The sequence below is a fragment of the Myodes glareolus genome, chromosome 8 (assembly GCF_982192425.1).
Source record: "Myodes glareolus chromosome 8, mMyoGla1.1, whole genome shotgun sequence".
NCBI lineage: Eukaryota > Metazoa > Chordata > Mammalia > Rodentia > Cricetidae > Myodes > Myodes glareolus.
In genome coordinates this window covers 77,512,190-77,630,778 of record NC_142033.1, presented here as the reverse complement: position 1 = coordinate 77,630,778, position 118,589 = coordinate 77,512,190, and the positions used below count along the sequence as shown (strand labels likewise).

The 118,589-nt window shown below is 49.0% G+C and overlaps 1 protein-coding gene and 1 long non-coding RNA gene across 2 annotated transcripts; one reads left to right on the top strand and one right to left on the bottom strand.

The window, feature by feature from the left end:
* Nucleotides 1–2,606: 2,606 nt before the first annotated feature.
* On the bottom strand, nt 2,607–118,156 carry Adcy1 (adenylate cyclase 1). Its single transcript, XM_087909178.1, has 20 exons — nt 117,521–118,156; nt 103,572–103,721; nt 88,589–88,707; nt 79,457–79,568; nt 59,938–60,065; nt 52,493–52,651; nt 51,546–51,687; nt 50,239–50,394; nt 43,592–43,786; nt 43,364–43,461; nt 41,764–41,848; nt 34,976–35,065; nt 34,382–34,635; nt 33,801–33,927; nt 24,319–24,435; nt 23,683–23,829; nt 23,150–23,248; nt 19,190–19,304; nt 16,349–16,473; nt 2,607–11,479 (listed from the first exon to the last, which is right to left on the bottom strand). Exons 1-20 carry the CDS (start codon nt 118,154–118,156, stop codon nt 11,177–11,179), a joined length of 3,357 nt encoding a protein of 1,118 aa, XP_087765304.1. The 3' UTR covers nt 2,607–11,176.
* Nucleotides 28,881–30,293, top strand: LOC146893914 (uncharacterized). Its single transcript, XR_015002786.1, has 2 exons — nt 28,881–29,057; nt 29,743–30,293. It is a non-coding gene; the product is annotated as an uncharacterized LOC146893914 (long non-coding RNA).
* Nucleotides 118,157–118,589: the final 433 nt, after the last annotated feature.

Sequence of the window (118,589 nt, the reverse complement as noted above, 5' to 3'; positions counted from 1 at the left end):
TCTGGGATCCCAGAGTGAGACTGAGGTCACTTCTTACCTGCAATGACCGGACAGAAATCTACCCCCAAGTTTGTTCAAATTGGCTGATTCCATTCCTTTGGGTTACCAATAACTGGCTGGGGTCTTTCTGTTGTACGCAGAATTGTGGGTAGACAAAGTGCCTTTGTTATGGGCAGGCAACCAGCCAGCTCCAAAACAAGGACGATTGCTCCAGGTTCTAGAAGTCAGAGACCATTTTTCATGCCCTGGGGTTACAGGTTTATTGCTATGGCTGTTGTCATTAGCACTGGCTGGCAGTGACAGCCACAGGAGTGCCCAGTGGTATGACAGCTCTCAAGCAGGACTTGGAGGCTGGGACCCTCAGGCAGACAGGAACAAGCACTGTAACTTTCTGAGCTCTGTGGGTGTGGAGTGAAGACCATCTTGCTCTCTGGGGCTGATAATCTCGTTTTTCAAGCAGCTGGGACATCAGGGCAGAGTCTAACAACTTAGAATTAGGTCCTCAAAGTCTATCCAAGAGAATCTAAAATTTAAAAGATGTCCTATTTTCAAAACCATCTACATGAACATTGAGAGTGATGTAACCTTTCTGCAGTACTGAAGGCCAGCTGAGCCCCTGCTCCACTGCCCCAGGGAGAGCAAGGCCTTCTAATCTGCTCCCCTGTAGTCGCAGGTGTGCAGGTCTGAGTTTTGTTCTCTTGCTGGATGTCAGAAGAGAGACGCTCTGCTCCAAGATGCTGACCGTCTTGCTCTCCCTAGTCATGCATCTAGCTAACCTTCTGAGTCAGTGGTTCTCAACCTTCCTAACGCTGAAACTCCTTCATGCAGTTCCTCATGTTGTGGTGACCCGCCCCCCAACAATGAAATGATTTCCGTTGCTGTTTCATAACTGTAATTCTGCTGTTATGACTTGTAATGTAAATATTTTTGGAGTTAGGGCCTTGTCAACGTGGTCACGGCCCTCAGGTTGAGAACCGCTGCTTGAAGCCATTAATGACTGTCATCCTGCAGATCTCTTCAGCTTTTGCTTCTGCTGCCAACCGGACAGTTTTCTGCTCTCAGGAAACATGGAAGGCCTGTGTATCAGATCATAAAACCTCTGGCACAATTAGGAGTGATACATCATACCATTACAAGTGACGACAATGGGATCTTGGTGGAGGGACATCTTAGAATTTTGTCTTCCACAATGTATTCCCAGTTATGTACCATCATCAACAGCACAGTGAAAAGCTGGAAGGGGTTGGGGGAACCGCTAGGATTGGTAGGATAGCTCGTCGTTGCTAAAATCCTAGAGTGATTTTACCATCCAAAGAGAATCAACACTCTGTGATCCCTGTGACATTTTACGGAGTGAAGACTAACTCTCTGGGCAGAATGTAGAAGTGTGATCTCATTGCATATTTAATATGATGCATGGGTTATCTTTCTAAAAACATCCCGGTAAAGGTGGATATGGCATGATATTGCTTTCAATTTGTATTCCTTTAGTTAGTAATTCAACCGATGACCATGTTTCTGCTAGGGTGTATTTCTTAATTTCAGACTTTCCACAATTCCATATATGCCTTTTTAAAATCTATTGGAATAGTCATTCCATAACTTAAAAAAATCCTTTTACTAAAACATGATTTTATTTGACCTTAAAGAGGCAGTCTTTAGCAGAGAAAAACTGTACATCATATATGCTGATAGTTAATTCTGGGTCACTTGGATTAAGCCACCCTCCTGCTGTCTGTCCAGACTCCATGGAGTTGTTGATATGAAGGTACTTTAACATGGGACTGCCATTTGTAAAAGACTTAGAGTAAAGCAGGTGACCTGCCACAGGGAGGGTGGCCTCTTGCCTTCAGATGCACTCTGCAAACTGAGCTCCTCCTCAGTCTCCTGACAGGCTTCAGACATGCCAGCCCCCAGCCCCCAGCCCCCAGCCCCCCAGTCATGTGAGCCAGTCCCTTAAGCTGTTGTTTTTGCACTCCTCCTTGACACCAGAGTACACACCCACACCCTCTTGCCCTCCCTCTTGCTCCTTGACCACTCCAGAGAACTTGAACACAGCATACAAAGGAAACACAACTCGAAAGGAATGCCTCCGTGGCAGACAGCGAGACTGTAGACATGATATCACCAGTTTAGTGCTGTGCTCAGGTTACTGGTTTTTGTTTGCTTGGTTGGTTTTATTTTATTTTTTATCTTTTAAGAAGGGGCAATGAAAGCAGCAGATATATAATAATAGTCTAGGGGCAGAATGCTTGCCTAGCATGTACAGAGGTGATGGAGATGTCACAGAGAGTAAAATGAACAAATAAAATAAAATACTGAGTCCTTCGCTAGAGGAAGTGCTGAAAAATTCAAGATGTAATGTTACCGACAGACTAAGCCTGGAGAATCCATATGAACATTTAAATGTTATCAGAGAAATATCTGAGGTTCACAGAACTCTATGACCAACATCCAGGCAAGAAAAGTGAAGGAGGTGGTGCTGTAAAAACAAACATGATTTTATGTGACATTTTGAATAATGATGTCCCCGTGCCCCATGAATGAGCATGAAAGGAGTCAAGAAGGGCTCCACAACACTTGTCCTTCAGTGAGACGGGCCAGAGTTTAGTCAAGCAATTTTTCTCTTTTATTTTTGTTAAATAAGACTCCATAGAGTATAGTGCAAACACTCAGTAGAAAAGTTGCGATTAAGAAATGTACATTCACATTAACATTTCAGTTCATTCACGGTTTAAATAAAAATAGGACAAATTATTCAATTACTTGTCTCCGTTTAACAATCTTGAAAAAGACTGGAAGGTGCTCTACAGAGTTGACATAAAAATAGACCCGTATTGATTATACAAATCTATTGTGAGAGGTTACCCAGTGATATTGAGTTATTGTGACTATAATCATCGCGTTCTCTCAGCTACGGACGCATCTGGTGAGTTTGTGTGGGAGAAAATGCCCCCTTTGTCCATGCACCCTCCATCCCACTAGGACTTGAAGCTTTCTTGATAAACACAGGACACAGGTGCTTACATGCCTTTTTTTTTTTTTTTCAAAGTAAGGACATACAGAAGTGGGTTTTGGGGCTTATACTTGAAATCAGGATGTAATTACTGCTAAGATATGATCATAATGACATTCCCATTTGTGCAAACCGGTGAGCAATCAGCTTAAGTGAGGATGGTGGGAATGGGAGCACGGGCTGATGGGATGGGGTGGACAGGAAATGCTGGAGTCACATGGGTTCCACAAAACCTGGAATTGACTGGCAGAGGGGAACACTGAGTGCTCCCAACAAGCAGTAGAGGTGACCTGAAGACAAGCCCAAGCCATCCATTCTTTCGGGCATGCGACATAATGTCAAATTGAAACTAAGGTGCATACAATTAGGAATCTCATGGCATGCAATTCCAAAGTGCAAATGGCTTGCATATACTCAGTTTTAACAGGGGTGAAGGCAACAGAACAAGCCCCTCCTCCCCAGGCATGTGTGCTCATGGTGACCAGTTGTGCCCACACTGCCAGTGATGTATGCAAGAGATGCCAGGGGCTTCTTTGGGGTCCCCACAGGATGGGAACAGTCTCCTGAGACTTGTGCTTCATGGGCCTGGGGCCTGGGGCTGAGTGGAGGCTGCTGGTGGGAGGTAAGAGACAAGTTCTGGCTGCTGTCAGGCCCACTTCCCACTGCAGTGCCACAGGCGATGGTGGCATCACCCACAGGCAGATGGAGTGGCCTGCAACTGTCCTTGCCTAAGAGATTTCTGGAGCCAGTCTCAGAAAGCATCTCCACGGAAACGCTAACTCTCAGAAAGCGGCTCTATGTGTTTGGAAACTGATGTACCTCAAGTGGACGTCACCTGGCATCGGCAGGTCACACTTAGAAGGCATGTGGGGCTCTTATACTTGACAGGCTAGGCTGACGTACTTCTTGCCATCCATCATAGTCCCTTCACTGCTTGCTTTACAAGCCTGGGGAACCTTCTCGAAACGTCCCTTTAATCCCTGGGCAGGCATCCTCAGGGCCAGTGCCGTGCCTGCCGGAAGCATGTGAGAGAAATGGCTGTAGAGCGCTGAAGGTCAGAGCTGTAACTGGAACCGGGCTGGCTGTGTGGAGGAGGAATACAAGAGTGGGGCCTGGGCTCTGCAGGAAAGAGTGTTTCTAGAAGATTCCCACTGAACAACATGACAGTTTGTGTTTCAGAAAGTTTTAGAATTTCAAGGGCTACAAAATAGGGCTCGTTCAAGCTGGGCATCTAGTTTCTTACTGGATGTCTGTAACCTTGGAGGAATGCAACCGGTGTGAAAGGAACCAGACAGCTCTAATTTAGCAACAAGAAGCCAAGGACTACAGAACCAAACAGCACTCGGCCACATGCCCCAAATATGGGGTGTAAGCAAGCCTTGCCCACAAGGGACCAGCCTCCACGAGGTGCCCTGCACCACGCACGGTAAGCATTGTTGTACAGCCAGTCACATTGACAGCAACCCAGTTCTTACAGGTTTCAGTTTGCTTAGCAGAGACCCTAACTGTAGGAGAAAACACACAGGTTGGCCAGAACAGATGAGGAACTGAGGTACAGCCCCTCCCTCTCTGCAGGCGGCCTCTGAACAACACGCATTGGGGATCATCCTACCACTTCCTCCACAGGAGGTGTCCAGGGATTGCCAAACTAGATGGGAATACTAGTAATGCGTGTTCGATCAATTTACAGTCGTATGAAAGGACCCCAAAGATGGTAACTAACGGGACGATGATGCAAGGATGATCGCCCTCCCTGTGGTTGGCCGTGGACTTAGCAGGCCTAGCAACACGCTGAAGAAAGCACAGTACATTCGCTAGATTTTAAACGACCGAACACTTGTCAGGACGGGACGTGGCGCAACTCGGGTCAATTTTCTGAGTTTTAAGACACTTTTTTCCCCAGCCACTTCTGAACCACAACCCAAGACAGCCTTCTGAGTCTTGCTCTTCCCACTGCATAAGCCAGACAGGCAGCAGCTGGCACAACAGGTGGAGGACGTGGCCCCCTACATCAGCTCCTATAACTTGGAGGGAAGGGTTCATGGACCACTTTGCTTCTCCCTCAGAATTGTGATGGACACTCACCCTGGCATCTCTCTGCACAGTATCCGCATGGGCCCTAACCCTCAAGCCAACAAGACAAAAGAAATGGGAGCAACAGATTGCCTCAAGGCACGGGGGCCTGAAGTTCTATTACAGCAATCCCTTTGCAGAAGAGAGTTAGCGGTCCTCACTGCACTAGTCAGGGACATGTGCCCATCCTACACCCCCCAAAGGAGGGGGGTTGGCAGGTGCTGCCGTGGTCTGTGGGATGCTAACTGTCAGAAAGGATGGTCAGCTGACTGTATTCAAATTTAGTTTTGGTCCTTCTGTTAATCACTTGATCCTAGGAGAAGTAATTCTATGCTGTCTGTATAAGACATGTACACATATGTTTACACATGCGCACAGGAGCACACATTGATTTGAACTAAGTGTGTCCCCAAGTGTTTTTGTTGTTGTTGTTTTGTTTTGTTTTTGTTTTTCAAGCTACTGGACAGATCTAGTATATGTGGAACAGAATGGCTTAAAACAGTTAAGAAAACTTAAAAAAAAACACACATCTGAGTTATTACATAAAGACCTGTTGATTAGATAATTGGTTTAGTGATAGAATGTAGCGCTTGAAGTTGGATCTGAAGTGTTTATGAAATGGACCACAGGGTGACAAACCTCATGCCCTATTGCTGGACCTGCCTTTACGAGGAGTGAACACACAGGGCAAGGCCGGAGACCCCAGATATATCCCAAAGTGCCCTCTGAATTCTTGGAGGTGAGGCAGAACCTGGAGAATGCGGACACCTGCCTTGCCTGACCCAGTGTGTCTGTGAGGATGTGTTCACTGTGTGCTTGACTGCAGGAGGAAACAGCTGCTAGAGCCTCTGACATCCTCCTACCTCAGTCCATAGAGCATCCCAGATGGGCTCCAGGCAGGAGGAGAACCCTGTGCAGCTGATGTCAGCCAGCAGTAGGACTAGGCCACCACAGATCATCCAGATGTGGAAATCAAACTCTCCAGAATCCTCCTTCCAGTGAGCTGCAGAAGCCTTCCTGAGCATGCCCTTCAGTTCTGTCCTCGCCCTACCCTCCAGGCAGAGATCCTCTGACCAGGCCTCACACCGTCTGCCTTCCCAGGAACCTAAGAAGGTTCCTGGATTCTAGGCCTTGTGCCTCTGGATCCACACTGGTGTCTTGTGGTACCAGCTGACCAAATAGGCACCAGGAGTTGCTTAGTGCCAAAGTGCATCCATTTCTACCATATCCATCCTGCCAGCTGTGAACATCCCAAAGCAAGCACACACACTGACACCCACACATTTTTAATCGTCAACCTATGCCCAAGCCTGCAGTTGTAAATGAAAATGAGGAACTACTGGTTCAAATCCAAAATGGAAACATTCAAAGCCGATGGCAGTTGGAGAAGCAAGATGCTTTGGGGCCCACATAACATTCAAGATGCCAGATTTGTTCCTTATTAGTTTTACCAAGCCAAACACCTTGGAGGAGGGGGGTTTTGTTTTTTGCTTTGTTTATGTGTGTGTGTGTGTGCGCACATACATATGTGCATGGGAGAGCACACTAAAAGTGGAGCCACTGAAAAGCATGAGCAAGTCCGTTTCTGGGGGTCACGTATGTATAGCCATTTAAGAAAGTAATACACCAGCATCGCTTCTGCAGCCTCTCGTGGTGTTGGTGCGAGAGCAGGACACGTAGGAACGTTCTTTCCCTGCCACTGCTTGCTTGCTGTGAAAGGTACACACTTGCTCTGTAACCCCCACTCCCAACGCCCACTGACTGAAGCTCTGTACGGGCTGTGAACGAGATGCCTGGGACGCGGAGAGCCCTAGAACTTACCTTGATGAGAATGGTGACGGTTGGGAGACTCAACTGAAACCTTCCCTACTTCCACAATCCAAACTGCTCGCCTCGCACCCAGTGCATGGAAGCAAGCCATTCACACAGCCTCTGCAGGCTGCTGCCAGTGCTTGTTATGGCACAAGTGTCCTTAGGGTTGCACATAAATAAAATGTGAGGTCTCTGGAGGCTAATCACATCTGCCAGCTGAGCCCACAGCCTGAATCCTCGATGCTAGTCAGGGCTCCCTTCCTAGCCCTTTCCTCTTATACCCTCAGGGATGGCCCGCTCCAACACAGAGCCCTTCTCCCACCAGGATGGCACTGATCAGGATGAGAAGTGCAACCTTGAATATGGCACCGTTTTCTTTAGATGGCATTCCACAAGTGCCTGGAAATGTCACCTTTTGATGCTCACACCGCTGAAACAAACCATTTCGATTTGATGCTCACACAGCTGAAAGAAACCATTACGGTCAGTCACATGGAGCATCATGATTCGAGGGTAGGTACAGATCCAGGATAATGTGGCTGCCCTAAGTTTTATCCCTTAGTAATAGTATGGGGCCCAGGACTGGTGGTTGGCTCAATCTGCTTAGCTATCTGGGGTACCAATCCTGGCTCTAGGAACCAAGAAGCTAGAGCCGGGCCTTCTGGGAGGGGTGGGGACCTGGAATGTCAGTCCTTTATAGCAAACTCACATGCACGGGTAGATTCCGAAGTATCAATCCGCTTGGGCCAAACTTGTCTCTGCAGTATAGAGTTATGGTTATTGCTTCTATGACAGAAGGGGTCCGGAAGCCCTGGTGGCTTTGGAGTCTGAGAAACAACTGGGTTGCTGGATGTGTGGGGACACACACCTGAAGGTATAGACGCTCCAGGAGTAGACCGTCCCAGGTTGGCACAGCCCGTGGAAGCATTTGGAAGCATTCTGGGGGCTGTGTTCTATTCTACGATGTCAGGCACGGGAGGCATGCTGGGGTTGAGAAGGGAACACAAACGGGGTCATTTCCCAAGGGCCAAAGCATCACAAGCAGGGGCTGACACGGGTGCCAGGCGTTTCCTCATTTTTGGTACAAGTGAACAGGAAGCACCTGTAACTGGTGCACTATTTACAGAGCATCTTAAAATAAATAATTTGGAGAGAATCCTACCCAGGTGGCTCTAACATTTGTACATGAATACTGTACAAGATTAAAAATAAATAAGGCAATATAATACATTTTTATCACAAATAAAAAGAAAATCGTTTATCACCAAACCCCGAGGAACATTATGGCTGCAGGTGTGGATCCTGACCTCATAAGAAGTAGGCGGGGTTGGAACTGCTGATGATGGAGATGTCGCCCCTGAAGAAGAGACCCAGCCAAGGCTCCTGTGTGGTCTGCTTCAGAACGGTTCTGTGCCCAGAGAAGGCAATGTCACCCTCTACGGTTGCTTTCTCTTGCTCTGATCACGCCGTGAGTAGCTCTGCCCAAGCACCCGTGTTACCTCCACTTTGCACACTCCGTGTGAGTGTTGCACACTCCGTGTGAGTGCAGTGCTACCGGTCTCGGCTGGCTCTGCTCAGAGTCTTAGAGGTCAGATCTGGGTGTCGCCGGGTTCCTCCCTGATGGCTCTGATGCTCTGCCTGCTTACTCAGGGCCAATTTCAGTCCCCCCTGTGGTTGTGGGAGTGACATCCTGGCTTCTTGCTTGGCTGGAGCTGTGTTCTCCTCATGGGTCTCCTCAGTGTGTGCTCCATGCCTCTCTCAGCCTATCCATCCTTCTGTTGACTTCTGAGAGTCCATGTGTCTGCACCAATCCCACCGGTGCAGTCTAGAATCCTTGCTTACCCTTCAGCGGCTACCCTAAGACCCCTTGTGAAGCTCCTTGGCTGACAGAAAGGACAAACACACAGGTCCTGGGACTATCACGTGGGCAGCTTTGAGAACCACTCCTCTGTCCATTTCCTGGACAGCCCAGAACAACAGCAGTTCTGGAGGCCCAGAAGCCACTCTGAGGAAACCCAGGCCATGCTTGAGGTTTTCTGCCATCCTTAATGACCTAGAAGATCAGGGATGGCACCACAGCCCGCAGAACCGCGGCCACAATGTACTCACTTGCTCTGGGTGCTCCTGTCTAAGCTGACTGCTTCAAATCCGGTTAAGACAGACAGACAGGTAAGAAAGTCCTAGTGAAAACGAAGCCCATGAGGAAAAACCATTTGTACCAAGGTCAGGCAAACAAGAGAGCAGACAGGAGACGGGCGCTACAGAGAGTTGCCTGCCCTAGCCAGGATCTGGCTCAGATGAAATCTGTCCTCAGAGCCCCACCTCCCCAACAGTCTGAAACTTTCCTATAAATGCAATCTCTGATGGAATTCTGGACCACAGGAGAAACGCAAAGACTCTCCCCTGCCCTCTCCTCTACTGGAGTCAGCACCCCCAGCAATGCTATCCCAAAACCCCAAGCCCCAAGAACCAGACATGACCACCGGAAGAGGGTGAAGCGAGCCACTCTCCAGCCCTGAAGGCTGCACTGGAGTGCTGAGGTGGGTCTGGCCCCCACTCTGGGGTCTAGCCAGAGTAGGGTGCCAGAAAGGCAGCAAACGATGGCCACACTGCCTGGTATCATCAGAAGGGCAGCAAAGGAGGGTGGGCACAGGTCAGAGCTCCTCTGCAGACAGTGTTAGAGGCTCCCTTTAGCATCAACCACAAGCTCCAGCGTGAAGAGAATGTTCAGTCTCCACAGCTGCCCCACGCCCACCTGAGGGTGCCTATAGTGCAGTCTACAGTCTCAGATGCTTGGAAACTTTGCAGCCAGCCTCCAGCTCTCCCTTGCTTGACACTTTCTTCCTACCCACATGCCACCTGAGTCTCCCATGGATAGCTGACTGACCTACCCAGGCCCCGGCAGGGCCACACACTTGAGCCAGCACGGAGTTGAGGACCAGGGACCCCACATATGCGCCCTGCTGCTGAAGGCTGGGTTTTGCTCTGCCTCAGTCTAAGAAGACAGGACCCTCGGAAGGGGGAAAGCCCTTGGGGAGCATGAGAAGATGGGCCTCCACAGCCATGGGCTGTGCCCACCTGCTCTGCTTGCAGGCTGCCTCCCTTCCTGTGAGTGAGGCTGCGTATTTCCAGATTTCATCCAGCTATTTCTGGCCCACGGCTTCTTAGCAGCTCTTCCAGGCTCCTGTCTCCCACACTTGTGGTTTTCATCTCAGCTGCAGACATAGGGAAGCGTAGACGGGAGACCCCCACCCCACGCCCTGTCAACAGGGACACTCTTTCCCTTCACTCTGGAGCAGGGACACCACACCTAAGGCTCAGGAACACACACTCTGCCAACTCTGAAGCCCCCAAGAGGAGGAATGGTTATACCAGAGAAACGATGTCTTCCAGCAAGGAAAGTGCTTGTGGGTAGCATGGTCGACCACTCTTAGCATAAACGAAGGCTTGATTCTTGTTACACTCACAGTGTCCAAGACACCACAGAGAAGGCAAGTCAGCATACACCCCTCTTCTCTGAATGCGTAGCGATGGCACCGGAAGAGGAGGGCCCACTGTCACGGGAGTCAGAATCCAGCAGGCAGGTGGGGTTGGAAGAGAATGCACAGGCCAGGAGGCTAGGAGTGGGGCTGGAGGGACCCCGAGGATTCCAGAAGACCTGCCTCTGGCTGTTGGCAAAAGCCTACTCTTGAGGAAAGCCAGCAACGTTACTCTTCATGCAGTAAGAGGTGGCTTTTCAATGCTTCCTGTTCTGTCCTGTCCAAGACCTGACCAGCTCTAAGCTGTGCCCATGGTATGAATAGCTCAACTGTCGTGGCCCTGCCCAGCGGGGCCCACTTCCCAGTCTGGCACTCAAAACTGCTACCCAGGGTTGGAACTACCCATAAACCACGGCCTACGAGGGCTGGAGCCACCCATAAGCCAGGGCCTACGAGGGCTGAAGTTACCCATAAGCCAGGTTGACTTGAGGCTCAGTCATGGTGGGCTCCTCTGCCAGCTGGACCTTCATAGTTTTTGCTATGACCGTGGAAGATTATTCCCAAGGTCCCAACATGCCAACACTAGCCGGGCATCACCAGGTCACTAGGAAGAGACAGGGCTCCGTATGCCCAAGTGGGTGTCTTGGGCACATCTCCCATTGGCCCCAGGCCAATGCTTCTTCTCCAGCCAAGTCGCGTGGCAACTGCTCCTCTGGCTGGTCTTGGAGCCATGGTGGCTGGTGTCACCCTGGAGCACTCTTGTTTTGCATGCATCTCCAGTGACCCGTGAGCTCCACTAGGCTTCCTTCCCTGCTGCTGTGGATGGCAGGTGCTGGCTAGTGGGGGCTGGGGGAAGCCCCGGTCTGATCGGGGGTCCGGCTGCAGGACACAGTGGGGGCCGTCTGGGCTGACCTCCACCTCTTCCATAAGGACACAATCTCCGCTCCAAGCGAAAGGTCCTGCCATGGGAACTGTTTCCTTCAGTCCTGCCTTCTAGAAAGTACGTTAGCATCTCTCCCTTGCCCTTGACGCTGACTTTGCCTCTGCACACAAACTGGTACGCGCACCTCTTCAGCAACCGGTGGACCTCCTCAGTCACCTGCCAATGGAAAGAAGCCAACAATATTCTTGATCATGCACTATGAGGGGGTCCTCTGGAGGCCAGGAGCTCTCCAGGGTGACATCTACCCTGCATCTCACTCTCCATCCTGGCTGCCCAACTCTGGCAGTACTTGGACAAAGCGACTCTGTATCTAGGCAGGTGCAGGCAATGGGGCTAGGGATCCAGCAGGGCTTGGGTGAGCCATTGCGGTCACTTTGTGCAGACGTCAGGGCTATGTGGGACTAGCCTCAAAGTTATGGATAGAGGGGCTGAGGAAGGTTCTCTGGCGGGGGCAGGTTCTCTGGCTGGGGCCTCCAGATTCCTCGGCAAAGTAATCTGGTGCTTTTACCCCACTACTTAGTTGTTAGGGTTGGGGTGCAGCTACTAAACAGTACACAGAGAGCAAAGAAAGCTAGGAGAAAATGGCTGTCCCTTAACTCCTCTTTTCTCAGGCTTCAGACCAGTGTCCTGGCTCCAAGAATTCCTGCCTCCCAAAACAAGCAAAAAAAGATAAAGGATGAGATCGACCTGATCCTTGGCATCATGCTAAGCCAGCGGAGGAGGCCTCTCCACCTCCTTGTCACCTGGCTTCACATCTCCTCCTATTTTATGTCCGAACAATGAAATTGTCTCAGCCTGCCTTCCACACTCTGGCAGAGCTGGGGAGGGTGGCTCCCACATCAACCTGAGCACTGGTGTCAGAGAAATCAAACAGGAGCCTTTTCTGTCAGATATTAGAAACTGTGGGTTCAGGGCAAAGAATTCAAATCTTTTTGTCTCTCTTCCACCCCATCAGAGTTTCACGCAAATGCTTCAGTCCTCAAACCCTGCAAACCGTCTGTCTACACAAACACTGCTGTCTCCAAGAATTTGACGGCCCAGAGTAGTAAACCCTTTCCCTTCCTCCTTTATTTTCACTTTCTTTTTTTCTTTTCAGATTAACTGATCAAATCAAATGGTGAGGTTAGACCCTAGCCAAAGACACCATCACGACCCGAGTTAGAACAAAATCTAAAGGTGCTTCCTGTGTCTGTGCCTTTGCCCTTCTGATCAAGAGTTAAGTTTACCTTGCCCAAACACTTCAGATGGAGTGGTGCTCTCTCTCTTTGCAACCCTGACCTTACTTCTGACGCTAGGATGCCTACAAAAGGGAAGGAAGGCAGAGGCGTTGGATGGAGCAGGGAGACCTATAGGGAAGGCCATTTGAGAAGCCATGCCCGGGGCAGAGGAGCCGAGTCACAGTCAAGCTCAGAGCACATTCTAGAAACAAATGCAACGTTGGCTTCAAGCGACAACAGCCCAGCTGCATAGGAGACGGTCTCTGTGATGGCGGATATTGGCTGTCAACTGTGAAGTTGTCAACCAGAATCAACTAAGAGGCAAGTTAGTGGGAACCCCTCTACGGGATTTTGTTTCCTTGACCAGGTTACGCGAAGGGGGAAGACCCGCCCTCAATGTGGGTGACATCATCCAGTGGCAGACACATAAAAGGTGGCCTGAGGGGGCGTGCTCTGCTTTTGCTGCTGGCTTTGGTGTTGCTCTCCACGTCACCCAAAGGGTCATCTACCCTAACTGCATCTTGCTGTGAGACCATCTGCCCTCTCGCTGCTGCCGCCATTTGCTGGCATTAGAACGCTGCTTCTTTGACCTTAGAACACTGTTTCTTTGACCTTCCAATGTGGAAGCTCTCCAGGAACCTTCCAGTAGCAGACTGGGGCGACTGAGAAATCCAGCATCACAGACTGAGCAGCTACCAGGCTCTCAGCTTCTCCAATGTGAAGGCAGACATTATTAGACTCCCTAGATCCATACAGTACACACACAAAAAAATCTAATGAAATCCCCTATAGTATATATTCATCCTATCAGTTCTGTTCCTCCGGAGAACCCTGACTAGCAAGTTGCCTTTATCCGGATATTTTAGCCCAGCAACAGAAAGAAGCTAAGACGGAAGTGCATATTAAGAAGTGGGGCTGTGACTGCGATACACCTGACCGTGTGGGTCTTAAGATGTCGGGATGTTACCCACGGCGGGAATGTGGAAGAGTCTGAAACTCTGGGCTAGGAAAAGCCACTGAATGCTGGCAGCGGAGCTTAAGGGGCCATTTCGTTGGAACCTGGAAAACAGGAATGCTGAGAGAAATATGGACCATGGAGGCCCAGCTCATGACATTTCAGGGGGTATCAGGCGCTGGGCTAACAACCATCTGTGTAGTATTTCTGCCAACAATCTGCCTTCATTCTGCTGTGCCCTGAGAACTTGAGCGGAGCAGAATTTAAAGCTAATGGCCCGCTTTGATGGGCAGGGGAAATGTAAGGAGATAAAGGCAATCAGCCTGGGGTTGAGAAGGCAGCTGTTACTATTAAAGGGCTCAGCAGGACTGAAGAGAACCCTCTGCAACACACTACAGTGGGAGGGATGGCCTGAGGGTAACACCACACCGCTATCTTGGAAAAAAATCCCAATTTATTTAAAGGGAAAGAAAGCCCGAGCTAATGGCTTTCTCTGTTCTTTGAACACAACTGCCAAAAAGAGTGCTTCTCTAGGGCCAGGAGAAAACAGGTATAGCTATGGTCTAAGGATCTGGTCTCCATCCTCAGAGAGTGACAGAGTGCATGTAGTGGCATGTATGGTGCTGGTTTTGGAGGCATAGAGCATGCAAGACTGAGGGGGTCAGAAGTACAGCCAAAACCAGGCAATATGAGGCAGGGTCAAAGTCCCAGAACAGAGGTCTCAAGAGGCTACTGTGTGCTTTGGGAGGCTGTTAAGGTGAGACCTCAATTGCAATGGAGACCCAGGAGATCAGAGAAGCCAGGCTGGGACATTCAAGCAAGGAGGGCTGTGGGCAAGGAGGGCTGTGGGCAAGGAGGATTGGGACCCAGATGATTACATTATGAGTCAAAAATAAAATACTCAATACAAGATTTAGCATTCGTCCTGCTGGATTTTGATTCTGCTTTGGTACAACTGTTTCTAGCTATGCCCTGGCTCCTCCATTTTAGAAGAGGCATGTTTAGAAGTGCCAGTATATATGCTGGAAGAATGTAACTTCTTAAATTTGATATTTGGACTTTGACAGTGTTGTGGTTGTTGTTACTAACAACTATGGAGGATCTTTATTTTGGCTGTAATAGACTTTAAGATCGTCTTGAGCCTAGGGGACCAAGGTGTGGAAGTTTATGGCTTAAAAGGGGTTTGTGTGTGAGCCTCGAGTTGACAAGGGATACTAGTAGTGTGTGTTTGTGTGTGTGTGGGGGGGTTAGTTAGTATTGTCAACTGGACAGAGTCTAGAACCCCTTGGGAGAAGGGTCTCTGGGAATTGCCCGGAAGGGGGCTGTTTTGATATGGGAAGACCCGTCTCACTTGTGGGTGGAGCCTGGGCTAAGCTATCAGAGTACTAGCATGCATGTATCATCGCTCTTTTGTCTGCAGCACAAAATGCCATCAAGTTCCCTCTGGCCTGACTTCTGTCATGACAGACTGCACTTGAACGACTCTGAGCTAACATAAACCCTTTCTCCACTGAGTTGTACAGTAACAAAAGGTGGAAAGCCTCCCTTGGGAATGGCTGGTCCGGGGAAGTCGATGCAGAGTGTAAGCACACGCTCCCCATTGACAACAGACTACATGTCCTAGACAGGACAGCAGGGGTAGCTGCACCACTATAAGGATGCTTGGTGCACAAAGTTATGCATGTCAATGGTGATGACAGTGCATTTTGTGTGTATTTTACCACAATAAAAGAAATCTGAAAAAAAAAATTAAAGAAATGTCATCAAGACAAAAATGCCGAGCCACTAAGGGGCACTGAAACTTGGTGCTGGAACTAGAAACTGGGGCACATGCTTGTACCCCACAGTGAAATGATGTAGACTTTCTGGCAAGTTGAAGGATCAACGCCTAGTAGGGCACTGCGCCATAATAACCACGGAGTCAGAAAACCCTGGCTGTGACAGCGGCCGAGCCACAGCAGGGGACCTGCACTATCTCTCAGCTGGCCTGTGTTCACGACCTGTTCCTACAGGTCCTGAAACCAGGGGGAATGCACCAGAAAAATAACCCCAGAAGGTTGCAGTTCTCTGGTGGATGGCAGGAGGCCAGGGCACCCTTTATAGGTCCCATGCAACCCACAGGACTACATCTAAATGACAGCTCTCATGTTATTCTAGGGGCAAACACCAAAAGCTGGACCGTCCTCCACACCGATGAGGACCAGATGCCGCCTTTCAGTGGTTCCTAGAAGACAGAGCCGCGGAGTCTTGTCCTGTCAGGATGAAGCTCCTCAGCAGCAGTGGGCATGTTCACCATCCTGCACTTCACACACAAGAGACATCTCTGCCCCACCATGCTCCTACAACAGTTCAATAGTGACCCTGGTTCTTTGCTTATTTCTTTTTTTGCTTTTGAGACAGAATCTCACTATAAAGCGCTGGCAGTCCAGGAACTCACTGTGTAGACCAGGCTGGCCTCAAACTCACAGAGATCTGCCTCTCTTTGCCTCCCGAGTGCTGGGATTAAAGGCGTGTGCCACCAAGTCCAGGTGTGACCACGGTTTTGAAACAAGGAAGAGCAATGAGAAGCCAGGCTGTCAGGTCACTTGGTGACCCCTGATTCACTGTGATCCTCAAGTTTGCATTTGCTCACTCAGGAGTGGCCCAAAGGAGGCGTGGGAAAAATCAAACAGTAAAAGCAATCTGCCAACCTCAACAGTGTTGTCCAGGCTCCCAGAAGACACCAGGACACTCAGCTCCATCTGCCCTGCCACTTACAGCTCACAGACCCAAGCTCACCTTGGATCCCTAATGCCTCAGTTTCCTCACTTGCTGAACGGATCCCTGTGTCTTTGGGGTTGCTGGGTCATTTACCTGGATTCTGCCCTGGACCCCAGTGCTGTCCATCCGACTGGCCACATTGACTGTGTTTCCCCAGATGTCGTACTGGGGCCTGCGAGCGCCGATCACTCCCGCCACCACAGGGCCAACGTTGATGCCTGGAAGACAGTCACAGAGTGGCCTGTGGGCAGCTGGAAAAGTGTGGCGGGGCAGCCTGTGTGCTGATGCTGTTCCTGGTGAGAAGGCACGCACCCTTCAGTCTCAGGGTGAGGGGTCACATAGAGTCAGGTCCCTTTCTAAAGGCGCCTCCAGCCTAACACAGGTGGCAGCAATCCAAATCAACCAATCCAAACCAGCCCAGGTCTCCCCAGGTGGGCCAGCGGGCAGCCCACTCAGCATTAGCGACCATACCCGCAGCAGCACTGGCCTGGATGCAGGAGAAACCCGAAGAGGTAAGATCAATGCTAAAAAGGCTTTACTAATAAACTTACTTAAAAGGTGAGTACTGTGTGAACTGGCTCCTTAGAAAGGAAGTGTTGGTTGCTGAGAAAGTTTCTGTTCACCTTTGTTCACCAAGGTTGACCTCTAATTAGGCTCCATCCCCGTAACAAAAGGGGACAAGCCCAACCTACAACCATCCCACATCAAACAGCATTTAGGGCAGCTCAAAGGTGCAGAGTCACAACCCTGGTTAAGACCTGGTCTGCCTTTAAATCCCCTGTGCTCTCATCCGGAAAAGCCTAGTTCTGCCCCAAGTGGGCCAGAAGAGCCAGGGTAATTATTTGAAAAGAACAAAGAAAGAATTCCGGCAGGATCTTTGCTGCGTAAATCTCCCATCTCCCAGTGGCCAGACTTACAATCTCCTGTCTCATGTGACTGGGGGCAGGGCTCTGGAAGAGATGGAGGGATGGCAGCACCCACACAATGCACGAGCCTAAGGTCTCTATAGCTTAGGGAAAAGTCTTCGGTTCATCACCGGCTGCTCTTTGGGCATTAGCCAGAGCTGGACTCATGTTATCAGTAAATATCTTATTTTTACTGAGTGTGTGGAGTGGATTCTCGCTAGGACATATTTCTGCGTCACTGTCACTTTGTCCCTTGTGCAAAGTCCTGCTCTGGAGCTACCAGGAACTCTGGCTCAATAGCCTTGATGATCACCGTGTTCCTTGCCTCTAGGCACATCTCCTCTGCCCCCCAAAGTAGCCGTAGCTTCCTAGGATATTGCTCAGAATGGGGGGTCTTAGCACCAAGAACAAATTCAGATGTCCAGGGAGGAGGGCATGAACCCCGTTTCACCCCGTTTCCTTCCACAGGTCAGGGTCCAGCTGGCCTCAAGGACTTGGACAGCTCTGCAGCACCCCCTCTGGTCCAGGTACACTCAAGTCTGGGTTACCATTTGTGAGAACTTTGACTAAGTGTTCACCTTCTCTGTGTGGGTTTCCTTCCCTGTAAATGCCCTGTGCCATCCTGTCCTGGTCCGCCCTTAGTCGGACATCTGGCACACTCTCATGTCAGCCTACAGGTTGCTGACCCTGCAAATAGGGTCTGCGTAGATGCCACTTCCTGCCTGTCTATCTGGGCATGTGAAGCAATGTTCCTGAACTTCTTCTCAAGTCACAGACATGAGTGACTCAGGGAGGACACCTGATAGGATTCTAGGAGCTACCTTTGTGAATCTCAGCCACCTATAGCCAGGTAGGGGAACCTGGGCAGGGACTGGCCGGCTGGAAAGTAGAGCCATAAGGGACTAGCATCCAATCCCGTTGCGGAAACAACACAGGGACCAGGGCAGGGGCAGAGGGATCTCCAACAGATCCGGTCTGTGCCTTGTTACATTGGCACTCGCATTGATCAGAGCCTGGGGCCCGGGGAGACTGGCCACTAGGAAAGAGGCCAGGACCGCTCTGCCCCTGTCCTCAGGGGACACCATGTTGAAACAGCTTGCTTCTAAGGACACCGACACAACACCTGCTGTGAAACCATTCACCTCCCATCACCCTTGCACCCAAGCACAAACCAGAGCCATGTTTAAGGCTAGTGGACATTTGCACAGTGGAGTGGCCATAAACCTCCAGTTAACTGTATCCTGAACAAGACAGGAAGAAGGGGGGTATGGGATATGAAGAGATAGAAAGAGAAGACCAGAAATTATCTACCTCTAACTCACTGGACTCTAGATGAGTAAGAATTGGTCTGACAGTCTATATTTAGGTGAAAACTGAATTTTGTTCTATTTTCTTTTTCTTTTTTTTTAATCCATTTTAAGATTTTTGCATTTTATGTATATGAGTGTTCTGTCTGTATGTATGACTTTTTTCCAGAGGAGGGCATCAGATCCCAGTATAGAGGGGCTGTGAGCTACCATGTGGTTGCTGGGAATTGAACCCAGGACCTCTGGAAAAGCAGTCAGTGCTCTTAACTGCTGAGTCATCTCTCCAGCCCCCAAAGCAGAATTTCTAATAGGGTTTTGTAAACATAAGGTCCTGGGTATCAAACAGTTTGCCCTCTCAAGTCACACACAAGGAGCAGCTGCCTGGGCCCTGCTGCTGGCCTTCCTCCAAAACCTCTTAGGCAGCCTTGCCAGTCACCAGGGCGGGTGATAGCCTGTCCCCAGGTGACCAAGGATACAGAGGTGCCTCTGAATGGCTGCAGCAGTGAGTGAAGGGGCTTACTGTGTCCCCTGGGCTGCATAATGAATCCTTACTCCCAAACTCTTTTCTGCAGCACTGCATTGCCCCAAGTCACCTTCAGAGACGACGCTGTCCCCATGCGCTCCTGACCAGCAAGACCCATCTCTTGGGATCCCACAGGCCTACACTGACTCTGCCCCCAGCATCTCCCCTCAGTGACAGGGATGAGTCCAGAGTCACCTACCGACTCGGAGAACAAAGTCGTTGTAGGACTGGTAGTTGATTTCATCCAGGACATCAAACATATCGATGGCAAAGTCTGCCAGTGTGCTCAGGTGGGAAGAGATTGACTTCTTAGCCTAGGGGTGAAAAGAGAACAGTAGTGTGTGGAGGACCAAGAGAGGAGGTGTCAGGGACCGCCTGGACAGGTCCTGCGACTGGGATTTAATTCCTACAAAACATAGCACTCCTGGAAATAGCAGGCGCTCTTGTTATCTGGCTGGGGACACATTGATCCTCTTATCCTATGGGTAGAAAACTCAGGATATTGCTCAAACTATGGCTTCTGATGGACACAGGCAGAAACCACCCAAAGCCATACTAGTCCTAACCATGCTCCTCTGGAGGTATGGGAAACAGCTCCTGGGACCAGGACATCAGGGGCCCAGATGCCTACTTGGGCAGTGCTATCAACAGGCACTACAGATAAACCAAACAAAGACCAGAGGCATACGTCGGTCAGGGAGGGGCCCGGTTCCCTTCCTAGAGACCGAAGCTGCATCTGTCATCTGTGTGGATGTGACTGGTGAACAAAGTCCCTTCATTTGTAAGACAGTGATGGCCAGGAAGGTTTTTAATTTGTATTTCTCCAGGAGACGTATTGTCCCCAACATCAGGGAACTAACGTTCTTTTTTTTTGTTTTGTTTTTTGATTTTTGTTTTGTTTTTCTAATACAGGGTTTCTCTGTAGCTTTGGTGCCTGTCGTCTTGGAACTAGCTCTTGTAGACCAGGCTGGCTTCAGACTCACAGAGATCCACCTGCCCCTGCCTCCTGAGTGCTGGGATTAAAGGCAAGCGCCACCACCGCCCGGCGGAACTAACGTTCTTAAAACAACATTGAACATGCTTTGTTTTTCAAAGAACTTTAGTTTAGATGCAACTGAGCAGATGACGGAGTCTCCCTGTAGTAATTGCCTCTGCACACAGCTGGCTGTTGCTAAATTCTTACACGCCAGCAGCGTATCTGTTACAGTCAGCGAGCCACTACAGGCATATTACCACCATCTTACAGCTACAGTTAATGTTAGAGCCCACCCTTGATACTGTATGTTCTGCAGGTTTGAGGAAAGTACAATGTCCTGCAGCCACCAGGATCACGCAATAGCTGCCCTAAACATCCCCTGTGCTCTGCTGAGCCAGTCCTCCTTCCACCCCACACCCAGCAGCCATTAATTCTGTCTCTGTAGTTCTGTCTCTTCCGGGCAGGACCACAAGTACCGTAAGGTCACGCTGTGTCTCTTTGCCACCTGCACACTTCTATTTTATGACAGTAGTATTTAATTTTATGGACATGTCAGAAATTCTTTATCTATTCGCCTAATGAAGGGAATTTTGTTTGCTTCCGGTTTTTTAGTGGTTATGGGTAGATCTTCTATGACTAATTATGTATCGGTGTCATGTGGATGTAGGTTTGCATCTCATTTTGGTAGGTACCAAGGACTGCAATTGTCGGGGTGTATGGGCAGTGGCGACGGTCTAATTGGCTTTGGAAGAAGCTGCCAAACTGTCTCCACAGTGGCTAGAACATTATGCATTCCCACCAGTAAGGAGCAAGCGTTCCTTCCCATCTCTTGGTGGTATCAGTGTTCTGGATTTAGGCTGTTCCAATAGTCAGTGCAGTTCTAGGCCAATGCTTTAATCTCCTCCCTAAGAACTCAGGCTATGGGCATCTTCTCACGTGCTTCCTGTCTCTAACTCAGGCTATGGGCACCTTCTCACGTGCTTCCTGTCTCTAACTCAGGCTATGGGCATCTTTCTCACATGCTTCCTGCCTCTGTGGGGCTTCACTGATGAGGCACCTATCCAGACTGCCCACTTTTTAACTAGGTTGCCATTTTTCTTATTTCTTAATCTTAGGATATTATTTTAAAATTTTAAATATAAGTCCTTTATCAGATAGGTGGTTTGCAAATCTTCTCCCAGCCTGCAGAGTGACTGTTCATTCCTGCTTACAGATGAGGGGCTTTTCTAATCTTTTCTTTCAGGGGTCATGCTGCGGGAGCTAATCTAAACTCAAACTCAAAATAGTCTAGATTTTCTCCCATGCTACTGTCCAGAAATTTTATAATTTTTTAAAGAAAATCTTTACATTTGGGTTAATCACTTGACTCAAGTTAGTCTTATGAAAAGTAGAACATCTTTATCTTAGTTGTATTTTTGAATGTGGATAGGCAATTATTATAGTAAAATAGAGATCAACTGAGTGCAGCTACAGGAGTCTCTTTCTGGGCACTCTGCCCTGTTCCACTGACCAATCTGAAATATCCCCAGGACACTACATTGCCATGGTTGCTGTAGCTTTCTAGTTCCTTCTCCAGCGCTGTTTTGGCTCTTCTGGATCCTCTGCTTGTCACTATATATTTAAATTTAGTTTGTCACGTTATGAGCTATCCTGCTACAATTTTGATTGAGACCGGATTAATTTCATTAACCAAATTTATAAGCACGGATATCTTGACAGTCATCATCCTTCCCGTGCAGGGACACAGAATAGTTTTCCTTATAAAGATCTTGTATATGCCACGTTATATTTATACCCAGCATTATATTTTAGCACTGATATTAACAGTGTCATGTTTGGAATTTCAAATACCAAGTATCATTTGCTACCACACAGGACTGACTCTTACATATAAACCCTGTAGCCTGCAGCCTTCCCAGGCTCATTTATTAGTTCATTAGTGACAAGAGTGTAAAGAGTGTACTGTCCATTCCCCAACCCACCCATCATTGGTTCTTTCATTTGGGGTGTGTGTGTGTGTGTGTGTGTGTGTGTGTGTGTGTGTGTGTGTAATAATGTGATCTGCACACAAAGACAGTGTTCTTTCTTCCTTCAAAGTCCATATGTGCTTTATCTTCTTTTCTTATCTTACGGCCTTAGCTAGATTTTCCAGAACACTGCTAACAATTAATGGTGGGAGAGTGGAATATGGTGATGTACACAATCCCAGAAGTCAGGAGCTGGAGGAAAGAGGATTGGGATTCTTTGCCAACTCGGGCTACACAGAGGTTCAAGTTCCAACCAGAATAGTTAGCAAAATCTTTACTTTAATAATTAATGATAATACTAACATCGGTGCTGGTGAGAAGGGACGTCCTTGCAATGCTCCTGAGCTTGGGTTGGGGAGTTTTTCTAAACTGGATATAATATTAAACGGCAGGGATTTTATGTATGGTCTTTGTCCAGTTAGAAATTTCCTTTTTTTCTGAGTTTAACAATTTTTATTCAGAAACAGGTGTTGAAGCAAACAGACTTTGTTGCATCAATTTTTTAGGCTCCTATGTTGATAGGGCAAATTTCAGAAATTCACTTTGGCATGTTAAACCAGTTTTATATACCTGGAATAAATCCACAGCCCTCGTGTAGAATTCGTTTCACTTATTATTTGATTCCATTTGCTAATGTTTGATGAGGAATTTATGCATTTACATTTGTGAGAAATAAACACTGATCTGTGGGGTCTTCCTTTCTTGTGGTGTCGTTGTCTAGCTTTGGTATGAGGGGGTCGGGTCACCTGGGGGGGGGTGTCAGGAAGCCTTCCCTAAGAGGCTACAGGTGACTAGCTTCCTTCATGCCTTAACTGAGGGGTGAAATGGCCCGCTAACTCCTGCTCCAGGGGACTGTTAATTATGAATCAGTCTCCTCGGTAGCTGAAGAACCATTTCATTTTCACAATGGGGGTTACAGTTTTCAGCCTTCCACGGGTGGGAACAAAGGGAGGTAGTGAGGAGGAGGGCTCAAGGCTGAAGGCTTTCCTAAGGTTGGGTATCTAGAGGGAACCAGGCAATGGCAAGATAGCCTAGGATCTTCTCCCCTAACCTAGCACAGAGAAACCAAGCCCAGTATGGGGACCTGTCCAGGGTGTCAGAAACATCGACAGCGAACTAGGCCCAGGCCCGAGCAAGTGGCAAGGGAATTACTTACTCTGGTTCCTGCTGTGGGCGCCAGCCCCACGGCGGCCATATAGGTGCTCCCAATGGTCTTGATCTTCTCCAGGTCCTTGTAAAAGTCCTTGTCCATGAGCTTTGTTTAAAACAGAAAACAGTTAAACATTGCAGAACACTGGAGAGGTGACATACAGCCATCATCCACTAGGGGGCAACAGAGGAGGTGGCCTTCAGATAGGGCACAGCAGCTCCTCTGGTGTATGAAAGGGACAGCATAGGATACATACATCCATGTCCCTGCCTCCAAACTCACAGTCACTGGGGAGAAAAGGATCTCCAGTGGAGCAAGCACAGTGTCCAGTTGGGGAAGGGACTAGAGGTTCCCACCTGCACACCCGGAGTGGAAGCTGCCCTGCCCTGGGTCCCTATCTTAGAGTCAACCGGCTCTGTCTTAACCGTCACAGCTACCCTGGACTCTAACGGATTCACAGCGGACACAAGAAGGATCTGTGTCCACGAAAAATCATCCTTGAGACCCTGCAAGGAGATGACGTTGTTGCAAGGTCTCACCTCATCAAAGTCGGCAATGATCTCGTTGAGGAGCCGCAGGCACTCGACCCCCATATTGTTGCCGTCCAGCTCGATGTAGAAGTCATTGAAGTTGGGGATGGAGGCGAACATGACGCCCACCTGGGAGTAGGACTGGTAATAGAGGTCCTGCAGAGACAGAAGGGGGTCAGCCCTGCAATGCTATGCCACGTGTGGTCAGCCAGCGGGAATAGCACTTGAAAGGGGGACAAGCCAGGCCATGAGGAGAAACACTGGAGGCTCCAGGTCGTGCACTGTGCCGCACGGGCAAATCTCGAGTGGCCGGCTTTGGACTTGAGCCTAGTGAGGCGAGAGCAGAGCAGGTAAGGGGGACCATGGCTCGAAAGCTCGGCTGACTGCACAGAAACACCGACTGCTGCCTCAGGCAGGGCAGATTCAGGCTGAACCTCCAGGCTGCTCCTATCCTTAGAACCTTTTAAAAGCCAGCCCAGATTTCTTTCCTTTTGAACTTGGCTTTAGTCAGCGTCTCCTTTGTGCTGTGCCGGTGGCTGCGGTCACTACAGCCGGCAAGGCTGTGAAGAGCTCTGACCAAACGGTCCACGCAGAGGAGGGTAAGAAACCCTCCCCCAGCAGGCCCCGCGAGGCCCTCCCACTTACCATGTTCCGGGGATTGGACATGAGGAAGTGCTGCGCCACGTGGGCCGGCAGGAGGTTGAAGAGGATCCTCTTGTTGTCCAGCTTCACCCTCTCCATGTCATCACGCTCCTCCTCGGCCTGGAGGTCACGGGTCATGAATGCCAGCCACGCAGGCTGCCCTCACCCTCCCACCATGACACCTCGACACCGGAAAGACTGGGGAGGATAAGACGATGCGATGAAGGATTTACTAATAAGCTTGCGTGGGGAATAGTAAGTTACACAGAGTGGACTTCAGCTGAAGGAGCGTTGCCGCTGGTTTCCCGGAAGATAAACAGCACACTGAACAGGCTTGTTGGGGGCTGGAGGAGACACGTGTGCGTCTAATGTAACTGAACATCACGCTTGCTGGGAGTATGTGCCTGCTAAGATCTGTTCACCAGGATGGCCGCCAATTAGACCCTATGTCCATACCAGAGAACCAAGTATGCTCACCAAGAAGAGCATAATTCTGCTAGACAGGATGACCCAGGTAACAACTACTGGGAAAGAAGAATGTTGATCTACATTAGAAGTAACCGTGACAACATCATTGTGTACAATGTCCAACGTGTCCCAACTGTCCAGACTTGAAGCTTTCTCTCTGTTTAGTTGATCAAAGTGCATACGAGGAGTGTTGAACCCTACAGTCTACATAAACTTTATGGTAAAAGTTTCTGTTCGTGGCTGGTTTCTCTTTGTGCATTAGCCAGAACAGGATGCACGCTATTAAAGGGCTTTTCCCTTGTTCCGAGTGGCTAGAAGGGTAGATTGGTGCTCCAACCTCACTAAGGACCCATGCAGGGATCTAGATGCACAGGTGCTCCACATGACTGCTCTTCCTCTTTCATACCAGACACAGGACCAGAGACTTACTACAGGGGTGAAGGATTCTGCACCTCACACATTGCCAGCTTTCAGAGGTGAATAATGACGCTCCCATTTTCAGGGTCTGTTCCCCAGATCCCATTGTCCCATTGTCTCTTGAGCAACTCTTGGGAGCCTATGTGCCCACTCTAGACCGCACTAGCCCCAGGCAGGTCTCTCTAGTCTGCCTTGACCAGAAAACTCAGCACCAAGTGGCTGGCACCTCTCCAGGACACCGTATTACCCTCGCCCAGAACTTCTGTTGCCTCCACGAGAGCTCACATCCTGCTAGCACTATGACAAAAACGCTATGAGATCTGGTCTGCCGAGGATCCAGCTCATCCCAGTGAGTGCACAGTCTCTGAACCAGAAGCAGGGGGTTAGGCACTAAGGACTGCCAGCCAGTCGTAGCCTGCTTACCATGAGCTATGGCTCCATCGTGCTAAGAAACAATATCAGGGATGGTTCCATGCACGGGTCACCATGAGGCTCAAGGAATACTACCAGTGGGGGCCAATCTATGGTATGCCACAGTTCTCAGAGAAAGAAATTGTATATCTCTGCTATAAAACTTGACCCTCTTCAGGATTTAGCTTGAGAAACAGTCTAAATATGTGTGTTACGCCATTCATGAACATCGAACTCCTGGTACAGAAGAAATGCCACCACAGTGCCTTTGACACTCGGGGCCTGCCATGGAAGCCATCCATGGGCCAATCCCATGTGGTAGTCAGTGACAAACAGGGCAGGACAGGCACATCTCCATGCAACAGCACCTTTTCACTTACCTTTAGAAACACGGTTCCCAGAGCCACATTTGCCAAAGGCATTGGGGAGGGCTACTCTACTCTTCCTAGGGATGATTTTACAAGCTACATGCTGCTAGGTCTCCTGTTGAGATCTAGATTACCAGTCAAGCCAAGAAGTAATGATTTCAAGGAGTAAGGAGAGGAAGGTTTGAGTCAAGGAGTTGCGATGGGGACACAGGGTGAAAGTCCAAGCCTAGTGCAGGGGGGCCTAAGTCATATGTATTGGTTTTGTGTTTTGTTTTTAAACAAGATCAATGAGTTAGCATAACCCAATAGAAAGGGGCAGACTGCAGTGCATGGAAACACAAGAAAGACAGCCCTGGGCCCCAGACTCCAGGTCAAACCAGAGGTGACACTGGCCACCGCCACCCAGACAGGCTGGAGCCCACTCTGCAAACAGAGGGACATAGTAACTGGCGATTCCGAAGGGGGCTCAGAGTCCATGACCTCTGCTGGAAAGAAAAACAACCTGAGGGGATTGGGCATGCTTTTGTCCTGACCCACTGTTGGGGAGGCTCTATGGCGGCGAGTGTCCCATGAGTGACTCTGACTTATTCTGGGTCTCTCTCAAAGGTCAGTGGCCTCTGACTTCCAGCCTCCGTCTTTTCATCCCCCGTTCCTGTCAACAGAACATTGCAAACACCCTCTTCTCCATAGGAAATATATTACTAATTATATTTAACTTGCTGCATACGAGTGGACCCCAAACAAAAGCCTTTAAAGGGTAGAATGAAGATGGAAAAATATATTTTAAAAATAATAGCTTGGTTGTATTAATGGCACAATATTTATCTCCTCTAAAATAGTTACTGTTACTACCAGTAATATTTTCATTTAAAAAACAACATAATTGAACATTCTTTGCTGAACAATAATGTGCTGTCATAATCCCTGACTTCTGGAGCGTATGTCTTAAGGGAGAGGGGACAGTAAAAGACAGATAAAAACAAAACAGAGAGGAGTTGGAAAGAGTCAAGCATGCAGGTGGGTTAAGAGACGGGGAAATGAAATGTTGACAGAGGTGTAGCCAAAAGACATGGTGAGTGGAAGAGCCACACAGAAACCTACAATCCTGCAACCCAAGGGCAAAGTTCAATTAGACGTGACAGCAGAGGATGACAGGAGATGGGGAAACAGTAAAGAGTGAAAGGTAAGTGTGGGTAGGAAATGGGAAAGAAGACATGTATTAACTGTCTTGTTTGTGAGACGGAGCTCTCTATATGATCCTGACTGACCTGGAGCTCACAATGGAGACCAGGATGGCCTTGAACTCAGAGAGATCCTCCTGCCACTGCCTCCCAAGTGCTGGAATTAAAGGTGTGCGCCTCTACACCCAGCCCCACACAAAAGTGCTATATATGTTCTTAAAAAGGAAGTCTAAATTTCCTTTTATGGTTACGATTAATATACTTTATGCATGTATATGAAACTTCCAAAGACTAAAAACAGGATAAAAAAAACCACTAAAATGAAAGCTATCCCTGGCTCAGCACACTGGATCGAAAGGTTTTATTCTGGGTTCTGCTTATAGCAGCATTTGGGTTTAGGGACCGCGAGGGTCTTCGTTCTTCCTATGTACGTAGGTGTCTCACTCCGTGCACAGGTCAAAAGGTCCCTGTTGTTGAAATCTGACTGACAAATGTCCATCCTACCCGGAGCAGTTATTTTTAGAAATCAAGCCGAATTGTTATATTTTTTAACGAGATGAAAATCCACTAAAATTTTCTTAAGATTTTCTAAACAGTCAGAAGGCTCGGATTTTTTTAAGGAACAGCTTACTGGATGACACACATTATTCGTGTCAGCAAGGTCGCATGAGAAACACGCTGAACTGTTTCCAAAATGTGCCCTCAGCACTTCTTCAAAGGCGGTCCCTTTCTCATGGGTGCCACATTTTAGAACTGATTGGCCTGGCACATCTACCAACCATGATGAAGCACTTTCAAGGTCAGAGCTGGTGTGCTTGTAATTTTAGATAAAGTACAAAGCGAAACAACTAACGTCCTGACCTGGCAGCTCCCTGGGATGCTGACGTGTGTACGGGTGACTCTCACCCATGGCCCTGACAGAACATTCTCAGCCAGAGAACACCAGCAACCCCCAGTGTAGTGCCAGAAATAAACAGTGTGTACCTTACAACCAAGAGCCTGCACGACTGCCCCACCCTCCACTGTGATTCCTGCCAGGGTCACGGACACCCATCCGGAGCATGGCCACCACTTCATTCTTTTTTGTTTGTTTATTTGTTTGTTTGGAGACAGGGTTTCTCTGTAGCTTTGGAGCCTGTCCTGGAAACTAGCTCTTATAGACCAGGTTGGCCTCGAACTCACAGAGATCTGCCTGCCTCTGTCCTCCGAGTGCTGGATCAAAGGCGTGCACCACCACCACCCAGCTCACCACTTCATTCTTTCATATCAGGACAGCACATTGCTTGATTTTCATATCGTCACTGCAAAGGCGCTTCCGGGTGTCCTCTTCCTAGTGTGTTTCTCTGGAGACACCCCTAGCTCTAGGAGCCACCTCTTCTGGAGCAAGCCCAGAGAGGGATATGAACTATCCATGTACAGGGTGCAGGCTAGTTTTATATAAACCTGATACAAAATAGAGGCATCCGAAAGGAGGGAACCTCAATTAGAAAACGCCTCCATAAGATTCAACTATAGGGCATTTTCTTAATTGGTGATTGCTGGGGAGGGCCCAGCCTTTGGTGGGTGGTACCACCCCTGGACATCATATAAAAAAAATCATAAGAACAACCATAACCTTCCTTTGTTTGCTAACTGCCACATAAACTAGGGCACACTGTAAAACACACACCTTCTGTACACATAAAGACCATGGTATAATGATGATAAGACAGGGCCCCCAACACTCCATCGTGTCACTACCTCTTAGATCAGGGTGGCTAGGGCCAAGCAGACTGGGCTGGAATAGCTGATCCTATAAATCTGCCTTGTATGTAATAGTAGGGGTGCCTGGGAACAATGTGAGCCCTCCTGCCCACAACAGACTCCAAGATTCTCCATCCTCTCTGAATGTTCTGAGGTAGGTGTTCTTATTATTCTCCACCGACTTCCAGTCGCCAGTGGCAGATGGACGGGCCTCCCTTAAAGACAAGGGAGATCATGGTGCACTCTCGGCTGGTGCATCCAGTCTGTTGTCTAGAGGACTGTGATGGTGTGACCCATGGCTAACCTGCATAAACATGTATGTAGCAGGAAGAAGAATGAAGCTCGGCTGGTCAATGCTACTGACATGCTGGGCATGGTAGCTACTGCAGTACAATCTGTCCTGGCTAGCCAAATACTGGGTTCAAAGAACTTGACCAGTGATGACCATGATCACATCCTTTCTAGCTATTCTATATAAACTGGTGGGTTTCTGTTTTGTTTTACTTTTTTCTGAGAATAGGGTTCTGAAATGTAGAATCAGATCGCTTTCGGGTGTAAACTGGTGGATTCCTGTTTCCTTTTTTTCCTTCTGAGAACAGGGTTCTGAAATGTGGGATCAGATCATGTTCTGGTGAACTCTCATTTCTGTTCTGAAGCTGTTTCCATGAAAAGTCTTACAAAACATCATTGAGCAGCCACAGGAAATACGTGCTATTTAGAAACACACAGAACATGGGCAGTGTAGCAAACCTCAAGGAAGTTAACAGGCTTCAAGTCATGAAAGCCCTCTGACTACAGAAAAAATAATTTTGAAGTTATTAACTACAACACCTTTGCAGAATCTTCCAGATCAAAGTACACACTCCTCCTCTTTGGGTGGAGAAATGAAGAGGAAAATCCGAGAATACTCTGGAGCAAACAAAGATGAAGTCACCCCACACGCCAGCGCTCCCAGAACCATTATAACCATGCTCGGGGTCTACAACACCGAGCAAGCAGAGCGCTTACTTCAGAAAGACCAAGCCCCTCTCAAGTCACCGCTAAATGGCGCTAAAGACAACAATAAATTCAGTTGTGACCAATCACAAGAAATTAAATAATACAATCAGGCTCCACAAATATGAAAGGAACAGCAAGGGCTGCTGTGGCCAATTTTAAGTCAACAAACTGCAGATGTCAGGGAAGGACTGAATTCCCAAAGCCACTGCAGCAAGCAATGGGAATGGGAGACCTAAAAAGCCTCGTGGTTTGGGGGAACTTGAATTTTACTTTAACATCTCCTCATTTGCCAGCAGATAAACCATCCAGTTCAGAGGCTTCATTTCATTCCACCTAACATTTATGGAAGAAACCAAAATCTCCCAGTAAACTAAGACAAATGGAAGACTTCCCCACTCATGTGGTTTGTTCCCAGGGTTTGTGTGTTTATGTGTGTATTATGGGGGCACACAACTCAGTCCTCAGTGTGGTGGTGTTGAGAGGTGGTAGGACTGAGGGATGGGCCTGGTGGGATGGTTCAGCAGGAAGGTGCTTGCTGTAGATGGCTGGCAGAAGAGCCAGCAAAAAGATGGAAGGAGAGAATCAACTCCCTGAAGCTGTGCCCTGGCCTCCATATATGTGCTGTGGCACGCTCACTGTCCCCAAACACACACATCATTTACAGCTTAGTAATACGAGTGAGAAAGTTTGGAGAGGTGGAGCCTAGTGTGAGATAACTGGAAATTGTCTGGCTCCATGTGCCCACTCACAGCCCTGAAGAAAGTGTGTGCCAATCAGAGGAAAAGGAAGATACATTCTACAGCATTTCAGAATCCCAGGAAAAGAACCCTACGTTTTATACATGTAAAGTCCCTGCTACTGCCATATATGTGCAGAAAAGAAAGCACGGTCAAGAACCTGTGGGGTGAAAGAAGAAAGGCAACAGGGTCTGATCTAGTTCTACTGATGGGAATGCAGTCCACAGGCAACTGTCCTAAGAGTTGGTGATAGCTTCAACAGGATGGGGATTCTCCCAGGATTAACGATTTACTGGTAAGGAAGCTAAAAGCATCCATACAAATGAACATAAACATTAGAATTATGTTTGCCATAAGGATTATGTCTACTAATTCAACAAAAATAATATTGGTTGCTGGGCATGATGAAGCACAACTTTAATCCCACCACTCAGGAGGCAGAGGCAGGCGGGTCTCTGAGTTCGAGACCAGTCTGGTCTACAGAGCGAGTTTCAGGATAGTCAGGACTACACAGAGAAACCCTGTCTCAAAAAACCAAAGAAGAAAATAATGTTGAAATGGAATTACGCCAATAGTTAAAGATAAAGAGCCAAAATATTTCCCCAAGGGCAAAGAGAAGCCTGTTTATTTATGTAGGGTTGTATGGCCAACGTGGTATCCAAAAATAATTAACCCAGCTAGTGTTTGTCCGGACAATGAGGCAAGAGTTTGAGGTCCTACAACCTGACTAAATATCCAGAGGGCAAACAGACAAAGTCCCGAAAGTTCCATGTTTTGCTGGGGTTACGGGAAAGCAAAGGGATGTTTCTTGTTACCTGTCTATGGAAAAAAAATGTGTTGGTATGTTCCATTTAGCAACCCTGCCATCATGACACGCATGCATGAGGAACACATTCAAGGAAATGCATCTGTGCCCCCACACTTCCTGAAAACCTATATATATTGGGTGGGGGTAGAAGGTGCGGCTAGATGGAGAACCACATGATTTAATAACATTTAAATACTACATTTAATAACAAATACGGTGATTTAATAATAAAAGCCAAGGAAAGGCCATGTCAATCCACACAAGAAACAAAAATGTCTACCTAAGGGGTGATGTGATCACCCTCTGAGAAGGAATTCACAGCCAGGCCCATTTCCACTTGCTTAGACTGCAGAACAACCGGATGCCCTCCCTAGTAAACAGCCTTAAAGACCCCCCACCTCGTGGTGCCAAGTATACTGGCCTTCCAGTCTCATTCTGCGTGCATTTTTCTCTAGTAAATATTCACTATGCGATCTGAAGCCCAGGCTGATGGCAGGCAGGGTCAGTGGACCAGAGCAGGCCAGAGCGGGCAGCCAGCTGGGTTACCCCGGACAGACAGTTGGGTTCAGCAGAGACCACGATCGATGCCACAGCTGCCATAGAGGCTCTTCCCATTACCTGGCGTGACTCGGGCAAAATGCAACTGGCCAGGGTTCCTTGCCAAGAGCTTGCGAATGCCATCATCAGGGGCACCCCCCGCCTGGTCGCTATGAACCAATAGGATCCTTAGTTCCTGCTTCCGCATGAGGCGAGTCACTGGTAAGTGCTGCAAGTACTGGCCACCCAACAGGATTCATGACCCGCAGCCCAGGGACAGAGCCATCTGCACAACCAAGGTGGGAGAACACGGCAGGCTTCATCATGCCAGACCTGGGGACAGGGTGCCAAGAAGGGGAATGGCACTCCATTTTATGGGCATTCACCCCGCTTTACTGCTGGTAGGAGGAGAATCTGGCCAGTACTGGCACTACAAGAAGCTGTTGGAATCTGCAACCGGGACCTCTTGATGCCACGCCCAGCCCTTGCCATTCTTGCTGCTACTGCCCCTTCTCCGCCCTTCCACCGCACAGGCTGCTGCTCAACGCAGCCCCAGGAAAAGGCTCAAATCAACAGGATTTCCCATTCCACCAAGTGTGTCAGAGCTGATCTCACAACCTGTCTTTCCTCAAGACTCCTGTGTCCACAGGGGCCCTCCGTACCATCGTCACTGGCTCCTCCCAGCTGTCCTCGACTACCTTTCATCTGAGCCCCAGTTCCGAGCTGGGACCCTACAGTCCCGGCTGCACAGTCGAGGCCCTGGGCTGAAGACAGTCCTGCTTGGCCTCACGCACTGCCCACAAGGGCTCGGAGCCTGACCAAGATTATCATACAGACCACAACATGTATGATAGCCTGGCTCCGCTGCTTACTCCAGCCTGCTCACTGTCTGACACCCGCAGGTCCCTCTGTGGACCCTGTTTGCTCACGTGAGATTTTATTGCCTGGGCAGAGCTGCTCTTATACCTAAGGAAACTCAACCACTCTAACGGCAAGGGCTGTCCCGTGTGCATCTGAATCAGAAGAGTAGCTGTTGCCGAGGCTCAGGTTCACTAGCCTTCACCCCTCCTTTCCAGGTAAGGAAGGCTCAGAAGGCAGTTTGCTGCTGGGGAGACCACTGTAAGTTCTGCAGATGGGAGCCAAGCCTGGGCAAGCTGCTCAACTACCCAATTCTCGAATGCCTGGGGAATGCACAGCCAGTGGGGAGGGGGAGATGTGCACGCACCCCAGCACCAGGGAGCCCCACTCTGCCCTGCCGTGGACACTGGTAAACCTCACCATGCCGCAGAGTGGTTTTGTGAACACGGGTTCTAATAAGCACCCTCAGCTAACACATTTCTCACACTTGGACGGAAAGCACAGAACAGGCAATGTTGCAGGCTGCCTGGTGCCCAGATAGTCAGGGCCCTGGACCAGCTCACATGGCTACTCGCTGATGCCTCCCCAAAAGAGGCCCTCCCGCCTCTCCCATCAGAAACACCCTGAGAATTACTAAGTCCAGGGTGAGCAGAACAAGGTTTGGCATGTTTAGTTTTCAAAGGGACCCTGATGGGGTCCTGGCCATATCTAGGCCCTAAGACGACAGAGTCACTCTAACTGCTGCCCCCAGCCCGTGCACCCTGCAGCCACCTCTACAGTCATCCCAAAGGTGCCAATCCTAGAACTCAAGCCTCGAGGACAGACCTTCCGAGTAAGTCCCTGAATAGCTCGCCTGCGCTACCGAGCGAGATCTCTGGCGGGCCACATGGCCAGCGGTTGTCTCTTCTACTTTCCGCATGGCCATCTCATGCCCCAGGAGACAGAGGGTTCAACTTACCTGTGCTGCCCAGAGGTAGTCCAGCCGCAGCCTGACATCCACTTGCCTGGCATGCAGGGCCAGTGTGCACGAGAATAGCAAGATAGCCATGATTGGCTCATAGCTACGCCCGGAGAGAGCACCACCCCTGGGAAGGTGGAGAAGAAACCCCATTAGTGTCAGTTTCCAGGCAATATACGGCCATCAAAGCCTAGGTCTGGGCAGAGAACCATCTATGGAGAGCAAGGCTTAAGGCTCGTGGGCCTGACCCCAGGCCTGATTCTCACCTCAGCCAAAAGTTAGAGGCTTTGCTAGAGTCTAGACTAAAGAAGAGAAATAGAAAAGCCACTAACCTAAAAAAAAAAAAAGTGCATATATTTGGTTCACATTGGTTTGCTAATTGGTGCACATGCACAAGCCTGTGTGTGTGTGTGTGTGTGTGTGTGTGTGTGTGTAATAGAGAGGGAGAGAGTACTATGACTACAGAGTTAGTAATTGAGGCGATGATTAAGAATAATAGTGATTCATGCAAATTATGATCCGAGTAGAATGATAACTAATATCACCCTGTCTAGAACGTTCCCTCGGGGCGCCACACTCACCCAACCTTGGTGTATCCACTGAGCTCCAGGACAAGGATGTAGGATGTTGTCAGCCCGGACAACAGGATCATCTTTGGCAAGGAGGACACCCGCAGGAATATGGCTAGTGGGAGGGTGCCCACCAGGCAGCAGAGCAGGGCATGGTGCGCAGACTCACAGGGCAGGGCAGGCAGCACAGTGCGCCGGCCGCCAGCTGCAAGGACCACTAGGGAGCTGTTGGACTGGGAGCTCCAGGCCCAGGGCAGGCAGCTCACCTGGGGAGCAAGGGTGCGAAGGCTTAGGAAGGCCCAGAGTCTGGCCTCACCGATCCCCCACCCAGCCTTCTGCGGTAGCCTCTCCCCCACCTCTGATACCACCAGCCAGGCCTCAAACTGCCTCCGCTGCTGCAGCCTCCCAGTATCTATAGAAAAGGCTGGGGGCGAGCAAGGTGGACCAGGTAGTACCAGCCCCTGCCGGGTCTCCAAGCCAAACAACTCTACCCTGTGCTGCAGCTCCCTCTACTCCTACCGCCCCCGGTATGACTCCTAGGTCCCGGCTCAGCTTCTCCAACCTGTTGCTCCTGCCCCTGAGCACGCCAAAGTTAGTGATACTCACCACGCATCCTAGGGCTACTGAGTAGATTAAGACCACTATGAATACACACAAAACAGTGCGAATCTGGATCGTCAGGCACCCTGGAAAACACTGAAGAAGAAAACCTCGTTTCAGGGTTAGGGATGCGGCAGCTCAGCGGTAGAGTGTTGCCTCCCATGTGCAAGGCTCTGGGGGGTAACCCCAGTGATGCACAGGGGTGGGGGGAGAAGGAAAGGGGGGAGAGCTTTAGAAGCATGCTGAGAGTGTGAAAGTACTTGGTGTTCACAGTGAGTCCTCCGAAGGAGGCCGGGTGTGGAGCCCTTTGCCTGCTCCAGGGGCTTACTAGACCTCCATCTGCTAGGCAACAGTCTTGATTACTTTTATCTATTTATTATTCCCCATGTGAAGAACTTGCCAAAAAAATTTAAAAACAAAGACACACACAGACACATATACCCAAAGCACCTAAAGGAGAAACAGCCGTCTCCTTCTCCCAGGCACTCTGACTGGCACCAAAATTAACTGAGCAGAAGCACTGGGTATTTTTATTATAATGCATTCTCCTACCTCAGGAGTTCCATACACCCCTCCCTCCCTCCCTCCCTCTTCTCTCTCTCTCTCTCTCTCTCTCTCTCTCTGTCTCTCTCTGTCTCTCTCTCTCTCTCTCTCTCATGTTCTCGAAGTTGATCATCACAGACAGGTTAAATATAACTTTTCAGCTACTAGAATTTTTATTTTTAGCCTATTTATTTACTTTGAACACGGTGTGAAATAATTAACAGATGCTTTCAAAGATGAAGCAGGAGGTTCGTTATTCTCATGGTCCTAAAAACAAGAGTATAGATTACAATGGACACCCACTGCCCCTTATGGAAAGTCACATATGCAGACAGAGCCTGGGTCTGCGGGACTCCACGGCAACACACACAGCTGCTTCTGTCCTCCTTCCCACGAGGCTCGCAGTGTGACTTTTCTTGTTTAAAAACTGGGAGGCAACGACCACCAATAAAACAAGCCCAGGACCATAGATTCTGGGTTGGTGTGGGAGCATATGTAGCTGGCAGATCTTTGGTTTGGGTTTCCAAGTCCAGACCCTACAGTGCTTCCTAAGAACCCTGGTCGGTCTAGCTGACCTCAGACAGAAGAGGCACCGTTTGGTATGAAGCCTAAGGGCTCTTCTGATCATGCCTCTCTCTCCATTTCCCTTCTGATCTGATCTCTGCCACTGGGGAAGGCACAGCTGCAAGTCCCTAATCATCAGAGAATGTCCCCCAGCTCCTGTCACAGCTTAGCTTGGTATGGTTGGGAATCCATGCAGAGGGACGGACAGATCCCAGTCTGCAGTCCACACAGGCCCAGGAACAGAAACTTGGAACCAGGTCCTGCCATGCCCTCCAGGTAATGACTCCTAAGAAGAGCTCTTTGCCTGCTGCTATGAAGGCAGGCCAGCAGAGGAGAAATTTTAGTATCCCGCATGTATACGCAAACTGTGTCCCCCAGTACGCTTCCCGGGAAAATCGTCTATTTACCATTGTACGCCTATGCATAACTGGGCATGCATATGATTAAGATCAGATGTATTGTGGGAAGGGATATTCTCAGCAGAAAAAGTCGATACATGAGCTAATCTATCAATCAAAACAGAGAACTGCCCACTTTCCATCCTTAGTAACCAAATCCCTCCTTCTCTCGAACCCCATGTAAGGAAGCATTGAGAACTCATCATGTGGCCCACCGGAGAGTGTATCCCTTTTTAATCTAAACTATGGACTTGCTCCAATAAAATTATCTTGCTTCCTTTGCAAACCTGTGCAAATCCTTACTTTCAATTCTTTGGGTAAGCCTAGAACCTGGAAACATCTGTCCCAGCCCCTGGCAATGGTAACACTGGGACTTGGTAGAAATGGAATGTCTGATTACCACAAGCCCTGAGCTGCCTATCATGAACTGGGTGTTTTCTGGCAGAAGTGGCTGCACACACACGACAGCACCTCGTCATCAAATGGACATGGTGTACTCAACAACACTGAACTCAAGACTCAGTAACACAGACTTCCATTCACCAAAGTCAGCCTGGCTCCAGCCTCTGCACAGCCTAGGCGTAACAATGGGCCCCATTCATGAGTCTTACAGGCGCTTCAGAATGCAGTAGGCTCCACAGAACAGTTTAACGACCTTCTGGAAACTTGTTCATAGTGCCAGGGAGGTGACATTATCTTGCAAGCAGGGGTCCAGGTGTTCCAGAACTCTCTAAATACTCAAAACTAGCAACTCATACAAGTAGTGTATCTAATGTTAGTCCAGAGCCAGAAGGAAGACCACACAAGCAGAAATCATACAGAGTAACTTCAGTAATTAATAGGCAAGACTAGGATTCTCCCATAACCCTTAGAAATGCTTGCTAGACTGTCAAAACTTCTATTCAGGTTATGAACTACAGAAAAATAAAAATCTAACTAAATGGGCATTTATTTCGCATACTTGGTATAGACAATGGTTCTTAACAGCCCCTGAGGTTTCTCACCCCAGTTCTTGTACCAAAGACTATGAGTGCCTATGGCTGGAATCACGTGACATTACACCCCTGCAGAAGGGATTCTAGGTTTGTAAGAAGTCATTCAGACGAGAGTAACTCATGCATCTAATCTGATCACATGACATTTTTTGCCGCTCCAAAGCTCTTTAGCTGGCGGCAACCCCATTGCCCATTTCTCCCCAGCCCCATGCTTCTGGAGCTACAGCCAAAGAAACAAGCTGGGCCAATGCCACAGAGCTTTGGCATCTATGATAATTAATAAATAACTCACAGATTGGGAAACATTATTTGTAAAACACACAGGTGATGAGGGGATAAATATTCAAAATATATATGGAAGACAGGCAATTCAATAGCAAGCAAATGAAAAATCCATTTTTTAAGCAGCTAAAGGATTTAATATATACTTCGCAAGTCAATATAGAAAAGTCCGATACTGATCCATGGGCAATATTCGTCACAGACCATTGGAGACATACAAACTAAAACCAAAACGAGATGCCCACGGCCCAGCTGAAGTGACCTATCACACCACTGATAATTGTAGGGGACGGATGTACATTAGCACAACCATTATGAAAAATAGATTGGAGGTCTGTCATCAAACTAAGAACAGAATTTCCATGGGATCCAGTAATCCTCCACCAGCTATACATCCAAAAGAAAGAAATCAATATGAAGAAGAGAAGACAGGCCATGTAGCTAGGAGGGTGTTTGCCTAGGGGACACAAACTCCTGAGCTCCACCTTGGGAACTGCGTACGACAAGGTGCGGGGCATGCCCCTGTAATCCCAGCACTCAGGAGGGTAGAAGGGAGAGGTTCAGAATTTCCCTGACTACATAGCGAGTCTGAGATCTCTTTGGAATACGGAAGATCATCTCTCAGAAAACAAGTGAAGAGGTAGCTGTGCTCCCCTGTCCCATGGTCACTTCAGCACTGCTCACAGCAGACAAGATGGAGCCAGCCTAGCCAAAGGTACCCTGCTGACCAACAAACACACAAAGAGCGGAGTATTACTCAACCCCAGAAAAGAAGTAAACCCTTTAGTCTGTACCAAACCTTGATAAACCTGGAAGGAGTTATGTTAAATAAAGTAAATCCGGTGCAGAAATACACCGTATGGGCTCAGGCATGGAATCTAAGACTCAAATTCACAGATGGGGAGTGAAGAACAGTAGATGCCAGGAGATCCGGTAAGGAGCTCATGGGAAAATGCTGCAAAATTTCAGTGAGCTGGGGAGAGCGAGGTTGTGAGACGGACTGCACAATGTGGGGCTACAGTGAATGGCATCAGCGCATGCTTCAAAACTGCTAGGGGTTGACTTTAAATGATCTTACTACAAAAACAAACAAACAAGCCATTATGCGTGATGCGACAAGTATGTTCACTTGCTTGACTTAATCAGTTTGCAACATAATGTATACCATCATATTGCAACTAATATATACATTTGATAACCATTTTTAATTAAAAATAAAAAATGTAATGGGAAAAAGAAAAGCAGAGCTTTTTTTTTTTTTTTCTGGACGGTGGAAAGAGGGAAAATGGAGGGGAATGATAGTGAGGTTCCCTGTGCCACTAAGAGTCTGGAGGAGGATGGTGCAGCAGCAACCTGTAAGGAAACGGTGAGTCTCACAATTTCCCAGAACTGAATTCTACAAACCAAAGTGGACCACAGCCTTTTGAGAAGCCACACCTTGATATCTTAGATATCAATAGACATGTATGGACTATACTCTCTAGAGCTGGGAGCTCACAAACATGAGATTTTGTGTCTCTGTTGGCTGCGGTTTTGTCAGGAAGCAACAGGAAACTCGGATGGTTTTGACCTGCTGTTCAACAATCAGGGACTCTTGGCTATTGTCAATGGTGTGTCTGCAAGCACCGGAGTCTGGCTGCCTCTTCACGCTGATTCCCTTTCTTTGGAAAGGACTTCAGCAGGAGGAAGAAACAGGAAATTCTTCAAGGAACAGGCCAGAAGAGATGTCCTTGCTTTCTCTCTCTCCTGGGTCTGCAAGCCTTAAACTCCAGAGGCTGACAGCAGCCCTATCACAGTCCGGTTCCTACAAAGAAACTCCCTGCGCTGACGGACATGCATGCCTCCCACGTTCCACCCCTCCGAGTGCACCCAGTTGAGGCTGATACCCCGAGCAGGAGGCGAATGGATCTTTTCAATGATGTGGAGGGCAGAGTCCCCTGTTCTAAATGCATGCTCCTGTCGGGTAGACATAAAGATGGAACAGCTGTCATATTTTGGCCACCTCAAGGAGGCCAGCATTGGACCAATACTAGCACTAAGCGGCAGAGAGACCACGCAAAATGAAATAGTCACCTGGCTTGAAGCAACCCTGAGTTCTCCCTCCAGTCCTTTCTGGCTCATGCTCAGTATTAATTCTCTGAATGTTCTCGATGAAGTAAGTAGGAAGGCAGTCGTCTTTAGGAACGGGGACCAGTGCAACTTTCCCCATGGACCGCGGAGGAAGCATAGCTACACTATCAACGCCATAGTCTCCTTGGAGATACAGCCTGGCAGCTGTCCCTAGTCCCACCTGTGTGGCTGGCCATGCTGGATTCTCTCCTGCTTGGCTTGACTTCCCACCTGCTGCCCTGCCCACTGTTCCACCCCCAAGTCCTTACCCCACCATCTATTCCCACAGCCTCCACCATAGGCTGATAGACCCAAACTGAAGCACAGAGTTCAACACAACCTGGTGGATACCAGTCACCTTGTGCCACCTTAGTTCATCCACCCTGACCTGGGGCACCCTCCTGGGAGCTGAGTCCCACCTGCCTCTGTTCCAGCCGAGTGCAGGTTCCTCTCTGCTTCCCAGGTGTTGGCCAGCATGAATCCAGACACCAGAGAAGGCCAGCCCCAGAAGCTGTGGGTGCTGCAGCTTCAAAAACACCCGTTTAGGAAATCCTCCATGCTGCTCTTTAGTGAGGCTGGGGGTGAGCAGCGGGGGCTGGCTGACCTGGCTGTTAACATCCAGGAGTTATTCTGGCCTGAGTCCCCGCCCAGGAGGGCAGCTGTGTTTGCACAGGGGGTAGTTTTGGGGAGGCCATCACAATCTGATCTCCCAGAACATGCGTTCTACAGAGCCAGGTGGTGTTTGGACTTGAATATTAGTTTTATGGGCAAGATGCTAGGTCAGGAAGAGGAGTGGTGTGACTCTGCCCAGGGGATCTGGGGTCCCCTGATGAGATGCTAGGTCATGAAGAATAGAGAGACTCTGCCCAGAGAAACTGGGGTCCCCCGAAGATATGCTAGGTCATGAAGAAAGGTGTGGCTCTTCCCCGGGGAACTGGAGCTGGGTGGGGCTCCAGGGCCTCTGTGTTCCTCAGCTACGCTGTGAGTGACTATGTCCAACCCCTAACACACATACACACACACACACACACACACACACACACACATACACACACACACACCTTTACACTTTTTGCATGTATTGTGCTGTTTGCACACTGCCAGGCAGACACACCAGCTCCTATCAATGCAGACAAAATGACAGCTTTAAACATTACCACCCCAAGGTCCTGCTTTCGTGCTGAAGCCAGAAATTCCAAACTAAACATCACTCAATCTATGGAAGCCAACACGCTGTAAATGTGGTCTTAATATAGAGTATCTTTTAAATTAGAAACAAAAAGCCTGGGAATAATGATGGAGTTAAGGGAATGAAATGAGACTAAATCCTATCAAGGTGTTGCAATTTTCTACAATTATACAAAAGTAAGCCTTGGTCTACCATCCCCAGTGTGCTGGGATGGGGCACTGGGAAATAAGCTGAGCCTATGAGAAAAGAGCAGAGGGCCAAGAGAAACAGACCTCTAAAGGGAAGTGAGGAGGCAAGAGTATGATGCTCAACCTTTGCTCCGAAAGTCCAGATTGCACTTGAGCATCAGAGTCGTGACAGCACAGATAGCCCACCTGGACCACACCCACCTTAGACCAGTTGCATGGATATATAAGAAACAAACTACCCTGGGCACTCCAACCAAGTCGCAAAGGGAATAAACACTTCGAGGTCCTTTTTCATCAGTATTTACCACCCACTGATTGTGCCAAGAAGGCAGCCCCCAAAACGTGACACAAGGCACAGTACACTGGACTCAACCAGTGCCTGCCACGTGGACAGATGTCTTCTACTTGCCACTGAGAATGAAGGAGAGAACCGCTTTGCCACAAGACTACACACAGAATACTCAGGTACATGGTCTTAGACATAGGCTCACATACCTGGACACCTGTAGAAGACACACAAACATACCTGGACCCGCGTGATGTGCAGGTACAGGATACAGGCCACCAAGAAGCAGATAGAAAACACCAGCAGCAGCAGGACAGCCACACTCCTGGAGACAGAGGACACAGGTCAGGTAGGTGGGAGCTAGGTACAATGTATATCAGATAGATACCTCAGAACTGGGCCAGGTACAATGTATCAGACAGATACCTCAGAACTGGGCCAGGTACAATGTATCAGACAGATACCTCAGAACTGGGCCAGGTACAATGTATAAGATAGATACCTCAGAACTGGTCCTCTTCCTGGCCCCTGTGCCCAGAATCTCAGGAGGAAGCATTGCCATTTCCATTTGACAGATGTCCCTGAGGACTGACTTTGCCTGGTTCGCTCCTAGAGAAGACACTTGGGACTTCTGGATGAGGTTCCCAAGACCATCACTATCCTTACTACCTCACCCCAAAGCTAATGCTTGGCTCCAGGTCACATGACTTTCTGGAAGACCTTTCCTCCTACTGGAGGAAGGTACTTGACTTCGCGGAGCTGTACTATTGATACTTGTCTGGGAAAGATGTTTCTAGAAAAAAACATAACCCCTAGCAAAACCATCCGGAAAACTGCCAAGTTCACAGTTGTCTGTGCAGCCCACAGCTGAAGCTTCCTGTCCTTCACATGTATGGAGAACTTCTATGTGCTTTCTGGAAACTCTTAGGAGACATTACACCCTCAAGGTAGGTCCTCCTGGTAAACAAGTGCCCAGAGAAACGGACAACCGGAAACTTCCTGGTGTCTTCCTCAAAACAAAAGCCCCAAGCTTACACTGACTCATAGGACGGTTCAATGCCATTTATATCACTCCATTTTCTTCCCTTTAACATTCTACTTCTTATTTTTAATGTCTTTTAAAGTGATGTGGGCCCAGGAGGCAGAAAGGCCATGTGTTCTCCTCAGAAGGCCCTCTGAGGACAATGGTGCATGCCATTTCAATGAGGAAGAAACACACACACACACACACACACACACACACACACACACACACACAAGTCTTTGCGTTCAGCAATTTCGAAACTAAAAATGGTGAGGATGTTGTATGCCAACAGGCTTATCAAAGTACCAACCTGAGCACATGAAGAAGAAAGGCAGGTGGCCAATGCCCTCCTCAAATGCCAGGCACAACAGAAGAGTAACCAGGAAGTGGATCTGGATCACATAAAGACAGCCAGGTCCAACCCCAGTGTTTGGTTTCAGAGTGAAATGGGTTTGAACACTCGGTCCCTGGACAGTGGCACTATTTGGGTAGGTTGTCAATCCTTTAGGATGTGGTACATGATGGGAGGAAGGGAGTCACAGCGCATGAGCCCCAGGTCACACACACTCCACTTCGAGATCCATTCTCACGTGAGCAAACAGCCTCATGCCCCTATCACCAAAGCTGAAGGTCTCCCCTGATGTCACCTTTTCCCTGCCATGATAGACCGTACCTCCCAACTGTGAGCCCAAATCAGCCCTTCTTTCCTTCAATTGCTTCTCCTCAGTTATTCAGTCGCAAAAAACAAGAAACATAACCAGTACCCGCAGAGACCCGGAGCTCTCGGTCACTGATCAGCACGGGAGCAACACTCACTGTGGAATTATCAGAAGGTAGACAAGCCCAAATAAGGCGGCCAGGATGAGGGCGAGGACAACAGCGCTGGTGAAGTACTCATCCTGAAGCTGGTGGTACTGTGGGGGAGAGGGGAGGGGAGCGAAGGAGCATGGGTCAAGGAGGGAGGGAGGGAGAGCAAGAGAGTGATCAACCCAGCTGGAAGACACAAACTCCTCAGGGACACGGGCGAAGCGCCGAGTCACTTACTTTTTGCTCTCGTTCAGCGTGTTTATACTTCAGGGTGAAGAAGTTCAGATCTGCCATCTCCAGTTCTGTCTGGCGGGCTTCAAGAAGACGGCTAATGTACCTGTTGACACGTGTGCCCGGAGTGGTGTAGACCACATTGGTAGAGAAAGATGAACGGTTTCTGAGCTTCTCCGAGGCTGTCCTCAACGCCCTCCGCTGCAGTCGCCACGGAAATAGAGAAAACAGCATCAAATGTTCCACCCGTTGAACAAAAGCACCCATGAGCACTTGGCTGTCAGTCATCCTTATGGGCTAGGTTCAGAACTGTGAGACACTGTCGGAGTGCTGCCCCCTGCTGGCTAGAGTTGGAAAATGCGGTGCCCTAACACCCAAGTCTGTATCGCACATCACAGAATGTCTGTTTGGAATGAGTGGATTCAATGACAAACATGCCCAGGACAAGCAGGCACCTGCACCCACTCTCCCATAGACACAGGAAGGAGACTTGGATGGGGTAACCACCTTCACTTACAGGTCCACATGCGTAGAAAGGGGTGCCTAGAAGTTTACTACAAAGGCAGCTTCTGTAAATTCATGAAAGGACCAGGGCGTGAGTCTTCTTCCATACGTCACATGACAGGTGCAGGAAGGGCCCCGGTTGTGGAAAGGAAAACAGTGTCATCTGAAGGCACCTGCTGTGGTCTCTCAGCCAAGGACTCATAGCAGGGACTCTGATGCTTCCCATGCCCCAGCAGAGGACGGACTATTAGGATACACTATAGCGTAATCGCAGAAAGGACGGAATAAAGAGACCCCTCCATGTTCCAGCAAAACACAGACAATAAACACAAGGCTCTATGGGAGGTGGAAAAAAAGAGCAGCAGGCTTTCAGAACTCTGGGACTCAAAGAGGAACAGTATGTGACAAGGGTCCCGGGGGGCATCCACTGCCACATCTATCCCAGGCCAGGAGCTAGAGGAGCCCACAATCGGAAATGTCAACAGGTGCAGGTAAAACTGGCAGGGGCCAGGAGAAAAGTTATTGTCTCTTAGCATAATGATCAAGAACAGGAAACCAGAAAAGCAAAAAATAACCACACAACGGCAGCTAAAGACCACTATGAGAAAGTCTATTTGCCAAGAATCCCCAACTTCCCAGTTACACCAAACTTATCCTACAATCTCAACCTACATAACAAAACGGCACCCCACGGCACTGTAAGGACAGAGACCCTGATATCCCAAGGACAGCAGAGGCAAAAGTCCCTTGGCAGATCGTCTTGATCCACACTTGAAAGTATTTCCTAAAATACAACATCCAGTTATCACTCAAAAAAAAAAAATGTAAACACTAACTTACAGAGTCCACCCTGAGGTTAGCATTCCTAGCTCAAAGCACCACAATGATTGGTAAAATCCTGTGCATCTTCATTAAGAGTCAGAATGAGAAAGAATGCCCACCCTTATTACTATTATCTAGTTTAATTATTACATGGGAAAGAAGAACAATGGCCCTGTTTAAAGTAGATATTATTACTGACCAAGAAAACTCAAGATGATTTTGAAAAGTCACTGCAATTGGTTTCAATTAGCGTGGGCCAAACGAGCTGCGCGCTCTCTTCAGTAAATTCATGTGATGATAATCATCCCTCATCGCTTTTAAACAAAAGGCTCAGGAGATGTGGACAGACTGGAAACAGGGAAGGAAACACAGTGTCCAGCACACTGGCAATGCTCCAAGCCTTGCTAAGTTGCCACGCTGGAGCAGCTGGAGAAGCCAGGGTTTGCCCATATCATGGACAGAATAAGATGCTAGAGGGAGTCCAGGTTGGCAGCAGCAGTCCAGGATAGTCCAAGAGAGCACTCCAGTAGCCCAGGAGTCCCCCCAAGACCAGGCTATCCGGCACTGCTCACTAAGATGCTCGTGGAATCAGATGCACCCAGCACCCAGGAACGCGATACAGAGAAATGAAGTCCCTGTTGACCAGTGAGCCCCTAGGGGAGTCAGGCCTGTGCCTAGACCTGGAGGCCATTCAGCCACAAAGAAAAGGCTGGGATCTGTGTGGGCCTCCAAGTGCCCGAGGCGTTTCTGGGGCGGAAAAGGCTCAGTTCGCCCGGTTACCACCCACGTCACACACAAGCTGATTTTCAGAAGGGAACAGAGAAACAGGAGCAACCCAGAGCACTTGACTTCGGTGTCGCCCACACAAGTGGCTTTCGTTTTGCTTTAAATTGATAAGCTTAGATTTAAAGCTGTACACATGAGAGGGGGTGGAAGGGAGGGAGGGAAGGAGAGAGAAAGAATGAATAAACGAATATGGGGAGGTTTCTGAGTGGAGAACAGAGGAACAAATACGTTTTAAAAAATCAGAAAACAAGAATAAAGAAGGCCCTTACCCTATGCTGGCTGTGGCCCTCAGTGCCACTGATGGTGGCTCCATGCTGTCTGTGGCCCTCAGTGCCACTGATGGTGGCTCCAAGCTGGCTGTGGCCCTCAACAGTCACTGCTGGTGACTCCACACTGGCTGCGCCCCTCAGGGTCACGGCTGGTGATGGCGCCCTAAATCTCTGATCAGTGCCATGCACAGAGCCCATACTTGCCAGGCACAGCTTACAGAATGCCCAGGGGTGAAACTGTACTTCCACGAACAAAAGTACCATGACCTGCCTTCGTTAGTAACAACAGAGAAGTCCCAAATATCAATGCCACATAAACCATCTCTCCTTGGGTTTAAAACCTAAGCCAAAGACTGAAAACTCAGACTGAGGGGCAGCTAATGATGTAAAGACAACTCTATGATACATCGAGACAAGAGAAGGAGAAACAAGCAGCCAAACTGCCTCTACGATATAACGAAGATCCTTAAAGGAACTCCGGGTCCCACAGTTAGGACACTGAAGGAGCCAGAGCGCCAGTTATTTGGGGGGTGAGGGGGTGGATGACAAACGTTTTTCATTTGCCTTTCTTGTGCATTTTTATATTTGGAGATATCGTTCATAATAGATACCTTCATGGGCAACAAAGTATCCGAAGGACAAATGGAACGGGAGCAAATGTGTTTGGGGGCTGGGGTACGCTATCAGGATCCGTCTCTGGTGTGCTAACAACAACAGCAGCAAGGGCTAGAAACCACAAGCACGGTGGAAGAGACACCGCACCGGGGCTCGGTGTTATTAAAAGGAAACCATTTCAATGACACTTGCTAGAACACAGTGGAGCAGGCTCTCCACAAGACCTTGCAGAAGGTACAGAGGCCATGGTGGCAGGATCCTGGATTCAACTATGAATGCAACACAGCAACTGGGGGTGTACGGTCAAGGAGAAAAGAGGCTCTGTGGACAGAAAACTACTCAGTAGACATCAGAGGTCAGAGCATGCTGGCTAAAGTGACCAGGATCCCTGCTGAAGATGGCTCTGGCTGATCGTGCGTCTCCAGGACAGGGGATGGATGGGATGAGGAACCTACCAGACGTGTGTGTGTGTGTGTGTGTGTGTGTGTGTGTCTGTCTGTCTGTCTGTCTGTCTGTCTGCTGTCTGTGTCATTGGAGCTAAAATTCCTACTATCTGTGACAGAAGCCCACCATCTAGTATAATGCAAGCCTCCAGTTGCCTGGGTGCACATAAAAGCTAATCATCCTCTCTGACGCGCTCCACCATGAATGAAGTTCTTAGAACATTCTCAGAAAAAGTTCCAGCACAGAGGAACTCACATACACAAATCCTTGTGGCAAGGAACCACTACAAGCAAGAGGCAACAGAACCTTGCTTTGTCCCGAAAAGCCTCTAACTGCACCAGGAAGTCTCTTTCTTTAAAAGGCGTAAAACCAGTAACAGCAGAGAAAACAACGGTGGGAAAGGCAGCAACAGGGTGGAGCAAACAGATGCAAGGTAAAGTCAGTGTAATCTCAGAGGGCTGGACAGGGCAGGCAACGCGGGGCCAGGCACCTTCAGGCTCAAGCACTCGTGGATACAGTGGCTCTCTGGTCAAGAGCCATCCACAAGGGGGCATTAGAGCCCTAAAGTGCACCCCATTCTCTTTGGTGAAACAATGTGCGGTCTTCCCCAGAAGGGGAATCAGGGTCTCTGGCTCTGTGTGGTTGAAGTGAAGCCTGAGACACCATCATAACCACCAGCACATGCTCAGAAGATCTGAAGACTCACAAGTGACGGCCTGATCAGCTGAGACAGAGAACCCTGGCGTCCACAGAAGGCACTGGAGCGCCGTCCCTAGCTCGGCACTTGTAGCCAGCTTTACTGTCCTCTCCCTCAAGAACAAAGCGGAAAAGGCTCCCGTGTCTGTGGGATTACAGATGGCCACAGACATGCTAAAGGGGACATAAAAACAGCTGCTCGGAGAAAACAGATGTTTCCAGGACCAGCAATTCTTTCTTAAAAACCTCCATGAGGGAGCTGAGGAGAAGGGCCAGTGGCTAAAGTGCCTGCCATGCAAGCACAAGAGTAAGGACTGGAAAGCAGCTCAGAGCCAGGTGGGCGTGGCAGCCCACCTGTCATTCCAGAGCTAGGCGTGCAGGGCCAGGGCACTCCTTGAGTCAGCTGACTTAGTTAGAGTAGCAGTCTGGGTGAGCACTGGATTCCAGAGGGAGACCCTGCCTCAAAGAATAAGGCGGAGGTCAATTGAGGAAGGTGCCCAACATTAACCTTCGTTCTCAAAAGCAATGTTCACAGGTGCATCCCCATCAATACACATACATGCACCCACAACAGGCATGCATACCACACACACACACACACACACACACACACACACACACACACACATTTTTAAAAAATAGAATAAAAATCCTGAGAGAGTGAGATGGCTCAGCAGGGAAGAGTATCTGTCACCAGGTCTGATGGCCGAGTACGGAAGTAGAAAGCCAGCTGCTATAGGCGTCCACATGTATCCCATAGTACACAGGCATGTGAATCCACCCACAAATATTATAAAAACTAAAAATAATCTCAGTGAGTGATGGAAGCTGGGGTTGCAGGGCTTGCCTGGCATACCTGTGAAGCCCTGGGATCGATCCCCTGCATGACATAAAACCAGATGTGATGGCACACATCTGTAATTCCAGTATTGGGAGGTAGAGGCAGGAGAGGCAGAAGTTCAAGGGTATCCTGAGCTACATAGCAAGTTTCCAGGCCAGCCTGGGGTCTCTGACATGGAATACAATTTTATTACGGAATTACTCCTAAAATAAAGAGTACCCGGAATTTTTAAGAATTGAAAAAGCTCAATATAAGCATTGGATGATGTCCTAGCCGGTTTTGTGTGCCAACTTGACACAAGCTGGAGTCATCAGAGAGGAGCCTCAGCTGAGGAAATGCCACCATCAGATCCAGCTGTAAGGCATTTTCTCAATTAGTGATTGAAGGGGGAGGGACCAGCCCCTGTGGGTGGTGCCATCCCTGGGCTGGTGGTCCTGGCTTCTATAAGAAAGCAGGCTAAGCAAACCAGAGGAAACAAGCCAGTAAGCAGCTCCCCTCCATGGCCTCTGCATCAGCTCCTGTCTCCAGGATTCTGCCCTGTTTGAGTTCCTTCAGTGATGAACACCAATGCTGAAGTGTAAGACAAATAAACCCTCTCCTCCCCAACTTGCCTTTTGGTCAGGGTGTTTCGTCGCAGCAATAGAAATCGTAACGAAGACAGATTATAAAGCTGAAAAAAAAAAACTTTCCAGAAAATAGAAGGAAAGAGCTCAGGGGAGGGGGGAGTTCAGTCAGTTTAAGAGCTCCAACATCCAAATCATAGGCCTTCCAGGAAAAATAACACAAGAAAGTGGAGGGAAAGAAATGGCAACATAATTCACTTCCAGACAGGTCCTCTGGGGACATTGGGTACCAGTTACAAAGCGACCGAAGTGAACATGTGCTGTGTGGCCAGAACACAAGATGGGGCACCAAGGATGGACAAGGGCACATGGGTACTTTATCATGGGGAATTGGAATGGCTCTGAATTAACAGCAGCCCTGGAAGGCAGGACCCAGTGAAGCATGCTGGGAGAGAAAGAAAGTACTGCCAACCATGATGGCTGAACTCTTACTTCACACACACACACACACACACACACACACACACACACACACACACACACACACCTACTACCATAAGAACACAGCAAGAAGACAGTTCCTGCAAACCAAGGAGAGCCTAGGCATGCAGGTACCCTGACCTGGGACATTTAGCTGCCAGTGAGTGAGTGCTTGCGGTTTACACTTCTCAGACTGGGCGCTTTCGTGGCAGCAGCCTGCACTGGCTAACATACTGAGCTAGAAATCAAGGCTACATTCTGCAGCTGAACATTTTACACATGCGAGTCCCCCCCCCCCATCACTTCCTGTACCCTTTTTACATTCCACAGGTAATGTGAGAGTAAGGCGCATGGGACCACAGAAGCCCATGGCGACAGGAAGAGAAAAGCCCGGGAAGAGCAAGCTGAAGATGAGAAGGCTAAGAGAGCAGACCTGAAGGGCTAACCAGAGCTCCTTGGACAGCACGTGGGGAATGTGAGCTTAGGCTTGGCTACATACAAAATACAAATTAACATATAGACTTGTGCTGTGTCACATGGTCAGACAAGTATCACCGGTGAGGAGTGTCCTAGCCAAGCTGCACCAGGCGGGAGGAGAGAGAGAAGAGCCCCAGGACCCTCCGCCACTCCTACCTTGTCATCATCCTCGCAGGTCATTACGTTGGAGAAGGGGATCTCCGCTTTGAACATTTTCCGGCAATGCATGAGCTGCACCAGCAGGTAGCAGACAGTCTTGAACTTCATCCTCTTGGCTGGTTTTATATCGGAGAGAATCAAGCCTGGAAATATCTATCCAAACACAAGGGGAGGGGAAAATACTGTCAATGAAGCAGATCTCGACTCTCAGGCTGGAAACATGACCTTAACAGTGATAGGAACTAGTGGGCCCTGAAATTAGGTTGTTTGGTACCCCCTGCATGCCAGGTATCCAGGAAACTACACACTCGCTGTCACACGAGCCTGCACCCTCAACTAAACCCATAGCTTCATGGGAACAGGCACATTTGCCTAACCCATCACCTAAACCGGAACCTTCATCTTCAAGAGAATCATCGTCCACTTAAATCATCATGTGAGGACTTACCTACACCTGGACCCATACCTTCACCTGAATCCACACCCTCACCTCAGCCCACACCCTCACCTCAGCCCACACCCTCAACTCAGCCTACACTCTCCCCTGAGCCCACACTCTCTCACCTTAGCTCATAACCTCATCTGAACACACACCCTCACCTGAGTTGACACCTTCACCTGAGCACACACCTTCCTGAGCCCACACCCTCATCTGAGCCCACACCCTCATCTGAGCCCACACCCTCATCTGAGCCCACACCCTCACCTCAGCCCGTACCCTCAGCAACACACCATCCTCACTGAACCAGCACCCCTGCCTCAACAAGCATGGTTACCTAAACCACTTCTCTCATCTGAGTTCACACCTCCTCTGAGCACACCCCTCATCTGAGTCAGCACCATAATCTCAGTCCATGCCATCCAATCAACTTGAACGGTGACCTCAGCCCTGGAAGCATCTCTACCATCCTCAATCCTAACCACATCATCTTTCTCCTGGCAGTGTGACCTGAAGCATCCAACACAGGATGGCCAGGATTCCCTACAGCACAGCATCTGTAAGTTCACAAAGATTTGTACCCCAGCCTCTTGCAGGAAGTTCAAGGTCTGAAGGGCCAAAGACAGGAAAAAGAACCCGAAGTGGCACAGTCAGGCATCCCCAGATTTCTGACTCCAGACTCCTACCAACTACTGTCTGTTCTCCCCTCCTATATACATGAAGCAAAGCCCTGCACCCAAAATCTCTGGGCCCACATCCGGAGGAGCGGTCAGGAGAGCAGGAGGTGAGAACAAGCGTTTCTTTACATCTCTGCTCTGTAAAGCCAGGCTGTTTAATGGCTGGATGAGGGGGACTGGCTGCCCACCTTTCTCCGATGGGACGGCACAATAAAGAAGGTCTCGATGTTGTGGGTTCTCAGGAAGGTGTTCCTCTCGTGGCCGTGACCTGGCTCTACTTCGTAGTCCCCATTCAGGCATGCGAGGGTCGTCTTTGTGATGTGAACCTTCCTGTGGGAGAAGAAAACACAGCTGAGTGTGAACTCACACGTGTGGCTGTGCAGGGACCTGGGTGAGGCACGCTGGGGTCACAGCAGAGGTGGTTCTGCTCGGGGCAAGACTTCCAAGGTATACACACTCACGTTCCGATGCATGGGTAACCTGGAAAGCAAGGACAGGGAGGCCCAGGCAAGCCAAGCGATGGGGCGCACACCCAGGAAGGCAGAATAGTCAGAAGATTCTAAGACAGAAGATGAGAACCAAACAGGTAGAGTAACAAAAGAAAGGGGAGCCCTCCACAGTCAGCCCAGTGAGGAGCTGCAGGTCCCGGATGCTGGTAGCCAGGACAGAGGGCAGTGGGAAATGATATGGGAGCCCTCACCTGCCTTGCTTCTCTGCCTCACAGTATTCCAAGCCACTTTTCCAGGCCTGCTGTTTCTAGACTTTCTGAATCCCCTGTAGGAGAAAGCCTTGAGTTCATGGTCGAACTCTGCAGCTGACTGAAAGACGGGCAAGCAGGCAGGGCATGACTGACAGCCACGAGGGAGCCTTTAAAGTCACGGCGTTGCCCATGCACAGGTGTGAGAAAATAAAACACAGAAGCAATAATAAGACACGAGAATGCCCCACGTACCAGGATAAAGGTCCCATGCACATCTGGTCTGATCCACATTGGTTTTCTGCAGATGTGTACTGGATCTCAGCTAGGTCCCCGGAGGGTCAAAGCAGAACTTACCCAAGTCCCCTCAGGATCAAAGCCCGAAATGAGGACTCTAGCAAAGGTACTCAGCCACCTCCCACCCCAACTACAACTTACCCAGGTAAGCCAGCAGCCTCCATGACATTGGCCAGGGTCACGTCGTTGGACCATACATCATACTGCCACTTGCGTAGGCCCAGGACACCACAGAGCACCCTGCCGGTGTGTAGCCCCACACGCATGTTCAGGTCTACTTCAGTAGCCTCAGCCACAGATCTGTAACACAGGGACAGAGGGCACAGGGCTGAAGGCTGCCGGGCAGCTACCCCGATGGGCTGTCACGGCTGCACTTCGAGGCCATGAGCACGGAGAACATGCTGCGTGCGTCTGGAGTGTGGCAGGTGTGTGGAGGTCCGATCGGAGGACAGCAGCACATCTCTGCCTGCTTGTGAGGTAAAGGCCAGCCACATCTATGCACAACGAGTTCTGTGAGCTCCCAACATAGCATCCTCTTGCCCCTCCCCACCCAGGGAAGTCCCCAAAAGAAAACGGGCCAAGAACTTCGATGGATCCTCTCTCCAAGGAAACAGCTCTGGGGAGGTGGACGAAGGCAGATCATGTGCCAAGGGAATTAAGGACCAGCGAACCAGTTGATGTGACCAACTGAGGACACACTACTCTTGGTCACGGAGACTCAAGTGTCCTGGCGTGTGAGTGTGGCTCTGCCAGCATTCGCTCTGCCAATCTCTGGACTTTTGCTTCAGAGCTGTCCTGGTGGACCTCACTGCGGGAGACGTAAGCCACCCCTTGCCAGCTTTTTCTATTCCACTAACAGAGAACACCATGGCCTGCACCATGAAGGAGTCTGGGAAGAACACCGTCCCCTCATCACTGCAGGCGTGTGATCACGTGGCAAACACTGCAGCCTTCGGTGAGCCTCTGCCTGCTCCACCCTCAGCTCTGCAGGGTCACCTAGGACAACGCTGCAGGTCACATTTTCAGTAATAATATAGCGTGCGTGCATTGACCCCACCCTGCGTCTGGCCGGCCTTCAACCTGACTTCTGTTCCACCTGGAACACCCGCACAGCACATCCCCACACCCTCTGGCCTCCCCTCGGGCCCCACAGGTGCTCCTGAGCAGTCTTCTTGGGTTGGCAAGATGCCAGAGCCAGCTGCAGCCCATGGGCCTGGCCCTGAATTCCTAGTACACAATCCCAATCCATTTCAGCGACCCTAAAAGTGCATGTGGAAGTCAGAATAACACTAAGTCTTTAAGACCCATTTTGTTTTTTACATTTTGAATGAAACTTTTAAAATTTTAACTTCATCCCCAGTGGTCTGCCAATCTTCGATAAAAAGACACTGAGACAAAACCCTAAAGAGAAAGTTGGCATTTCCAAACCCACATAAGTGACATTCCTTCGGAGAGACACCTGCCCTTCCTGCTGCAGCACATTCAGCATTTTCATTTCTGCAGCCACAGAAGGTAAGACAGCCTAGGAACTGCTGGGCCAGGCAATTGCCCATGTCCACAAATGTCCACAATTCCCTTAAGCCTTCCAAGCCAGCCGTTCTGGATCCCTGTGAGCTGAGATCCGCCGAAGCCCCAAGGCCCCACATGTCTGGCACTCAACACCTGCCAACACTCAGTCGGTCTTTCCTGGCATCTGGCACATCAAAGCTGGCGGCACCGAATCCATAGCACCCAGGAGAGCGTTTTCTAAGGAAACCACAGGCAGCTGTTCCGCTGGGGCTCCTCTTGGCGCCCTTCTACCCAGGCACGTTTTTGCTTAGATCCCAAAGCTTTTACTTCATTTCCAGGACATGAGAATTTCTAGACCTCGTCTGCTTTCTTCATCCTCTATTTCTTATTTATGGTCTCAGAGTGACTTATTTATCACAAGTATTTTCTATGAAGGAAGAATGTGGTCCTGACCCTGTCTGGTGCTGGATCCCAATAGGAAGAAGTCCACCCTGAGGCGCAGGCCTCCTCCTCCCTTTCGGGGTACACTGATCATGGCCGACATAAAACCTGGAGCAAAGAGCAAAGGACGAATGTGTGTTCTGTTCAAGGAGAACTTACTGAGTTCACTGCTCTTGGCCCTTCTTCCAGGCACTACGGATACAGCTGTGCACACAACAGAAAGAATAAAAGGCTCTCTGAAAGGTGTTTTGCTGTCCTCTAGGCGGAATTTCCCAGACGCAGTGATAACACAATTGCTGGAGGCAGCCCCCAGCCTCCATCCTAGCATGATAGAAGAATACAGCAACCCCTTCCACCCAATGGGATCAAACTTGTGCCATTAACACATGGGCTCCTAAGTTCCCCTCTGGGGCCTCGGCTTTACCATCAATAGAAATGCAACCATTGGCTATAACATACAGACTCAGAATCCCCAGGTCCCCAAAACAATACAACAGAATTTTTGTCATGAGTGGAAATTTGGAAGCATATACAGCATCCTCCACCCCAGAGAAAACTCCTTCTTAAACACACCCACAGGCCTGACTCTAAAACTCAGAACCCAATAATTAGACAAAGCAATTCTCAAGGTCAGTCTGCACTGAGAAACCGTATCACGTGCTGTGGCTCCCAAACAGCCCAAGAAAGAAAGGCCTGGGTATAAGAACTTTAGCCTAGAGACCAATGACTTATTTATGCCACAAGCTGTCTCTTCACCAGGTCACTGGCACATGGGGGCAGGGGAGGGGGCATGAATTTCCCAATTCAGCCAAGCAGATGAAAGACACCCAGCTCAAGAACAAGGCCAAGGGTAGATAAGATCTATTTAGAAAAAAGGAACATTGTGCTCTTGAAAGGCGCGGGGAAGAATAATTAGGTCACTGCTCCCATCTCACATGTGCCAGCAGGGGCTTCCCTGTGACGCGGACAGACTAGTACAGGACCACGGGCAGCACGGGAGAGGGAATCCCGGGGAAACCCTGCCGTAGAGGGCCTCCCTCTTCTTGGGATGGCTCCTTCTGTCTGGGTAGTGGTGAGTCATCCCCTGCAGAGGCTCCTGAAATCCTCCCACTCAGCTACTGCGCCTAAGAGGCGCTCACTCCTCACGGGCACCATTTCTCCATTCACCACCAAAGGAAGAAGCGTTCGAGGAAAACGAAGCATCACCCAGGCTGGGAACCAGGAGTTCACAGGCTCCTCCACATCCTCAACAACCAGAGGTCCTGGGGTCACTCAAGAAAAGTGGAGGTTGGGTCCACTGTGGGAGGGAAGGGGTATAATCAGAACGGGGAGGAGGCACAGACCACACTGGGTGGGGGGAGGAGGAATGCTCAGCTACATCACCAGGAGAAGAGTTCCAGTGACCTCTGTCCCAAAAGCCTGTTCTCAGGGGCATCTGGGAAGAGAGCTTTGGAGGGGGCTATTCTGAGACCAGAGCAGCACAGAAATCCTTGAGCCGCCCAGCGTGGTGGGATGGGGTGTGGGGGTGGATTCACTCATTGGATCCAGTAGGAGCTGGCTCTTCCAGCCCAGGTACAGCAGCTGAGGAGAGGACCCTAAAGCCCTTTCTTCTTGGGTAGCGCATTGCAGAGCCGGAAAGATAAGGAGAGCAAATGCTCTCTCTACATTTTAGGCGGCCTCACTGTGTCCCATTCTGGGATCACTTCAGAGCTGTCTGCGATGGCAGGCCGTGACAAACAACACCCTTGACCACTGAACCAACCAGTGGCAAGAACACAGGCACGGGTAGCCTGAGTTTAAAGGTTACAAAGGAAAAATAAAGTGAATGCCTGTGTCTCTTCTCCCCATAGGAATGAAGAGTCTAGGAAGCAAACTAGCCGGACTGTTACACAGTCGTGGACAAGGAAAGGGCCTCAACTCCTCTAGCCTGGGGAGAAATCAGGACCAGTCTAGCAAGAGTCTATCTGCATTTGCTCAGGAGCAGGGCCTGCCATGACTGTGGGCCTTCCTCCTCTAGTCCATGCTCCTTCCCTGCGTAAGCACACCCTACACGCATAAGTGTCGAAATGGATTGCCATGCTTTCGCCGGCCAGCAGTCCCGGTGCAAGTGCTGCCGGCAAAGCCTCCTTTGTACTTAACAGCTGATCACGGAGCCCCAACCCAGCTGGGTCAGGGGGTAGTGGCCTCCCTACCCCCTCTTCATCATTACACCATGCATCTAAGAGATGTGCATAATCTTCCAATAACCATGCTGGCCTTTGTTGTTGTTGTTGTTGTTGTTTTGGGGGGGTTCCAAGACAGGGTTTCTCTGTGGCTTTGGAGCCTGTCCTAGAACTAGCTCTTGTAGACCAGGCTGGCCTCGAACTCACAGAGATCTACCTGCTTCTGCCTCCCGAGTGCTGGGATTAAAGGCGTGCGCCACTACTGCCCAGCGCTGGTCTTTGAGTCACAGAAAGCTCTGCCCAGTCAGAATTCTCAAACCCACAGAAGACCTGTGGCCCCTGAAAATGGGCACTTCTGGCCCACAGGCTCAGCTATTTACTGGTCACTGGGAGACACTGTCCATCACTCAGGGATCTTTTGAAAAAGAGGTCATTTCAGAATCAAAGAATCCACACCGCTGAAGCCTGATAGCTTCCTCTACTGGGAGTTATTCCTGGTTCAGATGGCTCCTGACAGAAAGAAGATGCAGCTAAGGGCACAGGCACTGCCCCCACATTGGGGCATGTGGTGCAAGGCCAGCATGGCACTCTGCACATGCAGGAGATCCAGAGCTTCCCTGGTCCTCCCAAGTTAACCTGCACGAGTGCCCGCGCTTCCCTGGTTCTCCCAAGTTCTTCTCCAAGAACCACGGTGTTCCCCAAAAGCTCCCGGATGCTCCACTTCAAACTCAAGGAATAAAACCACATGAATACCCTGCTTTGCCTAGGCTTTCTGGTCCTCTTGATAAACATGTTATGTCTTGTGTGTTTCACCCCTCTGAAATGGGCACATGCAGGCTGGTATGGTCAGCAGGGCTGGTGCCAGTTGCCATATGGAATCTTCCTGGGAGATCCAGAGGCCAGCCAACGCCGAGTGCACATGGGCCATCTCTGGCTCTGCAATTCCCACAGGAAGAAGGGCTGTTAGGAGTCTCTTGGATGAACTCAGATGCTTGTTCCTTCCAGTCCAGAGACAGAAATTCAGGTCACAGAAAGACTCTAGGCTCAGGGGATCTCGAGGCTGTAGAATTTTCAGATGGAGTGGAAAGCAGTCCAGGAGGGCTAGGACAAGACTACCCAGTCTCGGGCTGTCCAGTCTCTCATGACAGAGCCAGAGAGTCCCAGCTGAAATACTGGAGGAATAGTGAGACCACAAAACAAAGAACATTGGGCAGGGTGGCTCAACAAGCAGACGTGGCACTCCACAGAAAGGGCTTAGAATCGAAGCACATGCCCACCTCACAAAAGAGACTAGAAAGAAGGGAAGGCCTGAGCCCCATGTGAGAAACCAGGCTCCTGACCACAGAGAGACCAGGTGGGAATTAAAGCTGCCAGAGAGCATGGGCAGGAAGGGCACCCAGCTTACTGGGCACAAAGTCACTGTGAGTCGTCCGGTACCCCAGTCAGCTGGAGCACACTCCTAACTTTACCTGGATCTGCGCAGTACACCCTCTGTCTCAGAGCTTCCTCCTACAAAGCCTCATTATATCCGAATCAGGTCACACATCAGACCTGGTAAAATATGCACTCTGTCTGTAAATGATATATAATGTGAAGGGCGGAGCAGAGTGGTGGACCGCAGTCAGGCTGGGCTTCGGAAGGTAGCACAGGCCCCCTGCTATGCTCTGTCTCCTACAGTTACAGGGACACCCCCTCTGAGGACACAGCTCATCAATCACGAGGCCCTAACTAATGGCATGAGATGGAGCCACTCATGTCAAATCCACAGCTCCCCAAACCACCAGGTTTCGCCAGTCACTCCTCCTTTTCCCCTTTTGTCATTAGTGGATATGAACGTAGAATCAACGGTTCCACTATGACAATTTCACACATGGGTAGATAGAATATTTTAATTCATCAATTGTTTCCTAATTTAAACACTAAAGAGAAAAGAAGACGAGATGACACTACCTCACCTTGGTTTTTGCTGATTTTAAGAATACATATTGTTCTTTTCTTGACAATCTGTCCTGGACTCACTGGGCTCGTGGTGAACACCAAACTACCATCCTTGGAGTCAGTAAGAGTATGGTGTCATTGGATATATGGCATACGTGATACCAGATATAATACATGGCACAACACACTGATGCACACATGATAAAATATGATACATGGTATTATGTAAAATATAGTTAGATGGTAGAGGATGTAATAAAAATGAGGGGTGGTGACAATGTGACAGGATAGGGAATGGTGTAGAAGATATGTTGTGTGTTGCCACATATGATATATGATAACAATAGTGATTTTTAATTTTATTTTTATTATATGTGGACGGGTGTTTTGCCTGCATGTATGTGTGCGGGCCGCATGCATGCAGTGCCCATGGAGGCCAGAAGGGAGCAGGTGTCAGAGCCCTTGGAATTGGAGTTTCTGAGCAATGTAAGCCACCATGTGGGTGCTGGGAATCAACTCAGGTCCTCTGGAAAAGCAACCAGTCCTCCTAACCCACTGAGCCATTTCTCCAAACCTTATTAGTGATCTGATGATGTGACCTGTGACACATGACACAACATCCTTCCAGGAACAAAAGACAGCCATCACCAGGCATCTGTCCCTTATCCCCTTTCAGCAGGAGGCTTCTTCCAGCTGCCTCTTCCCAGAGCAGAGGCTCAGCATCTGGGTGTGCACGGTAGACATCAGGGCCCTTTTCCACTCACGCTCATAGAGAGAAGCTCAGATCAGCTCCCAAGACCTGTGGCAGGAGCAGTCCTGGAGAGCTAGTCCCCGCAGAGCCAACTTCGGTGCTCAGGGCAACCACAGCGCTGGCTCCTTCCTTACATCTGCTCCAAAGCCCCAACTGTGCGGACGCTCTGTGTGCATTCTTGCATGTGACAGTCACTTGACATCTTCCTTGAATAATGTTTATGCCGGTCTTTCCACTCTAAGCATGGCCTTCACACCAGTCCTGAAAACATCTCATGGAGAGGACCTGCCACTCCGGCTGGGCTGTCTGGATTTGGATCTACCTCCATCCATCGGTCCCACACCTGGGACCCATCTCCATCTCTGACAAGGGCAGCCGAGGCAGACCAAGAAAAGGTCGGCTGGGTCTCACAGGAGAACCCACTCCACAGAACTCACACACCCAGACTCACACTCAGCCCCTCTCCCCACAGAGCACCAGAAGCAATTGACTGCCCAGAAGAACGCTGACTGGCTTTAATGGGCTTCTGCCCTCAGCCTTCCTCGGTGTCTCACCAAGCTCAGTTATAAAGGTCCCTTTGGGCACACTAGACACACAAAGGGTTTCTGTGGACAGAGAAATGCATCATAAACTGAAAGGATGGCTCACCAATTAATTGCCCCCCAATGCATCACTCCCCAGTGCATCATCCCCCAATGCAGGTGGGGCACTCTGACCCAGCCCCCTCCTACTGCTGCCTCAGCCCCTGCAGCCTGAGACAGACACACTAACAGTGCAACACTTACGTGATGGTATCGATCATGTCAAGTCCCATCTCCACACAGCAATGGGCGTGATCCGTCTTGGGCTGGGTGAGGCCCGACACGCAGTAGTAGCAGTCCCCTAGGATCTTGATGCGGCGACAGTGGTTTTCCTTGGGGCAAAGCACAGCATAAGATCATTGACAGAGTTGCTGCCGGTGAGCATGCGTGTGTGTGGCCTTCAGTGGCCAGGGTCAGGTCCACAGGGGTGCTCCCCTCACGACCCCCAACATCCCCCACCTCTTTCTACTGAGATCATTTATCTCTCCCACCTTCTCCATTCAGCCGCTTGTCAGATACATACCCCCATTCACTTAACTTACACAGCAAGCCCCACCCCAATCATGGTGCAGCCCTCCTGGAAGCCACGCAATCCAGAAGGAAGTCCAAGCTATATTCATAGAGACGTCCCTGCAGCTCTGAACCTCCCACCCTGGAGCACATTCTCTCATTTATATTAAGACGTGAAGAAGGCATGCTGAGTCTCCCGTATCTGAAGTGCTAAAAGCCAGAGGCACAGAAGCACTTCAGATCTTTTTCCCTATTGTCGGCTTTAGAAAGACTGGCATAGCCTTTGCCGGCCGAGCACACCCCGTCTAAAAGCATCACATTCCTAGTTTTTGAGTGTCGCATGATGCTCAAAGTCTTAGCTTTGAAAGCATTTCACAGTTTGGATATTCAGGTTAAGACTGCTCACACTGCAATGGCCCCTCTGAGGGAAATCATTCATAGCATCCCTTGAACATCCATGCATGTGGAACGGACAGCCCCTTAGGAAGATTTGAGACATTGCCACCCAGGTGGATTTCAGTAAGGATCAAGAGAGTCAATCACACACTATATTCTGAAACCTGACACATGCTGACAGATCCATGTATCATTGTGACTGTCTTTTTTTATTTCAAGGAAATCATTAGACTCTGCAATTTGAGAGCCAGGGAAGGAAATGACTCAATGGGTAAAGTCACTTGCCACCAAACCTGACCACTTGAGTTTGAACACTGGGACTCAGGGTGTAAGGAGAAAATCGAATCCTGCAAGTGGCCTCGAACCACACACACACACACACACACACTCACACACACACACTCACACACACACCATGGCACCCTTCCCATACACATGCAAAACAAAAGTTTAAAAAGTAATTCAATTAAGCCAGGTGGTGGTGGCGCACACCTTTAATCCTAGCGGTTGGGAGGCAGAGGCAGGTGGATCTCTGTGAGTTTGAGGCCAGCCTGGTCTACAAGAGCTAGTTCCAGGACAGGCTCCAAAGCTACAAAGAAACCCTGTCTCAAAAAAAAAGTAATTCAATTAGAAGGGGTAGTAGAACACAGGTGGTATGAGGGGAGAAATATTTGGAATAAATGGCTTGAGTAGGGATATGGAAATTCAGGAAAGGATATGGTAGTGGGTGGGTTAGCAAAACTAAGGCTATGTGAGCAAACCATATGAAATCAAATCGTTTCTAAATTTACTTTTAAATATACTATATATTTGAAAGAATTTGAACAGAAGCCCACTGCATAGGGGGACAACATGCTTCCAGAAGATATGAGTAATTAAATGGAAATCTCAGTGCCAAGGACTGGATATTCTCTATGAGTTGCTGGTCATAGGAGCCCCGAAAGCACCACAGTAACACATGCTATGAGAACTGCTCTTGGTTGCCCACAATAACTATACGGTAACTCTGTAGCTGAAGACACCACTCACTTTGGAAGCAGGACACAGAAGTCAACTTCACCCAGGAAGCGTTCCCTGCTGGCCAGCTGCCACAGTGCCAGAAGGAGCTATACAGACTGCCGGGGGAGAAAACCATCAATGCTCTCACTCAGTGCCAGATGTGCATGCTACAATACTGACCTGCTGGCAAAATGTGCCCACTGGCGCAACAGTGGCACAATGGTTATGCATGACACCAACTGCTTTCTGGCTGAATATGAGCCCCCCCCATTCCCCGGAAGGGAATTCATGCCTGGTACTCTAGACATGGTCAAAAGTTCATGACTGGAGAGACCACAGACCCCTAGCGGGGGACTTACTGTTGCTGTTTTCTTAAGTGGTCATACTATCAAACCGCACTATAGCCTAAAAATTTCTGTTGTATATCATAGATGTGGACTTCTCTCAACTTTAGTCAAAGATGCTTCCTTCTACAGTGGGTCGTATTCAGCTAATTACTGGCGAATGCATAAACTCATAACTGGTCATTAGCTGAGGACAAAGAGCACTCAGTGTTCGGCTGTGGATAGGCCATCTATCAGCCGCCACCATCCAAGGCTCAGGACCTTCACAGAAGAGGAGACAGAAAGAATGTAAGAGTCGCAGGATGGGGAGGAAATCTGTGAAATGCTAACTTGTATACAAGAGTCATGCCCCATTCAGATCAACTAACAGCAGCTACGGTTATCTGTCAAGATCAAACAGGTCGAAATTCCAGAGTGATGGGCCAGGACCCCAGAAGATGAGCGCCTAGTGGAAGAGATAGAGGCAGTTAACGGGTGTTGAGGGAGACTCCCTCTCCTTTGGGACATGGCTGCTGATAGGCTGGCCATACTGCTGTTGATGGCCTCACACTCAGGCACATACGGATGGCACTAATTACATTCGGAGATATTAATAGCAATGAGAAAGAGGACATGAAATTGGGATGGAAATGGATTGAGGATCTAGGGGGAGATGGAGGGAGGTAGTGGCAGGTGGATATGATCAATATCCATGGTATAAATAAAATTTTCAAAAAATAAAAACTATTTTAAAAACTTTCGAAGACACTTCAGTTCTCAAACAGCTCCACTTCAGATCCCCTTAACATCTGGAAATAATCAAAGCCATCTCAAAAAAACCTTTGCACAGGTCAGTTACAGCTGTTGACATTTGCCTAAAAGCACTCACACTGAGAAATTCTGAACAAATGTCTTTTAAGGTAATAGTTGCGAAATAAACCATCTGCAATGCAAACTAAACTCAAGTGAGAATCTTGCCTCTGGTGACCACTCCTGGGGGGTCTCTGATACCAATTTTCAGAGCAGACAGTCAGAAGATTTGGTCCACATCCACATCATAGGATATCCAGGAAGATGTTCTTGCCTCCTGCAGGTCACTCAAATGAAGACAGACTTCACAGGCCATAAGACACTTTCACTGTGTCCCACAGGTCCATGGTGTCCACTTTGAAAACACTCCACCATTTAGACCCAATTTTATGCTTGAATTTACCAACCATTTCCTGCAACTTTCTCAAATACTGTAAATCAACAAACGTTAACCTAAGCAGGCAATCAGCATTGCACCTGGATAGTGAGGGGTCCCGAGGCCTCTCCATGGAAAGATGGTACCAGAGCTGAAGAGACAGCTAACTCCCACTGCTGCTCAAAGCTGCCCAGGCCCTGAGCTGCAAAGACTTCAAGAGATCTCTCTTCTCTAGCCACCAACGACAATCTGAGAAGAGAGTGCCATCCGTCGTGCAAATGACTCCACACCTGCTCCTTCCGTCTCTAGGTCTCCCTCCACACGTGATGCTTCAAAAGAAATGGAACATCTCCAAGAGGACTGGCTAGTACAGAATCTGCTCCCAGCCAATGCAAGTGTTATATGGAGAAGACAAAACACACCACACTGTGCAGAACAAAGGGACATCACAGGGATGCTGAATGTGACCGTCACCTCGTGGTGCCACCAAGATACATATGGTGAGACTGCCTCAGGGACTAAGTCCTCGAGTACTGAGCACCACAGTCATGCATGCATCAGCATCATGTGAGCACCACAGACATGCACGCATCCACATCATGTGAGCACCACAGACATGTACGCATCCACATCATGTGAGCACCACAGACATGCATGCATCAGCATCATGTGAGCACCACAGACATGCACGCATCAGCATCATGTGAGCACCAGAGACATGCATGCATCCACATCATGTGAGCACCACAGACATGCATGCATCCACATCATGTGAGCACCACAGACATGCACGCATCCACATCATGTGAGCACCACAGACATGCACGCATCCACATCATGTGAGCACCACAGACATGCACGCATCAGCATCATGTGAGCACCACGGACATGCACGCATCCACATCATGTGAGCACCACGGACATGCACGCATCCACATCATGTGAGCACCACAGACATGCACGCATCCACATCATGTGAGCACCACAGACATACACGCATCCACATCATGTGAGTACCACAGACATGCATGCATCCACATCATGTGAGTACCACAGACATGCATGCATCCACATCATATGAGCACCACAGACATACACGCATCCACACGTTGTGCATGAGAGCCTTGTGTTCTCTGGGGAAACTGGCAGAATATTCATTTTAGAACAGCTGGTGCCACCTGGAACCTGATGAACATGCTCACAGGTCGGTGTATGATCCCAGTTCATCCAGTATCACTCTGGAGCATTTCTCCCTCCCGCCTCCCCTGCTCTTCCCTGTCCGTTCCCACCTGGCTCCGACCATGCTGGCAGACACAGCCTATAGCAGATACCCACTTGCTGGGTACAGTGCTTTATTTTTAATATCAAAGGTCCTAGACCTTGTCAGCCATCTTAAGGGCTCAAAAAGATGTTTTAGTTGTTATTGATGATTTAGATCTCTAGAAGCTTCTCTATAAATATGGAAAGTCTCTGTATGAAATCATTGCAAGAAACTCCAAGTGGGAAGCATCTATAAAACCTCTCAGGCTCTGCAATATGACTGGGAAAAAAGGAGGAGCAAAGCAAGGTAGTAGAAGGAGAATGGGAGGGACTTGAAGACACATTCAGTTTTTGGAACCAAGAACCAAGGACATGTGATATCGCCTCCTTTCCAAACTGGGAAGGCACAAGCCTGCCAGAAGGAGTAAGAAGCCTCAAGTATGATTTTTCAAGACCTGAAGGGCTCCAGACAGTCTTAACCAACTATAGCCTTGCCTGGGTGGGTGACATATTACAGAATCTAGGACGTCAGTCCCCTCCGCCACCACACCCCTGACAGTGGCTCTGATCCCACAAGGTCCCATCAAAGCATGGGGGAAGTCTTGATGTCACAGCAAAGCTCTGGCTCCATGCAGAAACTGCCAAATTAAGACCTATCGATTTGCAGGTCTAGGAAGAAACCAGGAGATGGGAAGCAGATGCTGCTGCTGAGTTCAGAGTCCTAAGGGGCCCAGCCTCTGCTAGAGCCGATCTTAAAAACAACCTACCAAAATGGTCCAACTCTGAGATACAGGTAAGCCCAGTGCCACCAACTCCCTAGTGTGGGGAAGGCAAGACAGGATTAATCTAATTTTTTCCTCCAAACTGTTGCATTTAAAGTCCAAAATGGGGGCCGGAAAGATGACTCAGCAGCTAAGAGTCCTGGGTTGTGGGGGACAAGTGCACGTGCCTGCTCAGGAGGAGCAAGAGCAAACCGTGATCAGACACCTAACCACTTCTGGAGGAGGAGGGGGCAGTAGCCTCTTGCAACGCATCTGAAGGGTTTTCACTGTGGAACTGGACTTCGCAAGTATTTTGTATATATACAAAAAAAAAAAATGGAACAATGAATGAGTGATGTCTAAAAATCCAAACCACAATGAAATAACCTAACTGTTACTACATGAGAAGGATAGTCACCCAGGGACAATCACTTCAAAGCACGTGAAAACACTGCTTCACTATCTAGCTGGTAGCCTTGGCCAAAAACAAGACTAAGCACTAGGAAGTGATAAGGGGAACTCAGTGATCTTGTTCTCGACAATTGACAATCATGTTCTGAACCTACTACCTAGAGAAGAAAGAAACAAATAGAATTACTGCCTCTCTTCATTCAATTTCTGCTGCTACAATAGAATACTAAAGACTGAGTAGTTTATAAAGAACTGAAATCTATTTCTTACAGGTCTTCAACCAGCTGAGAGACCCATGCTCCACAAGGGTCTTCATGCTCCCGGGGTGGAAAGCATGTTTCTAATAACCTGTTCCTGTGAGAACGAGCACAAGACAGCACTAAGTCCCTGTGGTCTAACCACTTAAAGGCCCAAGCTTCCTCTTTTGATGAATAAGACATTGAGTTCCCAACATATGAACCTTGGGGATATGTTCAAATCAAGGCACTTCATTAGAATCTGCACAAATATATAAATGAAGAGAGGAGGATGAAATGAATTAGAAATATCAATATAGCTCCCCCTTTTCCCCCCAAAGACAAAAACATGGCGCTGCAGAGAATGGCACACTGTCTCTTTATCTTGGGGGTTGTGACTCACCCTTCAATGGCACTAGCTTCTACGTGTTTGCACTCAGTCACTCTTAAGTTAAAATCCAGGGGGATAATCAAGACCTGTGTCCGCCTCACTGACATGCTGAGATCTGAACAAACCAGACGCCAAAATAGCCCAACCCAGACGCGGTGCTGGGAACAACGTGGCCGTCACCAGTTTGGTTGGGTTAGATAATGGAATGATGTTGGCACTGGTTGAACAGGCTCAAACGACTGTCTGTGCATTTGACTATGCACTGTCTGTGAAGCTGGGTAACGTCTAGAGAGCAAACAAGATGGCCACTGTTGGCCCTACACTATGGGTACACGGGACTCATTATACTGTTCCCTCTAGTCTGAAGCACATGTCAATGTTTCCACAAGGTTTCAAACATTAGGATGCTGAGGTATGATGCCATGTCCATTCATACAGCATCCTGTAATATAGAAAAAAAAGTGTGCAGTCCACAGTTGGGATTCAGCAGCCATTTTCTGAAGAACACATTGTTAGAAACCTTGGCCTTCCCACGTCCCCCTAAAGGACTGAGGGGTGAAAACCTCTCCACCTGGCATGGCAGCCATGCCTTCCCCATTGATTCCTCCACTTCTCGCTCTGTCCTTGGCGCCCAGTTCCCAGTCAGCTCCCGATCTCAAATCACAGCTCAGCGATCTCCCCATGATGTCCAGTCTCCTATCTAATCCCACACTCTCCTTCCAGGTGACACTTGGAGGCTTCATCTACACACCAACCATACCCTGCAGCCACCTTATTCCGCAAATGCCAGCCTCTCACAATTACTCACAGAAGACTCAGAGTTTCTTCCCTGAGCTATTAGGACCAGCCCTTGCTCCTCTTCACTTTGTCTCTCTACTGCAGCTCTGTCTGTACTCGACAATACATGGACCGTGCCAGTTTGCTCTAAGAACACAACCGGAGTGATACCTCTGGCCATCTCTTTCAGTTTGGCCCTCCGTGGTATACTCAGGCTTTAAATGGCTCACAGAACCAGTGTGTAGGAGCAGGAAGGAATGTGAAACTCCTTCTTCTGTCCCCTTCACATTTTATGGGAAGGAATACTCATTTTGACTCACAGACTCGAAGGTCCAGTGACTACCAGCTCTGCTGTTTGTGGACCAGTGAAGCAGAGTATCATGGTAGAGAGGGCAGGGGGGTGCCATGTTGGCCACCAGGAAGCAAGAAAAGAGCCAGAAAGGGACCCAAGACATGATCAAGTCTTTAAGGGCAGGTTCACAGTGACCTAATTCTCCCACCAGCAAACTGCCAAAGCAGCACTTTCAGTTGGGGGTCAAGTCTTTCATGCATGAGTCTTTAGAACAGTAGTTCTCAACCTGTGGGTCAAGAACCCTTTGGGGGTCAAACCTTTCACAGGGTCACCTAAAGCCACTAGAAAACATGGATATTTACATTACGATTCATAACAGTAGCAAAGTTACAGTTATGAGGTAGCAACGGAAATAAGTGTATAACTGGGGGTCACCACAAGATGAGGAACTGTATTAAAAGATCTCAGCATTAGGAAGGGTGAGAACCACGTCTTTTTTTTAATGTTTTCTTTATTATTTATTATATGTACAGTGTTCTGCCTGTAAGTACACCTGCAGGCCAGAAGAGGGCATCAGATCTTATTACAGATGGTTGTGAACCACCATGGTTGCTGGGAATTGAACTCAGGACCTTTGGAAGAGCAGTCAGTGCTCCTAACCTATGAGCCATCTGTTCAGCCCAAGAACCACTTCTTTAGAAGAACAGTTCATATTGGATTTGTAAGAGCATTTATTATAGTGCTGTCTAAATATTTCTTTGGAATCCCTGTGGAGTAGAAAGTTTCAAGCACATCTGTGTTTGGGGACAACTCTGACTACAGCAAGCTGTCAGCAGACCCAGCAGCCCCCAAGCACTGCTCAGACCTGGGAGGTGGGGTCCTGGGAGGTGTATAACCTCGCCATGCTGTGCAGCTAACTACAGCATAAGTCAGTCGGTGTCTATCAATGCAGCCACTACCTTAACTCTGAATCCATCTCCTAGCCAGTGTCAGAAGCTGGCAACCTAGCACACCGTGATAGTCTCCTCTGGGGGGCAAAGGGCTCCAGGAAGGGGTCAGACTGAACTGTACCAATGGCTCAAAATGAGCAGCAGGCGGCCCAGGTGATAAGAGGCCATGCTTAGATTGGTTCTCTCTTACAGAGGGTATACTGTGATCTCACCGTGCCACAACCTAACCTACAGGTTTCAGTCAAAGGCATGGTGTGCACATTCAACCAGCTCTTGTTCCCATTAGGAAAATTAACACCCAGAGAAGAGTCCTAGCCTGTCTGCGGTGGGTATAGAGGAACAGTGGGCAGCAGGACACATGTTTTTCCACCATGTCAAAGAGATGTGGCCAGGGCCAGTGCACATGCAGCAGTATTCAGTAACTGGGGGAAAGGTAAAAAACCATTGCTCTCTTCTGGGAGCATCAACTGTGACTAAGAAGGCAAATAAACCATCAGCTAGCATGGAGATGAAGGCAAACATGCCCCGTGTTTGCGTAACTTCCAGCAGAGACCTTCAGAAAGAGAAGGAAGGTGTTGGGGCTACAGGAGTGGGCAACTTTCCAAGCCTGCACCTCACAGAGGCCACCCTGCCTCACAGTGTCAGGGACCCAGAGTCAAGGCAAGCGCCTGTGAGGAAGCCCACAGGCTTCTCCAAAAGGGCTCGCACAGATCAGAGCAACCATCGTCTTAAGATCACAGGGTGCTCACAGGGAGGAACAATTTGTACAGCAGGGGGGCCATTTCAACTTGAGCTTTCTAGCAGCTACTTCAATGGGGGAAAAGATCAAAATCGAACTTGTTAGCTAAAACCTACAACATAAGAGAGAAGCCACATTGAGTGAGAAAAATATGTCAGACACTTCAGAAAAAAGCAAACACCAGTCAAATGAAGTAGCAACAGAAAAAGCATCCCGATTGTTTTAGAAACACCATCGTTGACTGCAGGATCACCTTCCGAGAACCTCATCAGGTAGAACTGAAGCCACAGAGGAAGAGTATTTGAAATCAGTGACCTGACTACTTCATTGTTTCTAAATTCGGTGTAGCTGTTAAAGCCAAAGATTCTACACCGAGGAGAAATACATCACCCAGAAAAAGAGCTCTTCGGAAACCCAGGGAACACAGCCCAGCAGCCCACTGACATGCTAAAGGAGAGCCCACTGGCAGGAAAATACAACACACAGAAATCTTGACCACAGAAATGATAACTATGTGAGTATACAGCAAGACTCGGTGGTATTTATAACTCGTTAAAAGAGAATTCTGTGCACGGACAAAATATTAACAACATAATTTGAAGCTGACTCTATACAAGATAAAGTATGTATGTATATATGTATGTATGTATGGATGGATGGATGGATGTACATACATGCAATTGTTGCCATGAATTTTACTTTTCATGCCATATTCACGGCAACAATTTCATGAGGACTGTAAGGGCACCCCACAACTGTGTCATCCTCAATCCGACAGCCTGTAAATCAGGAGTCACGTGATGGGGAACTGTTAACCAAGTAAATATTCTAATTAAGCCCTAAAGTAATGATGAAAAAAGTGGCTAAAACAAACACAGTAAAATGGAGCCATCAAACATATTCAATAAACTTGTAATAAGGTCGGGAAAGGGGGAACAAAGTACAAACAAGGGAAACGGAAGCAGCAAGGGCCGACCTTTGGCCCAAACCCAGTGAGAACGCAGCCTGTACATCCAGTTCAAGTAGGGTTACAACCCAGACAAAAAAAAAAAAAAAAGTAAAACCAAATTTAAAAAATAGTCTAAAAAGAGTCAAAAGGTGTAGGTGAAAGTTTCTTTCCCACCAGCAGCTTCCAAATAAGAACACTGAGGCTTATATAAATGACAAATGCTTGGCCAACAGTTCAAGCCTGTTATTAGCTAACTCTTACTCTTAAATTAACTCATATTTCTTATCTACCCTCTGCCACGTAGCTCTGGCTTGTTGCCTCAGTTTTTACACATCCTGCTTCCTCTGTGTCTGCTGAAATCTCCCTCAGACTCCGCCCTTCTTCCTCCGAGCATTCTCAGCTTGGCTCTCCTGCCTATGTTTATCCTGTTCTGCTATTGGCCAGTCAACTTCTTTATTAAATCTATCACAGCAACATATATTCACACAGGGTAAAGGAATAGTTCACTCACACACACAAAAAAATGGAAATTTAAAAGTATTTTGAACTGAATAAAAATAAATACACAGCAGGCCAGGCAGGGTGGCATATGCTTTTAATCCCAATACTCAGGAGGTGGGATGTGGAGGATCTCTGTGAGTCTGAGCTCTAGGACAGCTAGGACTACATAGAGAGACCCTGTCCCAACAAACAAACAAACAAACAAAATACCAGAATATTCGGGATGATGCTAAAATAGCCTTTCAGGGGCAATTTACAGCATGAAAAGGTGATATTAAAGCCCCCAAAGTTAACAAATAATGGTCTCAATTGCACCTTAAAATGTTACAAGAAGTAAATTCTACCCAAAATAAGAAACACAATAGTTAAGTCTAGAAGAAAATTAATGAAACTAAGAGATCAATAAAATTGAAAGTACATCCTTTAAGAAAAATCAACAAAATTGTTCAACCAGAATGATTAGGAAGGAAGGGGGTTGGGGGAAGGTGGGAAGGGGACAGGAGAGTGAAAGGAAGGGATGAGGGAGGGAGAGAGAGAGAGAGAGAGAGAGAGAGAGAGAGAGAGAGAGAATAAACAAATTACCAAAATCAGGAATAAACGTGCAAAGGCAGCCACTGGGGAAGGATGTGGAAGTGTGACAAAAACCTTACTCAGCAACTATTAACACCTGGAATAGGTTAACACCTGGAATAATGCCTTAAAATAAATACAAATCATTAAAGTCATTGGAGAAACATAACCTAATCGACCCTTCTGAATTTGCAAATTTCCCATTCTACTACATATATTCAGAAAGAAAGGCACCAACTTTACACAGTCATCTCGAGAGCTGAACAGTAGGAAGCATTAACAAACTCAGCCTTGAGATCACACTTGATAGCATGGAGAGATGGAAAAAGAAACGCCACAGATGAAGATCTTAACACAGATGGGGAAAGTTCTAGAGAGATGTCGGTAAATCAAAGCCAAAACCACACAAGGAAGAGAATATCACAAGTGTACGGAGGCCCCAGAAACACACAGGTGTTTTTACAGGCTAACATCGAGCATGCATTCCTCATGCAGTGATGGACACAGGAAACCAGGACCATTCCTACTGATGCATAAGGGGAAAAACCCAGCAAAACACAACTGGCATTTCAGATTCTAAAAAATAAATCAGAAAAAAACTCAGAATAAAGGGAAACTGTTCAGTCCAACAAAAATCCCCACAGAAACCCCACTGCTAATATGATTCTTAATGACCGAAGAATGCAGAGCGCCTCCCCGGAAATCAAAAAGAAGATAAGAATGCTGCTCTTGCACTTTTGACTGACATTACACCAGAGGTTCTAGCCAGTCAAATGAGGCAGGAAAATAAAAAATCAAACGCCTCCTGATGGTAAACAAACTAAGCTAAGATGCATTCATGTATAAATGTGATCACTGATTTGGGTAAGTCCAGTGGAAACTCCACTTTCAGAACAATAAACCAATATAAAAACTTAATTTATATTCTGCTGCTCGTAAAAAACAACTGTAAGCTAATATTTAAAAATCAATATGAATGATGCTATCAAAAGTAGGATCTACTTAGAGGCATATCTGAAGAAATAAATGAAACACATGAAAAGGAAAAAGATATAGAACATTTGTATGCTGTGAAAAAAATCACACATTTCTAAAGGAAAATTAAACACGTCGATCAATGCAGAGATAAACTATGTTCACGAATCAGAAGTTTCTACATCTGTAGGTGCTGTTTCTCACCAGATTCAAAGTATATATGTGTGTGTGTGTGTGTGTGTGTGTGTGTGTGTGTGTGTGTGTGTGTATACATTGTAACAAGCAGCCTTTGTGGTAAACCCAGAGAAATGATTCTCAGTGTATATTAGAAAGGACAGTGCCTACAGTCACCAGCGTCACGTGAGAAAGAACTTTCCAGTTTGTTGGACCACAACACCTGAGCACAATCTGCCATGAAGCCATAGGACCGACGGGCAGTCTGGGTGTCAGGGCAGACACGTGGAGCAGTGGAACAGAACAGAATGTCCAGAAAGACCCCTGCCCAGCTCTATATGGGAAGCGCAGTCCCTAAAAATCTGATACGGTAAATTAGCGGAGAAAGGTTACTACTCTCTTCTCAGCGAATGTTGAGGGCCTGCAGGCAAAAATAAAAGGCTTTGATCTGTACCTCACCTCATATACAAAAAATAACTCAAAATGCATTGTAAACACTATCTCGGGGAATCTGTAGGCCCTCACTGAGGCAAACAGTTTTATTAGGTTGGCTTCCCTACTGGACAGTGCAGGCTCCGCTTAGGCAGCTGGCAAGCAAAGCAAGGGATAAGATTAGTTGCCCTTCTCCGTCACATGTGTTTCTCCGAGAACAACGTCTTCGTAAAGTTACTAAAAATGTACGCGCACGAAGAATGTATGAGAGCACATCGGACTTGAGGGTGAATTTGCCTGGGCTCCTGAGGGTGGTTGTTTCTGAGTGTGGACACAGGCCTCAGAAAATAAAGAATATATACGTTGCTCTCTGTGCCGCAGTCCAAGCCTTAGGAAGCAAGTGTTAGGAACACGTGCTCACCTCGGGGGAGGGGAGCAGGGGAGCAATCCCAGCTGGTGAGGAGCACACTGGGTGAGCCTCTGCAGAGCGCAGCCTGATTTAATCATGGGGCCGTGAGATAGCAGCTAATTGACAGTTCTCTAAAACAGACCCGGCTAGCGAATGGGCATTTTCTGCAGCCAGCATTATCTGGTTATGAATTAAAGAACTTGATAGGATTAAAGAAAAACGAGCTAATATCTGGGGAGAGAACACCCTAATTTCTTTCACACTGAACTTCCAGATATGTGTGCCGCTCTGACAGATGGCCTCGCTTGTGCAGGGTTCCCTGGCCAGGGTGGTGATTATTATTATTATCTTCATCGCATGGCAACCCTGGGCTGGGCACCAGCCTAGAGATTTTAGAGTTTATATTATGGGAGTTTTGTTATGGAGATTCTTGCTACAGTAATCCCGTGAAATAGTCAGAGCTAGCCTCATTTCTTTCAGCAAAAGATCAAAACTCAGAGTGAGTTCAGTGTGTAGGAAGCTATGTATATGCCATGTATATGTATACGTGTGTGTGTACACATATATCCCTCAGAAATATCAATGATATCACCTCAACTAGGCAATAAAAGGATGAATCTCCATAGATGTGATTTAGTTAAAGATCTGAAATAAGAAACCCGTCCACTACGGAGTGGGACATGAGGGAGTGGAGGAGGGAAAAGGAGGAAGGAAGGCCACTTGAGGCAGAAGGAGACTTGGGAGACCTGGCAGGAACCAGCAGAGGTGTGTGAGGCGGAGGATAGCCTTTCTGGAGTGACTGCCGGAAAGAACAGCTCTGCCAACGGTACTGATTTCCACTGCAGGCTCTAAACCTGTAAAACCAAATTCCTGTTGTTTCAAGCTTCCAGATCTTCGCGGGACATTGCCAGCGCGGTCTTGAGAAACCAGCACAGAGACAGACGCTGGACAAGGACAGTGCAGACGCAACATAACAATGGCCATCTCATAGAAGAAACAAGCTGACAGACTACTTAAAAGTTTCTGCTCTTAAAACAATACTATTAGAAGGAGCAAAATATACAAGGGGAACGACCTGCAAGGCATGCGTCTGAACAAGGGCTTGCTTGTGGACAATTATGAACTCTCAGGCGGGGCACAGTGGCATGCACCTGTGATCTCAGCACTCAGGGCTAAGAAGGGCTGATGTGAGTTTGAGGCCAGCTCAGACAACCCAGGGCAACCCCAACTAAAACAATTAAAACTGAAATATACATAGTCTCAAAACTCCACAGTTTTGAGATCAACCCAATTTATAAAGAACAATGGTCAAAAACAACAACAACAACAACAACAAAAAACAGAATGGATACTTCTCCAAAGATGACACATGAATGGCCAACAAGTTATTAAAAGATGTGCATGGCTTGTTACTAGGGAAACCACACAACCATTTAAAGACAAAGATGCAGAGAAACTGGTACCCACACGCTATGGTTGGGGACATGAGATGGCAACAGGCAATCTGGAGAGTACTGGATTCATTTCTGAAAATATTAAATGTAAATTCAACAAATTCCGTCGTCAGTCCACTCCTACGTATTTACACAAGAAAACGGCAAGCACTCACCGGCACAAAGTTTTAGACACAAATGCTCTCGGCAGCTTTATTTGGAATAAGCTAGTCCAGAAATAACCCAGATGCCCATCGGGCTGTGAAGAGACAACAAGCTTGGATTGAGCCAGACAATGTGATGCTTCCAGGCAGTGAGAAGGTATTTTTTTTCTGAAGGGCCCTCCATGCCACTAGAACAGCGAGAAACAAGAAGCCAAGAACAGAACAGAGAGCAAGCCTCGTTCTGGAGAAGGCACACCCCAAGAGAAAGCTGCTGCAGGAAGGTGTGGGGTGTCGCCTGCACCCAGAAGCAAACACAGCCTGACACCTGGCACCATTTTTGTGATATCAGTCATGGGCAGGCACTTAGGAGCCAGAGCCACACTTTGGCCCCTGTTTGTTCAGAGAGTGGTGCGCGTCAGGTGGAGGAAGATACGCATTGTTTAAACCTTTCCTTTGTTCACAAAGACTTCCACAAAAGACAGACTTTTCTCAACAGACATCTTCCTCCAAAATTCCCAAACTCAGCTCACAAGGCACTATGCCTTCCTTGGGTGGCTGTGGGAGGGAGGGGCACGCCTACCTTCTTGTCCCAGTAGGGCGTGGCAGGGCTACCCCATGAGCAATGCAAGAAAGGCAGCAAGACCAGGAACTGTCCAGGGTCCCTGGAGACTGTGGGACCAGGAGGGGTGCACGAAATCAGAGTCTTGGGGCAGTGAAGGTGAGTCTCAGCTAGGTAGGAGGAAGATTCAGGGGGTCAGGGTAGGGGATAGGAGAACACCCCCAGGCCCAGCATTCTGCATGTAAGCATGTCCTTTAGCAAGTTGTTCAACTCAGATGCTGGCCACAAAATCCAGTTTGTAAAATGAAGATTTCCAGGTATTTGGGACGCTGAGGATTGGTTCTGGGTCAGGCCCTGGAAGCTACAACCCCCTCCTAGGAGGAGAACTGACAGGAATGACTAGATCTTTCCTTCCAAGGACTACCACACCCTCTGGCAAGGCTGAGCAATTGCAGAATGGCTACCTGAAGTTGGGAGCATACCCCACATCCGCGTGACATCCTCATCGCCCACAAAAGCCAGTCAGAGGTGCGCTTCTTCCCAGACACACATGTGAGCCACATTGCCACTGACTTTCTCTCCAGGTGCTCACCAGGCCAAGTTCCCAAGATCTCACAGTTATAGGGGACAGAAGGGGAAAACAAGGGCTCTTAGTGGCTGTGACAACGGGGAAGCAGAGCCCTCAGTAAATGCAAACGCAAGCAGCCAGCATGCTGGTTCCCATCAGTGCTGGTCTGCTTCCCCGCTTGCTCAGCAGCTCTGGAGGAGGCTGCTGCAGCCGTGGATAATGGGCCCAGGCTTTTCTGACGCTCTTCATAAGCAGACACCCTCAGAGGTCTAGCGTTCTCAGAGGCCAGGCCAGTGAGTCCAGATGCCACTGAAGCAGACATCTTGGTGTGGCACTGTCTCACTTGATAAATTCATGTGGCCTCTGCGGTGTACCAGACTCCTTAGTCATAACAGGGACCTCAGGGCTGACTTGGAAACACGTGCGGCTTGCCTATTGACAACCTGTCTTAGAGGAAAACAGCCACACAAGGCAACAGGATGTACTGGTGAGCCATCTGTACCTCCACTCCACAGACAGCTCAAAGATCAGAGGCCAAGTAAGCAAGCCCTCCCTCATAGGGACAGACAGCCTTTGGAACTTTGAAGGATGGGTACCAGTTCTATCCTAGGAAACAGGCTTTGAAACCACAAGGCCCTGGGGAACTGGCTTCATCATAAGCATCTCCTTAACACGACATAGTTACCTGCCCCGCCTGTCACAGGGTATAACTGGGCCACCATTTCCTACTCACGTTGTCAAGTGCAACCAAATCCAAAGCCCGTGCTCTTAAAGTTCTACCTTGATTTTGAGGATCTGTATCCAAGGTGATACATCTGGTCTCTGCCTACCACTGTGAGTCCTGCTATGCAAAACTGTCCTCAGGGACAAGAGCTGTGGCAGTTCAGCCTGGTGGTAATCTATACTAGGGGTTCCGTGGGCACCCCAAGAGTGGCATTGATATCAATGGTCAGGGGACACTACAGGCAGGAGGCCACGGGTACAGTCCAACACCAAGCTGTACGGAAGCCCTTACAGTGCAACCAAAGGTTGCAAAGCAAACGGTGCTGGTGCCGGGCACGCTAACAAAGAAGGAGCAGAGAGGACAGGGTCCCGGGGCTCACGCTGTCCTAAACACAGTTTAGGTGTTTCACAGTTCACAAACTGTGCCCCTAAGGAAAGCCTTAAAGTACACAATTTCCAGAGGAGGGCACAGGTAGGAAATACCTATAATTCTTGGTTACATAAGGATTTTTCTAGATGCAACACCAAAGTGACAATCCTTAAGAGAGTAGTCATGAGAAGCGCGTTGTCTGTCCTTTGCAAGACACTGGCCCAGGCTGGGCAGAAAGCACTTCCAGGTTCTGTAGGCCCATGCAGCAGGCACTGAAGCCTGTTCCACCTTTATTGTCCTCAACTTCTATAGGCGCCATCGAAGGCAGGGGACACAAGGCAGGTGCCTTGTCGGAGATTACACAAGTTCTGGGAAGTCGCTAAGTGAGGGAGCAGACACCTGGAGCTGACTGAAAGAGGCTCCTCTGGGGATGGTGCTGGCCTCGGGACTTCCTGGATCAACTGCATGATGGGGATGGGGGACCCACCCCCCCAAACACACACAAAACAACTTTTAAGCAGCACAAAACTCAGGGCACAAGAAAGGAAAAAAGGGGGGCCCTGGTAGGGTCAACTTTGATTCTCTGTTCAGAAGCCTCTGAAGAATGAGCTCCCTAGTACAGAGGAGAAGTCAGGGACAGACCTAGGAATACCACTGGCTACACTCGGGGCTGCAGTCTCCTCAGAGCTACCCCGCGCCTTGTCAAAATGTGCTTTCTGACCCAGACGCAGAATGGCTGCAGAACCACCCTCGCCTTAGTGGGCTGCACGCTGTCGGTGCCACCTGCTCTCCTCTCCGCACAGCAGCCCCCCATCATGTGGGACCAGAAATCCTTTACACCACAGCAAGATACAGGGACTCACCTCAGAGAGCAAGGGAAGCTCACATGAGGGCAGGCACAGCCACACTCAGAGGGACAGGACCCAGGGGCAATAAGAGAAGGCTGCAGAGGCCTCACAGACAGGCCACCCAGTGCCCAACAAAAATAGCAGACAGAGGACAAGCCTTTCCCAGTTAGGGGTCCTACAGCACCCTGACTAGGATGTCCTTGGGTACCCCAGGAGGGGCTTTCCCAGAAGATCTTTAGATAGACAGCAACTTCACCACCCAATTCCGAGATGTCCACTCCAACAACATTCCATGAGACTCATAAAGGGGGCATGGGGATAATTTCCTGTCAACTTGACACAAGGTAAAGTCATCTGAGAGGAGAGAGCCTCAGTTGAGAAAATGCCTCCATAAGATGGGGCTGTAGGACATTTTTTTAATTAGTGATTAATGGGGCCATTGTGGGTGGGGCCATCCCTGGACTAATAATAGTTCATTGTTCTATAAGAAAACAGACTGAGCAAGTCATAAGGAGTAAGCCAGTAAGCAACACCTCTCCATGTCCTCAGCATCAATTCCTGCCTCTAGGTTCCTGTCTTGCTGTGAGTTCCTGCCCTGACTTCCCCAATTTGCTTTAGGTTCTGGTGTTCACTACAACAATGGCGTCCATAACTAAGATAAGGGAGTACTGTGTAAAATCCTGGCTGCCACCCATCCCACCTTAATCTCATCTCTGCCCCGCTTGGGGCTGCTCCACCTGCAGTCAAACATTAAACCTGCTCTCTGGTGTCTGTCAATGACCTAACCCATGCCCACTGAGTCTCCTTACCCAGCCTGCACTGCACCCCACTCTGACAAGACCTGCCAGCCCTGGCTGCCCAACTCACTTTACTAAGAAACCCTTCCCTGCCACTTTCACTGAGGAAATGGCTGCCCATGTCCCTCAGTTTCCCAGCACCCACACCCCCACCCGGGCAAAGGCTGGGATAAAGAGAATGTGACTCCACACCACAAACCCCTTCATCACCTTGAAGGGTAAAGATGGTTAGGATGTAAGACAGGCAGTAGCACCCCAGTAAATTACAGGCCCAAGTGTTACCACCTCTGCCTTCTGCTCCCTTTCTCCCACTGTCAGTGGTTCCCAGTCCTCCTCAGGTATAGCTGGTGCGCTGTGGAAGCTGCCCCCGCCTACACAGACTGGGAGCCAGAATCATTGTAGATCTACAAGACGGGTGAGCTATGGGGATTTCAGCCTATATGGTAAAGTTCCAGAAGTGCAAAGGACTCCTAAGACCATAAACTGGGCTCTCACACAGAGACACGGAGCCTACGGACAGAGTGCCACCCTTCAGCAACACTTACCTACCACAAGTGCCAAATGTTAAGAATTCCAGCAGGAAGCCTGGTGAGCATCCCCAACATTTCTGGCACCAGTGGGGGCTGGGAAGGGGGGAGTCTGCAGTAGAATCACCAGGAGCAGGGGCTTCAGCAGGGACTGGGGGAAGATGGAGCTGGCATTTTCCAGCTCAGAAAGAGGGCAACACCAAAGCAAGGCCAGCCCAGAAGAGGCACAGGTAGAGAGAGGGCTGTGATCGTCCCAGGTGCACAGTGCCAGGCTGGCCAGGGCCAAGTGCAGCCTGCAGGACACGGTTCCATTGGGATGCCTCTTCGAAGGAGCCAGTGGAGCGTGTGAAGTGCAGGTGCTGAATTTAAACATAACGCAGAACCACTGACCAGTGAGGCCCCTATACTGCAGATACAGAGGCTGGCTGGGCAGAGCACCACCTTAGAAGTGCTCTGGCTTAATCAAGAGAACAAGAGCAAACGCGGTGCTTACCGTGGCTAACTCGTCGAACTTGCCGAAGAGTTCGTTGAGCAGTTTCACCAACTCCTGGGCCGTGCACTGGGATGCCAGGCCTGTGAACCCCACGATGTCTGCAAACAGGATGCTGCAAGAAGAAGGGGATCGAGGTCACCTCTTCTTCGTCACTTAGGAAATCATGAGCTAAGAGTTGCATAGCCTTTTCCATCTATACCCTTGCTTACCCCTCAAAGCTGACTTGTAGACTTCCTTGTACATGGAAGTTTCTATCCTGCCAGACCCCACAGTCATTCATTCCCAAATAAACATGCAGAGGTTTATATTAGTTATAAACCGTTTGGCCTATTGCTCAGGCTTATTACTAACTAGCTCTTACAACTTAAATTAACCCATAATTCTTATCTATGTTCAGCCACATGGCTTGGTACCTTTTCTAAGGAAGGCATTCTCATCTTGTTTCCTCTGTGTGTGGCTTCCAACTGTGTCTTTCCTCTCCCCAGAATTCTCCTAATCTGGTTGCCCTGCCTATACTTCCTGCCTGTCTACTGGCCAATCTATGTTTTATTAAACCAATATGAATAACAAACCTTTATAGTGTACAAGAGTATTATCCCACAGCACTTCTTCTTTCTCTTATAGGCAAGAGGACCTAGGCTTAGGACAGCTGCAAGGCACACCTCTTGGTCACAGAGGAATTAGTTGCTGGGCCACTTGAGCTTGCTATCCCTCATGCTGATCCCTCACCCCACATAGGCAGCTCTTACTAGCTTCCCAATAGACCAGCTCCCTTCCCAGGGAGCTCACATGGGCATCTACAATGGGATCAGGGGCAGGAATTAGAGTGCCTTGCTTTTAAGAAAGGAATGGTTCCTTCCCACCAACCATCTTCTTCCCCTTCTGCTACCTGGATGCATGTGCCCATCAGAGTGTCAGAGCCAAAGCCCTAAATCAGTGGGTAGAGCAGTGGTTCTTAACCTGTGAGTTGTGACTCCTTGGTGGTGGCAGGGAGGGGGTCAAATAGCCCTTTCACAGGGCTCACCTAAGACCATCAGAAATACGGATATTTACATTACGATTCATAACAGTAGCAAAATTACAGTTATGAAGTAGCAATGAAAATTATTTTATGGTTGGGGCCACCATACATGAAAAAGGGTATATATCAAAGGGTTGCAGCATTTGGAAAGTTGAGAACCACTGGTGTTGAAGGGTCATAGTCCCACATGACACCCCCCAAGTATTAGGGGTCTATTAATTGCAGAACTTGGGTCAGTCTCTAGAACATTGCATCTGTTCAATTTTCTACAGAAGATAAGATTCTAAAAGGTATTTCCTATTATTTTCTCTTTCAAAACTAAAACATATTCTGCAAATATATAAAAGATGAAAAATCATATATTGTTTGTCTTTAAACACTGTTTAGCTTTAAGGTCTGTCTTTAAATATGCTGCTCAAGTATTCTGAGCTTGCCCATAATTTCAGGAAACGAGATGTTCCACCCCCCTGCACCCCTCTGAGGGAGCCACAAATGTCAGACAAAAAGAAATGAGCATTCTTGTGGACAACAGAGGGTGTCGCCAAAGATAAGCCAAGCTGGACAGTACCAGAGGGGAGCAGGGGTTAGCCCTGGGCTCTGGCAGGACAGCCTCACTCCACCAGCTACAGCGAGGAGACTGTCTGCCCTTCCTCATGCCCACTTCTCATCTGCGATACGGAAATGAGTGTCCACATGTCCATAACCATGTACAATATTTTTATTCTGTTTTTAAATTTTTTCATACAATATATTTTAATCATATTCTTTCCCCTCTCCAAGCTTCTCCTCCAACCCATCTACCTAACTTCATGGCCCTTCTCTCTCTTTAAAAAACAAAAAAGAATGCAAAACCCAAAACTAAAACCAAACCAATTTTTTTTAAAAAAAAAATTCAAGCACTAATGCATACACGCATACACACACACACACACACACACACACACACACAAAAAATCAAAAAAAAATAAAACAAAACAAAACATGGAGTCTATTTTGTGTTGGCCAACTACTTCCAGGCACGAGGCTGGGCGCTCCACTGAGGAAAACTGATTTTCTCTCATGTCCACTTCCCCTCCCCCTGCTGGGATTTTGTGTGGCTTGAACCTGTGCAGGTCTTGCTGTGGTGTCACAGTCTGAGTTCAATTGGGAATCAGTCCTGCTGTGCCTGGAAAACGGCTGTTTCCTCCTGGTCACCCGTTCACCATCATCTGAAGTGTCATTTACTTGCCGGCTGCCCACCAAGGGCTAGCTAGGCTGGACAGGTGCTTGGGATGGACCATAAACAGAAGATTCCAATAAGTATCTGTGCTCTCAGGAATCTTTCTGGCCAGGGGAAGGGGACATTTGAAATATGTCAAGGCATTGCATTTATCTGTGGTGCAGAGAGACAAGGAGATGGTGAGGAGCCCGTACTGCCAGCTATGAGCGGACCAGCTTTGCCTGGCAAGAAGAGAGCAGGACGCTAAGGAGCCACGGAGTGAATGGGGCTCCAGTGGAGGGGCAGTGCTGCTGTTCCCGTGTCCTGGAGGACACAGAATTCTTCCCTTTTTACTCCAGCCATTGAACATACCTTTCTGCGGGCTTCTGGCCCTCATCTCCATAAACCGGGCATCACCTCACTCAAGACCATTCTAGATAGCCCTTTCTCTCCTGCTGCCTTCAGATTCTGCCTGTATCCCTGACTGTCATCACTTTGACCAGGATCTGCCTTGGTGTGGGTCTCTGAGTTTATCTACTTTCAAACACATCAAGTTTCTGGGATAAATAGATGAATATGGTGTGTAGGAGGTGTTGTTGTTGTTTTAAGGAATATTTTTAGTCATTGTTTTTCTCAAAGGTCCTGTCTTCTTCCCTTGTCTAGGGAATCTCAACGCGTGTGTGCTGATAACCTTGATAGCACCTCACAGCGCTCTGAAACCCTTCCTGTTTCTCCATTGTCCCCACCCTCCTGCTGCCTGACACTTCTGGCTCTGCCATTAAGTTCTCTTGTTCTCCCGCTGCCTGCGCAAGTCAGCCGCTGAAGCCCTCCAGAAAATTTTCACTTCACTTGTGTGTCTTAAATTTAGAAGTTCTATTTGATTTGGTTATTTTTAAAAAGTCTGCACTATTGGTATCCTCTGTTTGGTGAGGAAACATCGCCATGGCTTCCTTTAATTGCACAGACAGTTTGTTCCTTGAACACATTTAAAATCGCTGACTTCAGATGCTCGTCTAAGAATCTCAGTGTCTAGGCTTCCTTGGGGCCGGTTTCTGCTGACTGCTTGTTTTGCTCATGTATGAGCCATACATTCTTTTTGCAGCATATCCAATATATTTGAGAGCACAAGACAGCAACTCTAGAAATGAGTCTCACCATTCCCCATCTGAGGGCCCCAGTTACAACTGGTATGGATGCTCTTCTAATCTGCGAACTAATTCTGCATAGGCTTGGTCTTCTGAGATTCCCACATCTGTGTCTAGACCTTTGCACAGGACCCCATGTTCATTCGGTGCCCAGCTGTCCCTTTCATTGTTTCCAGTCACATTGCTGCCTGCCTCAGTGCACCGCAGCAAGGCCGAAGGATCACCCCGGCCTTTCCAACAAAAGTGCTGAGAGGCTGAGGCTGTAGCCGAGGCGGGGCAGAGTCAGGGCTGCTGGCAAAGGCCAACGAGAGGGCTTCCCAGGGAATTCCCAGGTCAGCAAACCCTGACAAGTCTGACAGCAGAGATTTGAAGGGGCACATTCTCAGCCTCAGAGGCTGTGGAGCTAAGGAGAAGGAGCAGGGGACAGGTGCTGAAGCCACAGAGTCCCAGTCTTGATGCCCAGCGGTTTCTCCCGAGGACACACTCCTGGGTGATTGCCGGAGTTTGATGAATCACCAAGCTGGATCTAATTCCAGTTACTCCTGCTCTTGCTGCTATGAAATCATTGCCAAAAACAATGTCATAGCACTTAGCCCATTTTTCTTTCTAGGATTTTATACATTTCAGGTTATAATCAATTTTAGTTGATTTTGTATATGGTATCAGATAAAAGTCCAATTTCCTTGCTCTGTGTGTGGATGTTTGGCTTTCAGTAGCATTATCTACTGAAGATAACCCTTCCCTTATTTCACATTTGTCACTCTTGAGGACAGGTTGGGTACACGTCATCTGGATTCCTTATTCTATTCCATCCTGTCTAAGTTTCTGCTTTCATGCCATACTGTTTCAATCATAACAGCTTTGCAGTATAATTTGTAGTCAAAGAATCCAGTGCTTTTAGATCGGAAAATATAGTATGATTTACTCTTCTTTAATTTATTGGGATTTTTTACATGACCTTGTGTATTCTGTGATAGAGAAAAACCCACAGGCACTTGAGAAGAATATAGATTATACTGCTGAGTGGGATGGTCCGGTCTGTTTTGTCTACATCGTCTTCCTCTCTCTCTTTACCCTTCTGTCTGAACGCTCTGCTCACCATCGGAGAAAGTGGATTACTATTGATTTGATGGACAACTCCCCTTTCAGGTCTACGGATGCTTGCTTTGCATATTTCAGTGTTCTTGTGTTGGGTGTGTGTTTTTATGACTGTCATTGTTAACTGCCTCCTCAACCATGATGAAATGCCATCTCTTCTGACCATGTTGGCATGAGAGCACTTGAGCCGATGAGGGCAAGGCCACCCTTGCTCTCCCCTGGTTCTCGTTCACATGGATGCCCTTCTCCACCTCTTCCCCTCCAGCTGGAGGTGCGTCCTCATAAAGCAAGCTTCCTGCACACGAGGTATGGTGAGACTGCTCGGCCACTGGTTTGACTTGTGTCTGTTTGACACACGTTCCCATTCAGCCATTCTGTCTTTTGAGTGATGGGGGATTTTACCCCACCTACATGTAGAATATTGATGGAAAAGGGCTCACACTGCCTTTATGGCTCACACTGCCTCTTGGGCCTGTGGATCTTTTGTTTGCATTTTCTTATGTGCTCAGCTGCTGTTTGTTGGATTGGAATGCCGTGATTATTTTCTCTTTCTTGTTTCGGTTAACTTCTTGATAGCATACTGCTATTCAGTCACACAGAAGAAAATGTACATTTTAACACCTCTTCCATAATCTGCTCACCACAGTTTACACGTATTTGTATCGTATATTATTTTCCCATTAAGTTATTTAAAAACTTCTGACTTTTAACTTTTCTCTTCCATAATCTGCTCACCACAGTTTACATGTACTTGTAATCGTATATTATTTTCCCATTAAGTTATTTAAAAACTTCTGACTTTTAAATTTTTCACATTTGTTTACCTGTTGTCACATGTTTACCTGCCTACCACATGTTACTGGGGGCCTGCAGAAGGATGTGTCAGGTGCAGCACCTCTGGTGTATGGAGTTTCTGTCGTGTGCTTTAAATATTTGGGATATGTCACTTACGCTCTCTGCCCTGCACGGTTTCTGCCTAAAGATCCACGGACAACCTGATGGGAATTCTGTTACTCACAGGAAGGCACTTTCTGCTGCTGTTTTCAAAATTCTCACTTGTCTCAACCGTATAGAATTTTATCACGTAAATTTCTTTAAGTTCATGTTATTCGGTGTCACGTATGTTTTCTATTTCTGGAAGCCCAGTTCTGTCTCCACATGTCTATCAGAAAAGATTTTCTAAAAGCTTTATGGTCCAGAAGGTGGTGGACACAAACCTTTAATCTGATTTCAAGGAAAACCAGGGCTACACAGAGAAACCCTGTCTAAAAATAGCGAGGGGAGAAAGAAAAAGAACGAACAACAAAAGCTTTGGTCCCCTCCTCTCCTTCGGCAGTCCCTATGATGTGCCCAATGCTGACGTCTCAAGTCCCCTTAACCTTCCTCCATTCCTTCCCGTTCTCTTTTCTCTTTCTGACCCTCTGCCTGGGACTTCCCAGGGACCTGTCTTCCAGTTCACCGATCTTTTATTTCTGCCTGAGTCCCTATTCTCCTCTAGGGAATTTTATATTCGGTCGCTACGGTCTTACGTTTTCTGACTTTGTACTCCTTGATGCTTCTATTTCCCTGATGAAATTCTCATTTTGCTCATGCACAATTCTTTTCTATGTTCATGAGAGCTATTTTTATTCTCTAGTGAAGCAACCCATGTAAGTGCATTTTCTCAGATCTGTGTCTGCAGGTCTACCTTCCTCCTTTGTTTGGGGCGCTCTTCTTTCCCAGCCTTTAGAGAACAGTCTCACAGAAGAGAGCAACCACGTCACTTATTCGAGTCAAGACGCTGAGGCCATTTATCAGCTCTCTGTGTCCCCAGTGGGCAGCTGTGGGTCCCGCCGGTCCACTCTGTCCTGAGCAGGGCACACACGCGTGAGAGCTGCGGTATTCTCCAGCTCAACTCCACCTCTGTTTTCCCAGCGAACCAAGACTATGTCAGACTTTTTGGAAATTCAGGACTGAACTGCAGATGTTGGTTGTTTGGGCAGTCCCAGAGCAGCTGGGGAACTGGTCACCCCAGTGAATTCTCTCCCTCTCAGTGTGTGGAGAGGAGAAGGGGAGAGTGGAGGAAAACTTGAGGGAACAGGATAGTCAAGATGGGGGAAGGACAGAGATGGAGAACAAGGAAAGAGATATCTTGATTGAGGGAGCCATTATGGGGCTAGCAAGAAACCTGGCACTAGAGAAAATTCCCAGGAAACCACAAGGATGAGCCCAGATAAGACCCTAAGCAGTAGTGGAGAGGGTTTCTGAACTGGCCTTGCCCTGTAGTCAGATTGATGACTATCCTAAATATCACCATAGAACCTTCATCCAGCAACTGATGGAAGCAAAGGCAGAGACCCACAGCAGAGCACTGGGCTGAGCTCCCAAAGTCCAGTCTAAAAGTGGGAGGAGTGAGAATATGACCAAAGAGGTCAAGACCATGATGGGAGGCACACCCACTGAAACAGTCTACCTGAGCTAATGGGAGCTCACCAACTCTGGCCGGACAGAGAAGGAACCAGCAAAAAACCAAACTAGTCCCTCTGAATGTGGGTGTCAGTTGTATGGTTGGGGCAGACTTTGGGACGCTGGCAGTGGGACCAGGATTTATCCCTACTGCTTGTACTGTCTTTTGGAACCCATTCTCTTTGGAAGAATACCTTGCTCAGCCTAAATATAGTAGAGAGGGCCTTGGTCCTTCCTTAAAGCAATGTGCCTTACCCTCTCTGAGGAGTGGATGGGGGGGCAGTAAAGTGGGGGGAAAGGTAGAGGGAATGGGAGAAAGGGAGGGAGTGGGAACTGGGATTGGTATGTAAAATGAAAAAAGACAGTTTTTCTAAATAAAACAAAAACAAAAGACAGTTTTATGTCAACTTGACCCAAGCTAATGCCATCTGAGCGGAGGGAACCTCAACTGAGAAAATGCTCCCAATAAGATGGGGCTATAGGCATGCCTGTAGGGCATTTTCTTAATTAGTGATTAAAGGGGAAGGTCCAACCCTTCATGGGTAAAGCCACTCTTGGGTTATGGTCTTGGGTTCTTTAAGAAAGCAGGTTGAGCAAGTCATGGGGAGCAGGCCAGTAAGCAGCGCCCCTCCACGGCCTCGGCATCAGCTCCCCGCCCTGACTTCCTTCAGTGATGAATTACAATGTGGAGGTGTAAGCCAAACAAACCCTGTCCTCCACAACTAGCTTTCGGGCATGGGGTTTATCACAGTCATAGACACTTAACTAAGACACGGGAGGCTGCAGAGCTAGGTTGTGTATTTGTGTATCTCTCTGCTCTGTTGAGCAAGCAGAAGGCTAATGTTGCCTACTCCCTCGAGTTACCAGAAGGCTCTCAGCTGTGACACCCTCCTACAGTACGCCCTCCGGGTTCTCGCTGAAACGCTCTGGTGGCCGGCGCGCCTCCAGGGCTAGCAGCTGGGGTACTGGATTACGTCCCTTCCCGCTAACAAGGAGCAGCAGGTGCGATAAGGGAAGTACATCAAATGTGAATGGCAGCTAATCCTGCGTCCAGCCCTCCACCCCCTGCCCAGGGCATCCTGCACATTCGTTTCACATGGCTGAATCTCAATTTCCTGATTCCCACAAGGCAGGCAGTGATGCCAGCTGCTCACGGGAGGGAGAGGATAGCAAACAGCCAGGAACTGAGCAAGGAGCGTCTGAGCCCTAATTCTGGGGCCATCAGAGTCCACGTGCTGGCTCTGTGGCTACTCTCCAAACAGCTGGGCCCCCATTGCACACCACTTCAGCATCCTCCTCTGCGGAGGGAGGAAGGCACTCGTCCCTAGGAAGCCGTGTGCACTACAACAGGGAGTGAAAGAATTCACAGGTGTGCACAGAGAAAGAGCTGTGAGCTGATTAGCCACAGGCGCTCCATACCTTGATGCATTCACAAGCCTTAACTAATCTGGGATGAGCCAGCCTGTGCTCCCCAACGTAAGAGAGTTTTTCAGCATGGTTTTGTGCCTTCAAGGGCACCAAAACCCAGAAGAGCACAGAGGAACTGAAGAGAAAGTGCTTTGTGTCCACCCCATCTCCTGAGTGCCACTCACACGGTGACAATCCCACACAGGTGACAGCTCAGCCATTCTAAGTGCATTAAACTGTCATCCAAAGTATGTTGAAAAGACGGTACAACACTTTAAGACAGACAGCTTCAACAGAATCTCTCTAAGCAAGCAAGCAAACTTCAGCCAACGTATCACACACTGGTTCACATGGAAGGCTCGGGTTCCTTTCCTGTAAAATACAAACAAGACCTCCGACCTCCTAGGGGTGATGAGAAGGAGAAAGGGGAAGGGTAAGACTCCCATCTCGAGAAACACTCCACCATGATTTGGAAACAGAGAATCCCCAGTTCACAATTAAAAAAAAAAACCCATTCTTTGGACAAAGTTCTGTCTCCCTGTCAACGTGGGAAGTGTGAGTACTGGCAGAAGAAACGTGAAAGAGAACTGGCATGTGCCACCTAAGAAGCCACAGCCTCCTCTTCATGGGACCAGCTTCCTTGCTGGACACCCACCCATCGCTTCTCCACCATACCGCTTCTCTCCCCCTAAACTACAGAGATATTCTAGTGCCTCTGCCCTCCCCCCTTCCTCCCCACCTCTTCATCCACTTCCCAGCTCCTCTATCCCTCCCCAAACACACCTTATCACCCTCCCAGTACAGCGTGCCATCCCTACCTCACGTTGTCGTGCCTCTGGATGTAAATCTTGTGGAAAATCCTCTCAGGGGGCTTCAGGAAGTCTTCCTTCATCTCCATGGCGACATTCCGGGGCAAGAGGCTCATAAGCAGCCGCTCCTGAGTAGGAGAAACATCATTTGTTAGACAGCAAGGACATCCCCCATTCCTGCTGGCCCAGGAGAGACGCTGTTAGGGGGTGGTGGTGGGGGTCTACAGACCCTGCCTCAGATAAGCCAGCACATGCCCAGGCCTGCAGGCACTGCCCAGACCCTGGAGCCCCATGGACTGATACTCAAACATGGATTACCGCTGAGCAAGCAATTGGCTCCAGAAGCCTAACCCAGCATAGGTGGGCCTTACCTCACAGACATGCTTACAGACCTCCTCCAGCCTATACTCTGAGCACTGTCTGTCTCTTAACCAAGGGCCTGCTAGGTCCCCCTCCCTTCCCTCTACTGGTCCAACAAGATCCAGAAATAGTCCTTAAGACTGGTCTATATTGAGTCTGACCCCTTGTTACAGGAAGATACAGCCTCAGGGACAAGCTGACCCCCTTCTCTTGGCCATTGTCTTCTCATGCCTCCTTATCTGTGTAGGGTAAACATTTTCTTTCTTTCCCCAAGAGAAAAGAAAAAGCATATGGTTTGTTTTGAAGGGACGAAGCACCCTGGTGAACCCACCGGCACCCTCCCTGGCTTCAGATTCCTGTCTGCGAGCTGGCCTCTGTCTCTCATCTTCCAGATGTGACCTTCCCTGATCTCAGCCCCAGTTTGTTCTGACCTGCCAGGCCTGTGCTGCTGTGTGCTGGATCTGAAGTGGAAGGGCCCCCCTTTTCGCTCAGGCCTCTCATGCCCTGTCCCATGTTGCCTTGCAAAGGAAGGCCAAAAATGATCTTTAAATCACAAGAATGGGGAAGAACAATCTATTGACTGTGGAAGACAAGGTTGAGGGAGGAGGCTCAATCCCTGCTCTGACTGGCTGCAGGCTTTTCCGCAGACCCCCTCCCCCCCATGCTCGACTCATCCTGTCTGGCCCAGTGTCCTGGCCATCCTCCTTCTGGGAAGCTTCAGCAGTCATGTCATGGGGTGCATTCCTTCTCTGCCAATCTCTGAGTCTGTCGTGGACCATGGCCTATGGTCTCTGACTATAGGCAACTGCAACCCTGGTGACTTTCTCAAGGACCTAAGCCTCTGTGTCCACAGAGACTATCAGGGCAATAGCTAAGAGGCAGCCACAGTCTCCGAGAGCCTAAAGATTCCAGGAAGTAATGTAAGAGTTCCGCCCTAACTGCACACAATGGACAGTATTGAATTTGCAAGCTCATCCTATGAATACGGAGCACAATGGGTATACTGGGAAAACCCCGGAAAGCTGCTAATACAAGCAAGCTTATGTTAGGCGAAAGGAAGAAAGCCAGGTGCATCACTGGAGGATGATCAGGGCTAATCTGTGCATCGGAGGGAAGCCACCAGGGTCCTGCCCCAACGTCACATGTATAAGCACGGTCTAGTGTTGTGTAGAAACCTACCCACACCAGCCCCACGCCAGTTCCCATGCATCTCCTTGCTGATGGACCCAGACATAGACAGGTAGGCTGGAGAAGGCAGGATCACCTGTTTACAAGTTGGATCACAAAGAAAGAGGACACTGCCCAGGCCACTCTCAGGGACAGAAAGGCGTCTTGCTTAGGGAACAGAAGGCAGAGCATGACGAAGGAGTCGTCAGGTCCCTTCCTACACTACAGCCCTCTAGGGATGCAGCCAAAGATGAGGCCCTCGAAGGTGGGCAGCTGCCAGTCACCAACTGGGCTGGGCTGAAAGGAACCTCTGGGGGCCGTATTCACTGATAGGTCAGAAACGAACAATGCACCAACCTTGGAGCTTCCGAAGAATGTTACAGCCATGAGATCCAAAAGCACAGGCCAAGTGGGAACACAAAGATACCGGCACACTCAGAAGGCCACGGGAAAGGCTACCAAAAAGGGCACCCCAGAGGCATGGAGGAAACGGGGGCTCCTTGAGCTGCTGACGCAGAGGCGGGCTGCTTGCTCACATTCACTCCTTCTTTTACAGCTAACCTTCTCCCACCCCACCCCCCCGAAAGTCCCACAATACTATCACCACAAACCCACAGGGAGGCCTTAGACCATTGCTATGCTGCCTGCAGTTGCCTTCAGTACAAGCAAACAGAGTTGCAGGCTGAAGGACTGGAGCAGTCAGACAGGGGGATACCGCCCTCCAGGGAACTGGGTGGACTAGGGCCACAGGTGCCAACAAGAGGGAAGGAAGAGAGAAAAGCTGCTGGAACCGGCACACAGCCTCTAGCATGGAATCGTGAAACCCTTCAAAAGGGAAGCTGAGCCACGGCATGGTGGCTGCAAGGGGTAATTTTGGCAGTCGGTGGTCATTTGATTGGCCCGTTACACCTGCTCCGCTGTTAGCATTATTTTCATCAAGATTTTTGGCTGCCAGGGTTTTCCAGCCTCCCAAGCAGCTAGATGTGGACAAGAAGATCTAATTCTGACTCAGAATAAAAACTTTAGAACACAAACTGGTGGAGCACAGACTAATGCAGCCGCTGTGGAAATCAGTGTGGATGTTCCTCAAAATGTTAAAAATTGGTCTATCATATGATCTAGTTAGACAACTCCCGGGTCTCTTCTCTACAAAGACACTTACCCACCCATGCTCACTGTTGCTGCATTCCCAAGAGACAGGAAACGGAAAGGCCGGATTCCTGTCAACTAGTGAATGGAGGATGGAAATGCCACACAGATACACATGGAATGCTATTCAGCTGTAAAGAAAAATGAAATTACGAACTTCTCAGACAAATCTATGGAGCTGGAAATAACCACTCAGAGCGAAGGAACAGAGACTCAGAAAGGCAAATGCCATATGTTCTCTCTCCTATGGAGATGCTAGCTGCAAACCTTTAGATATGTGTATTTAAACTGAAATATCTGCAGAAGTAAAAACAAAAATGGTAAGGGCCCACGGTGGTAGATTTCAAGGGCGAAGGGAGAGAACTCAGGTGGCAAAAGGGAGGAAGGAGAATAATGGAGCAGGAAGAATTAAAGGGTGGGGGAGGGTCAGGAGACAAGGGAGTCTAGGGAGATATAACTAACAGGAAAGCCCTTTGAAAAAGCCATAGGGAACCGTACTCTGTAGGAGTTTCCTAAAATATCCACACATACAAGAATAGGTTAAAGGGAGTTCCCCATAACAAGGAGAAAATACATCATAGGCTGTCCAATAAAAAGCCCATTGCCAGCTCTAGGATACCTCCTTTTGGGGACAATGAGGTTCCATAGATGCCCCCAAGAGCATTATAGGCTAATGCTCTTGTTTTTGGTTAGCCTCCAGAACTTGATGGTGGCACCCCATTGCTGAAGACTGCACACACTTGAGTCACAGAACATGGAGAAATCAATACATTTCTGAAATGAAAGCTTCATCCTCCATGCTGCCAGGGGAGAAAGACAATCTTACCCAGCTTTGAGTCCTGAAAGATACAATGATGACTGGCCTGGCAAGACATGCCCACTGGTTCAAGAGTGGCATGAATGTCCTGGGAGTAACCAACCCCTTTTTTTTTTTTTTTTTTTTTTTTTTTTTGGCTTGGAGTGGAGTCCTGCTTCACAAGACAAAACTCATATCTGGTACCATTAAGTAGGCCAAGAATCTGTGACTAATAGATCACAGTCTCTAGGGTAGAACTTATTGATATTTGCTAAATGAAAATAGAATTAAACTGCCCCCTAAGTACTTATCTTCATACTCATAGATTACTGCATCTCTCAGCCTTCACCCCAGAAGCCTGTCTTTCCAGCATATGGTTATTATTGCAGAGATTCATAACTGGTCAGCATGCAAGACTAAGAGACTGCAAAATTCTCGGCCCTAAATGAGACAACTATATCACCCCTCTTCCTCTCAAGTTGGGGGTGATCATCAAGAGGAGGCAGAAAGACAGCAGAACCAAAGGGAGTGGAAGACGGCAGAGAAATCGTGTTTTCTGAACATGAGAAGGTGTTACACACATGGACACACAGGGGCTATGACTGCATACACAAGACCTAGACAGATCAAGCCACCCCAAATCCCAGCATGGATGGAAGAGGGGCCTAAGTCCCACCCTTAGCCTGAGGGACTGTTGGCACTTAATGGCTGCTGAGGAGCAAGAGTCAATTTTCTTCAGAGATGTGGACTGAAGACTACCCATGTTTCAGAGACAGCCCCACCCCCATACACATGCCAGCTGCACCGGACTCAGCACATTTAAAACAATACAAAAAAAAAAAAAAAGGAAATAGTGGTGAGAGGGTTAGGGGAGGAATTGAAGATAAAATAATGAAATTGATAATTTACTTTTTAAAAACATAAATATCAAAATGGAAAGCAATAGAGGATAGACACATTGATCTCCACATGCACACACACAGGTGTGTGCAGTACACACACACACACACATACACACGTCATAAACATGCAATGAAAATGAAAAGAGATGGCAAGAATCCTTACCAAGATGCGAGCAATTTCCAACATATAAATGAATTGCATTTCCTACCAAATGAAATCTAATCTGAGAATATGCTGCTAGCTCAGTACTGAAATATCAATGCTATACTGAGATAAGGAAGAAAATAGCAGCAATTAGTACTGATAAAGGAAACAATGAAATGTAGCTCTTACCTGCGGTGAAAATCTTTATAAAGGAGAAGCCAGGAACTTCCTCATATTGACAAAGGAAAGCCCCAGGAAGCCTACAGCTCACAGCACACTTAACGGGAGAACTTCAGAGGCTTCCACTGAAACAAGGAATTGGGGCAGTGGCTCTCAATTACTTGCATTTGATATCACACCTGGCAAGCTAGCCAGCGTGGGGAGGTAAGAAAAGAGCTACAGGATAGAAGGAGAAGCACCAAGTATATGGTGGTCTCATCTATAAAAACAGAGCCAATGCACCTAGAACAAATAACCAATGTCAAAGAGTCACATGGGCAAACCGCCCTTCAAGAACCTCCCACATTTCCACACAGAAGCACTGAACACGTGCGCATACACCATTTACAAATGCTCAAAAGGAAAATCCCACGATGTAAAGCTAATTTTAGAGGTGTAAAGTTTGTATTTTGAAAAATCAAGGCTCTGAGTAAAGAATCAAAGAAGAGCTAAGTAAATGGAGTCAAAATCTTCACCCCTGAAGGGAAGACTCAACCCTGTAAGGGTACAAATTCTCTCTAGATGACAGTACCAATGCTGTCAACAGCCAAGCGACGTTTATAGGAGACAGAGGCGAGATCATTCCAAAACTAGTATGGGTAACAAGAGGAAAGTAACAGCTAACACTTGAAGAAAGACCAAGAGGTGGAATCAGTTAGTCTACCCAATCCCAAGACTTACTACAAAGAAACAATACTCACGATGATGTCCAGGAAAGGATGAAGACTGGTGATGCTGTGATAAAGCCCAAGACCCAGAAGAGAACCTTCACAAATAGACCTAGATTATTCTTACAAAAATCCAAAAGATGATGTTTTCAACAAACCGCAAAGCAGCCATCCCAAAACCAAGAAAGTGCCCTCATACCTTGTTTAAATATCACCTTGAAATACACGTCACAGGTTTATCTATTAACTCTAAAACCAAAAATATGTTGGAAAAACAGAGACAACCTTCAGGAATCAGGGCTAATCTCGACATTCGTAGACTTGGCTTAGAACAATAAAAGAAAAGAAACTTTGATCTAGTCAAGAACCTGGATGAGCCATAAAACAGGGAAAAAATGATAAATTGAATCTCATCAAAAGGTAAAATGTTTGCTCACTAGCAAAACAAAGCAAAAGTCTCTTGAGATGATGAGAGGACAAGCCACAGTCTGAGAGAAAATATTTGCAAGTCGCGCATCTAGTGAAAGACCAGTATACAACCCATTTAGAGTAACCTCAGAGTCCATCAGTTTGAAAACCTTCCAGTTCTATGGTTCAACCATTTTGGAAAACAGTTTATGCGATATTTCAATATTTTTGGCAAATACCACATCCTTCAGCACTATTTTTAGGCATCCAGGCCGAAGAAATTAATATTTATGCTCATATGAAACTTATACATGGTGTTCAAAACAGCTTTATTTATAATCATCATAAACTAGATGCTACCAGGATGTCCTTCCCAGTCAGAATGGTTAAACACACTGTGATAACAGCCACACTGTGGAATATCACTTAACAATAAGCCAGAATAAACTACTGATATAATCAACAACCTGAACGAAGCTCCAGAGAATTATGTTCAGTATAAAAAATATACATAAACCAGATGCTCCCTTTTTTATGACATTACAAATTTATAGAAATAGAGAATAGGTTCCTGGCACCAACTTGAGAATGTGGGTGGTGTGGTTCTGGAGGGGCGAAGAGAGGGGACCTTGAGCCTGTGGCTGAAGGCACGTTTTCACTGTAATACTGGACTAGTTCAGTAAGACAATGCCATTGGGAAACAAGAGGAAAAACCACATAAGATCTCAGTCTTCTGTCTTGATTACACATGAATCTAAAGGCAAAACAGCTTTAAAAGGACAACAAAGCAAAACAAAGCACTAAACTAAAACAGGGCGGGAGAGACAGCTCAGTGGCAAAGAGTTTGCGTGGCTCTCGCGGAGGAGCTGGATTCTGTTCCTAGTATCCACATGGTGGTCACAATCATCTGTAACTACAGCTCCAGGGCAGCCAGTGTGCTCTTCTGACCTCTCCAGGCACCAGGCACATAAGTGGCGCACATAAACGCATACAGGCAAAACACTCATGATAATAAAGCAAGTGGTGTATTCACACATTCCTGGTGGGAACAGGAAATGGCCGGGCACTCTAGAAAGGAATTTGACAGTCCCTTAGAATGCTAGTTAGCACAGGGCCAGAAATTCCACCCCTAGAATTTTCCCTACCACTTTCCCAAGAGAAACAACAAGGTGTGTCTACACAAAGGCCGAAACAATGTGCATAGCCCTATTATCTACAATACAACGAAAGCATGGAAACAACCCAACTATTTGCCAAATGTAAGTGGACAAACGAAATGGTCAGGCATAGAGACACACACCTGCAATCCAAGCATTCAAGAGGTTGAGGCAGGAGGATCAGGAGTTCAAAGTCAGTCTCGGTTACATAATGAGTTCAAGTCCAGCCTGAGCTACCTGAGACCCTATCTCATTTTTTTTAATTAAATTCAATAAAAATGTGATCTATCCTCCCATCCCCTCCCCACTAAAATGTGGCTCATCAATACAAAGGAATAGAACTCGGCCCATGAAAAAGAATATAGTACTAGTAAGATACAATCAACTATAAATACCATGAAAACCTCATACTGGGGGTAAGCAGTCATTCACAAAGGATTGTAGGGGCTGAATTACCTCCCGATACTGTCGTGGAAACCGTGCCTCATTTATTAACACACCTCCACTCTGGCATGAGAAAAGGTTTATGTCCCAGCTGGTCCCTGACAAAGGGTCATATTCTATACAGCTCCATTTGTATGAAATGCCCAGAATAGTTAAATCCATAAAGACAGAAAGTATCTGTATCATAATGTATCTACATCTGGTGGGGGACAGGTGGACTGGAACAGGCGTGACTGCTAATGGGCAGAAAGGAATTTCAAGAAGAAAAAATTTCCAAAATTGTATAATTATTCTATACTAATACTATTGAGGCTAATTTAATTAATACTTAATGTACACATCACGTAAAGTTAATATATAAGGTTGAGGTTATATAATAAACATATTAAATAACATTAACCTATAGCATTAAGACATAATTCCATGTAACAAAAATAATTGTACGAATACTGAAGAGCCCATTTAATTGTTTTCAACTTTCAGTTAATCTTCATAGTTCACCAAATAACAACTGTAGTGGTTTGAGAAGTGCAGTGAGACCAAATCAGTCTATTTAAAACTCTGTCTGAAGCCTGGGGATGCTGTTCAGTGAGCAAAGGGCTTGTCTAGTAGTCAGTCACAAGGAGTCCTGTGATCCCAGCTCTCAGGAAGCGGAGGCAGGAGGATCACAAGTTCAAGGTTATCCTCAACCACATAGCAAGTTTAAGGTGAGCCTAGCATGCATGAGACCCCATCTCAATAAACAGAAATTGATTAAATTAAACTGAACTCCAGACTATATTATTTAAAAGAAAGTATCCTTTTTCTTGACAAATTTTCCCACACACCAAGAACTCGATGACTCCATTTGCCTTGTTAAGATCACAAATTGAATGCGCTTTACATAACTACACGTTTCTGGAGGGTTCTGATTGAGTTAGTGGCATCTGAGAAGCAAGAAGGGCCCTTGGGAACCAGCGGCTACCTCTCAGAAGGGAAGCTTAGCTCGAGAGTGCCTTCCTGGGTAGGTTGTGTGGGCACCAGGAAGAAGACTCAGGAGATGATAGTGACCTTCAGATGCCACTTGGCCTGTGACTGGTAGAAACTCCAAGGTTGTGGTCCAGGGCAAGGCTGTAAGCTCAAAGCTCCCTTGAAGCTGGAAGGAAGGTGATGCTAGAGGCAAGAACCAGGTGCAGAGAAATAAGGGTCATGGGCTCTGGACACAGCTTCCCTGTCACCACAGGTCGGCAGTACAACACGGCCTGTCTTTCCTTCCAGTGATCTCATGTCCTGGGCAATTGGCCCTCTGTCCACTGAGTCCCTTGAGCCGACTGGCCAACTATGTGCTCAAGGGCTGCCCACACACCGCACACATCCTACAAACAGGATTGACTTTTCTCCTTCCTGGTACAGTGGGAGCCTTCCTGAGGTCTACAGCTGGTCATTTGTGGAAGCATCTTCATAGCTGTAGCAACCAGCCAGTGCCCTCCAGACTGCCCAGGCCAGGAGAGCACCTTCGGCAGTTACGCCCCACCCACCTCACTAGCTGAAACCACGCCCATCCCTTCTCGTTGCTTTAGCCCCAAGTCAGACTCCCCTGTCTACAATTCAAGGTCTGTCTCCCACTGTCCTCACCCTGAGCATCTCAGGTTACACACGGAATCTGAAAGCAGAAAGGATGAAGGAAACAAAGGAGACCAGATGAAGACCCATCTTCTTTATCATCATATCTGTTTACAGCCCATTCCTCAGTGAGGACCAGCAATGCCACCTCTGCTGGTCATTATGTGGGGGTAGTAGAATCCATACTAAGAAACATCCAAGACTCACCTTTTCTGCAGTCATGAGAGTGCTGAGAAAGACCAGTTTCCCTGGTGGGGATGGATCACCCTTAGAATGACCACTGATGGTGTGCAACATCTGGCTGAGAGGAGGACTCACTACACCCCACCCGCAATTATCCTGAAGGGAACCCCCCCCCCGAGATGTGGTGCATTCCAAGCCAGAGATAGCTAATGAACTACCCGCAGCCACTACGAGCCAGAGGAGGTGGAGAGCCTGCTTGGGCTCTGCTCCCAGGCTGCTGTGCAACACAGATCAGAACCAAAGGGACTGGCAAGAACCAGCAGGGAGAGGCCAATTTCCAGTCCGGGCTGCTTCTCCACCAGCTCCATGGGAGTCTAGGCTTGCTTCTTCTCCTTGTGCCTGGCCTTCTGGAGGGGGAAAGATGGGTACCCTCCACCTAATACACACCCACCCAGGCTCACAGCCACCCTTTCCCCAATCTGAGATCACGCACTTGACTTGTTCTTGGTGCAAAGTACAGCTGGAACTGTGTCCCCCTCAACATGCATAGGTAAAATCCTGACCTCTAATGGGACTTTACTTGAAGAGCAGGCTCTACAAAGCTGAGAATCTCCATCTTCTATATAGGATCGGGAAGCTGCACCTATGAAATCTCAACATTAGGGCAACCTAAGCAAGACCTGAACAAAACACCAGTTGGCACGCCAGCGTGGAAGGGGGGATGTCACAAGACCCTACTCCCAGATGAAGGGCTACAGACAGTTAATGACTGCCGAGAGAGAGGGAGAGCTAGTATCTCCCAGGAATGAGCTCATTAACTGATTGCCCAATACCAAGTGGTCAACCCTAAACATATACACATATGAACAACACTCAAGGGACTCAGAAGGTGGTGTTTCCAAACTTATACATGTGTATATACGTAACAATGGTGACAAAAAGAAAAGAAACAATCAAGATGATACATGAAAGTGAAAGGAGGGCGTGGAGACAGGAAGGGAAACTCTGGGGCACTGGGAAGGGATGCTGATAATAGGGGTGAAAGACGATCAAAACATATACATGTATGAGATGCCATAATGAAATCTATTATTTTGTAATAAATGCTAATAAATGAAAAAATAAAAAGTTCTACTTTTTTTTAAAAAAAAGAAAAGAGTGATTAAGTTAATACACAGTCACTGGGGTGGGTCCTACTCCACTCTGACTGGTGACCTTAGAAGAAATTTGAGAACCTAAGACACCAGAGTTGTTTAAACAGACAGACAGCCAGAGCAGGACACAGCTAGAAGGGTAGCTATGTTCAGGCCTGGAGAGAGCCCTGTTCCTAATTCCTATTCCTATTTCTCCAGCTCTTTCCTAATCCTGGTGAAATTGCCGCCATGCCCAGAAGCTGTGTTACCTACTCCTTACCTGCCTTACTAGCTTGTCCAGGGATAGCACACTGGCCAAAATCACCAACTGTCGTGCAGACTCAAGGCAGATGAGGAACAAAACAGCCGAGTCAGGAATCTAAGGTCCACATACACCACTTGCAGTCCCTGGACCATGCTGTGAAGCTTCCTGCCCAGAGAGAGGATCTAACTAGCACTGAATTCTTCCTGTCAGTGCTGAGAACCACCATAGTAAAGCAAAGAGGTGACACTGGACCTGTGGCCTCTGCTGCCCAAATATTGGAGCACATGGGGACAAACAGCATGGATGGGCTTGATCACAGGACTAGGTAGAGCTAAGGAGTCTGGCAGAGCCCCATATAACATGCCTGCCACAGTGCACACAAACAGGCAGCATCCAGGCTGGAGCAGGTATCCACCACACCCCTGCTGAGTATCCAAGTCTGGGGCTGGGAGGAAGGAAGGGAAGGAGGGAGAGAGGGAGAGAGGGAGGAAGGAAGGAAAGAGGGAAGGAAGGAATAAACGAAGGAATAGAAATGATCACTTCCCCTGCCCAGCACCTGACCATAAGCCAGGAGGAATAGAAGCTGACCCAAGCCAGGCCAACCACCCCAGTCTCTGTTCCATTTGCCAGGTACCCTGGCTATTGTTAAACAAACTATTCTTAAGAGTCAGGTCGCTCCAACAATAAGCATACTGGCCGCCTGCCTAGAACCCCATGTATTAACAACAATACCACAAAAGGGCCAGCAGCCAATAAAGGCCTTCCCAGTCTACTAATGAACCAGAATCACAAATGCCCCTAAAGAGTCGCTAATGAAAACTAGACAAGGAAACAGGCTTCCACAGTCACCCCTAACCCACCTATCCTAGCTGAGCCTCCTAGCTTGGCCCAGAGTAATCACTAGGAAGGGCTAGTGATTAGTTCCCAAAGAACACACTCTTGCCAGTTCAGCTGTTAGCTTCCTGGCTGATACAAAGAATTCATCTGCAAACCTCTGCACTCACTAGGGGATTAGGGCAAATCTCACCTCCCTGCCATGTGCAGTCCTGGGTTCGATCCCCAGCCTTGCAAGGTAAGAAAAACACAATATGACAATATAACGATAAATAAATACATTTCTGATGGGTATTTTTCAGGCTGTATGGGTTTCTGCTTTCTTTCTAGGATCACCTTTGGTTACTGATGCTTTTCTAGGAATTGGTCTGTTTTATCTATTGAAGTTTTCAAGTTCTCACGGGCATCAAACGATCCCTGCGTGCCCCAGGTTTCTATTTTGGTTGGTTGTTTTGTCTGTAACCACCTTCCTAGGCCTCACAGGCCTCACGGGCCTCTTTCTTCTTGCTCCATCTCTCTCAGGTTTTTCTACTTCAAAGAATAAACTTTGACGCCTCTGTTCTAGCCTCGGAGCAATCCAACTTGGTCTCTGTGAACATACACTTCTGTGAACGCGTGAGCAAGCCAAAAGTTACACGAAGAAAGGCGTGACCAAAGCTCCCCCAGGTAAGAGACGCTCTGTTTGGTCAGGGTTCTGCCTCATCCCTGAGTTATTTAAAATCTCTGAGCCCCGGGTCTCAGGTTAATCAAACAGAAGCAACACCACAGGCTGATGCAGCTGATGCCTCTCTGCAGAAAGCTCTGAATTTTAAAGGGATTTAACTCCTGTCTTCTCTACAGGATGAACAAAGGTGCAGCAGGCTTCCTATTCCTCGCAGCTCCCATAGGACAAGACTTCCTCTTGTTTTGGTCCCAGTTTGTTTTTAGGAAGGTGGGTCATTTACTACATCTGAAATCCTCCCCAAAGAATAAACCTCAGGATACTACACACACACACTCATACATACACACTCACACACACATTCATACATACACTCTCTCTCACACACATGCTCTCTCACACACATGTACACACACTCATACATACTCTCACATACACACATGCTTTCTATCTCTCTCACACGCATGCACACACACGCATGCAGCCACACATACATGCTCTCACACGAGCACGCACACAGTCATACATACACACTCTCACACACATGTTCTCTCTCCCTCTCTCACACACACGTTTGTATGCACATGCATGTGCATGCGTGCGTGCACCATATATGTATGCACATGCATGTGCATGTGTACATGTTCTCTCTCTCTCTCTCTCTCTCTCTCTCACACACACACACACACACACACTCATGCAGCCACACTAGTCACAAGAGCTAAGACAGGAAAGCAGCCTCAGTGACTGCCAGTGGCTGGAGGGATACGGAATATGAATATCATTCAGCCATGGAATAGGACACAGTCATACCATCTGCAAAATGAATGGGACCAGAGAAGATGAGGTTGAGTTAAATAGACCCGTGCCAGACACGGGAAGACTATATTCTGTATGTTCGCTCTCATACACAGAAGCTAAAGAAGGCTATCACAGTGTAGAATAGCGACGGCCAGAGTGTGGGAGTGGGGTTACAGCGAGGAGTGTATTCTGGTGTTCCCAGCAGGGTGCAGTGGCTTTATCACAACCTACTGCACGTTAGGAAAAACTAGCAGAAAAGAACGCAAGGGACGATGGGATAAAACACGTCCAGGAAGAAAATGTTAACTGTCCTGACTTGATTGGTGCAAACTGCATGTGCATGCTGAGATACCACACTGCACCCTTCAATCAGCAGATCTGATTAAGACATACTAACCAAAATAAAATTAAATTATAGATAGGTAAAAATAAAATGACCTCCATTACCTTAAGGAAAAACTAGGAAAGGAAAAAGGCTATACGCAAGGAGATCAATAGAAAAGGCAGGGAAGATAAGAGAGACATGAAATCGGACAAAAGCCAAGGACGTAGGAAAACAGAGCAGAAGATGAAAACAAGAGTCAGCCACGGGCTTCTTCACAAACACACACGAGCACGGCCCTCACTGAAGCCAGCTGCTCCAACCCTGCAGGACACTGTTAGCTCTGAGACAAGAAGATTTCCTGAAGATTCACTCCTCGACCTTGTGAAGCTAATAAAGCCAAGGGCAAGCTGGGCACAGTGGTGCATGACTACGCTTCCAGCATCTGGGAGGCCGAGGCCGGGAGATGAAGAGCTCAAGACTAGCTTGGGCTACATAGCAAGATCCTGTATCCAAGATTAAAAAAAAAAAGCCACATTCAAGAAATTCTTAGAAAGTACCATGGAACTCTCAATACCAGTATGATGACTCTAGAAGCCAAGGAAAAAGCCTGTGAAGATGTCTGATCTACACATTCATACATACAGTATACAACAACAACAACATACGTGTGCACATGGACATGCACACATGCATGCACAAATGCCTACACATGGATATACACACAAACACATATACAAAGACATTCCCACAGCTCCATATGTACCCATGTGTACAAATGCATAGACATCCACCTATACATTTCTACAGGTATGGACACATCCATGCACACAACACACACCACCCTCCACATGCCCAGCCATGTGTCCACTCACTCATTAGCACACACGGTCTAAAAATACTTATGTGATTTATTCTTCAATTAGATTCAAACTTTGCTATAAATACTACATTGCATTGCAGTGTCTAGACATTCGAATAAATGTTTTAAAATTAACAGTGGGTATAATAATATCTTTTATTGATAAGGAAGGCAAAAACGGTTGAGAAATGAATACTCTGTCCTTAGCCTGAACATCTACTATGAGACTTTAGCAAGAGGTATGCAGAATGCCTGTAAGCCCCAAGCCAAGATAAGATTCCGGATTCTTCTAGCAAAGGCACCCCTGGTGTGCCAAGCCTCACTCCTAGGCTTCCTTGAGTCACTCTTACTCACCCAATGGGCTCAGTTCCTTCCCTACACCAGACAAGGACACACAGGTGACAAACCACAGGAGATAAAGGGGTTGATGTGGGGTGCCCTCCTAGCCTATTTCATCTGCAGAATAGGGTGACTGTTACACTGTCTCACAGCCAAAGGAAGCTGAATGCCTAAGAGCAGAGGGTCAGGGCCAGCTGCACATTCATAGTCAGCTGAGGTGTGTCCAGGACCCATCTCACCCGCCCCCCAAGCCTGGCTCAACACACTACAGGCACATCAGAAAGATAAGAGACGCCCACACGCCACCCCATGGTCACCCACGGCTTACAAGTAGTTCAGCTGTGTCAGAGAAGCAAGCCCCGGCTGTCTGCCCATCACATCCTCTCTTCCTCAGACACCACCATGAAACACTGAGCATTAAAGCCTTGCCCTTAAAGGGTAGACTGAGGCTCCCAGCAAGAAGAGGTAGGAACCCTACAGTCACAACTGCCCTTCATCAGATAATACTGAAATCTAGCATAGCTGGGAGAGAGGCAGAGGTGACCGAAGGACCACTTCACACTGGACACACTGACCTGCTTCTCATTCTCATCCTCCAGCCGCAGTCGGTCCTCGATGCAGCTTCGAGCCTGCAGAAAGGCCTTCCTCTGTGAGCGCTCCGTCAAGATGCGCACGAAGACGCCATACATGTTCACACCCACGAAGAGCAGGGCATTGGCACCGAGCTGTAGGGAGAGAACAGTGGCAGAGCGTTGAGTTCAGACCAGTCAGGGGCAGGAGGGCCTGGGCTACCACGGAAGCCACGAAGGGACTCTCCCTAAACCCCTCAGCCAGCGCCAGACTCTTAGCTACCCAGGGACATTCAAGCACTGCCCAGACCCGCAGTGAAACACCGTAGGAGCCACACGTGGCAGAAACACACCTCTGCCCTCCCAACAGACAGCGACGCCACAGCAGGCCATGGGATTAAGAGAGAGCTGCATCTATACCCTGGGCTGAATTCTATTTCCTCCCAATTTTGTATGTCAAAACATTGAGCCTGGAAGACCTCAGGATGTAGTTGTATTTAGAAACAGGTTATTAAAAGAGGTAATTAAAGTAAAATGAGATCATTAGGGTGAGCTCCGATCCAGCCTGGCCAATAAGAAGAGACCAGGATGCAGGACTGTGAGAGGCCTGAGGAGCCAGCCCTGCCCCCACCCAGATTGTAGATCCCAGCCTCCAGCACCGCGAGAAAAGACATTTCTGTTATATAAACCATCAACCCCCACTCTGTGGCACTCTGTTATGACAGTCCCACACAAACAACACACCTACAACGTAAGAATATGAAATGGCTGCTTTCAACACTACATGGAACACCCTAGAAAGATTCAGAGGAGGTAAGGAGACGAAAATAAAACTCGAGTCATTGATCGGGCACAGAGTAAACTTAGCACAAGAAGAGCAGGCCCTGCTCTGTAAACAACCCCTTCCACCACGCCTGCCAGGCTGAGGAGGGGCCTGCGGGGAGCCCAGACTCTTGGGTCTTCTCTGAAGGCCAGAAGGACGTTACCTGTTTGGTTAGATAGAATCGCGGGAACTTAGCTTGTGGACCTGACCTAGTTCTAGTCAAGACCCCACAGGAACAGAAGACTTCACAGAGATTGGCCATGGCCAAAGAACTCAGCTCAGACCCCAGACACCAACTGTGAGTACTTCCTTCTGAAGGTCTCTACCCCCTGCCTGTCCCAGAGCCTAGCGGACCACAGGACCAGAGTTGGACACGGGTGTTTGTCATGAGTTACATCGTGGCAGCCCCCCAGGACAGGGGATGCTCAGCCAACCTGAGGAAATGTGGATCTGTCGGCGGACAAGGTGTGGAATTTCCATCTGATTAAACAAGGCATTCCCACTTCTACATGAGGGAGAGGAGAATGCAGATTTGGAGTGTTCCTGCTCCTCAGAGATTGTCACCAAGGACTCCAGACGTGGCTGTGCCACACTCTACACACGGAGGAGAGCAAGGTCAGTAAGCACAGCAAAAGATGGAGCAAGCACCTCCTGACAGCTGCTAGGAGAGACTGGGGAGATGTCCTAACCAGGAGGGGGCCTGAGACAGCCTTGGGACAAGAACTGCCAGGCCCTGACACTCCCAAACGCTGACTTGGGAATAGGTGGGAGATCCAGCCTGGGAAACCATAGGGGACAGATCTGGGCATCAGACAGGGATCCGCGCATCTTCAAACTCAGGTTGTGTGAGATGACCTCTTTTAAAGTAAACTGAAACGAGGACCAGACCTGGGGACTCTCCGAACAAAGCACCTGGGGTTCACGAGTGGCCTTAACCTTGGCTTGATGTGCATGCACGGGCAAGCCTGAAGCCGAGGTGTTTCCTGCAAAAGACTTTACTGATGGAAACCAGAACCTAACCTCAAGCAATGGAAGCAACCATTAATTCAGAGATTTGCTGCAAGGACCTTCCGGGGGTCGCATCTACGAAGGTGCTGGTGAGATTGTAGCCAGGCAAGTTCCCTAATTTGCTTTTGCCATCATCCTGTGACTACTGGCACTCCAGGCTTTGTCATCGAACACTAGATCCCTTCTGGTTTGGTACCTACCTCCAACTTCATGAATCCCATCTGTCATAAATAAAATTTTGCATCTCAAAGTCGTTTAAACCAGTAGTGGTCACCCGTACCCTAGGAACACGTGGAAGAGAGCATTCCCTGTGACCCTGACTTTACCACGTGACCCCAAAGGGTCTCACTGTGCCCCGTGGTGTGGGAGAAATGACATCACGGAACTCGCTAAGGATGAGAATGAGCGAGTCCCTCCTTGTCCTCCGTCGCTAACCTCGACCCTCACCCGGCTGTGTGTTGCTTCCTCTTGGCGTAACTGGACCACTGACCGGACCGCACGCTGAGTGTTACAGGCTATTCCAGCCGTTTCACTGTTGCTAAGTACACCACACCGGGCGATTGCTCAAGCAGGCGGTGCTCCAGGGGTTGGAAGACAGAGGCCGCATCCAAAGAGCAGAATGTGTGCAAAGCATGTGAAGTCACATGACACGAACAGCCAGGACAACTAGCACCACCACCTCCCAGAGAGGGCAGTAGAGTTCTCTGGAAAACACATACTGGGGGAACCGATGGTATAGGGCTCATGGTAACTTCAGTCTGAGATCCAGGCCTGCTGTTCGTAGAGCTTGCAGAACCCTGAGCAAGGCCTGCCACTGTCTGTCAAACCTTCTAAAGCCAACAGACGCTAGGTCCCCAAAGCAAAACTAGAACTCAGGGCTACAGTTGCATCTCTAGTTCTGGACACTGGGCAGACAGGACATCTGGACCCTCAGCACATACTGGGTTGGACATCACAGCCATTACAAAGGTGACCCTGTATGAGATGCTCAGGGCCACATAGAGATATCAATGGTACAGCCTCTCCCTCCCCTTGCCCTCAACACAGAACAAAAGCCCAGGCTGAGGGTTAAGAGATCAGGCAGGTGGGCATCTTTCAGGACAACATAGCACACTGGGCACTAATGGAAGATCTAACCCATCCCTGAACAGTATGGCGGTCTGCAATAGGCCAAGGCCAGAGGAATGAGCCAGGCTATCAGCTGAGCTGGTGAGCCCCAGAGAAGGGCCTCAACAAGAAGCTACTTCCACCTTTCACGGGAAGTGAAAGTCAGGCAGACACACCCCATAAAGTAGAAACTCCAACTAAAGCCTCCCTGCTGAGATCTGCCCACATCAGGTCTTCTTTCCTCCCGTGACATCCGCTGAGAATGTGTGGGCCCAGATTGTGGGTGTGATTGGGAGCAGAGGGAAAGGTAAGAACCGGTGCACTCACTTGTCAGTGCACTAGGCCTCAGAACCAGCCCTTCCTCCCCGCGCGCACCAGAGCCATTGTATATGGAGTGGGAAGACTGTGGGGCTGTTAGACAGGCTGGCTGCCCATCTCTGCAAAGCACAAGGCTCGCTAGTCCTGGGAGCCCCCCGGCTTCTCGGTATCCCTGGTCAGAAGTGAGAAGCTCCCCTCTCCATGCCCACTGTAGAAGAGAAGTATATCCAGCTACCCTGAGGATATCTAAAAGGCTGCATCCTCAGTGAAGTTGAAATTCTAAAGATGCCGTCCTCCTGTGTGCCCCTCCAAGGGAATAGGTCAGTGAATTAAACAGCCTGTCCCCCACAGACAGCACTGTGGAGAAGTGTTTGTTGGGGGTGACCCCCTCAGAAAGACAAAGGGACATCTGATAAACACCTCTCACCTGCCCAGGTCCGCCCCACCTAGCTAACCCTCAAACTCCTGCCTTTTACTGGCTAGTGCTACAAAAGCATTCAACTGACTGACACACACTCACCACCCATGTTATCCATGGTTCTCCCCATGAACCTCTCCCAATTTCTGGCCAAAGTGGAAACACACTCTCCAGTACATGAAGCTGACGATGTGGCTGAGTGCCTGCCCGTAATGGTAAAAGGAAGGTGGTTTAGGGTCATCATGAGCTGATCAGAGACCGAGGGGCCACAGGCTACCGGATCTCCACAGGGGAGAGATCCAGCTCCCATTCTACCTCCATACTCCTGACGGCATCCTGGCCTACGGCCACCACTGACCACAGTGGCCCTGAGGCAGTGTATGGCCCAGGCTCCTGGTCTTTGTGTGTTCTCTCTGGCCTTCCTCCCAGTCATGTGTGCCCTCTCAAGTTATCCCCTTTCTCCTCCTCAGCTGTAACTGTTCCCCTTCTGATTCCCTCTAAGATTCTGAGTCTTGACGGTGGGCCTTCAGGAGTGGGTATGGCAAGGGTGGGTACAATACTCAAGGCCTCGCAACTAGTCAGGTATTTCCAAAAGTCCCAATCTCGCCATACACCCATGCACACTCCACACCACACACAATGAACATGCTAATCTCACAGAATGTCACCGATATTCCTCATGAACCCCACCCTATCAGGCAGACATTCGTGCATGGCACGGCAGAGCTAACAGGGTCTGTGGGAACAGGGGCAGTGCCAATACCTGCTCCACAATGTCCTTGCATCCCCAGCTCACTCTGTGCCACTGACCCCGTTCTTCAGTCAGAAACAATAAGGGCAAGGAAGAAAACAGGGCTTCCCAGGGACGACATCACATGCACAATTTCCTGCAGAGGCCCCTCCCTGAATGATGCCCCAGTGTTGGGAGCAGACCCTGCATTCAAACCAGTGTCCACCTCACAGAAATCAGAAGCAAACTAGCAGCAAGGAATCACTCACCTCCCCATCAAGATGCAGGGCAGACTGGCATCAAACCCAGAGGACCAGCTGCAAATCAGTTCATGGCCGCTTTATGGTCCCTGATTGGCCAGGCAGAACCCAAAGCAGAAGGATCTCCCAGGGACCCAGGATCCCTCGAACATTCCACACGTGCAGCAGGTTCCAAGAAAGAGACCAGAAGCAACATCTCCATATGCTTGCCCGGCATGCTCAAAACATCACCAGAGCCAGCTCTCAGTACAGGAGGGGGTTATGTCTCAGCAAAAGAGTTGGGGCTGTCCATGGGGTGACACACTAGAGTCAGAGGCATCAAGATGAACTTGTGTTCAGCTCAACTCAGAAGCAGATGGGCTCGAACACAATATTTACAGGAATGTGCACACTTGTGAATCTGTTGGCACTGCTGACAGAAGCAACGGGGTCCCAGGAACAACAAGGGTACCCAGAACCCAGACGGTGGTTTCTAATGAGCACCTCCTCCGAGAGAAACTAGGCCTCAGCCAGGTGTGGTGGTATACACCTGTGATCCCAGCATTCAGGAGACTGAGGCAGGAGGATGGTAATTCAAGGCCAATCCGGGCTATAGTGAGCCACCAAGGTCAAACAACAAAACAGGGCCCCCTGGATGAAAGGGATGATGCTCAGACTGGGACAGAATATACATTAAAGAGTCTGGAGCATCCTACATGTCACAGAGTAAGAAAAAGGTGTGTTAAGGGTCAGAGGGGTGGGGCTACATCAGCGCGCACAAAAGCACGTGAAAAGGCTGCAAGTAAGCCATGCCAGGACCACTTGAGCATCAAAACCAAGTGGGACTGAGTTAGCTGCAAGCCAAGTGTAAAAAGAGTCAGACTGACAGAAATCAATGGCTACGTAAAACAGGATGGGGGACAGCAGACACTGGCAACATTCCCAGCCACACACGGCTACTCTGCACTTTGGAAGGTAAATTCCCTGCTCCCCAGATAAGGGAGGAAGTACCCACCCCAAGAGTAAAAAGGACAGAGAATACAGAAAAGGGTAACTTGATGGGGAGATTGAGGAGGGCATTCAGCCACATCTCTCAGCAAGACAATAACAGCAGCTGGGCAGTGACAAGCCACGCCCCCCCTCCCCAGAGGTGAAGCGCTTGCTGTTGAAAACCCAGTACCCCAAAGAGATGGGAAAAATCATCAGGGCACAGGACAGATGCCGGGAAGTCACTATAGTCACACCTAGGAAAGCCCTGGCCTGGACCACGCCCTCAGCCCACCACCCTGAAGAATGGACCTATCCCAACCTGACATCATTATCCCACATTCCCAGGCACAGGCACAGAGGCTGTGAGTTCTCTCTCTTGCCCCTCGTCTCAGCAATTCCTGTCCCTTAGGGCTCTGGGCCTTCCATCTCTATCCACCCTCACCACCAGTACATCCTATGCTAATTGGAACCACTCTCTCAAAAGACCCTCCTGACATCTTACGCTCTGGAAAGAGCCTTAAAACGCCATCATGCTGGAGGCTGACCTGGCCCGGGCCTACCTCCCAGTGTCCTGCCCTCTTACAGCGAGCATCAAAGACACAATGCATGTCCTGGTGCGTGGGCAGCATACGGCTTTAGGCAGCTCACATTCTCAGGACTGCTCCCCTAGCTGCAGCCATGACCTGGAGGCCTTTCTGACCCCTAGATGGGGTTGAGTGACCCCCTGTCATCCTGTAGTCCCCATATTTATCCTCATCTCTATTTAGTATGCAAACCTGTCCATTGAATTTGCCCCAGCTGTCAACCCGTGGTGTTCCGGGCTGCCCTGCAGCAAGTACCAAGCCCAGGCATCATTCAAACTGTCTGTCGGGGCAGTAGAGTCTTGCAGGCAGCCTGGGCCACAAGGACGTGTGAGGCATGAGCCGGCTCTGCGTTTTCTCTCTCTTTAGTTTACAGCATCTTTGCCGTTCCAGAGAAGAAACTGAATCCCCACACAGCCCAAGGCACAGTTAGTGGCAAATCCACAGGCAGCCCTCACCTTGTACAGCATCCCCACAGGTCAGACTGCAGGGGCAGGTCAGCCTCTAGGCATCTGCCTTCTGGGGCTCCTTAGCTAGACACTGTTCCATCCCTGCCTATGGGTGTCCACAGGGCCTGGGTGGGGATTGCATGCCACTTTCTTCCAACCATAGTTGCTTTATCAACACCACACACAAATGTGTTTTTAAATTAATGTAATTGCTTGTTCGCTCTCTGGTTCTGAATTAGTAAACGCTTCAGAATTAGCATCATTTGAAAGGGAACCAGCAGAATGCTGATCTCGGCTGGAGGTGGTGATGGCAATCTAGGGATTATGGTACCGGTCTCTACTTCTGGGCAGGTCTGAATTTTCCATGATTAAAATAAAAACAAGTATAAAAACAAGGATATGGTGAGTCCGCACTAGCTCCGTTCACCTAGTTTCCAACTAATGAAGCTGTCGTCACCAGGCCAGGAAATGGCTCTCGCTGGGACCTTAGAAGCATGATCCTTGGTGTTTCCTGTTTAACTCTGTCTCTCAATGCCAAAAGGCTCTCAGGGGTCTTAGGAACCCACATAGAAGCTGCACTTAGTCACCCTCACATTCCCCATCTCCAAGCAAGTGGGGCCTCTCCTCCCAGACCACATATTCCATGTGACAACAAGGGAGGCAAGAAGGACAGACGCATGGACACCAACAAGAACATTGTGAGTGAAAGGTAGGAGGTAAGAAGCCAGAGGTGAGTCAGATGTGACCTGGCACCTCAGTGACAGCCCTCACCAGAGACAGACACCCTGCCTAGAGGACCAGGGAGCAAAACCACAGTGGCCATCTAAGCCTTCCAGAGGGGAGACTCAACTTCACCCACTGGATCCCCAGACAGCCTCACTTCAAGCTTGCCCATTCCCCACCCCTAGTACCTGGAAGGTCTCTGCATCTCTGACCTCTTCAGACACCTGAACATCAGCAGAAGTCGTTCAGAGAGCATATGGCAAGCTGAGTGCCCAGTCTTGATCTTTGGATGAGACCCTGCCTGGCACTCCCTCTACAGTCCTCAGGAAACATTCTGAATATATACCAGTGAAGTATTTTTCTTTTAGGCTCAACCAGTGAATCCTAATACACGATCACTCAATTAACCCCTCACACCACAGGGAATATAATGCTTGAGAAAATAGCTGCCATGGCTCAAGGGATGAGTTCTCCAGCCCTTTGGGGGCTGCATTGCTTCAGACAGCAACCAACCATCCTCCCAAACAGACATACCTCCCTCCTGTGCCCAACACACCTCCAACATGACCAATCAGAAAGCAGATGACATATTTTTTCCCTGCAGGAATGGAACGTTCTGGAGTGGGCAACCCCTGCATCTGTTTCTCATCCACCTGCCACTTTCCAGAGTCTTGAACTTGCCCATACCCTCTTGAGGAGACGCCACCAAATGCACAGCCAGCAAGACAAAGCTTTTGTGTTGCACGGTCATTGGGAGGATTCCACAGATGACCCTGGGCTGCAGAGGCAGGTGGACAGGGCAGTATCTCACAGGAATAATTCTCATGGAAGAGCTGGCTGCCAGCCACAGGCTAAGAGCTCTAGATTTAGCTCCGTACCATGTTGATGAGCAGGGGAGGGGAGACACCTTCCAAAGAATTAAAAAATATATAGGTTTATGAAGAGCACTCAGGTCTGTTGCACCAAAAGGACTCTGTGCAGGGTCAAGTGGACCATGGGGACTGATAGTCTAGTGCTGGCCTAGGACCATGATAATGTTCAGACAGCAGAAGGTGACCAGGTGCTCTGAACTGGTCATGTTTCCTGTTCAAGATGCACACGCCACACCTCCTCACTTGGAGACTACTGTGTGAGCAAAAACGTCCCTCCTGTCTATCAGAAGCATCATCAGTGCTCCAGGGAAGCAGAGAACAAAACAGCAGGTGAACAAGCGCCACCCAGCATGTGCCATGAGGGCAATCAGACGAGGCACGATGCCGAGAAGAGGACACTCGAGCAGTGCAAGCACTGGGGAGCCAGGCCAGCCCTGCACTGTGTACGAGCACGGCCACTTCCAAAGGCCGGAGCACCTCTTTCAGAACACTGTACTAGGCCTGTGAGCTGTCCTGTGCTCTTGAATAAAGGTAAACTCTGTATTCAGATCCACAACATGTTGCTCAGAGGATCTGCAGCTCAGAGGCTGAAACAGGAACACCACAGGGCCCTGTCACACTACAGGTGGCTTCCTGTTCCCCTGACTCATCTTCTGGATGCTGCCAACTCTTCTGCACACACATGCACACCCAAGCAAGGATACATGCACTGACACGAGTGTGCACCTGTGTGTGACCTATGTACACACAGACATGAATACACACCTGAGTGTGTACACACATGAAGGTGGCCACATTGGGTTGACCTTCATACTGCAGCATCCAGGGTCTCCTCCATTCTGAACCCTGGGATTCAAGCAGCATGACTCCAAGCTTTCTTCTTATTCCCAACTAAAGGCAGAGCAAACACCCACCTTGGACATCGAATCAGACCCTGCCTTTCTCCAATTCAAGGGCCGATAATTCAGGGTCTACACTGCCTTCAGCCCTGGCCTGGACTTCCACCCTCCTCCTGAGATCAGTGTCTCAGCACAGCCCGTGGTAGGAGGGCGGGGCCCCTTAGCATGAGAACTCAGTAGGTCCCAGCACAATGAAGAAGAGGGCAGGGGAATGGAGATGGGTAAAAAGATCAGAGGACAGCTGGGCAGTGGGGGTACACAGCTTTAATTCCGGCACTCGGGAGGCAGGGGCAGGAGGAGCTCTGTGAGTTCAAGGCCAGCCTGGACTACAAGGACTCATTCCAGGACAGGCAACAAACCTACACAGAGAAACCCTGTCTCGGGGGAAAAAAAATCAGAGGACGAGCCCAGGGAGGGAAGGTGACAGGAGGAACACGCTGAAGGGGCTATATGAGTGGGGAACACAGGACACAAGTCCATACTGGCCTGGGTTGAGTGGTGGGAGGCCCACTCATCTCACCGAGTGCTCGGAAATCCCAGACCTAGTCACTGTCCTTGTGGCACGTGGGCCCCACTCACACACACATAATCTCATTGATCCAGACAAGGTCTGAGCTTGGACTCCTCATTCTACAATCCAGACCATGAAGTGACCCAAGGTCGTGGAAGCAGGGGTGCAGGACACTGTCCACGTACTGCTGGGGCTCTGTTCAGGCTACTGTCCTTGAGGTTACATCTCCCCGCTACTGATGCGTCTACCCCAGAGAAAATACACTGGAACATCCCTGTGGCCTGAGTGTCCCTGAGCTTGCACAAATGACTGTCACGTGTGTGCAAGAGTATACCCATTCCTAAATGTGTGTTTGCTTTGTGTATGCACAAGAAGACATGAGGTTCTAAGTGCAGGTGAACATGTAGGTACTGGTGTGTGGTCATAGGTGCACGAACATGAAAATGGGTGTAAGAGTATATCCGCGCAGATGTGGATGTCCATCAAGTGTCTTGAGTGTGCACTGATGTGTGTTTGTGTTTCCATGTGCATCTGCACGGATGTAAAGGCAACAGTGAGCCTGAGTATGCGTGGAGGTGTATTTGTGTGGATGTGTGGGAGCGCATATAGGATTGTGGGTGTGTCTACATGCAAACACAAGCGAGTGAGTGGGAGAATATGGCAGGATGCACGTGAAGCGTTTGTGTAGGTGCCTGCATGGGAGTGGGTGAGTGTGCCTCTGAGCGGGCATGTGTGCTTGCACGTGAGGGTGAACAGAGGAGGGGCAGGTATGATTCATGTCCCCAGACACTGTCAAACAGTGTCCTACAGAGCAGAGGTTCTTTCCTTGCCTCATTCATCCCGAAATGAAGATAAGAGCCCACAGCTATTAGAGCAGTCTCCCTGCCCCACCCCCTGCTTGTTCTGTCAATAATGAGGCTTGGGTCCCACTCCTGCAACCGTCTAGGCTGCCAGTCCTGGCTCCATAGGGCCTGCCAAGCAAGGGGAAGGCACAAGGCCCTAGGTCACAGGGACAGCACCCCACCACAGCCACGGGGCCCTTCTGGCCACACTCAGCTTGGGCCACTACAGTTGGCAGAGTACCCTGTCATCATGTGCCATCTCAGCACACTGAAAGCACCTCAGGCCAAAGTGCGGCTTGTGCAGTTAGAGACCAACTAGCAGATCACTGACTTCACGCATCTGTCTAATGTGGCAGCATCCATGTCACTGAGTTCAGAAGGTTGACAGGACAGGGAACGCCTGCCAGACACAGTCCACACATGGGACCCAGAAAGCTGTCCTATGACACCGCTCCCATTGACAGTGGGGGAAACCGAGGCACAGAGATCCTCCCGCACCCCAGCTCACATGATTCTGCAAGCACCCCTGAAGTACTGGAAACCCCTCACTCACAAGCCCACCTGCATCCATATAAGTCAGCACCTGAGCCACCCTGCTCTGTGCGCAGTCACCCGTGCACCCAAGGAGCTTAGAGCCCTTACCCCAGAGGTGTCAAGGATGTTAAAGGAAAGAGAGTACACGGGAAGCCATCGGCACCCCAGAGGGCGCTGCCCACAGCTTGGGGGATAGACAGAAACAAGAGCACACATATTCCTTAACAACCCTGATCTCCACCACAGGCAACCGACAGAAACTGAAGTCCATTTCCTCTACCCTGATAGGCAGCCTAGCTGAAAACACACAGTGTACGCAAGTTCAATAGACCCGGGCTACTTCAAAGAGAAAAAATGATAATAACAGTAATACGGACTCATCTGGGGCAAAAAGCAAACACCCAGCGTCTTTGAAGAACACTAGGTAAAGCTCAGAGCCAGTGGGCACAAGCCTGTCTGCCTCCTCTATTCCAGGCTCAGAAAAGGATGGCAGGAGACCACCATGGGTGGAGGCCTTGAGCCAGTGGCTGGATCAGCCCAGGCCCACTTTTCCCAAGAATCTCCTCCCCTCAGTAGCACTGCAAGGCAGTGGCCTTCTGCTCTTCTGCCTTACTTCCCCACGGCTCTTGGAACCTCCCTAAGATGGGCAGTGGTTCTGGAAGGGACCTTCTCCCCTGCACAGGGCAGGATCTGGAGCCCAAACCTCCGTGAAAAAAAAAATGTAGGTCTGCTCGGAGTCTCTACTCTCGACAGGAAGGTCTGAAGTGGAGGTGCACACCTGACTCTGGAGCTTTCCTAGGACTCAGCTCCAGAGGACTCCCGTGCGGAACTAACACCTCAAAGCATCATCCCCTGTGTGTGCAGCAAGGGCCACCCTGCAGGGTTTCCACCGTGACTCATTCTCTCAGATTCTTCTGCATAGCTGCTCCAAGCCTTCTTCCCCATTACCGCCTGCCTAGAATTAGGAGGCGAGGAGGCAGTGCCATCAGCAGAAGGCTGCACAGCAGAGGTAACAGGGGCTGAAGGGAGGTGGCAGAAAGGTGGTGAAGTACACCAGCACGTCCTAAAGCAAATGCCACCTTCTTTGGGCATCTCAAACGCTAAGGGGTAGAGTTCACTGACAGGCTGCAGGGTGCTTGGAATTCTGTGAGGGGAAGACATCTGAAACCCTTGAGGACTACCAGCTTCCCTTCACTAAGGTTTCCCTACCTTGATGCCCCATTTAGGCGTCAATATGAGACCTGAATACAAATATTATAGAGGATAAAATGCTTTCGAAATGGCAGAAGATTTTCAACACATGCTTTCCTTACGGATATTTTACCTTCACACTGTCTCTGTGGAAGCGGCATCTTCCCTGTGGGCAGGGGCATGGTTGAGTTCAGTGGAGGGTCGGGGGTTTACATCAAATTGGAGGTCAGTCACTGGGAAACCTGGGTACCAGCTACCTAAGAATCCTTGTTTTCACGAGAGCTTCCTTACAGCACTGGAGTAACAAGGGCTCCTCTATCCCAGAGGGAGGGGCACTGGCACCTTCGCAGACTCCTCCCTCTTGCCTTTTACATCTTTGCTCTAAAAGGAATGCCTAGGGGCTGTGTGTGTGTGGGGGGGGGAATTACCAGTTTAAAAAAGGTAACAACACAGACTTTTAAGGCACCTAAAGAACCCACCATGGACCTGAGCCCATGTCTCTCACTAGCCCTACAACGCATGCTGAGCATGAGACCTGCCATTATGGCCTCTGGGACCATGTACTGCTCACTGACATCAAGATCTGGGTGTGCATTCTATAGTTGCCAGGTACACCTGACTAACACTTCTCTCTCTCTCTCTCTCTCTCTCTCTCTCTCTCTCACACACACACACACACACACACACACACACACACACCAGCTATCCTCCCCCGGTTTGGATCCCTGGCACAGCCCAGCCCCCCATAACTTCCCATGTGCTCCCAAGGCTACCTTCTTTCCTTATATGGGCTCTCCCACCTATCTGTCTCTCATCTTCCTCCTGCTGTTCTGTAGCTAGATCTAGAAACACAACCCTCCCTCAGCTGCCAATCCTGGGCAGGACCAGTGCAGGGGAAGGTACCAAACTCCTGGGAACTGCTTTCTGGTCCACCATCCCCACCCCCACGTGTCTGGGTATGGTGGTCTGGGAGAACAGGTACCTCTGGAGTCCAGGAGGAGCCCCAAGAGGAATCCTATGCCCTTGTCCCAGCAGCCACCTCACCCGCCCAAGTTGAAAGAGACAAAGTTCCAGGCTTTGTGGAGCAAGGGTCAAGGCTTCTAGGAGCAGAGAGGGTGAAGATCAGATTGTGAGTGACCTTGGCAAACTCCTCTCCTTTGGGGCAGGATTAGGATGGTTAGAGATATAGGAAGGTTTCAAAGTCCATTCCCTCCCACTGACTGCTCCCCTGGGTCCGCGGAATTGAGAAGCAAGCCCCAGACGCCGCTGCGGTGAACTGGAGAGGAGCCCAGGGACTGAGCGCTCCGCCAGACTAGAAGCCTGGCCTCGAGACCGCGCATCCTCCCACTTTTCATCCCTCAACAGAGATGGGCGCAACCCAAAGCTGTGGGCCAGGCTTTGGCCCCCGTTTGGCCACACAACTACTGCCTGACCTTGGGCGTTACACACACACACACACACACACACACACACACACACACACACACGGTCTCGCGTCTCCACCCTAAAGACGCTGGGGACTCTTATCTCGGAAGAAACCCCAAGTGCTAACCCTGACTGCATTCCCTTCTTGCTGAGTGACCTTGAACACTCGTATCTCTCTCCAGAACCTCAGTTTCCCCACCCTCCCCATAGAAAGAAGAATGTTAAACTCCTGGCACCACCAGTCCCGCTGGCAGGTGTGTCTCCAACCCAATGAGGGGCGCGTGATGGCACTTACCGTCCTCCAGAGACGTGGGCGCTTGGCAGGGACCAAGGCGGCTGTGATTAGTAAGTGAGAGGCAGCCACCACAAGCCCGAAGCCGATGACCAGTAGGCTGCGCACGGGCAGCAAGGCATAGGACACGAAGGTGATCAAAAGGAGTTGCCAAACCCCCTGCTCAGCAACCGCGACTCCCATTGAGCCTCCCGCAGAACCCCTCGCCGGGACACCCAGCGCGAAGGGGCAGCAGAGTAGCGCGAAGGTGAGGCTGAAGAACAGCGCCAGCTGACCGACCTGCTGCAGCTGGGACACCTGCAGGGATCGGACATTGGTGACCACAAACAGCGCCAGAAAGAGGATGCAGTGCACGGGGTGAGACCCCTTGGCGAGGCCAGGCGCGGGACCCGGCGCGCCCAGCAGTTCAGCCAGCGCCAGGGCGCCCGCCAGCAGGCTAAGCACCGCCAGCGCCTTCAGCGTGGCCGCCTGCTCCAGCCGCAGCGTGTAGCCGCGGAACAGCGCCTCCAGCTCGGGGCACGCGAACTCTTCGCCACACGCCCGGAGCCCGCGCCGGCCGCCCGGCCCGGCCGCCCGCTCAGCGCCCCCGGGCTCGCCCGCGCCTCCGCCGCCGCCTTGGCCGCGCGGCGCCCCCGCCATCTCAGCGCCATGCAGCGGCCGCGGCCACGGGCGCGCCCCTCGCCGGCCCGGGGCGCCGGGGCGCGGGCGGCGGCGCCGGGGCGGGCGGGCGGCGGGCGGCGAGGCGCCGGGGCGCGGGGCGGGCGGAGTTGGGGCGCCGGCTGCCCAGCGCGCGCGCCCCGAGCGCGTCCCCTCCCGCCCGCCGCGCCTGCGCACTGGCGCCCGCCCGCGCCCCGGCAGTGGTCCTCCGCGGCGACCGCGCTGCGACAAGAGAGCCCCACGAGCCCAGGTCCTGGGCGGGCAGAGTCCGCACCCAACTCTGCGCCCCACGTCTCACTCGCCCGAGGGGCCACGTGACCTTGGGTACCGCTCTTGCCTTTCCGAGCCTCGATTTCCCCACCTATGCACAGCGGAGCCCACCCATCCCCACCCCCCAGGAGTCTCTTGAGTCATT

Bases quoted from the DNA above. Each gene is read 5' to 3' on its own strand.
- Adcy1 (XM_087909178.1), bottom strand. From the start codon at position 118,156: ATGGCGGGGGCGCCGCGCGGCCAAGGCGGCGGCGGAGGCGCGGGCGAG. The intron at 103,722-117,520 runs GTAAGTGCCATC...CTCTCCCTACAG, and splicing joins GCCCACGTCTCTGGAGGACG to CTCGGTGCCAATGCCCTGCT. The intron at 79,569-88,588 runs GTAGGGATGGCA...TTCTTCTTGCAG, and splicing joins CAGAGGCACGACAACGTGAG to CATCCTGTTTGCAGACATCG.